Source organism: Eulemur rufifrons, chromosome 6 (assembly GCF_041146395.1).
Source record: "Eulemur rufifrons isolate Redbay chromosome 6, OSU_ERuf_1, whole genome shotgun sequence".
Taxonomy (NCBI): Eukaryota; Metazoa; Chordata; class Mammalia; order Primates; family Lemuridae; genus Eulemur; species Eulemur rufifrons.
In genome coordinates, this window is record NC_090988.1 from 8885303 (window position 1) to 9029481 (window position 144179).

General features: G+C 44.1%; 1 protein-coding gene across 6 annotated transcripts; it reads left to right on the plus strand.

Annotated features, from left to right (window-relative positions):
* The first annotated feature begins 33710 nt into the window (after positions 1-33710).
* SNX19 (sorting nexin 19) lies at positions 33711-74300 on the plus strand. 6 transcript variants are annotated; one of them, XM_069470721.1, is made up of 12 exons: positions 33711-33893; positions 35330-35929; positions 38494-38632; positions 39592-39692; positions 39814-39933; positions 41877-42007; positions 43263-43359; positions 43892-44072; positions 46520-46649; positions 69633-69817; positions 70716-70803; positions 71846-74300. In XM_069470721.1, exons 2-12 carry the CDS (start codon positions 35411-35413, stop codon positions 71976-71978), a joined length of 1824 nt encoding a protein of 607 aa, XP_069326822.1. In that variant the 5' UTR covers positions 33711-33893; positions 35330-35410; the 3' UTR covers positions 71979-74300. The 6 variants fall into 6 exon arrangements, with proteins under 6 accessions (XP_069326822.1, XP_069326817.1, XP_069326818.1 ...); XM_069470716.1 differs by having other exon boundaries at positions 33711-35929; XM_069470722.1 differs by lacking the exon at positions 35330-35929 and having other exon boundaries at positions 33796-33819.
* The last annotated feature ends 69879 nt before the right edge of the window (positions 74301-144179 follow it).

A 144179-nucleotide genomic window follows, 5' to 3' on the forward strand; every position in this document is an offset into this window, starting at 1 on the left:
GACAAGAGGAGGATTATGATAGAGCTTAGAAGAATTTTCATATTTAAAGGTTAGGAAAAAGCAAAGGAATCATCAGAGAAAACTAAGAGACGGGGAAGTATGCCCTAGGTGCTCCTTTTGCCTCACCTTCGTCTCAGCCCTTCTAGAGAGAAGGAAATGCGAAATACAAAAACAAACCCCACATTTCCCAGTCTCTCGGACTGCACATACAATTGCGATTCTGCCAGTTGGACACGCTCGACTGACACTTAGCAGTCGGATGTGAGCAGAGGCTATCTCCCTGTGCTGTTTGTGCTGGCAGGTAAAGACCTGACAATGTGAGAATCAAGAAGCAATACTAGCAGCCAGATGTGACATTCCTGCATCCAGTCCCCAGCTTCATGGTGTCAAGGGGCATTTGTCTCAAGGGCAGTGGCTTTCTGATTCCTGGATTGCAGCTTTAGTGTTGTGTCCATGAACTTGATGCTTTCAACCCTTGATTCCATTTCTGCAACAATTCCAATAATTTTGAGCACCTAATTTTTCATATTAAGTCTATTTCTGCTTAAGATACCCAGAGTGGTTTCTGTTTTGTGCACTGACAGTAACAATGGCTAAAGAATGGCTCTGATATTTGATTTTTTTGCTTTGTTCTAATAGACACATCAAATTCCATACCTAAACAGAATATAGCCTTTCCCATCTGGAACTCCCTCTGTTATCATGCGCCAAGATAGTTGTGGAGTGAGAGGCCAGGTGGTACCCACACCCAGGTAGCAAAAGCTGGCGTGTGTTTAGCTTTTCATTGAAAGCAGATCTGAGGAACGATGCCATCCTATTGTTCTCAATCAGATCACCCTAGAAACTATTCTCTCTGCCCTCATCTCCAGTGCTATATATGCTCTCCCAAAATACTGACCCTCTGTTTCCCTGCTCAGCCATATGTCTGATGCCTCCTAGGGCCAGCTCTCAACTTTTCCTACTGAACCATCTACATGGTACCTGACCCTGTCTGTTCCCCATAACTCTTCGGGGTACATAAATCCTTGTTTACTCACTGCTTCTATAACACCCAACCCTGTACATCCTAGTCTTTATCCTGCCAACCTTCCTGTTGAGGTAACAATATTTCCTCTTGCCATTTTTAATTTGGAAGGAAAACTGTCAGAAATTTGTAATAAGTAACAAAGCAGTGATGTCAATGGTAGGATTTTGGCCTTCTCTCGGCAGGATATCTTTTCCTCTGCAAGAGAGCTTAATCATAACCTTAATGATGTCTCCCCACTGCTTAATGTGGTGCTTCTCTTGTCCCCAGAGCCAGGAGCTGCGTGGACATGTAGTACCCAAGGGCTTCTATATATTTGAGTTGTTCAAGCTCCGCTCTTGGAAAGCTGTTAATTTCCTCTGAGGTAATTTGACTACAATTAAGTTAAACTGCCACCAGGTGGACATTGGAGCTTTAGCTAAGCCATTTTAATCCCTATAAGCATCATAAAATGAAGGGAGAATGTAGTTTGATTTCCATTTAAATGTGTTTTAAAAAATAAACAAAAAGGGAAAAAGGTAGTAAGTAGTTTAGCATACTACTTAACTAGAATTAAAATAGAGCAGTATAAAGATACCTTATTCATGTGTTTAAGCAATATTTATTGAGTGCCTACTCTGCGAAAAATATTGCTCTAGAATCAGGAATGAGCCAGAGAACACAACAAACCAAGTACTTGGCTCCATGGAGTTTATGTCTCAGGGTGTGAAACTAGCAATAAACAAATAAAAATGCACACTTATCCTATATAACTTTATACATATTATGAAAAATAAAATATTTGTAGCCTGGCCATCCCCAAGCACTACCAGCCTATAAAGACAGATAAAGCCTTAATTTCATTTTATCTGTTTGTTACTTATTAGCTATATATCTTTATCGTGTTATTTTTGTTGCATTACAGTCTACTTTCCAGTAATAATTAATGCAAAGGAAGGCAGAAAAATTTTAAAAAGGGGAAAAAGAATAGTTAGGGCAAACAGAAAACAAATAGCAAGATGGTAGATTTAAATCCAGTCATCGATAATCACATGACACGTAAATGGTCAAAACACCACAACTAAAAGGTAGGGCTTTCAAATCAAAATTTAGTAAAATGAGAAATATATGTTACACTGTCTACAAGAAACCCATATTAAGTATAAAAATAAAAATATATTAAAATTAAAAGGATGGGAAAAGATACAACATTAATCAAAAGAAAGCTGAAATGATAATATTAATATAAGACAAAGTAGATTTCAGAAAAATGAATATTACCAGAAATAAACAGGTCATTTCATACTGATAGATGGATTACTTAATCTAGAGGACATAACAATTTCAAAAGTTTATGCACCTAAAAGAGTTTCAAAAATATAAAGAAAACAACAGAGTGAACTATAAGGAGAAATAGAAAAATGCACAATTATACTTGGAGATTCATTACTACTCTCAATAATTGATAAAACAACTAAACAGAAAATAGTAAGAATATAAAAGACATAAACAACAGTATCAACCAATTTAACCTAATTGACATTTATAAAACATCCCACCAAACAGCAGTAGAATAAACATAATAAATGTTCACCAATAAATGACTAGATCAACAATTTGTGGTATGTCCATACAATGGAATAATACTCAACAATAAAAATGTATTTTTGATACACAGTACATTCAACAACCTTGATAAGTCTCAAAATAATTATGTCAAATGAAAAAACCTAGGAAAAAAGAATAAATACTAGTTCAAGACACTTCTAGAAAATGCAAATTTATCTATAATTACCGAAAGCAGACTAGTGGTTGCCTGAGGATGAGGAAGTCAGAGAAAGTCATGAGGAAGGGATTACATTGGGGTACAAGGAAAGTTTAGGGGTGGTGGATATGTTCTTCATCATTATTATTGTGATAGTTTCGCGAGTATAATCTTCTTGAATTGACGTGTGCAATTATATCTCAGTGAAGCTGTTTAAAAATAATACTAGTAATTCTGCAAAGTTGTCTGAGGCTGCGGGACAAGAAAGCCTTCACTTGCATTTTCGAGTAAACTTGATCAGAGTGACGTCAAAGCCCTGCTGCTAGTGCTTCAAAGTCTTGGAGAACTTAAGGAAACGGCTCTTTCTATTGTGACTTCTATACACTCACCTGCTTTCCAAGGGCCTAGAACAGGAATTGCAGGAGTAGGGGGTGGTCTGTGCAAGTGTGAGCCTGAATAGCAGTCGCCACATTGTACCCAGAATCATTCTCCTTTCAGGCCCTAAGGCTCTCTTTTAACACAGGTCAAGCCCCTAGGCCAGGCTTCCTTTCCTGAAGGATGAGCACTCTCCTGGGAATCTATGTGTTTTCTCACTCCATGCTACGCCTTGTAGATTTTTTACTAGTTTGCTACACATCAAATGACTTGTCTGAACTCAGAATAAGACTTCTACCTATGTATTAAGAGGGAAATGCAATTAAAGCAAAAATTTTAAAAAATAGAAATAATTACCCACTTAATTTATCAATCATTGCTTAATCTACCTCTCTTCTTCCCTGTAGACTTGAGTTGAATAATTTCTTCAGTTCAGCTAAATCTGTATACCTCAGTTAAAAGCCCCTCTGTGGATAACTGCACAATTCTGAATCTTCAGCAGTTTCATCCGTTTTCTCTCTGCAGTCTTTCTTCTACAGAGCCATTAATTCTCCTAACAAAAGCATATAATTTTACCAGGCTTTTGTTGAGCATCCTTTCCTAAGCTCTCTGAGACCCAAGTTACAGACAGCGGGGATGGAATTCTGACAGAGAATGAAGATGGGCCTTTGGGTGTGGAGAGGTCAGTAAGCAAGGCCACAAGTGAGTATTATCCTTAAATGCTTCTCCTTTCTCCCAAAGTCTTGATAAAATGGATAAAGATATATGCACCCCCATGGGAAACCTGCCTAGCCTCAAAAACTCTAGGGTGTGTGCAGCAAGTACACAAGAGGGATTCGCTGCTCTGGTTAACCACTTGCTACATGTCTATTTCCACCTAAGGAGGGTAGGGAACACAGACTCTTAGAAAAGGGCTATATTTCTTTCTTACAATCTCAAATTCTGCCATTAGTCTGTTCATTATAAAACTCTCATTAGATTCAGACATCAATAGTGTCAATCACGTACCAACAAATAACCTTAACTTTTATAGAATTGAATACACTACCCATTAAAGAAAACATCTTGGATCCATGGAAAAATTCTGGTTTAATCTACCTTAATTTCTCATTATTTTCCACAGTTTTTTCACCCAGACAGCCCTTTGGCCTTAATCTCTGATACAAATCTACCAGTGCTTTGGAAGGGTCTGATATATGTCAAATACTCCCTTGGTGAATCCTATACCTCCCAAAAATTTTATTTCCCTGCTTCCCTTGGATTTTTCAATCTTCCCCGAGCAAATACACAGACTCACAACCCCTATCCTAACTCCTTTTTTCTCCTTCTCTTCCAACTCAGAACGCCTCCGACAGCTGTACCAGTCAGCCAGGTGAACCATCCTTCACACTGCCCTCACAGCCAGAACTTCCAAGATGAAAGGTAAACTTACACAGCTACAGCAATCCCTTCTTATGCGTGTTTCTTTGGACAGAGGGAAAGGCAGCCGCTAGAGTCCTAGAGCCAATTTCAGATAACTTGCTATTACCCAATAGACAAGAATTTCAAAAAGATTCTCCCCATGTCTAGCGCCAACTTTAAATCCACTGGAAATCTGTTGCCATACTTGACAGATAGGACATCTTGATCTCTATGTGGAGATAAATAGCATGTCCACTTGATACTTTTTTCTACATTATGTGGCTCAAAGTCTCCCATTCAGGATGTTTTAAAAACAGAGATTCTTTCTACAGTCCCATTCGTCTTTGGCTGTGGGTTGTTGGCTTGCTCTGTGGTTAGCAAAGTTACCAAGTCTGTGTGGTACACCATGGTGTGAAACTGTTATAATGAAGAACATGGCTGCATTTAGCTAGTTCAGGGAAAGTTGAGAGATAATTCCCACCTGGGAAATGGAAACCGCTTCATAAGCTCTGAAAGTCAGAAACACTTTAATGGCATTTTTTGTGAAAACTTACTTCAATTAGTGCCCGGGCGTTTGACACAATGCATTCATCACTGCAGTTCGATAGCCTACACATACTCCCTTAGGTCTCTGAGATGTATGAGTCTCTATCATGTGTGTCACCTGACCTCAGGTGATCCTGAGGTGGCCTGCATTGAAGAGCTCTTCCCGGAAGCAGTGATAGCAATTCAGCAAACCGATCAGACCGTCTTTCTCTAACATTTGCACTAGAGAGATGGAGAGTTGATAGCAGTGTGAGTCAAAGAGAAAGGCACGTACTTCTCTCTTCTGAGAAAATGACTGGGAGAACGTAGAGTCCATGAGACCAAGATAGAGAGAGTACCCAGTCCCTAAAACTCCTCCCCACCCCAGTGCCTTCTCAGAGCCCAGCCCCTTGCATTGTACATTCTCTTTTTCTCACAGTAACCTAAATGAGCTTCTTTTCATTATGACATGCACAAAAAAAGATACTTATAAGCCTAATTATAATTATTGATGTTTATTTAGAACTTACCACATGCCAAGCAAAATTCTAAGTTCTTTCATTATGATAACTTGCCCAATGTTAACATCAACCCTGTAACGTAAGTATGTTGATGTCAACCCTACTTACAGATTAGAAAATTGATGCACAGAGAAGTTAAGGGGCTTTCCCACGGCCACACCGCCAGTAAATGGAGGAGCTGGGATTGAAACCCAGGTGCTCCTGTGCTGGGATTGACAGCCCACAAGCTTTCCTGCTTAGTCCCTATGCTGAATTGGCTCTGGCTATGTGAGGACCAAATTTTCCATGGTATAAACAAGAATCAAAGAAAGAGAAGAAAGGAAGGACAGAAGAAAGGCAGGCAGAGAGGAAGAAGGAAATCTGAGTTGGGGTTGAAAGGTGTTTCAGCCTGTTTCGTGTTGCTATAAAGGAATACCTGAGGCCGGGTAATTTATAAAGAAAAGAGCTTTGTTTGGCTCAGGGTTCGGCAGACTGTATGAGAAGCATGGTGCCAGCATCTGCTTCTGGTGAGGGCTTTGAGGAGCTTCCAATCAAGGCGGCAGGTAAAGGAAGGAGCAGGTGTATCACATGGCAAGAGAAGGAGCAAGAGAAGGAGGAAGGGGTGCCAGGCTCTTTTAAACAACCAGGTCTCAAATGAACTAATAGAGAACTCACCTGTTACCTTGGGGAGGGCATTAAGCCATTCATGAGGGATCTTTCCCCATGACCCAAACATGTCCCACTAGGCTTCACCTCTAACATTGGGGATCAAATTTCAACATGAGATTTGGTGGAGACATATATCCAAATTAAATCAAAAGTCTTCACAAATTAGGAAGGATTTGTAAGGCTAAGAGTAGAAATCAGAAATTATATTGAAAGATCAAGACCATTTGGGGCTGGAGGAACAATGCACAAAGACATAGGGGAAAGGACATATAAGACATATCCCAGGGACAGACGTAAAATCATCAAATTGGAGTGAAGCCTTCACCTGGGGTGAATATCAACCTTGTCCATCAGGCTGAAGAATTCCTGCTTCCCCTTATCTTGCCCTCTCCACCCATTCATGGAAATGTACACACCTGATTTCCCATGGAAGCTGCCCCACCATGTTCACAGCTCACTGGTAATGAGAAGAACACAATTAGTTAATAAAGACTGCAATGTAAGTCTAGGCCAGCAGAATCCAACAGAGAATGTAGGCTAACTCACGATTTCTCCTTCCACTTTAGCAGAAAAGCTGGATTTATCTCCCAATTTATTGGCAAAGTGGTAGCACTTAAATCTTTTTTCTCTCTTCTGAGCATCCTGGGGCCTACATCCTTGTTGACTTTTAACCTAGAACTGACAGCCAACGAACCTGGCTGCCACATCATCACTGTGTCTAGAATAAGAATAACCAGCATTGTAAGGGAATGAGATTGATATGGTCCACTTGTTGAATATGAGGGTAGAGGAAACTTAAGCCAGATGACGACTGAATAAAATAAAATATGAAAGTGCTTGGTATATGACTGGCATATACCAAGAAAGGGCTCAAAAATGGTATCAGCTATCATTAGCAATAGCCACAGTAGCTGCATAATTTGGCGCTATGGTCTATGTTTGTGTTCCCCCAAAATTTATATGTTAAAATCCTAACTGCCAAAGTGATGATATTAGGAGGTGGGAACTTTGGGAGGTGATTAGGCCATGGAGGTGGAGCCCTCATGAATGGGGTTAGTGCCCTTATGAAAGGAAGAGACCCTAGAAAGCTGCCTACCTTTCTCCCATGTGAAGACACAGAGAGAAATGAGCCATTCATGAAGCAGAAAGTGGGCCCTCACCACATGCTGCATCTGCTGGTGCCTTGATCTTAGCCTCTCCAGCCTCCAGAACTGTGAGGAATAAATTTCTGTTGTTTATAAGCCACTGAGTTTATGATATTTTCTTATAACAGCCCAAATGGACTAAGCTACTTGGGAAATTCAATTTATTAAATAGATATCACCTTGTTATCAACATTTAATATCTAGCCCATAGAATGTTGAGATTCCTAAAGAAAAACAACGTTCAGACCACTATTAAATGGAGGCATAATTGCTTCTCCTTGGACATACAATTCCTTTTCTTCTAGATTCTTTCTGACATGTGCACCGAGGGTGGTACTCGTGAGAGCAGCTTCTGTCACCACCTAAAGTTATCTGTGGCTCACAACTCAGGACTGTCTAGCACAGACAAGTGATTGCAAAAAAGGCTATGTGGCCCCCAGACTTGGGCAGTTCTCTCTTTCCTACTTGTTCTTTCTTTGGCCATAGGATTCCTGATTCTCTTCTAGTAAGAGACAGTAGAGAAGACGAGCTTCCAAGTGAGGCAGACATAGACCAAGGGATTGCACCGAGGAACATCAGGATGACAGTGGGTGGGAGGGGGGCAGTTGGGGCCCAGCTACAGCCATTGCTCACTTCATCCACAGTGTCCTCAGAGGAGGGGATATATGCCCCCATTAAGATTCGAGAGCTTATAGAAGAAACCAGCACTGGTTCTATTTCTGAAGCTATTAAGGGACTGAGGTGAGCTAAGGAACAGCTTATGTTAAGTAAACCGGACACACTACCCACAGTCCTCTGATAGGGTTCTTTTGCAACCCCAAGCCTGTAGAGGACTTCGCTCAAGCCTTATGGAAGAGGAAGCTCCAGAAGCCCTGGGCTATGTTGTGCTGATATGGTCAGGGCCAAATTCCAGTTCCAATTTAGATTTCAGCCCCGTTCCCCAACCTCCAGCCCAGCTATCACAGTGCGCAACTTGAAAGTAGCCAAAATACCTATAACCGTCACACCTGAGGCTGTACTGATCACCACACACTCTGCATCGGGAATTCCTGCCCAAGAGTCAGGGATTGAAAGGTGAATGATGCTGAAGAGACATGGACATTTCCCTATGCACCATGCACGGGCTCAGAGAGCCCATTTATTAGGACTTTATGCATCAGTAATTATTAGGACTTTATACATCAGTAATTAGCATTAAGTAAATGGAGTAATTGGGGTGGCTGTTCTCCAGTGTTGAACTGGGCAAGTTATCATTCATGAAGTCTGTTAGATGTGCAGCCCTCTGACAAGCTTGAGAAGACAAAGTGAGTTGATGGGAAGATCAAGGACTGTAAGAGCAGGAAGGGATGGTACATAGAGGGTGAGCATCTGTGTCCCCTTTCTTCTGAGGACACCATCAGAAGGAGCATGCTGACTTTGCAACAGGAGTGCCCAGGTGAGTCCAGCCCAGCAAGCCCACAAGCCTGTGGCTTCCACATGCCTCACTGTGCTCGTGGCTTCATTGGATACCACTCTCGATGCAGCAATCCATGCTTGCAGTGGGGTGAGAGCCATTTAACGCTGAGATGTCAGAGAGAAATCTGCAATTTTCATGTGAAGAGTTTCCACGGCACTGGTGAAAGCATCTTCCAGATACAATAAGTCTGTCTGCAGCATGGATCATTCCTCTCTGGAGCTGCCCAGTGCCTGGTGGGCAGGGTCCAGACTGGCAGGTGCCCCAGCTCAACCCATCAGCACAGGCAGTTCTCACGTGTCCAACCCATCAGCTCTGTGCTACCCAAGAACGCCTTGCTCGGGCCATAATAACCAGCTGTCAGAGTGGGTTTAATACCGGCTATAAATTAATCTGCTTTAATTGGTTTTATTTTCAGTCAAATGCGGAGAATGGGGCAAGTGATGGATCCCAGTAGGATTTCAGAAAAGCATTTTATTTTACTCTATCACAGCATCTAAAAGAGTTACAGTAAAATAAAACGCAGACGCCCCCTCTTCCTCAAACCCGCCTGTGTCTCAGAGTAATAAGCTTTCCATTTCAGTGGGGAGTGAAGCTATTTGTCAGTTCCAATGTCAAGAATGAATGCAATTCGAATTCTCCAGCCATTTATTTCAACAATTCTCTATTCTTCAGCTGAAATAACTTAACATAAGAAATAGCTGTTCACTCAATGTAAAACTTGCAAACCTGGTTCCACAAGGCATATTTCTAAAAAATAATGAATCTGGAAGTGCTGTTGGATAAGAAGCTCCATCCATCTTGGCACAATGGTAATGCCCAAGCCCACTGGAGCACTTTCCTCCACCGCCCTAGACTCGGGAGAAGCATCCCAGCAGGCTGATCTCTCCACTTCACTCTTCATTACCATCATTATAATTGCTACAGTTTCCTCATAAACATTCACGATTCATCATCTTTTCTCTTTAAACCTGATGCTTTGATGACACCCAAATGGCCCTGAATGTGAAACCTTCAATGACTGAGACATTGAGAAAAATTAGAAATAATGATAACATTTTTCATTTCTCCCCTGACAAGTCCCTGTTGTGGACAGCTGCAGAAGACAGACCTGAGCTGCAGTCTGCAGCAGGAAATGGCTTTGCATGAATGATGGAGGGGGGTGCAGACCCCCGGGAAGCCTGGTGATGTCGGCATGAGCCCTCCATGTTCAGTGTCTGTCCTTGGCCTGAACACCTAACACCGTTTAGAAGTATTTTAACTTCTTCACCAAAGATCCTTACTATCTTTTCCCTTCCCACTTACCACCCTATCATGGGAGAATTTGAAAATATAAATAGTGCCAAGAGCCTGAAAAATGTTGTCCAGTAAAAACCCAAATGTCCCATTAAAAATAACAAACATTTATATATTGTATGGCCCTTACTATGTACCAGACTGTCTCATTCTGGTAAATATAAAGTATTTTACATGTATTAATTTGCACAGCAATCCTGTCAATGTTTCCCTATGAGAAAACTGAGACACAGAAAGCTTAGCTGGCCTGTCTGAAGGCACACAGTTTGCAAATCATGACCTTGGAACTGGATCTTGGGTCCCTGTTTCAGAGTCTTTGCTCTTAACAGCATACTAAGTGTCCTCTCTCAAAATTGCATATCACTGAAATTTCTAGAGAACATTTTCTGGGAACTATTAATTCCTGGGAATGGTTTCAGTGAGTTTCTGCTTAAAGGTAGAAGACAATAAATTCATAATACTTCTTCCAGCTTTGGTATTACTATACATGTTTAAAGCTGTTTTCCAAACACTACAAAGGAATGAAAGAATCATCCTTCTTTTTCTAGTACGCCTGTGTTCTGTAATTCCCTTTGGGTAAAATTAGGGAGGAGCAAGAGGGACCAAGAGCGTTAAAGGCCAATGCAGAAGAAAGGAGGCAGAAAGGGAAGGCATCGTGCATGTGAGGAAGGCAGTGGGAATGGAAGGCTCTGCGGGACAGGGTTCATGCAGGGAAATACAAGGAGATGCACCTAGGTGCAAGATTAACTGGAAGAAGATACATAGGGACTTGGACTTCAGAAGAAAGAGTTGAAAGGCAAGGTTTATTTGCAGAACCAGTGCAGTGGGCAGGAGGAATGGCCAGGAACCACATGAGAGACATGTTTGGTCCCCTTTCCCTGACACTCTGAAACTGTCCTTCCAAGTCCCTTTCACTTTGTTCTCAGACATCTGGCCATTTCACCTGCTTCCTCAGGTAACCCAGAAGACAGCCTGAAGGCGCCAGGCTCCCCTCACAAGCCCAGGCAGCTCATTACGGAAATTCCCCACTGCTGTTTGCATGGGCTCAGCCAGAACACAGACCCAAACAGTAGCCACGATCCACAGCCCCTTGCCTGCCTGGTATGTGAGGCTCTTGTCCCCTACATGAAGAATTTACTTCAGTGGGTCACCTCTCACTTCCCAGGGAGCCCCAAGTGAAAATGCTGGGCACTTTCCTATGGCTCCCTTGCTTGGGGTCTCTCTCAACCGATGTCTCTCCTCTTTGTCTCTTTTACCTTACACTCCGAGGAAGTCTTTTTTTTCCCCACTGAATGATTAGTTAAGAGACTGCCAAAGTGGAATAAACAGGACAACTCTTCTCTTTGGTGAGTCAAGTCTACGTCTCTGTATCTGTACGTGTGCTAATCACTTTTCAGTGCTTGTCAGCTGCCATGGAAGTGTAGGGGGTCGTGGGAGAGAGCAGAGGGCACTGTCCCTCTTATTCACCCAGGTTGTGGCCACTGACGGTTTGTCTAGGTAAGGAGGGACAGGGTGGGATCTGGCACAAAGATGCGATGACTGTGAGGCCATGACGAACTTTTTCTCCACCCACACTTAAGGGATGGAGACGTAATGGGCAAGCCACTGCCTGCCAAAGCCTCAACCAAGCAGGGCAACATTAACCTAAATCCTCAATTATTAATAACTAGATTTTTTTCTTTTCTCCACTTTTGGCATAAAAAGGCAAAATATCAGATTTCAAATTTATAGCTGAGACTTAAAAAAGATTCTATGTCAAGAAAATGAGAAGGGAAGCCACAAACTGGGAGAAAATATGTGCAGAAGACAAATATAATAAAAGACTATTATCCAAAATATGCAAAAAATAAAACTCTTAAGAACTCAACAATAAGAAAAACTAACAGGTTATTTGCCATTAAAAAATGGGCAAATAACCTGAACAAACACCTCACCAAAGAAATGTTGAGATGGCAAAAAGTATATGGAAAGATGCTTCATGTTATATGTTGCGGGAAATGCAAATTAAAACAACAGGGAGATACTACTATGTACCTATTAGAGTGGCCAAAATCTGGAACATACACACCACCAAATGGTGAGGGTGTGAAGTGACAGGAACTCTCGCCATTGCTAGTGGGAATGCAAAATGGTACGGCCACTTTGGAAGAGGTTGGCAGTTTCTTACAAAACTAAATACGCCCTGACCGTACAGTTCAGCAATCAAGCACCTTTGTATTTACCCAAAGGACTTGGAAACTTATGTCCACACAAAAACCTGCACACAGATGTTTACCAAAGCTTTATTCATAATTGTCAAAACTATACTCTGGGTTTCTCTTCAAATCATATAAATCTTTTGCCTTTTCATAATTGCCAAAACTCCTTCAGTGGGTGAATGGATAAATGAACTGTAGCACATCCAGACAAAGGAATATTATTCAACACTGAAAAGAAATGAGCTATCAAGCCATGAAAAGACATGAAGAAACCTTAAATACATATTACTAAGTGAAATAAGTCAATCTGAAAAAGCTACATACTGTGTGATTCCAACTAGTGTAAGTCCTCACTTAACGTGATCATTAGGCTTTTGAAAACTGCAATTTTAAGCAAAACTCTGTATAACGAAGCCAATTTTACCATAGGCTAACTGATAGAAACAACAGTTAAGTTCCTACTGTTTATTTCTGGTTACAAAAACATTACCAACCTTCTAAATAAAGACCAAAACACTTCTAACATTAAACATTGAAATAAATGTTGAGGAAAGATTAATAGAAACAAGCCAGATAATTATTTACCAAATTATTCCAGTTCAGGGTCTCTGGCTGCCAGAGCCAGTCCCAGCAGCCGAGGGCACTGGGCAGGAACCAACCCTGACAGGACACTGTCCCATCTCAGGGCACACTCACACGCCCACCCACACTCACTCCAACGGCGACCACAGAGACACGTCAATTCACCTAACACGCACAACACTGAAACAATATTGTTCAAGGGCCTGTTGTATATAATATTCTGGAAAAGGCAAAACCGTGAAGACAGTAAAAAAGATCAGTGGTTGCCAGGGGCTGCGGGGAGAGCACAGAGGATTTTTAGGGACATGAAAGTACTCTGTATGGTACTGCAGTGGCAGATACATGTCACTACATGTTGGTCAAAATCCATACAACACCCGAAGTCAACGCTCAGGTAAACTGCGGACTTTGTTTACCTAAGGCAAACAAAGGTAATGATATGTCTCCGTAGGTTCGTTGATTATAACCAGGTACACTTTGGTGGGGATGTCGATGGTGGGGAAGGCTTGTGCATGGCAGGCAAGAAGCACAGCAGAACTCTTGATACTTTTTGCTTAATTTTGCTGTAAAACTAAAACTGCTCTACAAAATAAAGTCAATTTAAAAGAGAAAGAATTCTATGATGCATCTTGCTTGTCCTTAAAATATATTTAAGCCCATCTCTTACTACCCTATGCATATCTGCAGAGTTTGAGTGAGAGAACCTGTCTGCAGACTAACACTCCTGAAGTCCTGACTCGGGAAGGATTAAATTATGACCACAAAAGAAACAACAAAGGATCATAACACATTGCAGAGAGTCTTTCAAAAATCATTTATCCACTGCCTCATTGAACAGTTACTGAGGCACTGGACTGGGCTCAGGGGCCTAAGAATAATACCCTCTGACCCTGGCTGTGAGGAGCTCACAGCGTAGCAGCGGACAGAGCTGAAAACAAATGATTGCACTAAGGGGTAATGGTGGCCTAATGGAGTAGAAGTAAGTGGCTGTGGGAACCCAGAGGAGAGATGAAAATTGGCCTGGAGGAAACTTCTGGTGAATATCAGTGAGCCACAGTTCTGTCAACCATCAACCATGCATACCTTCATCTGGACATTGTCAACTCTTTAAGTGACAATACCAAATACCATACCAAAAATGAGCCATACAACACAGCCCATATGGTCATGAAGATTAAAGTTTGAAATCCCCTGTTTTAATTACTAAAGAACACTATATTTAAGATGAACCAGGAAACCTTTTTCAAGAAGTTCAATTCATAAGGAAAAAAATTTTGTATATTCAAATCCCAGACTGTTGGCATCAAGAGGGACATTAGAGGTGCTCTGTTACAGTGGTTCTCAAACCTCATTGCACATTAGCTCTGCATGGCAAACTTTTAGTAAGCACCAATACTCAGGGTTCAATTCTAATTAAATCAGAATATCTGGAGGTTGGAAGTAGGTATTGCCTTTTTTAAATCTCCCTAGGTGAGTCATGTGCATAGTTAGAATTAAAAAACGCCCACTAATCTAATCCTGTTGTGTTACAAATTATGAATCAATGTCAAAAGGATGAGGTCAAAATTACAGAGCTAGTTAATTAATATAACAAAATCCATGACCCATCATACAATTTCAGAACTATAACACTACTGGCACCTTGCATCTACCTAATATAATACAATCCTCCTTCCTCATCCTGTTCTCCTAAATAATAACCACTATCCTACAGTTTCCACTTGCCTTTTTTTTTGTTAGTTTATCCTATATGTATGTACTGTACACCTAAATAACACACTCTCGACGTAGCTTGATTTTGAGCTCCACAGAGAAGGTATCTGCCACATGTAGTCTTAGGACTTGCTACTCAAAATGTTACCCACAGCCCAGCAGCAACAGGTCACCTGAAAGCATGTTAGAAATGCAGGATGCAAGGCACCGGCTCAGATCTACCAGATAAGAGTATTAATTTTAACAAGGCGCCCACATATTAAAGTTTGCCAAGTATTGTTCTAAACACGTGTTTTGTCAGGGAGATCCATGCAGTTCCTGCATGTAGGTGCAGTTCTGTTAATGAGAGTACTTAAGGTGCTTCCAGGTTTTTGATATTATGAAAAATACTTCTATGAACAATCTTATATGTGTAGAGGTAAAGAGTTTTTGTAGCACATACACCTAGGAGTGGGATTGGTGGGAAATAAATGACATAAATGTTAAAATTTATAATGTCAAATTATTTTCCAAAGTGCTTTAAGAGTCACATACCCACCATCATATGTAGGAGTTGCTTCCAGACTCCGCGCGCGCGTCTGGGTCGTGGACCGCCTTCCCCGCAGTCTCCTCTGCAAATGGGCTCCGTGGTCCCGCGCCCCGGTCCCTGCCACCCGTGATCGCGCGCCAAGGCCCAGAGGGGTCGCGGCCGAGCTTCCCACCAGCCGGCAGGCCAGAGCACTGCGGCCGTCCCCTGGCGCGGCTCGCTCCTGGCCACCTATGCCTACTACCAGCGCCGCCTGGGCCCTGCTTCCAGCAGCAACTCCTGCGGGAGGGCCGAGTGCCCTGGGGAAGCCATCCCCCACCACCCGGCTCTGCCCAAGGCTGGCCTAGGTCACTGGTGGGCGAGCGTCTTTTTCGGGAAGTCCACTCTCCCGTTCATGACCACAGTTATGGAGTCCCCAGAGCACTCAGAAGCCCCCCAGGCTTCCAGAAGCATGACCACCTGTGGCCTGGCCCGGAAGCCGTGAGAAAGCAGCCCTGCAGCCAGCCCAGCACAGCCAGCGCTGGGCCCCCGTCCTGGCCAGAGCCGCCACCCCAGTCCAGGCTGCAGCCGGTTGTGTAGACCTGGCAGAAGTGAGCAGAAAGAAGTTGGGTTCTTTGGTAGCAACACAGCAGACACCATCAGGAAGTGGAGCAAGCCCTGCTCTTTACCGTCCAAGCACACCTGGGGAGCTTTCCTGACACCCTGTAACTCCTCACCTTGCACGAAGCCCAAAATAAACTCCAAGCAGCCAGCAAAAAAAAAAAAGAGAAAGAGTTCCTGCTAATTCAAATCTACTCTAACATTGGGCATTGTCAGATTTCTTGTCTATTTAATAGATGTACTTATGTTTAGTTTTGATTTATATTTCCCTAATTTACTGAGTTTGACAATAATTTTAAATGCTTATTCACTATTCAGATTTTATATTCTATGAATGCATATCCATTTATTTTGCCAGTTTTTCAAATTGGATTTTTTTTCTTGTTGGCTTATAATTTTATATTTATATATAACAATGTGTTTTGCATTACATGTGTCCCAAATAACTTCTGCTAGTATATAGCCTGCCTTTCTATTTTCTTCATGGTAACTTATGATGAAGAGAAATTCTAAGTTCTACTTTGATAAAATATATCAATCATTCTATCTTTCTTAGTGATTTTTATACTTTCCCAGGATATTTCTCTACCCTGAGTTCTGAAATATATTCTGTCATATTTTCTTCTAACAGTTTTAAAATTTTTTCTTCACATTTAAGTCCTTAATCCATCTAGAATTGATTTTTGTGGTCTTTGTACAGTAGGGATATAATGTCTTTTTTTTTTTTTTGGTATGGAAAATCAGTTGTCCCAGAACTATTACTGAATAGTCACTCCTTTCCTCCAGTTGCTCTAAAAGCCATTTATATTCATCAATCTGTTTTGATCTCTCTGTCTTGATTCATTAGGCAGTTTGTCTATCTGGGTACCAACACCACATACATTTAGTTGCTACATATAATAAAACTTGGTATCTGATAAGGTAAGTTTTTCCACCTTATTCCTCTCTAGTATTTTGGCTATTCATGACCCTTGTAATGTCCATATAAATTATACAATCAACGTGTCATGTTCCACTCAAAATGATGTTGAGATTTTTATTGGAATTGCATTATAAATCAATTTGGGGAGAACTGCTATTTTTATAGCATTGAGCCTTTCTTTCCATGAGCATTGAACAGTAATGCCTTTCAGTCAAGTTTTATAATCTTCCACAAAGTTCTTACACATATGTGGGTTAGATCTATATGTAATATATTTTTTGCTATTATAAATTTTATTTTTAATGCTTTGTTAATATTATATGGAAATGTAAATAATTTCTATGTATTTTTCTTTAGCCAGTCACTTAGATAAACCCTTTATTATTTCTAATAACTTCTCAGTAAATTATAGACAAGTCATTGTATCTAAAACAGGTGAGTTTTGTTTCTTATTTTCAGTCCATATGTGTGGTAGAGACTGCTAACTGTACCCAATATATATTCTTTCCTTCTTCTTTTTAGTAGTAGAACACTATGAATTTTAGCTGGAATCATTGCTACCTTGCAGCTAAGTGTGACTAAATGACCAAGTTGAGGACAGTAGGTTGTGAGCAGGAATGGTAGGTGAAACTTCCTCAACAGAACCTTAAAGATGAGATGAAATCTAATAGACTGAGACTAGGATTAGGGTCCAGTAGTACTGGAAGAGCCAAAGGATTCTCAAGAACCAACCTGTTCTCATCAACCAGAGAATGGGAGATAATCCAGCAGCAAGGATCAGATTAAGGATGATACCTTCACACTACAGGCTATTTTTGCAAGTAGCCTCAACAGAGCTACCATTAAACTGAGAGTTATGAGCTGAGCACCAAAGGCAGTAACTAAGAGATCTGACAGATGTTCAAGCCACCACAATATGAAGAGATCACTGGGTGTGTTTATTTTACATGGAACTGATTATAAACACAAAGATCAAAAGCTAATTAGTTTGTGAAGCATGATATTAACACAAAAAAAACAAACCCCTGGCATTTAGAAGTGTGAGATTATTCAATCCCTAATGCTACATGTGGGCCCCCCAAATCTACACTGGCAAGAATTGGACTGTGAAGAGTGTGCAGTACTGAAAAAGGCATATTGTTCACTACTTATTCTAAATATATGTGGAAAACTGTGGAAGGAGGAAGAAAAGCCAGAAAGCAAAGGCAAGGAACAGTGGAAAATGCATTTACCTCCAGAGAGCAGAAGCAAGGGTGGCCAGGTGTGTTAAGCAAAGAACCTGTTCTACTGCCAGAGTAGGGAGAGTCTACACAGTTCCTGCCCAGCAAGATTTAATGACTTTCCATATTTCTCATTCTTTGCTTTCCAGGTGGTAGTTTTCACTGTAATTAAAGTTTACCTATTTGTATTAGTAAAGATATAGGCTAAGCTGTTATAGCAAAAAAATCCCCAAATGGAAGTTCATTTTGTTCTGAGCTAATATTCCAAGGAAGGTAGATTCTAAAAGGCAACCTAAGGTCTTATGTTGGCAGAGTAGAGCTGTTATCCTTAGTACATGGATGTGGCTTCAGTTTTGGGGTCTAAGTTGTTATCAATTCCTTGCTATCTGGACGTCTAGAGTGAACATGCAGTCTCTAAGAAGGTAACATAGACTGTGCACATATCGCTTTTATTATACATATATCACACTGACCTAAATTTGTCACATCTCCACACCTAGCTGCAGGAAAGTTTAGATAATGTGATCTTTAGCTAAGCAGTCATGTGCCTACCTACAACTCTACTACTGAAAGGAAGAAAGAGAGAATGAATTCCTGGAGGCAATTAGCAATCACATTAATTTATGATTTCATATTAAGTGTGAAATATTGGGAAGAACTTACTCTGCATTTTATTTTTTATCAGCAAACTGTAAGAAGATATAATAAGACATGATGGAGAAGAATAGGCATCACCTAGGCAATCTATATTTCAAACCAGATGCATACAGTGAATGAGATTTGGGGTTGCTAGAGAAAAGTTTTGCTCTATGCATAGTAAGAAGAGGACACATGAATACTTACATGCCACGAGGGGGAAACTGTGGCAGTTTTCTCACTCAGACCTATAAGGGGAAATATACAAGGATATTTATCAGAGCGTTACTCCGGGATAGGATATTGAAGAAAAGCTAAGTGTTCATCCCTCGGACATTAAGTACATAAATGTGGTAGATGTATACAATGGCTTACCATGCAGCAGAAAGCAGTAGTAGATTAGAAAGATATATATGGTAATATGAATGGCCCTTAAGGACATAATGCTAAGGGAAAAAAATAATTTTTAAACAGTGATTTACACCTAAATACCATTTATAGAATTTAAAATGTACCCCAAAATTCAATATTACATATTTATAAGACTCAAGCAAAAATATACAAATTAACCCATTAGGATGATTACCTATGCCGGGGGTAGGGGGAAGAAATGAGAGTAGGGATGAAAAGAAAAAATGGAAAATTAAAACAAGAGAAGACTTTTACATATGCTAAAGTTACTTAACACGAACTGCAAAGATTGAGTAACTCAATCATCTGCATTTGAGGTCTAAAAAGGAAAAAAAGGTAATTTATAAAAGAGGAGTGGGAAGGAAGTAGGACCTCCACTACTGAAAAAGATGGAGCAAGAGGGATGATTCTACTCTCCTTCCTGAAACAATTAGACAACCAGAAAATATACATGAAGCAATGCTTCCTAAGACATTGGATATTAGACAACAAAACAAAGTGATTCCTGAGGAACAAAACAAGGTGAATTCTATAATTCAATGTGGTCTGGAGAGCATTTCCAGGCCACATTGCAAGCAAAAATTTAGTTGAGAAGATAGACTGAAGTCTAAAGGCCAAGGCGACTAGAGTTCCCAGAACACAGTACTGGAGAAGAGAAAGCTTGCCAGGGAAAGAATTGTGAATATCTGCAGAGGATCCCTCTAACATTTTCAACTAAGTACTGGTTGGTGCATGAAAGAGAAAACACTTCCCAAGCCCAGGGGAAAACATACTTGCAAGGATTTGAAGAAATAGTATCCAGCACTGACACAAGGATGGGAATAGACAGAGCATCCATGAGCTGTCTGGCAATGTCAGGGGGCTCATATCTGTGTCTCCTGAGCCTCTGAGGGGCAGGATTGAGGGGAGGAGGCAGAAAAATGTTTCAAAAATAATAGCAAAAAAGTTTTCAAATCTAAATCTGAGGAAAACTCCAAGTCTGCAGATTCAAGAAACTCAATAAACCCCAAAAACAAGAAACCTGAAGAAAACTACATAAATGCACATCACAATCAAATTACTTAAAACCAAAGTTTAAGACAAAAAGCAAGACATAAAAGGCATATTTTATAGAGGAATTAAGCTAAGGAAGACAGTAAACTTCTAGTTAGAAACAATGAAAGCCAGAAGAAAGTGAAGCAGTATCTTTAAAGAAGTGGAAAAAAAAAAACTTTCAACCTAGAATTTCATGCCTAGAAAATTTATCTTTCACAGGTAAAAACTTTTTCAGACATACAAAGATGAAAGGTTTTATTTTCATCAGAACTTTACTACAAGAAATGTTAAGAAAGTACTTTAGGCAGAAAGAAATATGGATCTACACAAAGAAATGAAGAGCCACTAGACATGGTAACTACATGGATAAATATAAAGTCTAGTTTTATTACTTAAATATTTTTAAAGCAAAAAATAATAATAAATGTATTCTGGAGTTCATAAAATATGCTGAAGTTAAATGTGTAACAACAATGTTACAATAGCCAAAAATAGAGAAATTAATATATATTATTGCAATATGTCTTAAACTATATGTAAAGTGGTATTACCTGATAGAAGATGTTATTAAGTTAATGATATATACTATAAACCCTAAAAGAAACACTAAAGAAAAACTATGCCAAATGAGGCAACAAAGGAGACAATGTGGTGTTATTACAATATTCAATTAATCCAAGATAAGGAAGAAAAACAAAAAAAAGAAAACAAAGTATACATGGAAAAAATGAAAAACAAATAGCAAGATGGTAAATTTAAACTCATATAAATAATCATAATAAATATTAGCGTCCTAAATATCCTAATTAAATGGCAGAGATTAATATATTAGATTAAAAAGCAAGAATTATTAACTACATACAAGGAACACACTTTAAATACAATAACACAAATATGTTAAGAGTAAAAACATGGAAAACTACATACCATTCTAAACCAACAAATGAAAGCTGGAACACAATTTGAAAGGGATGCCATTAGGTAATTTGGGGACAATTAGGTCACCGAAAAGAATAATGACAGAAAATTGAAAATGGGAAACTATTTTCAACTCGTTCTACAAAAACAGCATTTGGACTGCTATACACACCAAAGACATTACAAGAAAAAAAATACTGATATATATACAGATGATCTCCAACTAATGATGGTTCAACTTATAATTTTTCAACTTCACAATGGTGCAAACATGATAGGCATTCAGTATGCTCTTTAACTTACAATGGGATTATGTCCAGATAAACCCACTGTAAATTAAAAATATTGTAACTTGAAAATACACTTTTGATTTAAAAGTCAATGGGTTTATTGGGACATACCCTATATCATAAGTCAAGAAGCATGTGTGTGTATACACATATATATGTTCATATATGTATATGTGTGTATATCTAATGAGAATATATAGATTCTTCATAAACACAGATGTAAAAAATTCTTTAAATATTGGCCAATCAAATTCAGTAACATATTTTTTAAAAGGATAATCCATTATGATCAAATGAGGCTTATCCCAAGAATTCAAGGTTGGCTTAACATTAGAACATTAATCAATGTGATTTGCCATATTTACAGACCATATGATTATCTCAGTGGATATAGAAAAAGTATTTAAAGACATCATGGTTAGTTTTATGCACCAATTTGGCAAGGTTATAGCATTCAGTTATGTAATCAAACACTAATCTAAGTGTTATTGTGAAGGTATTTTGTAGATGCGGTTAGCATCTACACTCCATTGACTTAAAATAATGGAGATTATCCTTGAAAATGTGGTTTCATCTCACCCAAATAGTTGAAAGCTTTAGAGGTTTAAGAGTCTTTAAGCGTTTAAAGGCCTTAAGAGGTTTCTTAGGGAAGAAGAAATTCTGCCTTGACACTGCAGCATCCACTCCTGCCTGAGGCCTGCCCTACAGATTCCAAACTTGCCAGCCCCCACAGTTATGTGAGATAATTGCTTAAATAAATTTCTTGATAAATAGATAATTTATAAATAAATATAGTTATTAATTTTATATATTTATAAGTACACTTTATATTTGTTATTTATAACAGCTATACACACACACACACACACACACACACAAACACACATTCATATATATATAGTAGGACAGTTCTCCTGGAAGCCTTCAACCTGCTACTTACTTCTCCCCCCTGTATTGCTTGTACTTCTCAAGAATGACTTTAAAATGTATTGGGAATATGACACCATGAGATAAGAAAGAGCTGACTATAATAAAATAGCCTGAGCTCTGTCCCTGCCCCTCCTAGAACAGGATGCCCTGCATTGCTTTAGCCCAGCATCTTATGTTGCCTTCTGGATATAAAACCCATGTTGCTCCCAGGGTATGAAACGCAGCGTGGACTGCTTTCCAGGGTTCATCAACCATGGTGCAAAGCTGGGAACACACAGACAAGACTCCATCCACCCTGGGAAGCTTTCCTGAGCCTTGGGGGAGCAGCATGCCACAAGTCCTAGGCTCTCTTGCTGCCTGCCTCCACTTGTGGTGTGAGTATTCTGTCTCACCAGATTCATGCAAGTTCTAGAAATTGCAGCCCAAGTTGCAGTGAGCTGTAGTGGTAACCAGTGCACAGTAAATCTGCTTTGCATATATATCTTTTGGGTTTAGTTCTCTGGAGACCCCTGACTGATATAAATCTTAGTACCAAGAGTGGTTCTAGAGGAACAAAATCTTAATGGTGAGTTTTCTGAATTGTTTCTAGGGTTTCTGAAATTGTTTTTCTTATCTAACTGTATTGAAAAGCAATGATAACTCTATTTCCCATGGTAAAGAGAGCACCAATAGTCCATGACGTGATGTGACAATAGAGATATGCAAAATGTCACCTCAAATCACATACCTATAAAAGACAAAGTTATGGTGACCATGTAAATGAGCCTTAGAACAGTTGAGCCAAACTAACTAGCGTAATGAGATTAGTTGGTTGTTCTAACTCCACTGGAGACGCAGGAAAGGAAAAAAATGAGCTTGATCTCAGCGCTTCAAATTCCCAGCTCAAGCTCAGCATAAATGAACTGAAAGTGTCTATGTATCCCTGAAAGAAACCTTTATCTCCTCTAGGCACAGAGCCAAGACTTCTGAAATCCATACTCAGAGTCCCATCCATCAAGAGTGGCTGAATTATAGTGATTGATGGTTGAACCTCACAGAGTTTGTTCTATTCATGTTGGGAAGTAATAGGAACCTGAAAATTGGAATGTGGACACACGGACGGACCCTGAGGAAGCTAATGATATTGAACCCTTAAATTCTGCTGAGTCTTCATTGCCAATAAGTGCCTCCTTTCCACCCTCGTATGAAGAGGTCGGGCCTGCTGTGCCTGATGAAGCTCTAACAGCCTCCCCTATGGAGGCTGCCTTGTGAGGCAATGGTGGTTCTCTGCAGGACCAGCCCCACCATGGCTCTTTGATTCCAGACCTGGAAGCAGATTCAAGTCCCAGCAGGCCCCAGACGGTGAGGTACAAGCTGTGACCCATGAGGTGGTATGCTACCCTACAAATGAACTGGATGATTTTTCAAATTTATGTAGACAGAACACTGGGGAATATGTGCGAAAACAGACACTAAGCATGTGGGAAATGGTAGAAGGAACATAAGGTTGCATCAGGCCAGATTTATTGATACGGGCTCTCTAAGCAGATTCTAGATTCAAAGCTATAGCTCAAGGAGTTAGAAAGGGCTCTAAAAGTTTGTTAGGTTGGTTGGCTTAGACATGGACCAAAAGTTGGCCAACACTAAATGAAGTTGAAATGCTGCGACTGCCATGCTATACTGCAGAGTAAGGTACCTCCAAAGGCTTTGGGAGATTAGAATGTTAGAGAGCATTTATCACATAAGTCCTGCTCACCCACCCTGGCAGGGTTCAGGGACATGCTTTTCACAACTACGAGGAATAAATTGTGCGGGGAGCCCTAGCATCCCTGAAGAGGTCTGTAGTCACTGTTATCTGTGGGCCAGAAATAACAGTGGGAACTGCTGCCTGGGAAGTGCAGTACTTACATGCTATGGAGATAATTGGATGACAGGGTAGAAATGACCAAGTGGGAGCACTTAATCACCGAAGATGAGGTGGGCATGGCCTATTGTAATGGATAGCAGGGCAAAAGCAGCAATCAGAACAGTGGTATCATTAGTTGATCATTGTCCTTAAAAAAGAAATAGATGAGCAGTCTACTAAATTAAGTAGAAGTCAAGTGAACATAAGTTTAACTTGAATCTCTAAAACAGAGAATCATGGCCCCTCAATCAATTCTTAGATTTCACCCAGATTTACCAAGGTAACTGCACTGGGGAAAAGGAAATAATCAGACTTTAGGAGGATTACTAAACACTGACTCTAAACTGTCACAAGTTCCAGGAGACTCAAAATGTCACTGTGGCCCATCACAGTAGGGGCTTATGGAGATCAGGTGATCAATAAATCTGTAGCTCAGGCACATCTCACAGTAGGTCCACACTGTGATTTTCCCCAGTTATGGAATACACATTTGGGATAGACATACTCAGCAACTTCCAGAATCCCCACAGTGGTTCCCTCACCAGTGGAGTGAGGGCCATTAAGGTAGGAAAGGCCAAGTAGAAGCAATTAGAACTGCCTATACCTGAGAAAACAGTAAACCAAAAGCAATGCCACATCCCTGGAGGGAGGTCAGAGGTTGGTGCCATGTCAGGGGCTTGAAGGTTGGAGGGTGGTGATACTCACCACAGTTCCATTCAACTCTTGTATTTAGAAAGTCAAAAACAGATGGGTCTTGGAGAATTTCGTAGATTATCATAAACTTATCCAGGTGGCAACTCCAATTGCACCTGCTCTTCCAGATGAGATTTCAGTGCTTGTAAACCCTGGCACCTGGTATGCAGCCATGAAGCTAGCAAATGTTGGGCTTTTTTTATCCATACCTGTTACTAAAGACCACCAGAAGTCATTTGCTCTCAGCTGGAAATACACCTTCACTGTCTTATTTCAGGAGTATATCATCAACTCTCCAGCCCTGTGTAAAATTTAGCCTGCAAGGATCTTGATCACTTTTCCTTTCCATGACACATTACACAGGCCCATTACATTGATAGTATTGAGGATATTATGTTGGTTGGACCTAGTGAGGTAGAAGTGGCAACTACTCTAGACTGACTGGTAAGACATTTACATGTCAGAGGGTGAGAAATAAATCTAAAAAAATGCAGGTGCCTTTTACTTCCTTAAAATTCTAGGGGTCTAGTGGTATAGCACATGTCAAAATATCCCTAGACATCCTAATCACAATGACTAGTGACAATCTTTGGAGAGAGCCTGGAGTTTTGATGTTCAAGAACAGGAGAAGTAAGTGTATCCCAGCATTAGGAGAGAGAGGAAATCACCTTTTTGTTCTATTTGGGGTAGATTGGACGATGCCCAACCACGTTGAGGGTGAATCTTCCCTACTCAGTCCACTGACTCACATGCCAATCTCTCTAGAAACACCCTTACAGTCACACCCAGAAATAATCTTTTACGAGTTCTCTAGGTAATCCTTAATCCTCAAATTGACACCTAAAATTAACCATCACAAGAGAATGACCAGACGTGATTATACACCAACTCTTGGACTGTGGCCAATGGTTTGGCCAGATGATCAGGAGCTTGGATGGACCATGATTGGGAAAGTTGGTGACAAGGAGGTCTGGAGAGAGGTATGATAAACTGGACATCTTCAAAATTCAGGACTTTTGTTCTTCAAAAAATAATGTAAAGCAAACCACTGTCTGAGAGAAGATACTTGTAAAGAACTTGCATCCAGAATGTAAAATGAACCTTAAAAACTCAATAATAATAAAACAATCCAATAAAAATGGGCAAAATATTTTAATACACACTTCATCTAAAAAGTACAGATATCAAATAGGCACATTGTAAGATATTCAACATCATTATTCATTAGGGAACTGCAAATAAAAATCACAATATTACCCATAATACACAAAAATCATAATAATCATACTATACAAAAGTCATAAAACTACACACCTATTAGAATGTTTAAAATCATACAGAACATACAAGAAAACCCAAAAAATGAAAACTATACCAAGTCTTAGCAAGGCTATGAAGTAAAGGGAACCCTCATACATTCCTGGTAGGAATATAAAATTGTATGATCACGTTAGAGAATAGTTTAATTCCAAAATCCAAAACTGAAAAGCTCCTAAATCCAAAATTTTGAGCATCAATATTATGCCATAAGTTGACAATCCCACACCTGACCTCATGTGACAGGCCGCAGTGAAAACAGTCAAAACTTTGTTTTATGTACAAAATTATTGAAAATATTGTATAAAATTACCTTTAGCCTGTTTGTATAAGGTGTATATAAAGCATAAATGAATTTTGTGTTTAAACTTGGGTCCCATCATAAAGATATTAATATCTCCTTATGTATATGCAAATATTCAAAAATCCAAAAAATCGAAAATCCAAAGCACTTCTGGATCCAAGCATTTCAAATAAGAGATACTCAATCCACATATACTAGTAAAATGACTGGGTTGTGTGGTAGGTGTATATTAAACTTGTATTTTCCCAAGAGAAATAAAAGGATATCTCCATACAAAGACTTGCACACAAATGTTCACACCACCTTTATTTGTAAAAATCAAAACCAAAAAACAATCCAATGTACATCAACAGGTGAAAGAATAAATTCATTATCTTATTAATATATCCACCCATACAATGGAATACTGCTCAGCTATAAAAAAGAATAAACTATTGTTCCACACAACAACATAGATGAGCCTCAAAATAATTATACTGAGTGAAAGAAATCAGATACAAAAAGTACATTATGTGTCATTCATTTATATAAAATCCCAGAAAATACATACTAATCTAAAGTGACATGAAGCAAATCAGTGGTTGCCTGGGAGAGGGGGCAGGATGATGCTGACAGAACAGGAGGAAACTTGTGAAGATCATGGAGGTGTTAGTTATCTGTATTGTGGTGATGGTCTCAAGGGTGTATACATATATACACATGTCACATCTTATCAAATTGTGCACTTTAAGTATTTCCAGTTTTTCTTATGTCAATTATACCTCAATAGATCTGTTAAAATGTATAAATGGAAGGAAATAATTGAATGGGGAAAGTGCTTCTAACGTTTCCCATTCAAAATGATATTTTAAAGTAAAGGAGATGCTCCCCTATAGTAGTCTGTTCTGAGGCTTGTTTTTTACTTGAAATCATGAATGAAAATTGAATATTGTTGAATGCTTTTACTGCATCTACTAAGATAACATGTGGATTTTTCTCCTGTAATGTAGTGGGTGATGATTATGGAGTTTTTAGTGTTAAACCACCCTCACATTATTTTTGTTCATATATACACTGCTGGATTTAGTTAGCTAATACTTAAAGAAATGATCACATCTAAGTTTATGAGAGAGGGTAGCCTATAAATGTTCTTTCTGTCTTGTCCAGTTTCAATTTTAAGGTTATATCACACTCATGAGTTGCAAAGTATGCAATTTTATCCTCTTAAGTTTATATAAGATTATATAAATTTGAAATTACATATTCTATTTCAAATAGGTTTGGGAGAATTGGCCAGTAAAACCATCTGTCATTTTCTTTGAGGTAAACTTTCTAAACGTTATTTCATTTCTTAATAGGTGTAGATTTATTCAGACCCTCTATTTCTTCGTGAGATTATTTTGTACTTTATATTTTTCTAATGTATTTTCCATTTTATCTTAGAGTTTAAATTTGATGGCATAAAGTTATGCCTTTAATCTCTCATAAAGTTATACCTCTAATCTCTCCTATATCTGTAATTATGTCTCCTTTTTCAGACTTCATTGTGTTTCTCTCTTTTTCATTCTCATTTTCACTTGATTTTTTCCTTTTTGTTATCCCTTTGGAACAATCAATCATTGGCCTTCTTAATCTATTTTATATCATTAATGCTTCCTGAGCCTATGGATTTATGTTTTCATTCCAGTTTTAGAAAATTCTCTGCCAAAAGCTCTTTAAATGTTTACTCTTCTTTATTCTCCCTATTATCTTCCCTGGGGCTTTTGATTATATAAATGTTAGAATTTTTATTCTATCATTCATTTCTCTTCCATATATTCTAGCCCCTGGTTCTCTACACTGCAGTATCAGTAATTTCATTCAACAAATACTTCAGGCCATTGATTTTCTCTTCAGCTATATATAATCAACTATTTAACACAGTATTATGAGTTTTTATTTCAGTAGTTATATATGATTTTTATTTATAGAAGTTCCATTTGACTATGCTTTGAATCTGCGTGTCCATCTTTGACAATCTGTTATTGCTAGGACATGTTTGTATTTCATGTCTGTGGAATTCTTACATAGATCTTGTATATTAAGTAGCAGTTAATTTTCGTATCTACCATCTGGTGATCTAAATACATTGTTTGTTATTTCTTCTGATTCTCACTCATGGCAGCCTGCCTTCTCATATACTTGATGGCCTTGGATTTGGAGTTCATATTACTCCATATTCAATTTATGCTTATTTTATGGTCTAAAAATTAAAATATTTTCTTCCTGAAAACATTTTTATCTATGTCTTCCAGTAGCAGGATTTTGAGAATGGCACTGACCTAGAACTTCTTCAATGCCCCACCAAGGGTAGTGGCTAAAAGTGGGAGTCAGGGGCTCAGTGTCACCTCCTTGTTGCTGGAACAAGGCACAGAACCTGGACCGCAGTTCTGCTGTGGACTTCTGCACCTGGGGCCACTCTGCCCTTTCATCTGCCCACCACTCACTCCTCCCAGTTCCTCTCCTATCTCAGTTTGTTTTCTGTTTGGTCTTCTCTTATTTTGTTTTGGAATTGGATGGACTCCTCACCCGCTTCTTGTCCTCATCAGAGGACATTAATTTATCAAAGTGTTTTCTATACAGTATGTGGTTGTTCTGCAGTGAGAGGGTCCCGCTAGCGCACTTGGCACTCTATATAGGCAGACATGGAAGTTAAGCCTAGATCTCTTTAACTTGTAGTTCAGTGTTGTTTCCACTTTTGTGTGTAATAAAAGCAAATATTGGGAACTATCAAAATTATTATCCTCCTTTTTAGTACCCTAATAATCAGAACATGATGATTCATACAACCCACAGATGGAAGGGAGCCGTTATGGACTGAATTGTGTCCTTTCCAAACCCCTGTACTAAAGCCCTAACCCTCCTTACACCTCAAGATGTGACTGTGTCTGGAAATAGGGCAGGTAATGAGGTAACGAAGGTTGAGTAATGTCACATAGGTGGGCCCTAAAACACTCTGACTGCAGTCCTTATAAGGCCAGGGAGAGACATGAGGGATGCGTGTGAACAGCGTAGAGGCCCTGGGAGAACACGGAGGGAAGGTGCCCATCAGCCAGACAGAGGGGCCTCAAGAGAAGCCAAACCTGCTGACAACTTGATCCTGGACCTCCAGCCTCCAGGACTGTGAGAAATAAATTTCTGTTGTTTAAACCACTCCGACTGTGGTATTTTGTTATAAGCACTAGCAAACTAGGATGGGAGCTTACTCAGCATTTCTTTTGTTTTCCTTATTCCTAAATTGCCCTATTCCCCTTGTCTTCACGGGAAATTTAATGTGCCCTTTAAGGCCAACTGAAATGTCATCTTTTCTGTGCAACGTTTCCTAATTCTCCACATTCCCCTATTTTGACATATTTCTATTATAGCACTGCTTACATTGTGTCAATGTCTGTCTCTCGTACTAGATTGTGAATTCTTCAGGAAGGGAAACCTTATAAAGTCAATCTTTGAATTCCCAATGCCTAGCTTAATCTTTCTAGGATGAGCGGATGGATATCGGAATGGATGAGTGAATGAATAAATGAGGCACACTTTCTCCTCAAGCTGCCACCCTCTGGTGGCTATTTTTTTTTGCCATCACTGTGTCTAAGGCAGGATGTGGAGGTGCTCCTGGCAATACATCCTACTACTACATGGCTGCTTTCTGATGACTTGTTTCCCAATTTATACAAAACTTCCTCCTATTTTGATATTACCATGCTCTGTTCCTCTTCTTGCATCATCTGTCACCCTCCAGGTCCTTCTTCTTGTACCAAGATCACAGTCTTCTCTACCCTAACATTGGTGACTCCCAAACCCATGTAGATCATCCTCAAAAACATAGACTCAAAATTTCTTCCAGCCATAGGTTATTCATCTCCTACTTCAGGAACTCCTTATTGGTATCACCCAGACTTTATCATCACATAAAGATTTTCATCTTTAGATACTAAGGCTCTGTAGTAGGCCAGACAATACCCCCCACAAACAAAGATGTTCACATCCAAATCCCTAGAACCTGCAGACATGTTACTTTACTTGGCAAAAGAGACTTTGCAGCTGTCATTAAGTTAAGGATCTTGAGATGGGAAGACTCTCCTGGATTATCAGGGAGGGCCCAAGGTAATCACAAGGGTCCTTAGAAGAAAAAGGAAGTAGGGTCAGAGTGGGAAGAAAGGATGTGACAACACAAGCAGATGTGGGGTCATGTGGGGCCATGAGCCAAAGAACACAGGTGGCCTCTAGACACAGAAAAGGGCAAGAAAACAGGTTCTCGCTTAGGATGTCCAGGAGGAACATAGCCCTGCCGACCCATTGCAGACCCCTGACTTCCAGAATTGTAAGAAGATAAATTGGTGCTGCTGTAAGCCACTAACCTGGTGGCAATTTGGTACATCAGCAGTAGGGAATACGTAAGACTCCAATAGACCAATCCTTAACCACAAACCTTTTTTTCTTCTGGCTCACTCAATCTCTCCCAGCACACCTGGTCTTCTTCTCACAGTTGATTCTCCCACTGCTGGCTTCATTTCCTTCCCAGACACCTAGACATCATGGTTTTAAATTTTAACAATACTCTTCTCAGGATGTGATGATCCTAACATCTTCTCCTTTCACTTCATCTACCCTGACACTGCTGACATGCAACAGACCATCCTCCTGCTTAATTCTTTCCTATACTGAGGACACAAAAGGCCTCTGGAGAAAATAATCCAACAATGTGTATTGGTGCCAGGACAAATTCATGATCTCTAACCTCAGCAAGGTCCCCAGTCCCTCTTTGTTCTCTAACATGACCTTCATTAGCTCTTCTGTTTCTCACAGTGATAATTCCCCCTCTCCTCACTCACCTGCCACATCACTGACCCTCTCTTTAGTAAGCTACCTTGTCTTCTATGTTTGAGGGAAAATTGAGGGGTGGTAAGTGCTGATTCCAACATTGTCCTCAGCCTTCCTTGCCCCTGCCTGTTTCACAAGCACATGCCTCTGCCTAAAAGACCTTCTGTCCCTTTGCCCCCTGCTCTCTCTGCCCTACATTTGCCTGAAATGCACTTACTTCTTTTTCATTTCCCAACTTGGGGTAAACGTTTTATGAGCCACCCGGTTCCCCAGTTGACCACCCCTCTTTTGTGTTCCCATTTTATTGTACTTATTTCTATTGCAATTGTCATAACACATCATATGTTTAATTCCATTTATATATTTATGTGTTTCTCTTCTTTATGTAGACTGAGAGTCCCCAGAGGTGAATTATTGTATCTTATTTGTCTTGTTATCCCCAACACTCTAGCACTATCCTTTAATGTTGTGAGAAATGACTGATAAAAAGGAAAGAAGGAGGGACCTTGGGTGGTGGTGAGTGGTGTGGCCAATAGCCAGCCTGCCTGCCTTCCCCCACATGCACACACCACCGCACATCAGTCCTGACACTCACCTCCTCTCAGTGATTGATCTGTTTGGGGACTAGCGCCTGCCCAGGACCCTAGGCAGAAGCTCACACCAGTCCAAATGACAAGTGCATTGGCATGTCCATCAAATCCACTTCAGGGTCAGGAAGGCACTCTTGGCTACCTCCATGCTCTAGACCATCTGGACAGGTGGCACAGCGCCCACTCGCAAGGTCATTCCTTACCGCCCTGAACATCATGCTGCAGAGAGAACTTTCTCGCTGAACTGGCACAGGAAGTCTTCCGTATGGTCACTAGTCCTTTCACCATTCACGTTTCTATTTTAGTTCCCAACTAGGTGGCAGAGATGTTTCTCCAGAGCATTATTGTCATCTTCTAAGTGCTCCCAGAGACAACAGAATGGTCTGGGAAGGCAAAGGGGGCAGAGTGCACATCTCATGTTCCTTCTTTGTGGGAAGGCAGGAAGCAGTGAAGTGATGTGAACCATGAAAACACAAACATGCATTCTGGGGTCCCAGGAGGGTGCCCAGTCTGCCTAGTGGAATGAAACCATTTGCTTTAGAAGTGATTAAATGATGAGTCCTTTTGCATTCAAAAGAAATCTTTGCACCAACAGTAGAAATGGAGATGAGAAAAAAAGCCACAATGCGCTTCTTATTGGCACAATTTTTGGTGCAATTTGCCTGAAGCTTCCCTTAAACATTTAGGGAGTAGTGCTATATTGATGAGACACTGCTTACAGCCTAGAGAATGCTGAGATGGGCAACCACGAGCAGCTCTATGCAAATGATGTATGTCCTGTGCCAAAAAATAAAATGGAGAGCCGCATTGCAGATAGAACTCCTAGGGACTGGGGTGGGGAAGGAAGCTGGCTTCACACAAAACTGACACAAGCACTTTTACACATGGTCCATGCTACTGGTGTCAGATATTCAATCTTCCTATAGGTATTCTGTCTGTGTAAACAACTGAAGGCAAATTTTCTAAAACCAAAAACAATCAAACAGAGCATGTTTCCAAGCAAACATACTAGAGGATTATCTGAAAACACACCTCCACTTCTGTCTTCCTTGCCTATGTATTTGAGGAAGAACAGGGAAGAAGAGATGGAAGTGGATTTAAAAAAAAAAAAAAAAAAGCCCTTATTCTCGAAGATTTAATATAAAGGCTACTTTCTCTCTGAGGTCCCCCTTAACCACTGCACTGCAACTCACAGTAATCTTTCTTTCCTTTTAATACCTTTAAGGTTTTCATTTTCCTGCATCCCATATTGATTTGCATGATAAGATATCTGGTTGTGTTCAAAGAACTGGACTCCCCAATTAGCAGTGAATTCCTTGAGAACAGGCACTGCTTCTATTCCCCCACTCTACCTCTCACAGTCATTGAACATAGCAGATGCTCAAAATATTTGATTGCCTGGGTAATGTCACCAGCAAATAACCGCAAATCAAAAGTTGATTTTGTGATACAGTGTATGAAATTTAAGGAATCACTTTATCTCTGTGTAATATTTCATGCCTTGTATTCTGCAATTCCGGAGAACAAGTTAGGTGGGCTGCGTTTGGGGGCGGGCTCTGGGGCAAGCAGATGTACGTTAAAATCCATCAGGCCAATGAAACTATGCCCCCATGGGATTAAAATAAACTGGATTATTTAGAGTGTGCGCAAGCAGTAAGGGATGTCCGCAGACTTCATTTAATAATTAGAGCTGAGACGCGTTTTAAAGGGTCTGGAAGACTGAGTCGTCGCAGGTGATTGCCGCAAGGCCGCCCTCAGTTCGGTGGCACTTTGGGAATTTGTGCTTTCCCTCGGCGATCCTCGCTCTGCGCGCGCTCAGGTCCTCAGCCCAGGGAGCGCAGAGCCGCACGGCGGCTTCCCACCACCAGAGGGCGCCGGGAAGAGCCGCTCCTCCGGGAGCGCGGTCGCTCTTCCAGCACGCCCCGCTCCCGCCGACGTCGACCCGGAAGTTGTCGCCGGCGGGCGGCCGGCCGGCAGCCCTGATAGATCCGGAGCTGCGGAGCGCAGTCGCCAGGGCAGCCTGGTCCAGCGGTGGTTGCGGGCCGAGGCCGGCGGGGAGGATCTCAGTGAGTCCGCTCCAGGTGGGGGCTCAGTCTGGGCGCGCGGCTCCTGGGGCGTGTGACCCAGTCCTGGCCGGCCGCTGCCCTCGGCGTCTGTAAGTGTTTGGGGAGCCCAGGGCCCTGCACCGCCCTCCCTGAGGCTGCGAAGAGGCTTTCCACCCCGGGCGTTATGAAGGCCGCAGAGTTTTCCTCCAAAGCAGCATCTTTGCTGACAGGGACGAGTTTGAGGTCTCTGTTGGTGATAGCCAGCGGGAGAGACAGAGCTGCCGCTGTCTCTTTGCAGTGCCTGTAGGACTTTGAGGGCCCAGAGCCGTGGTTCCCTGAACAGCATCCCGATTTCCTCGTATCTGGGACACAGTCCGTGTCCCTTTCCTTAACTCAGAAGTGAAATAGAAAAAGGACTGTCATCTGAATAAGTCACCTTGCCCGTTCAGCCATGAAGGCAGAGACAGTGCCCCCGCTTCAGGACACCCCAGCTGAGTCCAGCTTTAATCTCAATAATCTGTTGAGTAATCGGAAGCTGATGGCTGTGGGAGTCTTGCTTGGCTGGTTCCTGGTTATCCACCTTCTGGTCAATGTGTGGCTTCTGTGCCTTCTATCTGCATTGCTAGCGGTTCTGGGAGGATGGCTGGGCTCCAGTGCCATTGCGGGGGCTTCAGGTCGACTGCACTTGGAACGTTTCATCCCAGTGGCCACCTGCCCTCCGTGTCCTGAGGCAGAAAGGCAGCTGGAACAGGAGATTAACTGCACTATCCAGATGATTATTCGGGACTTTGTGTTATCTTGGTATCATTCAGTGAGCCAGGAGCCAGCCTTCGAGGAAGAGATGGAGGCAGCCATGAAAGGGTTGGTCCAGGAGCTTCGGAGGAGGATGAGCATGGTGGACAGTCATGCTGTTGCCCAGAGTGTTCTGACTCTCTGTGGTTGTCACCTGCAGAGCTACATTCAGGCAAAGGAAGCCACTGCAGGAAAGCAGAGTGGTCCAGTCGAGCCATCCCAGCTCTGGGAAGCTTACTGTCAGGCCACTGCCCCACATCCTGCTGTGCACAGCCCCAGTGCTGAGGTCACCCACACACGTGGCGTTGTGAATTTGTTACTGCAAGGGCTAGTGCCCAAGCCCCACCTGGAGACTCGGACTGGACGCCACGTAGTGGTGGAACTCATTACTTGCAATGTAATCTTACCACTGATCAGCAGACTGTCAGATCCTGACTGGATCCACCTTATAGTAGTAGGTATCTTTTCTAAGGCCAGAAATCCAGCACAAGTGACTAAACCACTCTGCACATCCAGTGCCCTGGAACAGCCCTCAGTGCCCACGTCTCTACCACTGCTTGCTGAGGCAGAACATCTGCCAGGAGGGAGAGCCCCTTCTCCAGTAGCAGCCCCACTGTTCCCAAACTGCAGTGAGACAGAGGGGCCTTCAGGCCGCTCCCCAGAGATTGAAGAAGGCCATGAAGCTGTAGAGGGAGATTTGGGTGGGATGTCTGAAGAAAGAAAAGTGGGAAACAGCCTATCTCATTTCCTACAGCCAGATATTCGAGGCCCCTTGTTTTTATGTGAAGACTCAGAGCTGGATTCTCCACTGTCTGAACTGGGCAAAGAAACCATCATGCTCATGACTCCAGGCAACTTCCTCTCTGACAGGATTCAGGATGCCCTGTGTGCCCTAGAGGGTTCCCAGGCTCTGGAGCCTAAGGATGGTGAGGGATCTGAAAGCATCGAAGGAGCAGAAGCTGAGGAGGGGCCAAGGACAGAGACAGAGACAGGCCTGCTGGTCTCCATGCTGAACTCCTGCCCTGAGATCCAGATTGACACAGCAGACAAGGAGGTAGAGCAAGATGTCACCTCCCTTACAGCTTTGCTGGAGGGGCCAGAAAAGACCTATACCCCACGACCCTCATGCTTAGAGAAGGATCTCACCAATGATGTGAGCTCCCTCGATCCTGGTCTGCCACCGGTTTTGCTTTCTTCCTCTCCGCCTGGCCCTCTTAGTTCAGCCTTCAGCTTTGAGCCCCTGAGTAGTCCAGATGGCCCAGTTGTCATCCAGAACCTTCGTATCACTGGCACCATTACTGCCCGAGAGCACAGTGGCACTGGATTCCACCCATACACGCTCTACACTGTGAAGGTAACAGGATTAAAGCTGCAGGCACCCACTCTGGGCTGGGAATGGGTTTGGAAAGCAGAGTCAGTGAAGCTAATGTTCTCAAGGGGGGAGATGTCTCTTATTAGTTTGCAATGTTTAATTCAACAAGCATCTATGTGAATGGTCTGAAGCTAATTTGTTAGGCAGAGTAGGCTCTTATCCTGTACTCGTACAGGACAATACTAGAATCTCAGAGTTGTTAGAATACTGAGGGTGGTATTTTTCAGGGGTTCGCAAACTTGACTGCACCTCAAAATCACTTGAGTTGCTTTTTAAATATACAGATTCTGACAGACTTTGATAAATTCTGAATGAGAATTTCCAAGGATGGGTCCCGGGATCCTGTATTTTTTTAATATGGAACTCTCCAGGTAGCATGGAGACAGCCTGTCCTAAGGCCATTTGCAGGGAACTGCTGCTTTAACCTAACCAGCCCTCTTCATGTCATCTCTGCCAAGTAGTACTCAAGTCTGTGCTTAAACACCTCCGAGAATGAGGAACTTGCTACCTTGTAAGACAAATATAGGTAAATAACCTACCTTCCTAAAACAAAGTACAAAAGATGCTAGTATTTTTAAAAAGAAAGAAATTAGCAAGGAAGAAGTTTGGAAAGAGAATTCCTGGGCAAAATCCTTTCCATTGGGTTTTACTTGCTTTCTTGAATTTATCTCATTCCTCATGCCAGAGCTACCACCAGGCACAAGCCTGGGTGCTATACTCCTCCTCACGAACCCCCAATCCAAGTAAGAGGGAAAGGGCCTTCCCTGATCTGCTGAACACAGCTGCAGCATCACCTCACATTTTAAAAAGGAACATTATGACATTTTCAAATAAGACAGAATGGAAATTGTTAGAAACACACACATGCACACACCTACACCCCTTATAAAATAGGTAAGAGTTAGAAGTACAGATGTCTGGTCATAAAATAACTCAGGCCAGCCTCAAAGGACTGGTATAACTTTGTTAAAATTTTGCCTGCCTTTTTTGTTGTAATTCTGGGTGTCCCTGTGACATGCACCTTTTTCCCATATAAGTGTTGGCTTCTGGTTATTTTATCTTCTATTTATGTTATATTCCAACATTGACATTAAACAACAGTTTTTCCCCCCTCATTAGCAGAAAAATTAAGTTTATGGATAGAATTTTTAAGTTTGTAGTCTTTCTTCCATTATTCTTTTTTCTTTCTTTTGCTAAATTTTGACATCTGCTACTACTTACTCCAAGAAAGGGGTAAAGTGAAAAATGAGAACAAAGGAATATAGCCAATTGTTTGAGTTTGAGATTGGGTTTAGATTTTTATATGGACATCTTATTTTTATGATTTTTAATTCGTATGCCAATATTATGCATTCTTATAGTAAAACAGTTTTATGTGATGGAAATGAACATATCAGTATTGAATATTATCCCTCAAGGAGCAGAACATTCCACAGAAAGCATCATAATTCCCAGGTGCTTCCGGTTTCAGAGTCCCCCCCTGAATTCCACCTGTCCCTCCCATCTCAGTCTTTCCTTCTCAGTACTGTTCTAAGGAACTGTTTTGCTCATACCAGCCCATAATGAATACCTCACTCTATCTGCCTCTAGAAAATTTTTAAACACCAGTCTTGAGTCCCACCAACTAGGAGATAGGTTTTCCCATCATGTGCCACGGTACAATTCCTCAACAAAACAATAGAAAGGATTACGTATATATTTTGCCCACATCATTTCTCTGTATCTTAACTATTCTGTCTAAAGTCTTCCCATGTACTGAGTTGCAGCTTCCATGCCATTCACGGTGTCCACTGTTTGGGGAATATGCCCACATACCTGCCCTCCACAGCTGTAGAAGGCAGCAGACTTTGACCCTTTATAACATCTCCGATCTTTACATGACTGCTAATAATACAGATGATGTGTACTCAGGAAAAAAATTTCCTTAGCTTTAAGAATAACCATTAGGCACATTAATCTGCCTAAAGCAAAACAAAAACAAATGCCCCTTTAATTTATTCCAGGCCAGCAAATGATTTTTGTTCATCTGCTGTTTGGATTATTTGTTCTTTCCCCAAGTAATATAGATAAGCATTGGTTGAGTGTACTAAAAAAATTGTTTTCCCCTTGTAATGTCTAGCACTGTAATTTAGGGGTAATAGAGGCACTGCTTTTTTTGTAGGTGTTATGCCTTCTGTTTTATACTCAATCTTGGGAATTTGAAAAATAATTATGTAGCTATTTTTGTAAGTAAAGAAAGTATCTAGGAGAGGGAGCTTTCAGATGGAAATAGCAGTGGGGAGCAATAAAACTTCGGATTTCTGGGCCATATATACTAAGAAGTACAACTCATACTTTAATTCAGTAACCACTGGAGTTTGAGTTATTCATTACAACTCAGGTCAGCAATCAGATATAGGAGGTTCTGGAACAGAATAGGGACATCTCCCTTCCTTTATCCCTACTCTACTCTTCCTGTGTGGCCATTGAACAAGTAGTTATTAAAGCCAGAATAGAAGATTACCTAACCCTGGCTGATTGGGTCAACGTATTTGTTCATTCAATAGTACGAGACAGCCCTTGACGGTGAGAACAGCAGCGGCCTGCAGCAGCTGGCCTATCACACTGTGAATCGCCGCTACCGGGAGTTCTTGAATCTGCAGACCCGTCTAGAGGAGAAACCGGATCTACGAAAGTTCATCAAAAGTCAGGAGTTTCCCCAGCCGTGCTGTCTCCTTCCTTCTCACATCTTGCCACCCTGATCCGAGAGCTTGGTGGCCTCTTGGTTTGGGGGGAGGGATGGAGGGTGCAGCATTGCAGGTCTCTGCTGCCAAAGTTTGCTTGCAGAGTTTTGAGTTTTAGTGCTGGACAGCACTGATCACATTCTTTCTGAGGTGGTCCTTTGCCACTGCATGCTTTGTTCTGGAGCCCCATCTGGTTTAAGTTTAAAAAAGAGTGTTTACATTTCCACTTGTGCCTATACGATAGTATGAGGAGTTAAATTAACTTTTCCAGATTCGTACATTGATGGCCTTTAAATACTAAAATATTATGCCAAGGTTCTTGTCACTTGCTTTTAACATCCAGACCTTTTGTATGCTGTTTGACACCTCTCAGGCACAAGGGAAAATTTTAAAATGTAATAAAATTTAACTCTAAAAGTAAGGTAATAACCGGTTACTGTGTTTTAAAAAAAATACTGATGACCACACAAATATATTAACAAGTTTGGACATAAATTATGCATTTTATTTCTTAATTACAATAGTTGGTATTGAGCTAAAATTAAAAATATGTGCAAGGTTCTCTTCTAAGTACTTTACCTGTTAACTCATTTAATCTTCCTAACAGCTTATGAGATAGATACTATCATTATCCTCATTTTACAGAAAAGAAATGAAGTCACAGAAAGATTACACAACTTGCCTATGGTCATCATTGTAGTAGGGATTAGAGCCAAAATTTAAACTTGGACCATTGAACTTCAGAGCCCTCACTTGTAACCACTATAGTGTTGTATGTATCATGCTCCTAGGGTATATTTGGAACTCCTAAAGTTTAAAAAAAAAATCCAAGGAAATAGATTCAATAATTCTGATTTGCTTGTATGTTTATTTGGAATAGCTCTCTGTGAATATTAAATGAATTTTTTTTTCTTTTTAAAGATGTGAAGGGTCCTAAAAAGCTCTTTCCAGATCTTCCGTTTGGAAACATGGATAGTGACAGAGTAGAAGCCCGTAAGAGCCTCCTAGAATCATTCTTAAAGGTCAGCATCTTCCTGTTTTGGCTTTGCTCTCATTCTAACCCCCCGAAAGCCAAAACAAGGTGGAGAGATCTGGGGATTGGAATTTCTCTGTAAAATTTTTTCGTGTGTCTTACTTTTGCAGCAACTCTGTGCCATTCCTGAGATCGCTAACAGTGAGGAGGTGCAGGAGTTCCTTGCCCTAAACACAGACGCTCGTATTGCCTTCGTCAAGAAACCGTTCATGGTCTCTAGAATAGACAAGGTACCAGCAGGGCCACTGTGCTCAGCTTCAGTTTCTACCTATAAATGTGGGGTATTCATCAGAATGGAGGCAGTGCTTGAAAAATAAGAGGCTGTGAATGGGGAGGGACAGCATAGAGGGGTCAATAGAACGTGGACTATAATTTTCAAGACCTTTTGCCAGATAGTGGCTGAAGCATCAACTTGCTGAATCATGGTGGAATAGGAGTTGGGAAATGGTACCCCTGACACTAAGGGTAGGCATATCTCCAGAGGGTATGTGATACTATTATTCTAGTGGAGGCAAGTGAGGATAAATCTGTATCTTCATAGATGGCTGGCTGGGGGTGGGTGTGAGGGGTTGCTAACTGGAGGTAAAGGTCGTTCCCATTTTTGGTCACACAGGAAAGAGAGCTCTAAGACAAGACACTAGGCCAGATTTAGATTGATGTAGTGATTCTCTGCATGAGACAGAGTGTGGAGAGAACTGTACCTTCTTCAAGAGGGTGTCTCAGCACCTGTGGAGATGGTAGAAGGACATTTGTGAAACATATCTGGGACCTGTAAGCAGTGATCACCAACTGATACTGGAGTCTGAGGTTTATGTTTACCAGAAGATGACATGTGTTTTACAAGGTTGGGAAACGCTCACTCATTGGCAAAAGTGGGTCCTCCCTCTTCTCATCTGGGCTTGGGGGGACACAATAAAATGGAATTTCAGTGGTAGGTTTTAGAGGACATCCATTGCTATGTGGAAAAAACTACAAACTTGAAAGTGATCAACTAGGTAAAACCTCCACAGTTCCATGCAAATGTGTTTATTCATTGATTCTTTCAGCATCTACTTACTGGATGGCAGTTTTGAGCCAGGCACTTCACTAGTTGCTGGTGATACAAGAGTGGCCAAGACAGATGAGGAACCCCCCCAATCCCTACAAACTACAATTCTGTGAGCTTAGAGAGCAAGTCGTGTTTTCAAAGCTACTTTATCTATACTCATGCCACCCTCTGTGTTCATTCCTGGTTGGCCGTTCCCTGGCCTTTACTGTGGTCTTACTGACCACTTCGGCCCTATCTTAGCTATGCTAGCTGTGCTCCTGCTGGGGGAGCACCAAGAGAATGAGTTAAAGGGGGCATGGTGTTGCTCTGAGCCAGCAGTGTTAATTAGCAAGAGACACCAAAGGAAAAGTGAATGTTTCATTCTGTTTCTGTGACATTTGAAGGTTTCATTTGTTTGTATATTTTCCTTTTTAGCAAGTATCTGTGTGCCATTTTCCCATTCTCAGAAATACAGTTAATTCCTATTCTTTAATGAGGATTATTTTGTTTGGTCTTTATGAGTAGAGAAGTTTATATCAACTGTAGATACCTTAATTTTGACCTGAGTGATTTTTGTTATTCTTTTCTTACCTAATGAAGACAAATTGTTTGAATTGACTAGAGAAACCAGTTCTTTGCTGTGTGAATTACTCTAAGCATGTTTATATTACATATGCCCTAGACTGTATGTTTTATTTTTAATTGTCATCTTCACTCTTCCTTTTCTCTTTATATTCCGACCTATATTACTTTTACTTATTCACAGCTTGGGGAAGGTATTATCAATTTTAAAATTGAAATCACTTTTCTATAGAAAAAGAGAAAAGTTGAAATGAAAAGGACTCTACCAGCCTGCAGATCTCCTAGGTTTTAATTTATCTCACTATTTGTTTTGGCTGCTTTTCTCATGCCACTGTTTGTTTTACTCTTTGAGGAAGAAGAATTTTATGGCCATAGAGAAAAGGGAGGATGGTTGTCACTAAGTCATTAGCTGGTATTTGACTTTCCTGATGGATAAGGCTCCGCTAGACAACGTGGCTCTGTACTCGTCCTGTTGCTAAAATGCTGTGAGGTGACTGCTCGTTTGGGGGTTTCCATCTGGGGCTGTGGACGGCCTTACTGACCCTGCACCTCTGACCCCTGCAGATAGTGGTGAGTGCTATCGTGGATACCTTGAAGACAGCATTTCCTCGCTCTGAACCCCAGAGCCCCACAGAGGAGCTGAGTGAGGCTGAGACTGAAAGCAAGCCTCAGACAGATGGCAAGAAGGCTAGCAAGTAAGAAGCCCTCCAGTCACCCAGGGACCCTTCCTCAATTCTCAGGTTGATCCCCAGTCCTCAGCCAAAACTCACCCTCGTTCTCAAGCCTTAGAAGAGGAGATGGGTCACATATACCAGTTTTTAGGCAAAGCCAGACCCTGGGCTCATCAGTGCTCCACCCAGAGGAGCATGAGTTGCTACAGAAGCAGCGTGGCTGAATGTTTGCTTTTGCCATGGAAACCCAGGGCTCAACTGACCTGGGATTTTTGACTAGAAGGAAAACTCTAAAATATGGATATTCTCTTTTCTATTTTCCTGGGAAATAGAGATATTTCTTTCCTACTGAGGATTAAGGCATATAGCTGATCTCTATTTGCCATCGTTTCTGGAAATCTTGGCTCAGAATTTGCATATACTAGCGATAAACAGGAAAAGGCTAGAATGGAAACTTGCAGGCCCTATTTTAGTAACTGGTTGACTGCTGCTACTCTGCTGCACTAGGGTCCCAGCTGTTCTCTGGCAGCATTCAAAGCCCATGTGTGGAAGGCATGGGCACCAAACTTACCCTTACTGAAAATTTCATCTATGTCTGGGTTGTCATGAAGGAGAGAGAGGGGGAGTGTGTGAGTCTGTGTGTGTGTGCATGCATGTCTGACCCCGTCTGTCTTTGTCTGTGTGCCCATGTTTCACGGCCCAGGAATAAAAGATTCACAGTATTTAGCCTTTTTAACCTGGGACCATATTTTGATGGATGACCATGACGCCTGTGCCTACGAGTCCCCTATTCCTTGAAATGTTGAAGTTATCAATGTTTCAGTGTTGCAGTTTCCTCTCTAGTTTTAGTTGAACGTAAGGGGGATAAATGGATGTCCAAACAGGGTACACTACCAACAGCAATAACAAAAATACTTGGTCTATGCCACTGTCTGTTTAATCTTCAACAAATTTTTAGTTAGTGCCTAGGGTGTGCTAGCCACTCTTTCAGCCTATGGGACTATAGCCATGATACAGATTGGTCCCTATTTTATTTGGCGCCCTTTCACAAGTGCACTATAGTTATAGCTTAGTGTAAGTTGTACTATCTATTAGGAGCCAGAATATACATTGTTTGGGGGATTTCAGGGCCAAGTCTTTGCTGGCAACTCTGACCACAGTACGCTCCCAAGAATAAGCATCAGTGCTATTGTTTTAATGTATTATCAATACTTGCCAGCTTGTATGGGGATCAAGACCATGAATTACATTCTCTTGCTACTTTTTGTTTCTATACCAGGTCCAGATTGAGGTTCTCATCCAGTAAAATTGCTCCCGCAGTAAGTGTTACTGAAGCACATGACAAGATTCTCTATTGTCTCCAGGAAGCCAATGTGGTAAGAACCAAAGCCCAGGGAATTTGAGACATTAAGATCTGGGAAGTTGATTCTGCAGTTATAGGCAGTTGAGATATTCTCTAAAGTCAGAAAGGTTCTGCTAAAGGACTTAATTAACATCTGGATCTCTAATTTTTATGCTAAAATGATTTTCTCTTGGGTGGTTTGGAATTCCTACCAGTTCTGGGTTGGCAGATTGGCTTCTCAAGGGTAGGAGGTTTGGGATGCTAGATGACAGCATGAGAAGGAAAACCAGTTCTGGAATACTGAATGACAACATGAGAAAGAAAGCCAGTTCTGGGAAGAGAACAGATGACCCCAAAATGTGTGCAGAAGTGATCCCAGAATCGCAGGGTAGGGTTGTTTTACTTGCAACTTGGGTAAAAAGTAAAACCTTTCCTAAAGTAGTCACAGATTCATTGAGGTTCTATACCCCTGGTACTTTTACAAGGGAGAGACAGGGAAACCTAGAGCACTGCATTTGCTGCCCTCCTACATTCTTTATGTGATGTGCCACTGGCTGTTTCTTCAGGAGTCAGAGATCCTATCCATGTCTGGGATGTTATCCTTTATTGAAAAACAGACAAAGTTACTGGAAATGCAGCCGGCAGGAGTCCCAGAAAAAGATCCTGGGCAAACCCCCAAAGGATATGTGGACAGTTACTTGTCGGATGCAGCCGTGCCAGCCCAAGACCTCAGAAACAGTGATCTAGGTAAGTGGCCAGGTCTCTGCTCCCACAGCAAAGGGAGCCAGAGTGAAGTTTACTTGGGACTTGGGATAGTTGGACTTTGTAGCTTTAATTTCTTTTCTGTTCATCTGAGCGAGTCAGGTTTTGAACTCCAGTGTTGGAGGTGATACGCTAGGGTACAGGGATGAGTAGGACACAGTCCCCAGAGTTCAGTCGAGCAGAGGATCAGGGCACAAACACAGGGAGTTCTAATCCAGCAGGATGAGATCCATGCTTATAATATTGATATCTTGTCAAAGTTATTTTTATCATGCTTTGGCATATCAAACTTCTGCCATTCTCTAGAAGGTTTCTTCCTTTAGTATCTGCAACACCACTTTCCTGGTTTTCTTTCTGCCTTTCTTGTGGCCCCTTCTCAATCCGCTATGTTGGCTCCCTTATCCACCTTCCAGAGCTGGATTTTTGGCTCTTTATTATTCTGCACACTCTCCCTGTTGATCCCACCTGTACTGTTATTTTCAACTCTAACACAAGTGTGATGATGCTTAAATGTTTGATGTTATCTCCTCTCGAATATACCACAGGGCAACTGAAGTGTAACATGTTCAAAATGGAATTCATCTTTTTCCCTACATCTCTTCCTCTTCTTTATTAACTGCCATGGCAGACAATACCACCTAGTTACCCAAGGGTGAGCGGAGAGGGAGGAAAGGTGAAGGTTCTGCTGCCTCCATATAAGTATTAATATTAGAAGCAGGGCAGGTTTGCTTCCCAGACAAAGAAGGGCAGATGTATTCTATAGAGGAAAAATTCATAGTCCTGGATATTAATTAGTATGTTTGCTAAACTAGAAATTAAAAAAAGAGTTTATCAATTTCAAGACAGAGGCCTCTGCTTAGAATATAAGATCACAAAATCTTGAATTCAGAAGGGTAATAAAAGCTGGTTGCACCACTGTCTCTTTCGTGCCCATGAACAAATCACTTATGCTCTGTGGACCTGAATTTAAGTGTGTGAAACATGGGATTGACAGCCCCATCCCTTCCCTTGGACCTCACTGGTTCCTGAAGCCAGGATGGCAGTGAAAACATGAGAGAACTCTTAAGGGACTGTAAATAAGGTGGTGTGGGTTAAACAATACCCTTCTAGCCAAAATGAAGCCTGTAAATGTTGAATGTCATGTCTCTAAAGGGATAGTTTATGCCTGAGCCCATCTTCTAGCCCTGAGAAATTCAAAGTGCTCATGGGTTGGAAAATCTCCCGTTTTCTTCAACTTGGTGGGACCTTGTTTGCTTTCTTATTTTTTACTGCTATGACTAAGTGTTACCACATGGTGGCAGTTGTAGGCAAATGCTAAACCTCAGAAAGTAACAGAACTGCGGAGGATGACAAAGGCTCAGGGTGATGCTGTTTCCCAAGGAACAGGATATCCCATCTTTGAGCAAATGGCTAGAAAGCAAACAACCTATCAGTCCCACGCCCCTGGAAATGTAAGGGAGAGATGATTAAGAGGGAAGTAGGGTTCAGTTCTAGTAGATCTGTCCAAATCTGAAGTCATTCATGTTCTAAAGAACCCTTAAAAGAGGGTCGCTTGGGCATGCTGACCCAGAAAACACTTGCTGGTCCTAGACTGACCCAGTCATTACTGATGATTAATTATAGTACTAATACAGCAAAAGCACCAGATATCTCAGATTCATTCTGGAACATTATATCCTCCTGGTGAAAGTCTCCCCAGAAACAAATCAGAAATGATGTGGGACTCCAACAACAGATTTAGGGAATAGATGCTTTCCTCCATAAAATGCATTTGTTCAGAAAACTTCAGCTTAACATGGGGTATGAGCTCATCTGTGGCCCTTCCAGCCTTCGCAAAAGGAAAGAAATCAGTAATTGTCATGGCATTTTACCAGAGCTGTGACGTTCTTCCTAGAACTGCATGTTATCTTGAAATTTAGCTAAAGCCTCCTGAATCCAAACCCAGCAGCACTGTGTAATGGAGGTGCTTTCAAAGCAAGGTTTTGCAGGAGAATGAAGCTCAAGTCTGTCCACATCTGCCCACAGCGTTTCCGTGATGCTTTTTGGGGGTGAGTGGAATGCAAGGATGGAAGAGACTAGGCCTTGCCAGTTCCTGTTGCTCACTAGTTGTGAGTTCTTCCTTGGAACAGAGCATACTCATCATCCTGGGGAAATACTGAAGAAATAGAAGCTAAGTAGGCAAAATAATTATATGCAAAGTTTTTTCAAAACATAGAAATATTTACTATTTCTATGAAAATATCAGAAACACAAAAGAATTGTCAAGAAATACAGAGCCTGTCACTGAAATTTCTAGATATGAAGTGACATCTCTTGATTTGAGTGCAGAGGGGTTACAAAAGCACAGTGTGAAGGTGGAAAAGACCCAGGTGCCACCCAGTACAGGAACGATGAGTATGGGTCTCTACTTTTGACATCTTTGCCTCTCTCAGGAACAGAGACAGAGTTAGCCGACACAGCCCTGGATCTGCTCCTCTTGCTGCTAATGGAACAGTGGAAATGGCTATGTACTGAAAACATGCAGAAATTTCTTCGTCTTATCTTTGGGACCCTAGTTCAGAGGTAAGACTGCTGAATTCTCCCTCACATTAGAGTCTTAAATTGCACGGCAATTGGATGTGATGCTGAATTTTGCACTTGAAAGGGTAAGTATAGAGTTTGGGGAACCTGTGACCATAAGAGAAGATACAGTCTCTGTTACAGACATACAGGGATGAAGGCTGCCTTGAGAGTATCAGAAAGTTTTCATTAATCACCTTGCTGAGGAAAGTTTGAAAGTGTGTGGTTCTGTAAGACTTCTGGCATAACTGCACTGAGTTACAGGCATTGCTTGTGATCCTTAAATTGTCCACCCAGTTACGTACTCAAGCCCCACACCTTTCACCTGACTTCATATTGTCAACTGTGATGATAAGCAGTGGGAAAGAAAAGGAGAAAACACCCACATCACTGCTGTTGACATAAAGATTGTTTTCTCTGAGAAGAGCATAAATATTCACAACTGGAGAAGTACTTACTGACACAGGATGGTAAAAATAGAGGGAAGTTTGTATTTGCAAGTTGGCTTTTATAATCCAGGCGTTGTAATCCCAACACCACTTGATCTCCTTAAAGATTGTACACAGGTGGAGTTTTTAGCTGCTGACTTTCTAACCATGGAACTGATGCTGACTTTGCTAACCTGGAGAAGGGCAGAAACACTGTCTCTGAGCCAGATAGACACACGTAGTGCTTGGGCTTTGGCCACTCTTGTTTTGAACTCTCTCTTACGAGACTTCCTGGCAGATCCCAAAGTAAGAAGCAGCCAAATACTGACCTCTTCTGTTAGCACGTGGCTCCTGCTAAGAGAGTGATCAAAAAAATCTTCTTTTACAAAGAATTATGTATCTCTTCTACAAGTAGAAAATCCATTAACAACAAGCAATTAAATCTCCCTTTTCATACTCAAAGTTACACAGGTTCAAGGAGGCTTAGTAAACTTGAATCGTAAAGAGACTAAGTGAAAGAAGAGGAGGCACATCTATATTTGCTGAGTGCTTATTTGTGCCAGCACCTGACCTCTGTTTACAATAATTTCTTATAGCAGCCAAGTGAGGTAGGTAGCCCCATTTTACAGAATGAGAAAATAGAGCTTGGCAAGCTCAATAAACATGCCCAAAGTCAGAGTTAGTGGAATTTCAAGCCAAATTTGTATGACTCCAAAGCCATATATAGTAGCCTTAACACTGGTCTCCAAGTGAATCCCACGAATAAAATACTGACTGATCTCTGTGCCTTTGGGCTTGCCCCCCTTGTCCCTACTCTGTACTCAGCTCTGCCACTAGAGTGCTTTTTCTGAAAAGCAAATCTGAACATATATTCTGCAGTTAAAATTCATAAGTGGTACTCTGTTGACTAAAGATGTGGTTTTTCCAATATGTGTTCCCAAAGTTCTAGGATTCCACAGGAGTGCTTTGGAAGCCAGCTGAGAAGCTAAGGGAAAAACTGAGTGGGGTGTGATCCAACTAAAGCAGTTCCACTTTCATCAGTTTAATATACTGGGTTAAGCAAGGCTTTGTTTGAAAAAGGGCTCCACTGTGTTTCAAATATATATTTATTTCTTTATACTAAAATTTCACCTCCTTTCTTACTTGGTATGATCTGGCTCCAGCCTTATTTCCCATTCTCTTCCATGCAAACTGTCTGTCATTGCCTCTAGGTGAATAAGAAATAAGGCTGTGGTCTCGTTTCTCAGGCCTTCGCTTATCCTCTTGCATCTACCTGAATGGTCTTTCTCTACTCGCTCTCCTCCTACTCCTCCCCTATGTCCCTAACTTTCTCTCTTTTTGTCTGCTTGGCTTCCTGCAAAACACTTTTCAAATATTGAACATAAAGTGTCATTTATTCTGTGAAACCTTCTATAGCATCCTCTCCCACTTTCATTTAGAATTAAGGCACCCTTCACTCTCAAAGTTTCGATAATAATACCTATCACAGTGTATTACATAAAGGATCTGCTTTTCCTAAACTAGTAGTTCTCAATTGGGTATACTTTTGTCCCCAGGGGACATTTAGCAATATCTAGAGATATTTTTGGTTGTCACAACTGAGAAGGGGGGGCGAGATACCTACTGGCATCTAGTGGGTAGAGGCCAGGGTTGCTGCTGAACATCTTGTACTGCAAAGGACAGTCCTCTCCCCCAAACAATGAATTATCCTGCCCAAAATGTCAATAGTGCTAAGATTGAGAAACCCTGCTCTAGACTATCAGTTCTTCAAGGGCCAGAACTAGCTTTGTATCCCCAGCAACTAACACAGGGCCTGGGACATAGTAGATGCTCACTGAATATCTGATAAAGGAATAAACATTTTCCTTCTCAATACCTTAACATTTGAAAATATAGTGGCCAGGCGCGGTGGCTCCCGCCTGTAATCCTAGCACTCTGGGAGGCCGAGGCGGGTGGATCGCTCGAGGTCAGGAGTTCGAGACCAGCCTGAGCAAGAGCGAGACCCCGTCTCTACTAAAAATAGAAAGAAATTATATGGACAACTAAAATATATATATACAAAAAATTAGCCGGGCATGGTGGTGCATGCCTGTAGTCCCAGCTACTCGGGAGGCTGAGGCAGTAGGATCGCTTAAGCCCAGGAGTTTGAGGTTGCTGTGAGCTAGGCTGACGCCACAGCACTCACTCTAGCCTGGGCAACAGAGTGAGACTCTGTCTCAAAAAAAAAAAAAAAAAAAGAAAAAGAAAATATAATCTCCTTATGTTTTATTCAGTCACATATAGATGTCACTAATTAGGCCTCCATTTCTCTTCTCCGTCTATTAGGCTTCCCGTTGCCAATCTTTCAAGTGCTATTAAAAAATGGGAAGATCCCACAACTAGCTAGCATGAGATCACTGATGACCCCTCCTCCTTGAAGTCATATAGATGACAAATTGGTTTCAGAACACAGGAAATTATTCAGTAAGAGCATAAAAGGATAGATGAGTCAGGAGAAATTAAAAAGAGATTGCGATCCATATATAAAAAAGGTAGAAAGAAGTTTGCCTGAAGTTTGAATAACTCAGAATATTAAAGGGCTTGGGCCAGGCCAGATAAAGGAGAGAGAACTATATTCTGAGAATTAGAGACAGATCACTGAGGAAGAAATGTTTTATGGTTTTATGTAGCTAGGTCCATGGAGATCTAAAGCAGGAAAGTTAAATACGAAGGAAGCAAGCCCCAGGTGCACGGTAGATGTGGGAAAGGCAGAGCTCATTTCGGGGTTCAGAGTGGAGGCTGAGACTCACAAGCCAGCTTGCATTGCCTCAGTGGACGACGATTATAAAGTCTCTGGTGATAGGGAGGAGACGGGAATAAGGTGGAGTGTATGGTTATAAAGAAGTGATTATGCTGTGCTCTCTAGCCTAAGCTGTTTCTTCGCTTGACTGGTAGAAATTTGTCCGGGCTGTTCTGTAGCATTCCCTTTACCTTAAAATACTTATATCTCTCTATCCAACTGGGGATTTATTTTGGTCTTATTCCTTTATTCCCTGAAAAAAATGTTAATAAGGGCTGTCAGTAATGAAAAAAACAGGCACAGTCGCTACTTTCACATATTTTACTGTTTAGTTGGGGTAAGAACTGAAACCCAGGGCCTCACCCAGATCACAAAGCTGATAGGCAGGGGAGCCGAAATTCAAAGTCCAAGTTCTTATCTACTGCAGTAGGTTACTACTATTCTATATATATTCTTTGAGCTTCAGTTTCCTCATCTGGAAAACAGGAATAATGATGGTGTCTATCGCTTTGGGTGTATACGTGTCCAGTAAATGTTAGGTCTTGCCACATGCTCTTCAGGAAAGAAAAGAAGAATAAAAAATATTTTCTGTTCCTAATGCCTTCAGCTAGTGGTCCCAAATGAGCTCCACTTTTTATGTCTTCAAGACACCCCACCCCATACCAGTCTTCTCCTGCCAGCTGCCACCATCCCTGTTGTGCCCATCTCTGAGCTGTGTGGAACTGGGCTTCTAAACAGTGGAGGCTTTGTGAGGCCTTTCAAGATGATTTTGTGCCAGTGGGCAAATTTGTTAAAGCAACAACCAGAACATTGCCACGTGGTGCATCAGGAAGCAGAAAACCTGGGCTCCTTCCAGTTCAGACCAGCACAAGTTAAGTACACAGTGCAGTGGTATTTTTCAGGGGTAGTGGTGCTCCTGGTGACAGGGGCGTGGGAGAGCTGCTGGAGTCAACTGGGCCTTTCTTCATGAGAAGAGCTTTCGAGTCAGGTAGAGTCCCTCCACTTCCCACACCCATTCCTACCCTCCGCTAGAGCCACCCCTCCGGGGAGCTGGGGAGATAGCTGTCTGGTGAATGAAAACTAGCAGAACCGAGTGCAGCTCATGCCAGAAAGGAAATCAGGAGGAGGGATTACAGCTGAATTGCCCTTGATTTTCTTTTCACTTTCTGGGTGTTTTTTGTTGCCATCATAATTGCTGTTTGTATGTGTGTGCATGCTTTTTTTTTGTTTTGTTTTTTTAATGGAGAGGCATCACTGTTTGGAAAAGCAGGAAAATTCTGAACGTATTTAGTGAATTTGAATGAAGCCAATGTGAAAATTGTACAAGAGCAGAATTTTATGGCTAGTCGCTTTTGAAAAACTCATTGTTACTGTGTAGTCTGTTATCATTGTTCATCATAGATATTTCCAGGTGATGATATTTTATACTTGTTCAGTTATCTCATATTCTTTCCTGCTAAAAAGTTTTTATATCTCATCAAACTATATCTTGTGCCTATTTTGTTTTGTATTAGCTATAATGAAAATGGGACCACGCTGGTTACCACTCTCCTCACCCTAAGCTTGCACAGATGAGAATTAAAAGAAGAATCTCATCCTTCCCTGTTTGAGGCCTTTCATTTCTCCCTTCAAATCATTATCCTCATCTTCTTAATATTTTTGGCCCTCTTCTTGAGTATCGTTTGCTGGTTTCACAGTGTTCTTGAAGCCTCCTTAAGACAGGAAGCATGAAGTTGAGGTGTCTTAAGAAAGAACCAGTTCCCCTTGCAGAGGCTGCAGGGATCTGGCACTCATGGCCTCACACCAGCAAGTCGGTGTGTATGGTGGACATAGAAAAGACAGGGCTCATTTCAGGGTTCAGTGTAGACGTTGATCATCTCATCAGGAGATTTACTATCCAGCAAACATTTGTTGAGAGTTGATTTTGCGCAGACACTGTACTGAATGCTGCAAGGATATTGTATCATTTAATTCCCTCAAAAGCCGTGTGAAAGAGGTATCATGACCTCCATGTCAAAGATGAGGAAACTAAGACTTATAAAGAATTTGAGTTATTTAATCAAGATCACAGGGCTAATTATTATATCACAAGCAGAATTTGGATCCAGGTTTTTCTGTTTTCTAGCTATGTGGTTCTCTAAATTTCAGGATCAGATCTTTGCCCTACAATTTGCAGGAATAAAAGCTAACTCAAAAGTCTTTGGCTCTGAGGAATGTACATTCCCCAAGAGATTATCAGACAGTTTGTGGAATCTAAACTGCATCTCCATATTTACGTACTCGCATATAACATAAAGGGCACTACCACAAGCTTAAGTCAGCCCATGTTACTGTGTCCTGGATAACTTGGTTTTTAATTTTAAAAAGTGGTTTATGCAGTGCTACACTTTATTTACTTTGGTAAGCAAGCACACTGGGAACTTGATCCCTCCCCAGAGCTGTAGCACCCTCTCCACTGCACCTACCCTGCCCCTACCAAGAGGCATGGGATGAGGTCCTAGTGTCCACCTGTCCCTGTGACTGCTGCCCAGGGGCTGCATGTTTGCTCCTGAAACCACAGCTAGCTAAGCCATATGCTTTTGCAGGGTACTTGGGTTCTCTTCCATTGAGTTCTGTGCTTTAAAGAGCAGGATAGTTGGTATTAGTGCCACAGGTGCCTACTGCCTCTTCTCAAGTTATCTGAAACACGCTGCAGTTTGGGCATCAGGGATGCTACAGCCACCTAGATTTGGGTGTATCTCTTCCTTCAAATGTCCTCATTTTCCAACCTCCAACATAATATCCAAGCAGGAAAGTTTATTTCTTCTTCTTCTGGCTTTGTTTACTCTCCTTGCTCCCTTAAAAGACCTATATACATAACTGCCTTGGACTCCAAAGACTTCTGCCAAATTATAAGTACACTCTCTCTGGCCTGCGGGGAGGAAAAAAAAAACCAGAGTAAATTCAACCTCATAACCCCTCCTTCTAAGCCAAAGTTGGAAGAGTTCTGACCTGAGCCAGGCTTATAAATCTCCCTTGATTGTTGATGGTGTGGAGAACGTGGAGGAGGGGAGCTACAGAGAAGTTAGATGCCCAAAAAAGGCATTGTTAAGTCAAAGGGAAGTCTTGCACGCATGCGTGCCTAACCTCGTGTGTCAGCTTCTGTGCTGGGAACATCCAATTATGTAACAAGGAACTCTCCTTATTTGGAGTGAGAGACACAGGGAGGGGAAGGAGAGTGGGGGTAGCAGTCTAAGCCAAAGAGTGAATCCAGCTTGTGCAAACTCTGCTCATGTCCGAAAACAGAAGAAACTTGACAATAGCCCTGCGTGCATCAGAATCAGGTTTAGGGAACTGGACAAGTACTCAGAGCTAGACTGGGTTGGAGGGAAAGAGGAGAGATGTACTGTGCTCCATTGATGGTAGAAGGTGGTGGGCAGGAAGATCCAGCCAAGGTAAGGGGTGAGATTATTATGGAGTCCTGATGTAGAGTGAAGGAATGAGAAGAAGCTGGACCAGCTCCCTGCCTGGACGCCTAGAGTAACGCCACGATAAAAATAGGAGCCAGGCCAGCAGTAGAGTGCGCGAATGCCACGTCCGTGGCTCTGCCCTCCCCGTGGCCCTGAAGATGGCATCAGATCCTGTGTCAAAAGGGCAGCAGACGCATTCCTGGCATCTACGTCAGGATTTCTTAGTTAGAGAGTGGGGGGGCGGGGGCAGGGGGGGATGTTGGGGGCACATGGGAATGGACTTGCCTGGAAGAAAGTGTAGGGAAAAAACGAGAAGGTTCTGTGATCTGGAGGCAGCAGAGATTGAAAAGTATGTAAAGTCAGGAAGTATACAGAGAGTAAGAAAAAAATAATTTACAGGTTTAAGGAGTCCAACAAGCAGTGGACCTTGATTAAGTGGCAAGCTCTGAAACTTATACCAGGTCTTGGAATCATTTCCTTAGAAAAGATGTCTCTCTACAAACCGTCTCCCAGAAAAGGTCAGGAGAAGGTTTGTGGCAGTGTCTAGGAGCACTGGAGAAGGCTGTGCTACCAGGTGGGATGTCTCTCACCTAAGGACAGTTGGGAGTGGCTGCCCTTGCCTCCACTATTCTCTTAGGTCACTCCAGAGTCACAGGTGTTCTCAGAGTGGAACTGTACTTTAAGGGCTGTTTCTTTTGATAGGCATGTCTGAGCCCCTAAGGTGGATAAGGGACTTTGTGACATTGGTTATTTATAAAGGGAAACTCCAGGCCTGCCACCAAAGGCCACAAGTAATTACAATAGGAAAAGAACTGACATTTATTAAATATTAGCTATAGCAGGTAAGCAGCTGTGTACTTTATATACTAATGTGCAGCTCTGTGTTATTTATTTCCATTTTATAAGTGAAGAAAATTATATTCAGAGTAAATAAGCTTCCACAAATCAGAACTAGTAAGTACCACCCCTAAGATTCCACTTAAGTTATCCTGGCCACAGAGCCCATGCACTTAATGCTGCCGTGCACTGCCTGCCCCTGCTAGCTTTCTCACAAAGCAGGGGCCCCTAGGATTGGCTTTACTTGAAAGTCGCTGTGCCTTACTCCCATCTAATCTCTCTTGCTTTGCATCTGACTTTCCATCAGGGACACATGATCTGATGGTAGCATCTAAATTTGTTTCTGCCTGCATATTCTGATGTTATCCCTAAAGCACTCCTGGGCTAGACATTACATAGTCTCTCTTAGGTATCTCCATGCTGCATCCTGTTCTCAATCAGGAAAAGATTATTAGAGTTAAGGTTCAGGGTTTCCTAGGAAACAAAAATTATAGTTTTTTCCTTTCTGCACAACTTTTTATTCTTTCAGTTCAGCTCTGGTGCCTTACTATATCTGATACCACATTTCTTCCTATGCACTTCTCTAGAAAAATACATACTTTTTGCAAGAGCCCCAGATACAAAATAAACTCAAGTTAAGTCTTCCAATTTGTCTGTCAGATTATTCCTGGCCCTCTGGTCATTACTCAGGCTGTTTGTAGAGGTACTGAAATTGTTTTTCCCAGTGATGGCTTTACTCTGGTTGTGTTGTGTCTCCTGAGGGGGAAGGAGCGCTGCTTGCTCCATGCCTCTCCATTAGACTGTGCCAAAGAGAAGTTCTTGACTTCAGAGTCTGGGCCAGAATGGGCCCCAGCAGTTTCTCCTGTCATGAGTGGTCTGCCCATCATATTTCTTGGGTGTCACTTATTCTACAGCCATCTTAGGATAAAGACATCATGGCTTTTCTGTCATGTGCTGACAGTCTCTACTGGAATGTGTCTTCGAGGTTGTAGCAGGTGGATGGTAGCTGGCAGCCTTGTGCCTGTGCTTTGTGTTTGTACTTTGGTATGTGGTACATGCTCTTAAATTTTCATACACTCAAACAGAGGTACAGAATTTGTCATTGTAAAAGTTAAGAAAAAAACAGAACATCATGAGTTACTTCAGCCTCAGAGCCTTTTTCTACAAGTCAAGTTGTTGATATCTGTTGCCCATCTATAACAACAAATAGGAACCCAAGTATGACATTTTGATGACAGCTTCAGACAGTATGTAAGCATCTTGAGAGCAAGGACTGTGTCTTATTCGCCATTATACCTTGAACACCTAGGCCCATACGTAGAAGGCACCTGATAAATTTGTGTCCAGTAAATGAATGTATAAGATCACACACCATTCCACTTGGATCAGTCCCTCTGCTTATCACTAGTGAGAGTCTTAGGGGTTCGTCACCTGTGCTGGGGGAAAAGGAGCACAAATGGAGACTGACTCGCCCATTCCTCCCTCTCAGGACTTCCCCAGCGCTTTAATTGAGGAACTCCAATTCCCAGAGCCATGGTTGGGCCTAAGCAAAAAGGCCATCTCCCATTCTAGTGGCCCTCCTTTCCAGAAGAGTGCAGTGTCCTTGGCCAACCTGGGCCTCCCACCATGAAGCCCCACCAAGCTTGCCCTCTCTGGAAGCATCTCCTGCTGTTGTGACTTCCCAACCAATTTCTTTCCTCATGGGAAAGAACATGGGCTTTGACGTCAGATCCGAATTCAAATCCTGCTTTGAGGCTTACTATCTATGTGACTTAGAACAAGTCACTTAACCTCCCTTTGCCTCAGTTACTCTCCAAATGGGAATAACAGCCTAACTCATGAAGTTGTTTGGGAGACAAGAGATAATTTGGAAGTAAAATGTTAGACAGGCTTTATAGAAGAAGGTCTATGTTTAGAGCTAGATCTTGTAAGATAGGTATCATTTAGACTAGTTTAGGCTAAAGAATATTCCCGGCATTGAAACATTTTTAAAAGAGAAGGAGGAACATTATTTCTACTTTCAAATAAAAAGTAATCTTTAGACATATTTTGAATATTGTTAGCCAGCATCTTTCTGAGAGTGTCTGTGTGTGTTGCTTTTGTTGTTAGCCTACCAAGCTATTGCTGCACAGGAAGTTAGTACAGAAATTCTCCCTCTGGGCACCAGAGGGTGCTGCAGGTTAAACAATCCCCACTTACTTTCTTGGCGACAGAACCGTGTATTTGGCAGTAAGTCCTCTGCCTTGGTTGTGATACAGTAGTATTGAGGCCAGTCGCTGGCTTGCCCCATGATTCAGAGGCCACTTCCCTGCGCACTCCAGTGACTTCTAGACAAGCCCGGTTTCTTTCATTTTTCACCCTCCTTCCCTCTGTTCTGATGGGTCTTCAGCATATGCTTGTTTCTCTGGGCAGTGTGTACTGCCAGAAGTTGCCCCTTCAAGTGGATTCCACCTGTTAAGAATTCAGGGCTGGAGCTGGTACATTGAGAACAAAGTGAACCAGAGTCTGTGGTGCTGATGAGACCAGCTGGACAGCTGGGTTACCCTCTATGAGCTAGTTGGTCCTACACTGAGGGCCTTTTTGGATCCCAAAGTCCTAGATACTGTACATCTCACGAAGGTAGAGATTGTCAGTGCTGATTGCCCTGGTGTTAAGAATCTCATTAACCTGTTACATAATCGAGGGTATTTCCTATTGCTTTTAGCCATGAATGGAGATCGTTTAGCTCTCTCTCATTAACTTGGTTTTGGAGAAGCAACCACATGTCAGTTTTGATTTTTACCTGTCCTTAGAGGCTGCTCCCAGTGTCCTGTAGAAGAGTAGACCTATTTGGCACTGGAGCAGGAAGGGAGTAGAGGTGAATTGGTGGGAAATATGCTTTAGTCTAGCTCTCCTGTAATGCTGGCACTGCAGGATGTCTTGGGGGAAATTTGGCCTTCCCAGGAGGGAGACTTACTGTATGAATGTGCACCAAGGGAAGTCCCTCATGTTTTCTTTTTTCTTTTTTTTTTTCCAGTTTTATGTATTACTTCTCTATGTTTTCTAACCACAGTTGATGTCCCTAAGTTGCTACTATGTTGGCATTCTGCAGTTGCCACTGCTTTGTCCTTATATCCTTAGGATCAGGATAGTAGCCTTCTCCTTGCAAGGTTTTAAAATTTAGCCTGGAGACAGAAACCTAGAAACAAAAACCCTTGGTAACTCACGTACGCCAAGGTGATTTTATTAATCATAATCACATTTCCTTCCCCTCTACACCTCTCCCAGTGTTCTTCCTCTCTCTTTAACTTGGACAACTGCTTCTCATACTCATCCTTTATTCTCCTCCAGGCTAGTCTTTTTTAGTCTCCTGTAGTCATTTTCACAGCACAATTTGAAGTCCTACCGTGTGTACTTATTTAAATGCAGTCCCCAATAATTCTCCTCCAAATCGTGGCTGAGCACACTCTAAATCTGTTATTTATAATATTTGTAGAAGTTGGGAAGTCGGCCCCTTCTGAGTAGAGAGCACATAATTACTTATCACTTCTCCCTCCTCCAACCCTTCGCTTCCCATCCTGCTCTCCTGTGAGGGTTCTGTGCCCAGGGCAGAGCCGGGAGGTCTCCCTGTGAGGTAAAGTCACTGTGAACAATAGGGGCTCTGGTTGTCAAGACAACCACTAAATTACTGCCTTCTCCCCTCCTTTGTGTCTTGCTTTTCTTCCTGGTGCCCCAGCACTAAGAGTTTTGCCCCCTCTCCCTGCCCTTTCCCCTCTACCAGACTCAATTTTCTTCTGAATGGGTGGCCGCTTTAATTACCTTTCCCTTCTCCACCCCACCTCCCTGCCCTCACCCTTGGTGCTGAGAAAGGCAGGGTCAGGATAACTACCTGGGGACTGAGAATGAGCCAGGCTTGCTGTTCACACGGGGCTGAGGAAAGGAGGAGACAGAGACATTTTGGATCCTGTAGTCTCTGCAGTGAAAATTTCATTATTTAGTTCATAAAGGTCTAGTTTTAGGAAGGATCTTAAATATCATTTTCATATTACCTGTAACCCCATGGGGCCCCTTCCCAATCTTCTTAACCACTCAGCACCAAGTGGTTCTGTCCCAATATTTACTGCCCTGAACTTGCCAGGAGAGTGAGTTTATTAACAGTGGGAAGACCAAAGCATGAAATGCAAAGCTCCTTGCCATCCGTTAGTTCCCTGGATCTGGTAGAATTTTTTAAGAGAATCTGAAGGAGTCTTTTTCTCTGTCACATGCACAAACATACAAGCACTTTCAAAAATGCTTTTATTTTTCTCATTTGATCTTGATGATAACATTGTGAAGAAGCCAAGACAAGAATTAGCCCATTTTATACAGAAGGAAGCCAGAACTCAGAAAGTTTGTTCAACTTTTTAAGGGGTGAAGCCAGGCTCAAACCTATCTGTGGCTTTTCAGTGTTCTTTCTAAAGTGTGTCAGCCCTGATTTTGTCAAAGCTGGATTACAGTGCATTGATGACAGCATGGTGAGGGGCTGAAAAAAGTTGATGTGAAAATCTTCAGAGGCACACAGATTTTTGTAATAAACTTTCAGATTGAAATCCTAAGGGTGTCACAACACTCAAATCTAGAACAAATTTCTAGAGATCTCCCTTTGCGATCAGGTTTATTTATCCCAGCAATACAGAATCACCAAGTGTGATTGTCATTGTGTATTTGATAGAAAGGTAGACTGACCTTTGCTTTTGGTCTTTTCTTCTCCCCCATTCTACTATCTTCTTTTCTTCTTACTAGTTTCAAATAACGGGTTGGAATCAATTTGATCCCCCTCTATCCATCAGAGGCACTTCCCCAAACACAAGTCTGTTTCTCCTCCAGGATTTATAGTGTGAGATATGAAGCACAGCTGACCTGCCCCCTTCCCTTCCAGAGGAATGCATAACCAGATGGGAATCGCCCATTTCATGGATTATTCCTGGGGAATTCTTAATTCCAGGTCAGCTGAGTTACTACCCAGCATACTCCTTACAACATCAGCCCTACAGCTGGTGTATTGGCCCACAGTTTAATTTTATTATTAGGAAAGTAAATCTGCCAAATGTTTATATAAATACAAATGAAATGCCAAATACTAAGGATTTCTCTATTGTCCACTGTTTTTTAATCTATCATTGTCCTGCTTCATAAGCATGAATAAGAGCCCACTATTTTTTGCTGCTTTAAGTATTGGGATGCATGCCTTCTGCAAAGCTTATTTTGAGCCGTGTGTCATGCTCTAGGACCATTGTTTCTCCCATACACAGCATTAATTTGCTTACTAACCAATATATATTGATTGCCTGTTCTATGCCAGACACTATGTTAAATGATCAAAATACCAAAAAAAGACCCCAAATCCCTACCATAGGGAGTTTAATATCCAGTTGAGGCACAAACATATAAATAGTTCTAGCATAAAATTAGGGCTTTGAAAAGAATTCTATATGTGATTCAAAGAATGGACTAAGTAATCAATTATGCGGGGCCCCAGGAGGCTTACCCAGAAGGTGACATAAGAGATGGGATTTAAAGAATGAGGGGAGTTGACAGCAGACAGTGATGGGTAGAGCAGTCGAGGCAGAGCAGTAAAACAATACAGCGTCTTTGTGGCACTCAAAGAAGTTGAATATGATTAGGAATATATGAAGTGCAAGAAGAGTGGCTAAAGATAACACTGAAGAGTTTAATGGGAGCCAACTCATACAGAGTCCTGCGAGTCATTCAAAGAACATAGTATTTGTCCCCATTTTGGTAGGAAGCAAATTTACAAAACATAAACAGGTGATGACATGATCAAATTTGCAATTTAGAAAAATCACTAAATAGTTCTGGGGAAGATTCATTTGAAGAAAGCAAAGTTGGAACCAGAGAGATAAATTAGGAAGGAGTCACACTGATAGAGGTGAGAGGTGATGAAGAGCTCAACTAAGAGTGTTGCTATAGAGATGGTAAAGAGTGGGAGATTCATGAGATATTGAGGAGATAGGATCAATTGGATTTAGTAACTGTTTATATGATCATGTGGTGTTGGATGGGGGTCAGGGAAGAGGAAAAATAAAGAATTACTTATATAGCTTTCTACCTTGGGGATCGAGAAGCATTAACTAATAGGATGGTGTAGTATCTCTCTGAAGAATATATCTGAGTTGTGATTAAAATTCTGTTGCTTACTAAGTCGATAGATTGTTATCTACTTTGATTTGTGTAAAAATAAATGATACCTGAAGAAGCATGGACTATTTCTCTAATACTTTTAAGATTGTTTTTCTATAGAAAACTTAAGGCCAAGATTATATTTTCATCTTTTCTTCTATCTGTAAGTTCCATCTTTGGAAGAAAAAGGAAAATATGGAATGAATAGCTAACTGTGTAGCTGATACCAAGGGAAGGTTTTTAAATTTTCTCTGCCATGACATAGGGTAACTCACATGGTTAACTCACTGCTGAATACAGAGCACAACTCAGAATAGTATAAGAATGTGTTTGGCAGAAGACCCATCAACCCAGTGAAGAGGAAGAAGTTGAAAAAAATTTCAGATAAAATTAAAGCTGGATATTGTGGAAAACAGTTGACAAAGAAAGGAAAGCAGAGGTGGATGAGAGGTACTGGAATTCAGAGCATGAGATAAGAACTAATACTCTTTTATATGCTATAGTAACAGATGAACTTAAAATTTTAACACCAGAAGGTATCACTGACAGTTCTGCAATAGGATTGATTCATTCAGGAAATATTCGATGGTTTATTGTATGAATGGCACTATTATGGTAATAAAGGAGATATTAAAATGAATTACATAAAATCCCTGCCCTCAAAACCTTACAATGTTATTGTTTTGGTATTCATAAGAAGCTCAACCAGTGTTCTGAGTAAATGAATAAACAAATTAAAAACACTTTTCCAATGAGGAAGAAAAAGAATCAGCAACAAATGGGACGAGGGTAGTTGAGTGAGCTCAGATTCCAGATGAACATATATTAAAAATAGAAAAGAGGGGCACAGCGCGTGGTAATGTAACTAATAAAAGTAGGGTCCAGTAAACAAACTCAGAAGGAGCTGAAGTCACGGATAAATATTAGGGGGATAGACTTAAAAAAAACACATGTTAAAAACAAGAACAAAGAAAATATAGGTACATTGTAATATATGCTGTAGTATTAACTGGTTACATGGAGAAAGCATTTATTCTTTCACTCAGTACAAATGAATGGGTCTGCTATTTGCTAGGCTAGTTTCTATTTTCTTTGTCAAGGAAAATGGTCTAAAAGGATGAATTGAATAGATATGATTGAAGTAGAATTGAAAACTAAAATAGTAATGAAAATAGTAAGAGCATTTACCTGTAAGTTCATGTACGTGGCCTAGATGAATTATATTTCATGAAACTGAAAGAATTTATATTTAACATTAAAGACCTAATGTCATTAGGAAACATTGGCATATCTCCATATGGGTTAGAGAGGCACAAATATCTTTCCATTTAAAAAATAAAGGTTGTTTACCCTGACACTTATCTCTAGAAATTTCTGAAGCAGACTATGAAATAAGTGTTTGTGAATACTCAGGAAGGGAAATAGTGAGCCCTAGAAACTGATATGAGTCCAAGAAGGAGTATGCCCTGCCTGATTAGCATTTGGGGGTAGTTACATTGTATGTGGATTTCAACAAGCTTTTCCATAAGATCCATATGTACAAAATGGACATATGTGGCCTGGGCTATAGTATTTATAAGTGATTCTCGTGGCTAGTTGAGTGTCTATAGCCCAAGAGTATTAATTAATGTCATAAATTGGTGTCAACCTGGAGGGAAATTTCTAGTAATAGAGCATTACTTTTGATCTCATGCTGTTCAATTTTTTCATCAGTAAATTTGCAAGAAACTCTAATCTTAGAAGAATGACTAATACTCTAGGTGACAGAAATTAAGATTCAAAAAAATTTAGGGCCGGGCCCAGTGGCTCACGCCTGTAATCCTAGCACTCTGGGAGGCTGAGGCGGGCAGATTGTTTGAGCTCAGGAGTTCGAGACCAGCCTGAGCAAGAGCGAGACCCCGTCTCTACTGAAGGTAGAAAGAAATTGGCTGGACAGCTAAAAATATATAGAAAAAATTAGCTGGGCATGGTGGCACATGCCTGTAGTCCCAGCTACTCGGGAGGCTGAGGCAGGAGGATCGCTTGAGCCCAGGAGTTTGAGGTTGCTGTGAGCTAGGCTGACGCCAGGGCACTCTAGCCGGGGCAACAGAGTGAGACTCTGTCTAAAAAAAAAAAAGAAAAAATTAGAAAGGTTAGAGTGATAATCTAAAACCAATGAGATAGAATTTGGTAGAAATAAATATATAAACCAGAATTTAGATTTTCTTTTAAATTACACAAATACAGAATGGTAAGACTAGGCTTAACCGATGGGCACATGATTTTTTTTTAACATACATATGTGGATTTAAGGTTTTCATTGACTGCAAACTCAGTATGAGTCGGTACTTTGATGTGTGTGCCAAAAAGCTAACACAATCTTAGGCTGTATTAATAGAAGTATAGTGTCTAAATCAAGGAACACATTAATCTCCTATATTCTGTGCTGGTCTGGTCACATTTCAGGGCTGTTTGGTTCTGGGCACTTCATTTTAAAAGAGAATAACAAAGCAGCACATACCCAGAGGCTGGAGCCAGGATGAGGAATGGTTCATTTCTCTCCTTCATTCATCAGACATTTATTGAGTGCCTACTGGGTACCCAACTTTGAGGTTGGCAAAATCAAAGATGTATAGCTTATAGAAGAGACTTAGGGGAGAAATAATAGCTGAATTTTAAAATGCAAAGTCTCGTCTTTGGAAGAGATTTGACATAGTATCTGTTAACTCCAGAGGGTTGAACTAGGACCAATGACTAGAATTTACAAGGTGGCAGATTTGAGGTTGCCAATATTTAAGAAGCATCTCTGATGAATTAAAATTATCCTTTCCAGGAATTAAGCAACTTCCCCAAGGTCACGTTGCTAATGGGTAGCAGAATAGCATAAAAGCCCAAGTTTCTGGATTCACAGGCCAGAGCCCTTGGCTATGCCATGATATTACAGAGAGGGTTTCTGCTTTGGGAGGAGGTTGGATAAGATAACCTCTAAGTTTTCTTCTAACTCTCAAGTTCTCTGTTCTTATACACCACTTGCTGTGAAATGTTTCTTTTTGGTTCTCAGTGTTTTCAAGCATAGAACTGGTGAGATTGGAAAAGATAACCACTAAGGTTCAACAGATAATTTCTTGACATCCCTTCCTTGATTAAAAATCCTTCAATTCTTGATGCATATTAACTGTATATCTATAACTTCTACGTTACTAATCAAAAAGAAAAACTGTTTTGTGGCTAGATATAAAAGTATGGAGTTCAGATTCTTACACTGTGTTGTTTAGACAGTGTTAAGTCTTCCCTTGAAGCACATGTTTCAAAGGTGTGGATCCATGGTTTGAAACATGAAAGCAAAAATCAAGGAAGAAATTGTGTGGACCCTGAGCCATTTTAGATTTCACAATAGTCATTGGGAAAAAGAAACCAGAGTTTCTTGCCCTGGAAGTTCATTTCCTCCTCATTCTTGTCCAACACATGGCAGGAAAGGATGGTGACCTAGATACACAGTCACAGGGCAGCAATGTTGAACTTTCTCAGACACAGCTGAGTAACTTGGGTCTGGCTAGTTATAGGACTGAGAAGCCTAGAGCTGAGGGCTGACAAGGGGGAACCATCTACAAACACAAGAAGGGGCTGTGGCAGGAAGACAGAGGCCTGGGAAAGAAATCAGAGGGAAAAGAAGTGTTACTTTTATCTGGTGTGAAATTGGCAAAAACAACTTGTTTAATGGGGAATGCCCTGAATCCACAATATTGCCCCCAAGACCTCCTTTCTCTCCCACCCTATAGATTGAGCTACTGATTGGATGAGCTAGTACTCGTAGTAATGTGCCAGGACCAGCCCTACAGAACACAGTGTCCATGGCTTATGCCATTGCAAACGTTTTACAGGGTGCTTGGGTGGGTGGAGGTGGGGAACATTTCCAAGAAGCTAAAAATGTGGCTTGGGCTTTTCCCCCTCTCTTGGAACTCCTAATTCTTTATACTATGTCACTGTTTTTCAAACTTTTTAAAAAAATTGATTCTATGGTAAGAAATACATTTTACCTTGCAGCCACTATGAACACATGCACACGCACAGGCACACAAACATGCATGAGTGCACGCACACAAAAACATGTCTGATATATACATACATACATATGAAACAACAGTGTCTCAAAACATGAGATGCACTTTCATATATTCTATTCTAATCTATTTCTATTTAGATTTCTTTAAATGTTGTCACAAACAGCAAAACAGATTGTTTGGCTTCCAATAATGTCCAGCCCACAATTTGAAAAATACTGTGGTACGACTGCCAGATTTAAAATAACTGTGAAAGTAGCCTGATAACGTTATATCCAAAAGACCCTGTATCTAAAGCAGTGATTCTCAACTGGAGCCGTTGTTTCCTCAGGGGACATGTTGCAATGTCTGGACACATTTTTGATTGTCACAACTAGCATCTAGCTTGGGGGAAGGAGGGACAGGGATGCTACTGAACATTTTACAATGCACAAGACAGTCCCCTATGACAAAGATTTAGCAGTCTGAAAACATCAGTAGTACCAAAGTTGGAAACCCTGCTCTAGGGATAATAAAATGAGTCAATACTTCCAATTTCTGGGAGGTCTGTTTAGAATGATGGAAGCTTTAACTTGATCTTCCTCCTCTCTCTCTTTTCCTTTGAACTGTGTTTGGTACCTTAAGATGATGTTGGACCATAATCGCCCTTGGATTGTCTGCAGAGGTACAGCCCAGTGGCCGCAAAGGCCTAAGTAATGGGCCTATTGTTTTCTTTCCTTAGACTGCACCAGGCATTTTTATTTAGGGTGTTGTAATCGCTATTATGAATATTTTCTATTTTATGACTGCAACATCCTCCTCTCTCTCTCTTCCTCATTAAGCCATATCATTTCAGGACCCTTCCTCATCCAGCCATGGCAGCTGTCGCAGAAAAGAAGTGAAGAGGATTTGGCTAATTGGACTAGACATGGTCTTTAAAACCTTCTCTGCTTTCTCATGAGATTTGATTCTGCTATTTTGATGGGAAATGACCTTCTACTAACCTTGAAGTGCCATCTTAAGCCCTAGTATTAAACCGTCTCCTTTTTAGCCATTGCTTCATTCCTCTATCTGTAGCTATTTCAGACCAGGTTCTCTTGAGCATGGAGTAGACGTGCAGGCCCAGTGTAGTGGCAAGCAGTGACCTCCACATCCTCCCTCCTTCCTTGCCCAGCATGGGAGAAGCTCTTGAATGTTTCAGTGCCGCAATGTCGTCGTCGTTTTGCCATGTTATTAGCTATTTATGGGCCCCGTAGTAAGTCTCTGAATCATTCAGAGATGGCTTGACAGAACAGATCTAGTTTGGGTTTTTTTTTTTCTTCTTTTATTTGGGATTAAGGCAGGATGGTAGAAAGAGGTGTCTCTAAATCAAACTGGAATAGTGATGGAAAATAAAACCATTGCTATTTGAGGCTATTCTCTACTCTATTTATTTTAGCATATTTACTTCATGCATCCTGTGTTACATAAACAATAGCATTTGTATTTAGTAAATGATTTATTATAAGTAATTTATAATGAATAGTGGGAAGAACATATGTGTGTATATTCACCTTGAAACCTCAGATTTCTGTTAGCCTAATAGTAAGTGGTACCAGCAGATTCCAGAAACCGATGCTGGAAAAGCTCCTATATATGTTGGACTTCAGACATGTAAATTCTATTCCTTTTGCTTACAGACAGCTATAGGAATACATATCTCTTTTTAACCTTCCCAACCTATGTTAAGAATAGAAAGATGCCATGTGGAATAGAGAGGTGAAGGGAGTTAATGAGGAGGCTTTGAGGGCTCGGTGTCTCTTTTGACACCCCTGTACCTAATCTCTTTGTCTTCCGTGCTCTAGCTCAGCTTCCAAATAAACTGAGCAAGACTGAGGGAGGTAATAAAGTTAGATAAAGAAATGGTGGTGTGTACTGAGCTCCACTTTAGCGAAGGATAATAGAATAAAAGGAAGGGGAAGGGGAGAGAAGAGATCATTGGATGAAGAAACCCCCACTGTCTTCGCTGTTATCAGCAACCTGTTGACATTTGGCTCCAGTGGGTATCAAGCTAGGTAAATTATACCAAATCCCTGAATCTGGCGATTTACAACTTAAGAAAGGCATCGTGTGTGATGATAAAGCATGTCTTGGAAATTGAATTACAGCTTACAAATTTTAAAGATTATATTGTGTGAGGGGCAGTGGCAGTAGTGGAGGTGATTTTCTTGGTTTGGGCTTTGTCATTTTTTCCTTCCAGACTGGAATGTTCATCATTCATGATGAGATACTGCACCTCAGAAGTTTCTGTGAAAACAAAAATTTGTCGCATTTGATCTACACAGGCGGAGCCCAAAGGTCTAGGAGAAAGGCTGTGTTGGCTGAGGGCTGGGAAGAAGCTGGGCAAGAGGGGAATCCTGAAGAGCAAGCGAGTGTTCAGACCACGTGTGGCTCAGGCCTGTGGTTTGTGTCCTTCACCTTCAGGGTGCGGGGGAGAGTCAGGGAAGCTGGTGCTCTGCAGCACCCAGCACATAGAAGCCACTTTCTCAACTGGTCCCTCTTTGTCAATCTGGATGGAGTTTGTTTTATTTCTCCCAGTTTGTCCAAGTCTTGTTCTTACATTCCTGGGACTGACTTCCAGGGCCTTCTGTGCACCAGCTCTGTGCCTCAGGCTTACAGTGCTTGCCAGTGTCTCCATCTCCTCTGCAGTTGCTGTTTACTTGGTGGGTTCAGTTCTCTTTGTTGGTTAGCTCTGCTTGTTAGCTCCCACAAATTTTATTCACAGACTCATCATCAGGTGCTTATTTTTACTTTTTCATACTTTGACTTTCTTCCCACCATTCCTGCTTAAAGTTTGATAAGCCATAGACTAATAGATTTGTATAAATTTATAAATTCTTATTTTGCCACATGCTGAAATTTATTTTGCACCCAGCACATGTGCATGAGATGCTAAATCACCGTGGAAGAGAACAAGGAGGACATCCTTGGCCTAATGCATTGTGAGGTCCTGTCCCCATCGGGTGAATTAATGTTAATGCAGAACAATCAAACTCCTGCCATGTAAGACATGCCTGAAAGATGTCTGAGGTACCCAGATTTGCTGGTGTGTAAGTGCCCAGTCTCAAAGGGATTGTGTGGATGCTGAGATAGCTTTGAAGAGTTTGAGCCACAGTCATTATTGGCGCCAGAGGACAGAAATAAGGGCAAACTGGCTTATTACGTGAGTGTGTGAATAAGCACCTGAGCTAGAACTAATTCTAGTGGACTGTGTCTTGTTCTCGGCTCCTTAGAGGACTTAAATATTTTAGTTTGCAAGACCTTGCCCTTCTCTCTCAAATCACTTCAGTGAGACCCTCACATACGTCATTCACCTCAGCATAAGGCACAGAAGTGTATGTGACTTGAGGTGAAGAAGGGAGACCTTGAGTTACTTGATCCCCTGCAGAAAAGCTGACCAGGTCATTGCAGCCACCTCCCTCTGGTGACCCTCTTATATAAACAAGAACAGGAATTCTTGCTACTGGATCCCTTTCATCAGGCGTCTTAGGCTTGCTGAATGAAAAGCCCTATAAAAAGGAGATGCAGCCCTAATAATAACAAATACGATCGTGAAGGCTATTTTGGGCAAGAGCAGCTTTGTGCCGCTCTTGATCTCCATCGATGTCTGCCATTCTTGCCCTGCTATTCCTTTCAGACTTCCTATTCTTAGAACCATTTGTGAGCCCTGGGCTTGGGGGATTGCAGCCCCCAAGGCTGGAATGCCCAGCTTGAGTGGAATGCAGACTGTCTGGCAGAGTGGAGGTTAAATAAAGTTTGCCTTGGCAACCCCCTCTGCTCTTGGATGGGCGACAAGTGACTCGGGTATAGGAGCAATGGCATGAGCCGCCATGTGGTGCAGCACCAAACAGAGTCCTCTGTGCATGAGTGGAAGTGGTTCATTGTCCATCCATGACCAACAGTCATGCCAGTCTTAAATGAGGCATGTACTGAGGAGGCCTCAACAGTCTTGAACCTCCGCTAGTGACCTTATTGCTCTGAGAAAAATGCAGAGACAAAGAAAGAATAATATGAAACACTTGCCAGGTTTCAACTGAACTCCAGATGTGGTATGTCTTCCTCCTCCGAGTAATTGAGTCATTTTTGAAAGTAAAGCAAGGGGCAAAATTTTCATTGTAATAAGAATAATTGCCAATCAACAAACATTTCTTGAACACCAGGGCACTATGGAAAGTTTTTTAAAAATATAAGCCACAGAACTCCTACAGCATGTATAGTTTAGTTGAAGAAATAAAGCTATAAACACATGATAAAACAATTCATACTCCGCAGTAAAATATTAGCTCCAAACCTGTGCTGTAGATCTACATGCCAAAGGAGTTCTAAGGAGAAGGAGAGCACTTGGCTGTCACTGGGGTGGTCAAGAAGGATTTTGAGGAGGAGATGGGGTTTACACAGGCCTTGCCAGGAGGGCAGACTTCAGCTCCTGGAGAGAAGAGGGCCTTGTCAGTGAGAGGACTGTTAGGAGCAAAGGGCAGGTGTAGGAAATCTTCAAGACAGATCACAGGGACTTAAAGACCAACTGGACGTGGCTGGGGTGGGGAGGGGGCGGGATTTGTGTCAAAATGACAATCACTTAACTATGAAGCTGGCGTGTACATGCTACTCACAAGGTTATAATGCTTCCTATTGTAGGAGAGCCGTGATGGGGTGCACCCTCACCCAGAGACCAAGGCCCTTTTGGTATTCTGTTTTGTAAAACCCCTAGCATAATGCGTGGCTCATACTCAGTAAATGACACTATCATTATTGTTGTTCCTCTCAAATTCTTGGTTCCCAAGTCGTTGAATTGGCTGTTTCCGTTGTGAGAGTTGGTGCTGACTTTGCTTTGCCATGTTATGATTGCTTACTTGATTCATGGTGTCTAAGTCCATTTGGGCTGCTACAAAATACCATAGACTGGGTGGATTATAAAGAACAGAAATATATTTCTCACAGTTTTGAAGGCTGGGAAGTCCAAGATCAAGGCACCAGCAGATTCGGTGTCTGGTGAGGGCCTGCTTCCTGGTGCATAGACAGCTGTTTTTCCCATGTCCTCATGTAGCAAAAGGGGCAAGGAATCTCTCTGGGTTCTCGTTTATAAGGGCACTCATCCCATTCATGAGGACTCCACCCCCATGCCCTAATCACCTCCCAAAGGCCCTGCCTCCTCATACCATCACCTTGAGGGTTAGCATTTCAGCATATGAATGGGGGGGACAGGAACATTCAGTCCCTTGCCTTGCTACACCCTTTCTTTCAGGTTTGTCTGAGCTTTTGTCTCTCTTCTACCACAGGTGGCTAGAGGTGCAGGTGGCTAATCTAACAAGTCCACAGCGTTGGGTGCAGTACCTCCGGCTTCTTCGGGAGTCCATCTGGCCTGGTGGAGTTTTGCCTAAGCTTCCTCGGCCTGTAAGGACTCAGGAGCAGAAAGTGGCTACTGAGAAACAGGCTTTGCAGAGCCTGGTGGGAGTCCTGCCAGGTAATTGGACCGGTGGGATCAATTATACTCATAGCTGTTCCCCTTTCACCCTGCTTTGCCGCCGTTACCACACGCCCCTTCCCGTTTTTAAAAGGGCACTGAGTGAGGCTAAATGCAAAACCCATTGACACACCGGTTCTCAGGCTACTAGGACAATGATCAGGGCAGCAATTTTCTTATCCCTCACTGAGGTGATGCTGAGAAAATGGGAAGGATCGCTGTGGCTGTACCTAAATACCAGGTGAGAATCCACAGATATCTGGGTTCCTAACTTCTGGGAAGGCCTGGGGAAACCGTGCCTACTGGGGCAGGTCTCAGAGCTGTTCCCACCAGGCGAGGACTTTGGGTGCTCTGCCAACTGATGGCATTTGGGACCAGGGAAGAAAATGACAGGTCCTACCGAAACTCAGACTTGGTAAATTGCAGCCATTGAATATGAGGCTTGGTCCTTAGCAGTAAGTGAAAACAAAGCCTGAGAAGGTTCTTTTACCTTTCGCTCTGTGTTGTTTTTGGAGGGCAGGGAAGGTAGCTTGTTGCCTGTGGCTGTGGTAACCAGGGAATAGCAGTGAACTCAGTTCTGGACCGTTAGTTTTATTTACCCTTATTAACCCTCTCTTTGCCAGCCTGAGCTGTTACATCAGAAGTAGTACCTGCACTTTAGTGGCAGGTTACAAAATGACTTTTTGAGGATCATTCTTATTTAAACACCTAACTTAAAAAACATATTTTTCTTAGCCTTTCCTTGTTTTATGAGGATTTTCGTCTGGCTATGTGGTTTAGGGGTATGCCAGGCATAGCCAGTCTGTGTAAAAACGACAGAGATCCTGGGAAGAGAATCTTCTTAGAGTCTAAGGCTTCAATGGTAACATGAAAATCCCATCTGTTTTTTCCTTATCAGACTTTGTAGTAGAAATCCTTGGGGTGAACAGATGTCAGCTGAGCTGGGGCCTAGTCCTGGAGTCACTACAGCAGCCCCTCATCAACAGGTAGGCTGAGAAACATGTCCTCAGCATCAGCATAGCCACAGCTGTCTCTGCTCTCAGAGGTATCTAAGGTTTCTAAGTGAAAAGCCTGCATTCGGGAAGATGGGAGGGTAGTTTTAATGGCTCTGGGCCCCTGATTGCAAAGTGTGACGTCCAAATCTACACACACTAAGTAAAATCCATCCTGTCAGGCTTCAGAGCAGGTTATCATGTGGTAGTAAGGTACTCTTGGATCAGCCACCATTTGCGTTTGGAAGAACTCTATGCAGGCCCCCACATGATCTGCTGAAAATGCCCTTTTAGGCTGTAGGCTTGTTCCGTGCTCTTCAGCGTCCGCCAGCCCAGTGAGAACATGCCCTGCCCTGTGTATTATATGCTGTATGATGATTTTCAACATAGGGTTATGGCCTCATAGCAAAGCTATGATTAGTGTTAGGATCAGGAGTTGTCTTCGCTTAACGACAAGGCACAGTATACAAGATAGTGAGATTGGAATTTGATAAAGGGACCAGGCTTGTAGAATAATCCAGAAGGGGTAGATTCCATTTCTTGGGCTGGACTGCTTCTGGAAAGCATTAAGTAATCTTGCACTCTTCTTTCAAACCCTAGCCCAAAGTAGACTGTGTCTGTTAACTTCCACTCCTCAAGGTTCCTGGCTTTGCCTCATTGCCTGCAAGGCAGCCTGTAAATTTCTAGTGATTAATTATGAGAAACAGCAATAATCAGAATCTCTGAAAACTCCTAGTAACCTGACATCACAGGGATTTTTTCCTCACAGTTCTTCAAAGCAGTGCTGATGTGCTAATGTAGCTATATAAAGAGGAATGGAATTTTATAAAACCTAGTCTCAAGTACTATGCTTGCCTTTATTAGAGTCATAGCCTTTATTAGTTCAACAAACATTAATTTCATAGCAGAGACTTCATCAAGCTATTAAAGTTTAGAGTATCAGTCATGGGAGGAGAAAATAAATGTCATAAACAGGATCTTGTGTTTCCTGATTGAGCCAGACCCTCCTCTAAGTTGTTTTGTCCATTTGTTTCAGGCATTTAATTTTCTGCCTCGGGGACATCATCCTGGAATTCTTGGATCTCACTGCCTCTGTTGAGGAGTCTGCTACAACCACCTCTGCCTCAGATACCCCAGGCAACCCTAAGAGGATGGGTGTCTCCCCTTAGCTGCAGGTTACTCACACATTCTTCCAGTTCAGGAAAGGAAAGTTATTCAGCCACCCAGAGAGCAGTCAGGAAGCCTGTGCCCTCTGGAACTAGGATGTAGCTCAGAAGGCTGGGGTCAGTGGCTCAATTCTCCCTTCTGGTTCTACTCCATTTGTAGCAGGTGATGGGGGCATCTTTGTCCCAATTGCATGCTCATCCAGTTCCAAGTCCGTTTTGTGGTGTTTGGATTGTTGCTGGTGAATAGATCCTGTTTCCTTAGAAAAGGAAGCTGTGAGGTAGAGGAATGAGCGCCTTTGCTTCTCCTTTTGCCCTCCTCCCTATCATTGTTTGCCAAAAGCCTGGCCCCGTGCGCACGTGTACTTAATCCACTAACACACAAGCTCTGGATGGAATAGTAAAACTATAGCCAGATTTCCTTGGAGGAGAAAACAATCTTCTGAGCTCTCTGTTCCCACCTGGAAACTGAAAATTCATTCAAGGCCACTGCTGAAAGCCAGACCTCTGAGTCCTACCTAGTTTCCCAACAATTCCAAGAGAAGAACGAAGGAAAAGATTTCTTAAGGGATTTCTTGCCCATTGGCTATTTTCCAACACATCAGCTTATGGAGGATGTCATGAAGGCTGCTTCCCTGGGTGGCTACACTTTTCCTGTCCAGAAGACTTCAAAGCAGACTGCCAGAGCTTCTGGTAAATCCACCCCACCCTTCACACCCTTTCCTGAAAGGGAGTTGCACCACAGATTTTATTTATTAGCTTTCCTCTCAACCCCCTGCACAAGAGCAATATGAGGTTTTGAATTAGTGACCTTCCCTCTATCTTCAGCAAAACCACTTGGCAAGTTGCATATTCAGCCTGTGTTTCCAAAGAGAAGGGAAAGCACTGGCCCCATGGCTGAGAATGCCCAAAGATTAGGAAGCCGAGGTGATGAAGGGGTCTCTCTGCGCAAGTCTTAGGCAGGGAACTTTTACTCTGAACAGATAATATTAGCAAATTTGCAGGGAATAGCTTTTTATTTCCTGTTCCTTAAGGCTCTAATTAGTCTTTAAGAACAGCAGCGATGAAGGCAGAGGTGCCCTGTCAGGCCGCAGTGTCTGTTAGAAAGAAGGAACACTTAAGAGGAATTGCTAGTGGAAAAGGAGGCCGATGGAAAGTCCCAAGGGAGGTACTGCACGTTAAATGTATGTGAACAGCTGGCAAAGAGGTTTCGAGGGTGTCACTTTAGCTTCACCCTTGCCTGTTAGCACCCTGTTTCCACTGAATGTGAGACCCTCCCAAGGTGGTGTGAAGAGCAAGTGCTAGGTTTCTTAGACCCTGAAGTAGGTGACGAGCACACAATTAAAGTGGTTTGTGGAAGAAAGTTGTGAAATCTTTTTACTTTTTTCCCCTGTAGAGGTTTTTAACCATAAATTGTGTTCTGATGTACTTGGGAGGCTTAGGTGTGCTATTCTGCCAAAGGCAAGGAGGTGAATGAAATAATGTCTCATGGGCTGTTCCAGCCTTAAAAGTTGGTTATTATGATGACTTTATGGCTCCAAAGCTCTTGAAGCGTCTCCCACCCTAGACTTTCACAGGCAGAGCTCAGCACCTCAACCTTTGGTGCGTACCTGCAGGGGTCCAGCTGGACATATTAGAGCTGACCCTTTAGCTCAGTCAGTGAGGGCCAAGATGCTATTCTGGGTAGGTGGAAGTGGGCAGCCCTGTTTTCTGCCACGTTCTCTCCACATACCTTCTCCTCCCGTGTACTTAGCCACCTTTGTAGCTTTGAATCTGCTGCCAGTTCTGGCTCATGGGTGGCAGAAAATCATTAAGTTGACAACCAGACAATACCATGAAATCCCCATGGCTATAAATTCTAAGGAATCTTTTGACACTTCCAGTCCAGTGAACTTACTTGTATTTCATGTTACATAAAAGCCCCACCTCTGCTCCACCTTCCCCCAAAAGATAAGCTGTCCTCAGACCTTCCTTCTACTCAGAATGGAAATACTAGGTTCAGACAGCAAGAGGCCTTGGGAGAGAGCCACAGCTGTCCGGAAGAGATACTACCAGTTGAGACAGCGACAAAAGGCAGTGAAGAATTGGGCCTGTACTAATCCAGAACTTTTTTTTTTTTTAACATGTGATTAAATTTTATTCATTTAAGTCAGAATTTTAATATTTGAGATAAGACTAAAGCCCTTTCCCTCATCTTAGAATCACATAAAAAAGAGGAAGGGGGTGATACTGTGTTCTCTCTGTCAAATTCTAAATAGGATCCTTGCCATTGCTTATTTGAATTTAAGAAAGCTATACTCACTCATCAAAGACAACTCACATTTTTATTTTCACATTTGTGAATTAGGCTTAACAATAAAATATAAGAGGACAATATATTCCTAAATCTTTAATACAAGCTGCTCCAATTTCCAATTGGAATTTCCAGTTTATAAGGTAGTTTTTTTTTATTGTTGTGAAGAAACACATATTGTGAGATCTACCCTCTTAAAAGAAATTAAGCACATAAGCATTACAGTGTTTCTCAGCAGACCTCTACAAGCTTTCCACCTTGCTTAACTAGAGCTTTATACCCACTGAACAGCAGCTGCCCGCTTCCCCCTTGCCCCAGCCTCTAGCAGTCATCGTTCTGGTTTCTGCTTCTATGAGCTTGACTGCGTTAGATACCTCATGTAAGTGGAGTCATGCAGTGTTTGTCTTTTTATGACTGGCTTATTTCACTTAGCATAATGTCCTCCAGGTTTATCCATTTTGTGGCATGTGACAGAATTTCTTCTTTTTTAAGGCTGAAAATATTCCATTATATGGATATACCACATTTTTGTCATCCATCCGATGAACATTTAAGTTGCCTTCACATCTTGGTTATTGTGACTAATGCTGCATCGTACATGGGAATGCGAATATTTCTTCAAGACCCTGCTTTTAGATAAATACCCAGAAGTAGGATGGCTGGATCACATAGTAGTTCTATTTTCACTTTTTTGGAGAACCTTCATACCGTTTTCCATATGGCTGCACCGTTTTACATTTCCACCAACAGTGTACAAGGGCTCCAGTTTCTCCACATCCTTACCAACACTTGTATATTTTGTTTTGCTTTTTTATCATGGCCATCCTAACAGGTGTGAGGAGATATCTGATTGCGGTTTTGATTTTTATAACCCAGAACATTTTTGAGTCTTTCTTTGCCCTCTCCAGCCTATTGATTTTCAACACCCTCTCCTCCTTTGCTCATAGTGCCCAACAACAGCTGCTAGGTCCCGGATGGAGTAAAAATGTGTGTAAACATGGTCCCTGGCCATATGAGTTATGATGCTTTGGACAGGAATTAAACTACTAGGAAAATCTGTTTTTTTCATAACATTAGTACATGAATAGGTAAACCCCCAGATTTGGTGATTCAGCAACTCTGGGACCTCATAAGGGGCCTGGATTCTTCTACCTGTCTGCTGTGTCATTCTAACCATGGCAGCTCTGTCCTCAGACTGCCTTCATCATGGCGCTACAGTTCTGGGTTTCATCCCCAGACATAACGTCTGTGGAAGAACAGGGGTATCTCTTCCATGTTTTCGTCTAAAGAATGAGGGAACCATTTACCAGAAGCCCTCTTACCCTGACTCGTTGGCCAGAGCTGCCCACCCTGTGTCAATCCACTGACGTTGGGAATAGCGTTACCATCACTGGCTTGCAATAGTATTTACCCCTGGAGATGAGGTCACCTTCCTGGAAGGTCAGATATGTATAAAAATAATTAGATGTTAGCAAGGAAGAAGCTGAGAATGGGTATTGATAGATACTGTCTGCGATAGGGGTCCTTCTGCCAACATTCAGCAAGTCCCCTATGGGACTCTGAAAGTAGCTAGTGCCAAGTGATAGTTAACATTAGCTGAGAGCACCACTTAAGGCACTTTATGTATCTTATGTGATCCGTACATCAACTGCTTAAGGTAGGTTCTATTACATATCCCCATTTTATAGGTGGGAAACACAGGGGCTTAGCAAGGTTGTGACTGACCCACGGTCACTTATAAGGCAGTGGCACAGCCTAAATGCAAATCGTGTCAGTCAGCCTACATGCATAACCACTTTACAAACTGCCTTTCTGTCTTACAAAGCAAAATAAGACCCAGTTCTCACTTTTAAGGAGTCTATAGTCTAGTATAGGAGTCAACAAACTTTTTCTGTAACAGGCTAAAGAGTAAATATTTCAGTCTTTGCAGCTGAATGGTCTCTGTTGTAACTACTCAGCATTTCCATTGTAGCGTGAAAACAGACACAAATAAGTATGGCTGTGTTCCATTAAAACTTGATTTACAAAAATAGGCAGCTGGCTGGATTTAGCCCATGATTTGTAGTTTGTGGACCCCTGGTCTAGTGAGTTAGAATAGTTTATCAAACTTCAATGTGCATGTGATTCACCCAGGATCTGGTTAAAACGCAAATTTTGATTCACCTCTGAGATGAGGCCTCGTAAAAATGCAAGTGCTGTGCTATGACAATGTTACCAGCCCTCACTCCGCTGTATGAGGGAGCGCCCTCGGCCAAGCTGTCCTGGCACCCTCTGCTGCCCCAGCCCCACAGCACCTGCTGTTTGTCCCGTCTTCCTTCGCACTGGAGCAAGATGTGTTTTCCCAGGATGAGAAGAGGAAGGTTGGCCAATGCTGCTGGATACGAAAGGGGAAGGAATGGGGAAGGAATGGTAATTGGGGAGGAAGGGAAACCATGATGCTTTTGTAGTTGAAGGCCTAACTGGGCAACCTCTGCCATAACTTGGCACCTCTGTTTCCTTTCCCCTGGGGATGCCAGAAATCACAGGGCAGTAGTTACTCCCACTGCCTTTGAGACAAGAGAATGCAATCATTGAAGGGTGAATTTCAACTAGCAAATGTCCGCCACTCCTTTGTGGTATAAAGGATGAGAGATGCTACTACACACCATGTTTGTATTTCTTAGGAGGAAGACATTGCCCAAACATGACTTCCATATCCTAAGACTTAGCTGATATTTATTGTTATACAAAAACGACACTGGCTGGTTTAAAAAAAAAAAAAAAGAAAGAATAATATTTAAGTGTCAAGCAAGACATAAGTGAAAATCATCAGAGCGTTTTTCCTTCTGTGACTCAGTAGCAACAGTGTGTGACACAGGGGCCACTCTGAAGTGGTCGAGGAGCTCGGGCACCAGCAGTGACCCTGGCAGATCTCTGCTGCTCTCAGATCTGCTGAGCCTTCTTGCCACCTCCCGTCACTCTCACCCGTCTCTGCTCTGAACGTCCACTTTAACTCTGCTCTCTTGGAAACAGAAACAAGCATGTGAGAGGATGCAGCAAACTCCTGGCTTTGTCTCCGCGTGTCTTCACTCTCCAAACCTTACTGGCAAGTGCTTCTGTGGAAGTCAGCAGCAAACTGTCTCCGGGATGGGGAAGGTTGGGAAGGAAGAATAAAAGAAACAACATGAAAGTAATAGTATCAAGATCCAAACTTACAAAACATTTCTTGAAGTGATGCTATCTACTCCTTTTAAACCAAAATAGATCCCTTGTCACAAGTCGGTGTTTATTGAGGAAGCGTAAGCTAATTTTAATATTAAAATGTTACAATGATTAAGAAGGTAAGTCTGTGGTTATGTGTAAGTAATCCACACTTGGACTTTTTTCCCTTCCGCTTTGTTCCATGTCACTGCTGCACCCTGCTGTAAGCGAGGAGGGTTGGCTATGATGCTTCCAGAAACTTGGATTACCCCACGAGGGTAAAGACCTAGCTAGATGAACACAAAAGTCCTACTTGCAGATAAAGAGACTAATGTATCTCCAGAAGCTATGACTTGTCTGTACCGGGCTGAACTGGATTTGGTGACCTGTAAGCCCAGGTCATCAGCCCTGTCGCATGTGCTGCTTGTTGAAGAATCACCCTGCCCCTGTAACTATCAGAAAGAGTAACCACGAGTGTTGATGTGAAATGTCTGCCTTTCATACCTTGGCACCAAGTAGGATAGACCTTAATAAGAGAGGAAAAACCTTTTGGAGTTTACATCCTTTACAAATGCTGCTTGTATGGAGTCCAAATGCAATAAGATGGTGGCAGGCCAGTTCCTTTCCAGCTTCATGTGCTAATGTTTAAAGTGTGCCTTCTACTATCTATAAATACAAATGATTCTTTCATGAATAGTGGGGGCACCTTTCATTAAGGCCTCATGAGTCTCCAGGAGAATCACGTGGGCTTGGTTGGCGGTGGGGAATTTCTTAGGGACAGAATGTATTATAGAGATAGTTGAGGCAGGAGATTGGAGGAGAAAGTTTCACAGATCCAGGGATTTACAGTCTGCCCCATACCTTGCTCTGTCCTGCTCCTGTTCTTTGGCCTACGCTCTTCTTTCCACTGGGCAGATCACCTTCCCTCCCGCAGCTGGGCAGCTGGGCCAATTCAAGTTCCACCTTCTCATGAAGCATTACCTGATGGCACCAGCCAAAACTCTTTCTCCTTCCTCTAAGTTATTTACACTGTCTCTCAAGTCTATGTGCATGTAAATGAGGTCTTCAGTAAGACATTATAATTCTTCAAGGGCAATGAACTTATCTTGTATCCCTTTTAGTCCTAGTATACCCCCGGGCCTCCCCAACTTCTCTATGTGTACATACCTAGTGCATGGTAAGTACAGAATAAATTCTGAAGTTTACTTAAAGAAAAGATTATGCTTATTAACTTTAAGAGGTAAAATATGTGAATAAATCCAATGAACGAAGAATTTGCTGGGGACAGAAGATGGAGGCAGGGATGAGGGGTGGCAAATTTTCATCTTTAGGACCTTATGTTTTTATTCAACTGTAATATGAAATGAAAGAAGTTTGTATTTTTACACAAACAGTACAGTTTTACAGCAGTACTGTCTGCAGTCTATGTGAGCCATAAGTTTCTAAAACTACAAACATGTTAAAGAAAATGGCTCCTGATTTGAAAATGGTTTTTAAAGTCATCCAGTCATAAAAATATCCAACATACCCTTCAGACTGCAGTCCCCAACTTTACTCCTTTATCTCACTGAGATCAGAATTAAAAAAAAAAATCTGCCTACAAAAAATATTCTCAACTCCTTCCTGCCCCAGACACAAATTTGTAAGGAATACAATTACCATGAAAAGAAAATAAAGACAGCTTTCTCTTTGACTTGCTATCTGGCTTCTTTAAAGTTATCCTTGAATTCCTGTGGTCCCAGGTTTATTTTTTTTTTTTTATTTCACACCTTCTGAAATAGCTTATCTACACCATGTCTAAGATACCACAAGGAAAGCTCTTCAAAAACAAAGTAATAAGCTTGGAGAAAAGGGGTAGCAGAAATTCCTCACTAATACAGGGCACTTGTCTTCCCCGCCATGTTTGGTGGCACAACCGTTTGCCTAAACCCAACAGAAATGCCATAAGAATGAAAACTAAGGAATCTAGGACATCTGGTCAACGTGTTGGCCCTGTGGGGATAAAATCATCTGTTGTTTCCGAGCCTGAAGGACAAGCCTCCAGGCCATGATGGGAAAGAAGGCGAGAACTGGTAGAGGAACAGAGGAGGAAGTTTAGCCTGAGAATCCAAGCAATGATGCACTTCATAAAAAGAAACTCTAGACAGCTTAGTGCTTGGGTCATACAGTTTAGAGTAGGCCTGTATAAGAAGGATCCCGTCTGCTGTGGAATGAAGTCCATTCCTCATGCCAGTGCACATTTGTACAACGCATGACGTGGAATAGTCTCTGGAGCCAAGACTGGTTTTGTATCCTCCCCGGGGGCAGATTGGTCAGTCTCCAGTGTAAACCTCCTTGAGATTAACCACTTACTCCAGTGGAGAACACTGTATAATTAATACCAGACCTTTCCCAGACAGCTTTGTATATCTCGCATATGGGTGAGGACCCAAAAAGTTTCCTTTTCAGTGGATCTATTTGGATGAGGTAGAGAAATCTGTTGCTGAAATGTTTGAATCGGAAGCTCTCCCCACATATAGGTGCGTACCTTGCATAGATGTGGGCTTGTGAGTGGCATATGGCACTGGTCTCCACAGATCAAAGGGGAACACGTGTGCTTATGTGTATACAGCAATAACACCTATGGTCTTTGTTCCTGCAAGAGCACGATTTTGCACCTACTTTTAGTAAGCTGCAGAGGATCGAGGCAAGAGCTTGTGTTTCAGCAAGCTCCAAGTATGGTTTGGACATGGAAGAATGACTACTGTTAGGATAGAATGACCTAAATTCTTTGTAGGATTAGGGTTTCTGTAGATTTTTCCCAAGTGATAGAAATTTTCCTGATCTAGTCTCTTTTATAACCGGCAGCCTTGGACCAATGGTTTGCCTCACCCAGTTGTTTCTCTGCTCATTTCTGAAACTCTTTAGAAAAAAAAACAAAGCTAAGCAAATAGCAACAAAAGAAAAACCTTCAAAAAAAAAAAAACAACTCTTTGTAGCTGTCATTTCTCTTTTTCTCATGTAGCCCCAAAATTGCTTTGTCTTTATCCCTAATTTTTTTCTCCTATGTCAGCTTATCAGTCTTAGTGGGTGACTTGGCTGTCCCATAGTCTGTCTTTTTGATAGTTAATATGGACATCAACTTAAGGCTGTAGGTAAGCCTTAAATGTATGCCCTTTCTTATACTTGACGCCACAATTGATATTCTATGACGAAGGTTGGCCCAATATTCCCATCTGTGAATTCAGAATAACCACCAACTCTCAGATTAAACATTTTGACAAATTCTTTATATGTTCCAAACTATTCACACAACTAGGAAGTTTAGCCATGCAAATCTCTTCTGATTTTAAGTCCAAATTCTGAGACTCAGAACATTTAGTGATTTGTTGAGCTTTCTGTGGAAAATCTGTGGTAAAAACAGTTCAGACATTGGAAAATATAAAATAGCCTCTAGAAACACTAATAAAGCTTCCTCTCTTCAAATCACCTCTACAAGTTCAGCCTCTTAGAGAAAATTTCTGGAAATGAGAAAATACTGAATAATTAATGTTCAAAGGGAAAGATGATATGTAAAAGCAAAAAACTGTTCATTGCATCTGTTCATAGTCTATATGCCTTTTACCTACACAGATAGGCAATGTAATAAAGAAATTGCTTTTGAAAAAATAAGATTAAATAAAGTCTATCCTAAATTGTCTGGACTTAGCACAGCTGGCTTAAAACATACACATGGAGAAGCACCTAGTGTAGTCAGGCTTCTTTCTAACCTGCCCTTAGGGAATGTTTGTCTGTGCGTCTTCCCTACTGGGCTGTAAACCCCTTAGAGACAGATTGTCTTGTTTACTGTTGTTTTTCCAGCATTTAGGACTATGCCATGGCATACCATTTTCTCTTTGTATATTCTGTCCTCTCACAAATTCTCAGGGAAGCTTTGGCCAATGCACAGCTTAGTGACAGGCTTGTGACAAACTCTGCCTGCACACAGTTGCTTGATCCATAAATGAAGTTGGCAACCTTCTTGTGGCAGTGAGTAACATTTTTCTTTCCTTCTGGTAGGCTTGGAATCCTCACTGCCATCTGGCAGTTTTCTTTCCATCTTCCTACACTCACAATAGAGCCCACACCCCTCGCAACCCCCTTGACTAAACCAGAGAGCAACAAGAACACCAAGTTCCCAGCGAGCAAAGGTGAAGCCTTAGGCTTTTGTCTCTCTCAGAGCCCCCCTCTGCTGTGAAAATATACCAAGGTGCTGGGTGGCAGGGCTTGGGGGAGTTTAACCTCACACAGAAGGAGGTCCTGAGAGTTCCATAGCGTAGCAGCCTCTATCTGAAACTTGTGAGGCTCAGGCAGGCCTGTTGCCACAGTAACTGCGACTGCCTGTCTGATCCGAGGGGGAAATGTCCCCAGAAGCAGACCCCAGGCTGGCAGCTGTTAACTGTGACCCATCTCATAAGCACATATCCAGCTGTAGCCTCTTGGTTGCTGGGGTGAAAGGGCCTCTTGATCGCCACAGGAAGAATCTGATGAACTCTGGGCTCAGAAAGGGTGTCAAGTTTTTTCCACTAACAGACAGACTCTCCAACCCCCAGTCCAACCCCTGGTGAAAGGGGCTTTGCCCCCCACTCCGCCCCATTCCGTGTTGTTTATAATGCTGAGCTAGAGTGGGAGAGCAATAACACTAAAGGAAGCAAATTCTCTTGTGTCAGTAGGGGAAAGCCTCTGCCACTGGTATGTGGAAAGGGAAGGCAGGGAGGGGAGGAGAAAGCTAGCTTCCTGGACTGTCTCAGCTCACAGGAGCACATACCACGGTAAGCGGGTGCTGACTTCAAGCTTAAAGGGCAGTATTTCCTTGCCACAGAAAACAGGTGATTAATAGTATCATGAGACCCATATAGATTGTGCCTATTTAACTCTTCAGGCAACACAAAGTTAGAGATGGATCCATTTCAGAGATGAGGTTGTTTTTAAAAAGTTCATTCTTTGGAATTGTCACTGGGGCATGATATGGATCATGAGCAAATTCCCACTCGCCCAAAACCTCCCCAAAAGGAAAGCAATGAAATGGGGAGAAACGCATATTGGCTTAGCATCAGAAGAGCCGGCTTCTCTTCGTGGGCCCTACTGATCGTGGACAAATCCCTTTACTTCCCTGACTTTGGTTTCTTCCATACAAAGAAGTTGGACTAAGGCCGGGCACAGCGGCTCACACCTGTAACCCCAGCACTTCGGGAGGCTGAGGTGGGAGGATCACTTGAGGCCAGGAATTCAGGACCAACCTGGGCAACATTGTGAGAACCCATCTCTACAAACAAACCAAAAAAAAAATTAGCTGGGCGTGGTGCACACCTGCAGTCCCAGCTACTTAGGAGGCTGAGGCAGGAGGGTCACTTGAGCCCAGACTGGGCAACAGGACGAGACCTCGTCTCTAAAAATAAACAAGTTGGACTGGATCATGGATAAGACCCTGTTCAACTCAGAGAGCAGAAACTCTCTGAGATCATGGCCACTTTGTGCAACAGTGATGACACTCTCCAAGTATTTGTCCTGAAAATGAACGTATGATTTTATTTCATCTTGACTTTCATCTCAATAGAGATTTTCTTCCACCTCATTGGGGTCTCAGTTTCAGGAAGGAAGGAAGGAAGCATGGTAAAAGAGGAAGGTAGGAAAGAAGCCTTGGGATTCTCTTCCTGAGGGGATTATCCTTGCCTTTCTCTGGGCTTCTAGGACAAAAAGTTCCTATCCTACATTTTCCCTTTATAAACCTGCCAAAATCAAGTTGATTAAAGATAGTATACAGATTTGAAGGACAAGCCACACCCCCAAACTTTCATGGCGTCCAAGGACCTATTCGCCACTACTTGCTCTTTCCTAGGATGGTCCTGGTGTTGATAATCAAAGTATTCACTTTGGTTTTTCTGCCAGCCTCTCGCTCTGTCTTTACTCATTCCTCTTTACGCATCATTCTTACTGTATGCACGTATGGGCATTTCTAAGTCACACAGTGTTTCACATCCAATATTTTATTTAGATCTTGACAATCACTGTTTAAGGTTATTAGGGAAGTTATTCATGTCCTTATTTTACTGAAGAGGAAGCTGAAATGCAGAGAGCTTGTCTCCTGCCCAAGATCATTCGTCCAGTTTATTGGGAAGCAGCAGCGCAAGGATTAAGAACAGGGGTCCTGCGGGCACACAGGAGAATCCCAGCTCTGTGTCCTTGGGAAAGTGACTTCGAACCTCTGTGCCTTACCCATCGAATGAGCATAAGAATGGTGCTTTTCTCAGAGATTGGGTGGTCGAGGGGGCTGGATGACTCAATATATTTAAGAATAACCCCTAGCACAGAATGCATTAAAAATGTTTGTCATTATTGTTGGCAAAGCCAAGACTATAATCTGAGTCTTCCGGCTTCTTAGCTCAGTGACATTCTGCGGCCCTACACCATAATGTTCTTAATATACAGATGGGAACCTAAAGTTCTCAGCATTTCAGTGAAAAACTCATCCAAGGTCTCCGTGTTCAGGTCTAGAACTTAGGGCTCCGGCACTCCGCTCAGTCCTCTGGCAGTAAACCACGCCGCACCCACTTGCTCTGGGAAGGGTGTCTACCCTCTTAAATTTTCAAAATTTATAAACCAAGCACTCTCATCTAATATTACTGACAGCCTGAAGGCAGACTCTCCCACTCTTCTGGGGAAACGGTCTTCTAACTTTCAATCTTTGGGATAAAAGGCTTAGAGTAATTCATTATAATAATGGTCGCATGTTTATTGCTACTTCCAGGCCTTCTTTCATGCTATTTCTTGTCCACTAGAATTGTCATCAGTGCCAGAACATTCGAATATTTGAGCATTTGTTTATAGTTCTCTGAGTCCAAGCCTGTTTCTTGCAGCTTCATTATGTAATTTTTGAGACTACAGACTAGGTCGTCTGTTGGTTTGTGCTCTCCACTGCATATAACAAAATGCTCAGTAAATAGTAGATACACAAATGTTTCTTGATTCGTGAGTTGACTGATGGACTGATGGTGACCTCTCAGAGTGGTTAACAATTGTCCCTACCTCTTAATTGCAAGTTCCAGACGATCAAAGAATTTACATAGATGGCATTCAACACTATAGTACCTCAATAAGGGTGGAAGTTTCAGGAGCCAAACGTGCAGGGGAGGAGGCAGCTCTCTCTGCACTCACACCAGGTCATTGGCTGCAAAGCCTCAGCACCTGGCCTCTGCCCTGTCGGCCTGCACACTCTGCACGGAAAAACAAGCTTACCCTGCCGCCCAAAGTCTGTACTCCACGTTGGTGTGCCTGAGCCAAACATGACCTTGTTCTACACTTAAAAACAAGTGAAAGTCATCTGCCAGGGTCACTTGTTACTAAAGTCCTGCGACAGAAGGGGCTCTGCTTAAAGGGCAGCTCAAATCCAGGCATTAAAATAACCCAAATGGTGTCGTTTTCTGATCAAATTCCTTTCCCTGTCGGGTTTGTGATTTTTGAGCCTGAGAATGTCCCTCGCGGCTCAGGTTTCCCCGCTGTCACACTGGTCTCAGGCCTGGAATGTGAGCACTGGCCATTGAGGTCTGATGTAACTATGTCACCGTCCCAAAATGGAGAGACATTATCTCATAGATGGTGGCAGCAGGCAAGTGTGCTGCTGGCAGGCAGGGCTCAGAGTCCAGCCCTGGGAGCATCCCACATCCACGGTTCTCAGTGGGCAGACGGCCTGCGGCCCCAGGCTCCAACCGGGCTCTGGTACACGGGGGTCTTACACATCTGCATGCTCAGGAGCAGAGGCAGCAAGACAGGCTGGGATGGAGACAGGCTCATTTCTGGACAAGTCATGTTGGTTTTCAGAAAGGTGACGCCTAGTCACAAGGCCCTTGAGCACCGGGAGGGCCTGCGGGGAGTGCAGAGAGCAGCCATTCACACGAGGAAGGACTGGGCCTGGGTCTCCTGGGCCCTGCACGGCCCACTCCCCTACTCTGTTGTCTCCCCAAAGGATGCGGAGCCACCATCCCTCCTTAGCTGGCCCCTGGGGGCAGGATTGTCTTACCCAGGGCAGGTGGGGCCTGGTGGCATATGAGGTAAACATCCCTTTCAGCCCTGGGGAGAGGAGGCCTCAGGGGAAACTCCTACCCCTCTCCCAGAGTAATGGCCTCGGAGCCCTGACCACCTGATCGTGAAGCATTTGGAGTCAGAGAAGCGCCTTGGTATTCAGCCTTAGCACAAGGGTCCGGCCGGCTCCTTCCTCCGTGTTCAGCCTCTTCACACCCCTTGTTTCCCGTTGCTCTGCCGTGAGGCGCTTTTGTTCCAGCCACGCCACTGCCAGTGAGGCCATGCCCACTCCGCCGCGTCCCCCTGCTCACCGTGCTTGTCAGAGCAGTCTGCCTCTGTCTGCCCGGCCCTTTCCTCCCGGTCCAGCAGAAACTCCCCTGTTGGGCCGGGGGTCTCCGAGTGCCCCAGCCCCTCTCCAGGGCTCCTTCACAGCGAGCACCTGCACCGTGCCCTGACGCTTGGCACGCGCCTCCCTCGGCCACGGGGGCACCTGTCGTGCGATTCGCGCGTGTCCCTCAGATGCGTCCTCCAGCGCAGACGGTGCTCCCGGTGCTCCCGGTGCTCCCGGTACTCCCGGTGCTCCTGGTGCCCAGCAACGAGCCCTGCTCACAACACCCACTCTCAGGAACGCTGCTGCGCTGTGCTAACCCTACAGGCTTCTCACCCAGGCCTGCAGCCCCGTCCTCCACTCTCCCAGGGTCCTTCCGTGCCAGGCACGTGCCTCCGCCCCGCCTGATCCTCCCCGGACACCCCCACGGCCCGTCCCCTACTCCGTTGTCTCTGCACAAACATGCCACCTTCCCAGAGATGACTTTCCTGACCACCTTGTCTAAAAAATGGCATTCCTTACCCCATAATCCCTATCCTGTCTGATTTTTCTTCATAGCACTTACTACTAATTGATCTGTATTACATTATATTCTATCACATTATGCTGTATATTTAAATTTTTTTAATTGACAAGTAAAAATTATCTCTATTCGTGGGGTAAAACATGACATTTTGATACATGTATACATTGTGGATTAGCTAAATCAAGCTATTTAACACAGGGATTACCTCACATACTTATCATTTTTTGTGATGAGACCACTCAAAATCTACTCTCTGAGCTATTTTCAAATATACAATATATGATTATTAACTGTAGTCACCATGTTGTACAGTAGATGTTTTGAAATTATTCCTCTTTTCTAACTAAAATTTTGTGTCCTTTGACCAACATCCCTCCAACCCACCAACCCCTCAGCCTCCATTAACCACTGCTTTGCTGTCTGTTTCTACAAGTTCAACTTTTTTAGATTTCACATATAAGTGAGATCATGCAGTATTTGTCTTTCTGTGCTGGTTCATTTCACTCATATACATACATATATATTTTTAATTTTTGATTGTTTGTGGTCCCCATAAGAATGCAAGCCCATGAGGACCAAGACTTTGCCTTATTCATAGTTTGTCCTACAGCTCTGTGTAGAGCGGCGTCTGGAGTATCGTAGGCACTCACTATTTGTTCAATGAACGGATAAGTGAATGAACGAACATTGTTCAGCAAAACGAGGACCACTCTTACGATGATGTGCATGGAGCCAATCATGGAATGATGTAAGGCTTCCTTTCAAAGAACCGAAGAGCATTCGATCTGTAAAGGTCCTTGAAAGCAGGTCAACTCCCCAATTGTACAGAGTAGGAAACTGAGCCCCAGTGAGGGAAAATGGGTAGAAATAGACATTTGGAAAGTTGATATTTTTTCACTTTTGATAGTTATTCCTAGAGCATGGTCTGATGTGACAATTCCTCTGGCCAGATTCCAAGTTATCAATTTTCTATGGGTTTTGCATTAGAATAATTTTTATTTAATCAAAAGCAAAAGAACCAAGAGAATAGGCCAGTAGCATAAAACGCCACCCTTCATGCTTCAGTGTTTTGAGAGGCGTTACTGAAAAGACAGCATTTGTACTGCTTTGGTCAAGCGTCCCTCAGTAGCTTAGATGTGCACAAACACTGGGAGCATTACTTCATTCTTCCCATCCTTTGTGTGTTAGGCAGAACCCTGCAATACTGCCTGCATTTGCAGTGGAGAGGAAATCCAAGCATCTGCTCAAAGCTAAGCTGCAGTTGTGGCCCTGTCTTCACTTGGCCTTCTCCCCAGGCAACTGGGGAATGCTGATGGGGTCACTGCAGGTGGACTCGACCCCACTGAGAGCAACACTGGGAATGGCTCAGCTGTGCCGTGGGTGTTGGCATTAATCAGACAACAGTCATTGCAGATGTTCCTCTATTTTTTTTTTTTTTTAATTCTCCAGAGAATTCCAGGAAAGTCCTACCCAGTCAAAAGCCTTCTCTCCCAGTTGACTTTTGGGGTTGACTGCCCTTATTGCTCTCCGAGTAAGATTGTGTTTGACAGCAATGAAACCAATAGTTTAACAGCAGTAATTCCTTGGCAGGACAGATTGGTATGAGACTTGTCCCAAAACAAAGTAATCCTTGCAGGGAAGTGTATTTCAAGTTCAGCTCACGTTCCCAAGACAGATTCTTATGTGGCTGACACAAGAGCCGAGGCTGAGCCCCAGCCAGGGACATCTAATGATTGCCAATAATACGACAGAGCAGAGTGAAGATTCAGGGGCAGAGTATGTTCCTGAATGGTTCAAGCAAGGGGACATGGAAATGCTGTGGAACTCTTTCTGGGGAAAGGCTGTTCTATGCTCCAGCCTGTTCTTCTTAAACTGCCCTGTTAGTGATTCAGCCCTGGAGGGGGGCCGTGTGGGTCAGAATAACATCCCCTTTCCTGTCCCTCCACTCCTTTCTCCTCCCCACTTCCTTTCCATAATTCTCCGCATTCTTCCCTCACCACTTATCACCATTTTCACTGCTGTATTTGCTGCCTTTCTGAACATTTTGTCACCAGGGAGTATGACATGTCTTAGGAATTTATGACTTCATATGCTTCTGATCCCCTGCACCTAAATTCTTATAAACTCTTGCTTTCTAGGCTTGGTTTCCCTGCACAGGCGCACAGAGTCACCCAAACCTCAGAGGTGCAAGTGCCCAGGGGCATCATGGTCAGCTACGGCTCATCTTCTGAAGTTCCACAAGAGGGTGCCCGAGATCTCCCAGGTCAGGCCACCCCCCCCCCCCCCGCCGGCGGCCGTGTGGCCGGCAGGTGGCGCTGTTGCTTTAGCCATCGAGAAGGGCGCGGCGGTGCGCGCGGGGCTGGGGACGCAGCGTACCAAGTGAGGAGGGTCATGCCCGGAAAAGATGCTGCCCTGTCCCAGCCACACCTCGCCACTCGCCCTGGGAAGCGCAGCCACGCTCCGGGAGAGAAAAGAGTCACCCCACTCGGCGGAAAGGCTCTGGGTGCGGAACCAGAGTTCTTAGGCTCCGGTTCCGGCCGCACAGCCACTTGGCCAGGAAACCGAGAGACCCGTCCGTTCCTTCTGCCCTCGGCTTCCTCCGCCTTCCACGTGGGCGACATAAGTTAACAACAAACTCTGCGTGGCGGGGGGCGGGGGGGGGGCTTGGGATTCCGGAATACGAAGGCACAGCCCCCGCCCTGGGTGCAGTCCTTGTTGTGATCGGAGCGAAGCGGAGGGCAGAGCCACAGGGGCGCCCAGGAGAAGGACTTCGCCTAGCCTGGGGCCGGGAAGGCTTCCTGGTGATGGCCTCAGTCTCAGGAGCTGTTAGGGGACAGCCTGGGGAAGGAGATGGGCAGGGAGTCTGGGCACAGTGCGGGCGCGAGGCAGACTGGCCGAGGCGAGGGAGCGGCGGTGAGGACGAGGACGGAGAGGACGAGGACCGAGAGGACAAGCACGCAGCCGCCAAACACGCGGGGCTCGCCGGCTGTGGGATGTCCGTCTGCAGGGCTTGTGGGCCGCACGCTTTGCAGAATACCAGAATACGATGAGCAATGGTGTCCCTGACACACGTATTCATTTACAGGTACATAAATCCGTGCTCCTGTGGGTACAGATGAGTAATCCCCAGGGGTGAGGAGCCCTGGAAGGGGCGTTGCAGCCAGGCCCATCCTTGGCCAGGTTTCCCTAGACTCGGCGCCATCACCAGGCACTGTTTATCCTCTTTCTTCCCTGACTTCTTATGATATTGACTTGTTAAGATCTAAAACTGAAGAGCAACCATATATTTATTTGGCAAGATAAATGTATACAGTCTTTATGTGGGATAAGTAGTCACCAGTTTATAAAGGCATATATTGTCATCTATTCATCGAAACAAAGGTGCAGGCCCACATTTTGTGGACGAGAAACAGGAGACCCTGAGAGCTGAGGTGCCTTGCCCGAGGCCACCTGATTAGTGAGTGGCGGCACGGGCACCCCGTCTGGGCCACCTCACCTGACCGCGCGCTCTCGGGGGCCTGACAGAGTTTACCGCCCATCTGGGAAAAGAAATCCAGCATCCCCCGGACCCGGCTCATTCACCCATTCTGTGAGACGCTGCACCATGTGATCTGCAGGGTCTAAAGATAGGGGTCCGTGTCACACGCAGAATGCCATTGTTCACAGACAGGACGGACAGGGGTGGCTGTTCCTTGTGTTCGTTCTTAAACCCCCACCCACGTGAGCAGCAGATGGTAGTGATGGAACTCCCAGGATGCCCTGAGTTCTGAAGAGAGAGGACCCTCTGCATCCGTTTGAGCTGCTATAACAATACCGGAGACCTGAGGGCTGATAAACGATGGGCGTTCGTTTCTCACAGTTCGGAGGCTGAAAGTCCAAGACCAACATGCCAGCAGGCCCAGTGTCTGGTGAGGGCCATTTCCCATCAGACAGCTGTCTTCTCACTGTGACCTCACATGGCAGAAGGAACAAACTTCCTCGGGCCTCTTTTATAAGGGCACTAATCCTACCCATGAGGGCTCCAGCCACGACCTAATCACCTCCCAAAGGCCCCACTTCCTAATGCCATCACACTGGGGGTTTGGTTCCAACATATGAATTGTGGGGGGACACAAACATGTAGACCACAGGATAGGAGGGTTGTCACATGCACTACTTGACAAGGTTAGTGACCAGGGCTCCGTGCCTACAGCAGTAAGAGGCTTTGTCAGCACCTGTGACAATGTTGCAGGGAGGGCCATCCAAGTGTGGCTATGACTCAGTGTACCCGTAGTTAAAATGGCATCTTTCCCAGATGCTTGACCTCCAAACAGAAAGCAGCTGGCAGTTTCATGTTTTAAAGTTTGTGCTGCAGAGACCCCTTGTCAGCGTGTTGAAGTTTGTGGAGAGAATGTTTTTAATCAACAAAGTGTGCTCAAGTGGCGTGCAGAGTCCCAGGAATAAAGCCCACTGGTGAGGCAGAGGGAAGTGGGAGTCCAGCAAAGACAAATGAAGGACCCCATTCCTGACTTCACTGCGCAGAAGCTAAGTCAACAAGAGGACCGTGATGGGGCAGACCCCCCCCCCAAAAAACACAGCAGTTCCTGAGAACAAATAATATGCGAATGTCCTGGGAATCACGTGCAAATTAGCCTCAGATTTCCTGAAGAATCTCTGAGTTGAGAGAGCCTAAAGAGCTCTCTCTCCAAAGCTCACAGTCGGTGGATGATGGTACTAAATCCCAGATAGGGGAAGCAACTTGCCCTAACAGAAATAGCTAACATCAAGGGGGGCTCACAGCAAGTTTCAACGCTCCATGTAGATTAACTCATTCATCCTCCCAAAGGTGGCACAAAGTACGAGCTTCCCCCACCCCCCATTTAAAGATGGAGAAAATGAAGCTCAGACGCACCCAGTTAGTAAAGGTCAGAGCTGGAATTCAAACTAGGCAGCCCAGCTCCCAGCTGATCCCCGTAACCACTTTGCTACACCGCTGGCTCCAAGCATTGCAGCCAATCAGCAGCAAAGCCAGGACTAAAACCCTCGTAGCCCAGACCCCAGTTCCTGTTCTTTCCACCATTCCACTCTTCACATAGGCCCAGAAGGCTCTACCCTGGGAGCCATGGCCCTTCCTGGTCCCTCTGTCTGGAATGTTCCTCTTTTAGATTTGCACAGAGCCTATTCCTTCAATTGCATTTCTGACCACCCCAAATAAAATAGCAACACCCTCCCCCCCTGCAGCCCAGCACGTCTACCCCTTACTCTGCCTTATTCACTGGTAACAGTTATCACCACCCATACTATTACTTGTATATTTATTCATTTTTTTGGTTTAGTGTCTTCTCCTAAAATGCAAGCTCCATAAAGGCAAATGTCTTTGCTTTCTTCCATGATAATATCCCCAGTGCCTGGCACATATCAACATATTCGGTAAACATTTGATGAATGAGTAAATGACTAAATAAACAAATCAGAAAATAAATAAATTCGCATGCCCAAAGCACTCAGGCGCTCTGTACCACGTGTTGAAAGTCCTCCCTGACTGCTTGTTACTGAGATGCTACCCCAGCGTCCAGATCCACGTCAGATCCTACCTTCTTCATCAAACCTTCCAAATCTTTCCGCTCCCTGAGTCACTGGCTGCGATTTATTCGTTGAGTTTTAATAGGATGTATCCAAGAATTTTCTACTAAGCTGTAGGCATTTCTGAAAGGGAAGATATTACACATCAATTAATCATCAGCAATTAACACTTTTGAATATACTAAAACAATGCATGTACATTGTATAGATGGCAAATATTAACTAAAATGCAGCTAGGGTGGCATAAGCACAAAGAGCATGCCAGTCACTGTGCTAGGGACTTTACACACTCTACCCACTGCCAGATGTCCCCGGCTTCCTGCCCTCCTGGCAACCGTGCAGAACTATACTGCCCACACCCTTCCTGGGTGGGTGACACCAGGTGACCAACTCCAGCCGATCAGACATAAGCAAACCTGCTACCCACTTAAAGAGCTTCTGAGACGCCCTTCAGAGCCCTCCTTTCCTCTTGGCTCGGCCAACTGGCAGCCTTCGAGGGGGTGCTGCTTGGTCAGCCTGAGTCCCTAAGTGACTAACATGAGCAGAGGACCCCTGTGTCCCCAGTCTCACCCCAGCCAAACTGCACAGCAATCATTTGAGGTAGTCCATGCTATCATTGTTTCACAGATAAAGGAACAGGCACCGAGATAGTAAATGGTTTGTCCAAGTCACATGGCTAGTAAGTGACAGAGCCAGGAGTGGAACTGGGCACGTGCAGTGCTGGAGGCCCTCACTTTCAGCTACTTGCACTCTCTCCCCCAAGTCTTACTGAGTGAACGTAAGGAGTAGGAAAGTGGGAACAGCAGCTGTTTCCTGCAAAGCAGAAGCTTTGGAAGGGCACCATGGCTTTGGGCCCTTGGGGGCCAAGGGAGGTCAAGAGGGCACCGGGATCCTGGGGAGATAGTTATGAAAGGTGCTGGGGAGAAAGTGCACCCTTGCCAACACCCTCCCAGATCACGGTTTTGCTTGCTGGAGAGTTAGAGTCCTTGGTCTTTGGTTTGATTCTTTCTCATCACACACTCAGCAATCAGGAAGTCAACAAATATGTCAGTGAGCTCCTACTACATGCCAGGCACGGTCCTGAGGGCACCTTGATGGCCCGGACACCCCAGCCGCTGCTTCCAAGGACCTGCAGGCTGCCGGCTGGCCCGTCCCCACTCTCTCCTGCAGGAGGTGGTCATTACTGCTGCCGACCACAGGGCAGGTGTCTGCGAGACACTGTCTGTTCAGTGATTCATGTCAGAGGTCCCATGGCCAAATCCCAGCTCCGCCACCCTACAGTGGGTACCGTTTGGCGTGCAACTTTTAAGCCTCTCTGCACTGGGCTCCTCGTCTGCCCAAAGCTCTCCTGTTCCTGTGGCTGTTTGATAGGTACAGAGATCGGTAAATACGTAGACATGATTTTGTAAATGTGAAAATGGGAGGTTGGGACTGGGAGAGCTTCTATTTCTAGTCTTTCCAGTCTCATATTTAGTTTTTAAAGGAGGGAAGGTAGAGATGTATTTTCACCAACATGGGGGTTCACTAAGAGGAAGGGGTGGAGACTCTGCAAAGGAGCCAAACACTGTAACCAAATAGAATTCTTGTGTCCTGATGGCTTTGAAAATACACTGCCCGGCTGGACGCAGTCGCACCTCCTCACTGCACAGGCTGGCCATGTAGGCGGAGCTCTTGGGGTGCTTCTGAAGAAATGAAAATATTGTCAGTATTATCATACTGCTAGACATGTCCCTCTCGAGATTCTAGATGCATCTGTGTGATGCCTGGTTGGCCAGTTCCTGCGTCTCTGCTTCCGGAACCGAGGAACAGAGTCTCCGGATCAGCATGGCGCCTCTGCTGCTTCCTCAGCACGAGTTTGCAGGTACTTTGTGCTGAAGAAAGAGACCGCGGCCAGGAAGGAGGAGGACATCAGAAGAAGGAAGAGAGAGGCGCAAGCAAGAGAGAAAGGGCACCAAGAGCGAGAGGTAATAACAGATCTCAACTCTTTATTTCTGCTCGAGGACTCACCAACGCATTGCATTTGTTTGGAAGAGCAAATGAGGTGTGATTTGTTATAGAAGGCAGATCTTGAAGCTCACACTATAAATAGCTTATAATAAGCAAAATTCTTGCTAGGCCAGAAGAAAAGGTACCTAACAAGAAAGGGGGTACTGACCATAAAGAACAGACCGTTACTGCTGAAATGGTGAGGGCCAGACCACTCTCATGCATGGCATGTATTTCCCCCTCGCCAGGGTGATGCTGCCCATCCTGTTTGCTTGGGACTGTTTTGGTTTTAGCAGTGACAGTCTTGGACCCCTGGAAACCCTCAGGACCAGGCAAACCAGGATGGTTGGTCACCCTACCTCTGCTGGAAACACCCTCCTCCCACGCAGCCTCTCTCACCTCACCTCTTGGGGAAGGCGTCAAACTGCTGCTTCAAACATAACCCCTCCGTGATCCCTCAAGCAGAACATGTGCCTGTCTCTGTTCCCATGGCGCCTTTTACGTAACAACAATAGCACTTAATGATTGTGCTCCATTTGCTTATTGCAAAAATGTGTTTCTCTGTGATAAGAGTATAAATTCCTTAAAGCTGGTGATCTTATCTTACTTATATCTGAATCTCTGGTACCCAGGTAAACAAATGCTTGCTGATTATATGAATGAATAAACAAAGGAGCAAAGGAAGTTTGAGAAAACTGTATTTCATTCACTCCTAAATATCAAAAATTACTTGAGATATCCACACCTGTACCAAACTACATGGATATGGTAGAAAATTCTGAAGGTCGGTATCGCATGGAGAAGAAACAGCAATTCTTGGAAGTCAGGAGCCTCCCACACTGAATTTTTTAGCTGATGCTAATATGGTACCTGATGTTTCCACCATTCAAAATTTATTCCTTTGGGTTAAACCAAATTTCTCCTCTTGCCTAGGACCTGCCCAGACTGTATAAAATCTTATTTTGCTATTCATCCAGGTGACTGGCCTAAGAACTCGTAATAATCACCCCGGCATTGAGGTCTTGCTCAAATAGCCCGAGGTACCAGGCAACATAAAAATGGCTGTATTTCTAAATGATAAATACTTCAATTATGGGGATTAAAATGTTCTCTGGGGTGTTCTCTTTATAGGTGGCCTAGTCCCAAAAGAACTCAAGCAGAGGCTTTATTATCATTAATACTTTTTGTTTGCAGTTGGACCTGAAGGAGGACAGGGTCCCATCATCTCAGGAAGACTAAATTGGTGATAATTTATTGCTGTGGTTGATAGAACCCAGATTACTGGCAACTGTATCTACTGTGTGCTCTGGGAGCTACATGGTTTCCCTGAACTTGGACTTCGGTTGCTCCATGACAAGTGCGTTTCTTTCTGAGAGTCACTGAAAGGTGGAGAGGAGGGAGCCACATGGGGCACCTTTATGAAGAGACAGCTACAGACCTACGGAGGTGTCGGCAACGAAAAGGTGGGGAAAATGGTGTGGCCTGGAAGGAAGATTAAATAGTCAGAGGGAAAGAGGTTTCTAAGACATAAGAACTCAAAGAGAGAGGGCTTCAGGGTAAACATCCAGAACCTCCCTTAGGAAAACCAAGAAGATCTCACGGTGACCCCGAGCAGAGAGGAAAGGCACCGTGAAATTGCATTTGCGGCCTGAGCCTTGAAATTGTATAAATTGAGGACTAATTTGTTCCGAATGTTCCTGCCTTTCTGGTCTCTTTGGTTTATAATCTAAGACCATCTTATGAAATACTTTGAACCTGGATTTGAGTTGAATGTGAAGCACAGCTGAGCGTGTGAGAGAATAACTGTGCCACAAACCTGGATGAGAAATAGTTTAAAATCATTCAGTAAACCCCTGCCCGGAACGCTGCATGAAAGGAACAGAGCAGACTTGCAGAGCGCAACTCATCGGGAAGCCTGGGGTGCCGAGGGCCTCTGGGAGCCGGGGTGCCGCGAAGGCTCAGGCAGGGCTCTGACGGGGCCACCTCGCGGGCTCACCGAGGACTCCCCTCGAGGGACTGTGTGTGCCCAGTGCCTGGCCGGGCCAGCGCAGCAGTCCCCAGGGAATCGTGGCTTCCTGCTCTGCGTGTGCTTAGTCTGCCTGACCTGAACAGGAGCCGCCAGAGACTAGTTGCTCTGGGTTGTAAACCTCACGCATGACAGCTGGCCAGGACGCGAGGCTGGCGGCTGTGGTGTCAGGTTATATGTGCTTCACAGTCAGAGAGGACGAGCCCTGGAGCCACACGGACCTGGGCTCGGGTCTCAGTCCTGTCGTTTACTCGCCTGTGATGGGGGATCAACCACCGAAGTTTATAGACCCTCAGTTATGTGCGAATAAAACGAGGCTGCCTGCTCCTCTGGCATCTGGTTTCGATGGGCACATAAACGAATGCCGAGAGGACAGTGTCCCGCGTGGAGCTCCGCTCCCGGAAGGCACTCACGTTAATTCCTTTCCTCTGCTAGGACAGAAGTGGGATTCCAAAGACACTGAATCCTTCACCGGTTTCTACGCCCACCCAGGCCGCTGTCCTCTCATCCTGATGACCTCGGTAGCCACTCTGACCCTCTGACGAGAATAAGAGACTAGCCATTGACCAGAGGCTGTAGTGACTGAGCCACTCAGCAGCCAGCATGCCGGGACCGCATCAGAAATCTTCCAAACCCTCCAGTGGCCTCCCGTCCCCGGCTCCTCAGCAGGCCTCAGGGGTCTTTCATGGGCTGGGTGCTGCTTCCTGCTCCCCTCAGGGCTCACAGCTGCCACACGCACCCCCCCCCAGCCCCCCACCATGTGGCGAGGACTTAAGTGCCCAAAGGGCTGGGCCTTCATGGGGTTTGTCCCTCCCCCTGAACAGTCCCCAAGGCCCCTTCCGCGTGCCCTTCCTCTACTTGGATGACTCCCGCCCAGTCTTTGGGATTCCGAGTACTGTTACTTCCAGGTTCCGCTGGCCCTCGGGCCGGGGCCCCCTTACATGCTCTGTCATAACAAGGAGCACGAGCCTGGCCGGACTCTGCCGACCACACTGTAAACCCTGAGGGCAGGCGCCCTGTCTTGTTCTCTGCTCTCCCCCAGCACAGAGAACAGCACGGAAGAGGGACTCAGTAAACACGTTTGTCAAACTTTTAGTTTGAAGCAATGATAGACTGGAAGAAAAGTTGCAAAAATCCTTTCCCAGCTTTCTCTCATGTTAACATCTTATAAACCCTAGTAAAAATGATCGTGATATTATCATTGGCACAATACTCCTGGCTAGTCTATAGACGTTTGGATTTCACCAATTTTCCCACTAGTGGCCTTTTTCTTGTCCTGGATCGCCCACTGCATTTTGTCATCATGTCTCCGTAGTCTCCTCCAGTCTGTGAGGGGGGTCCTCAGTCTTTCTTTGTCCTTAATGACATTGACACTTTTGAAGAGGACAGATGGGTTATGCCATAGAGTGTTCCTCTCTTTGGGTGTGTGTCTGGTGTTTTCTCAACGTGGCCTTTGGGGCAAGAACACCACAGAGTGATGCTGTGTCCCTCTCAGTGCATCACATCAGGTGGTACACGATGTCCCTGCACCTTGTCACCGGGATGTCCACAGTGGTCACTCGGCTAAGGTGATGTCTGTTGGGTTTCTCCGCTGTAAAGTTGACTGTTTTCCCTATAATTGGTAAGCATTATGGGAGGAGATACTGGAGATCAATACATACTTTTTAATACATCAGTGAATGTTGGAACAAAGGGCAGAATCCGAAGAAAAGACAATTAAAGGGCTGTAAGTATGGGTTCTGTGCCTGCATTTTCAAAACATACATTGAGGATAACAGAGAAAATGAAAGAATGAATGAGACGGCAGGATGGATCTAGGCCACCAGCATCCCTGCACCTACAGGAAGCATTTCCAGAGCTACAGCCTCTGCGTCCAGGGGCTGAGAATCCTGTCCCCTCCACCCAAGAGACCACCCTGGGGTAGCATGTTCGGATCTAGGCATCACTCTTCAAGTTGGATTCAGTGGCACTGCATCAAAAGTGCACTTAGCTTTCCCAAATTCCACCATACAGCCTCAGCAAAAGAGAAAAAACCCCGTCTGAATCATGTTGATGAGAGTAAGCCTGGTTACGTGTTTATGCACCCAGCCCATCTTCATCCTCTTTATCTCATATTTTATATTTTATGTACACTTTAAGAGGTTTTCAAGAGTGAGATGACTCAACACCATTTTCACTTCTGCTACAGCGCAGTCCCTGGGGGAGGCTGGTTCCACATGCAGCAGACTGGAGCCCATCCGGTGGGGTAAACAATCACACCTTGGTCTGCTGGGAAAGGCCAAAGGCATGGAAGGTGCCCAGATATAAAAAGGCAGCACTCTCAGGAAGGGGCAGAATAGCTGTCTTAGTCAGCTCAGGCTGACTAAGGAAATACCATAGACCAAGTGGCTTTAACAAAAGAAATTTATTTTCTCCCAATTCCAGAGGTTGGGAAGTCTAAGATCAAGGTGCCGGCCAGTTTAGTTCTGGCGAAGCCCATCTTCCTGGCTTGCAGATGACCTCTCTGTGTCCTCACGTGGTAGAGAGAAAGCAAGAGAGAGCTCTTGTATTTCTTCTTACAAGGACACTAATTCTATCAGATCAGGGCCCTACCCTTGTGACCTCATTTAATCTTAGCTACCTCTATAAAAGCCCTGTCTCCAAATATAGTCACATTGGAGATTAGAAGTTCAACACATGAGCTTGGGGAGGATGCAGACACCGAGTCCATAGCAGCAATTGTCCTCCAGTGTCTCTCAGTCCATCGCTTGTGTAACAGGGTGTTCGAGTGGCACTTCTCTCATTGTCTCAGTGTCTGCTGAAGCCCTAACACTCAGCACAATAGTTGTCAACTACCCACAAAGTTAAAGAAAGGTGCCAGGCCAGGAATTTGTTCTACTTGCATTAGCCTGTCACCCACCTCCAGACGATGTGACAAAAGACCAACTGTCCATCAGGAGGGAGCCACAAACAGCAAGACCTCTCTGGAAAGAGAGCTGTGTGATGAAGTGCCCCCTACCCCAATCCTCCAGTACTCAGAGCCACCGAGATGCATGGCACAGAACCTCCCAATGGGTTTGCTTACGTCCCCTGGAATTGGGGAAGATTCTGGAACTGCTATCTGGCTGGCCCTTGGAAGAAAGTCTGAAGGAGAGAGTCTCTGCTCGGGGGGCCCATGCTGGCAGAATGAAGGGAACTGAACCAAAGGTAGGACAAGAATACGTGTGCCCCAGGGTCCACGTGTGAACCCTGAGGAAGAGACCTGCATGAAGCAGTTTGAAAACTCTCTATCCCATCAGACCACCAGACGTGGGGAGTGCAGGGCAGGTGACCCCAGCAGGAGGATACTGTGGTGAGCGCCCGGCCATGGGCTGGGAGAATGTCATCAACATCCAGCCAAGGGAGGCCAAGTCCCCAGCAGCAGGAGGTCAGAGGGACCAGGGAAGTGCCCAGGAGACAAGAGGCAGCACTGCCCAGCAAGGAGGACCTTTCCCCAGCGCCTGCTCCTTCTCCCCCTCCCAGCCCCTCCCTACGGAGCAGGAAGGAGGCGTGGACCGGCGGGGCACAGAGAGGAGAAGCAGATCTCTGCAGGGTTCTCAGCCCCAACCAGCTCTGGCAGGGGAAGGCAATAGTAGTGATTGAAAGGGAGTTTGGAGCTTGATGAAAGACTACCCTGAACTTTTAATATCTGAAAAAGACCAGAATATTCCACGGGATCTTCAGGAAAGAAGAAGGAATTAAAGAAAGAGTTTTACACAAAGTGAAGGAATAATAAAGTTCCTTCCTGTTTGCACTGTACCAAGTCTGGTCATTCAGAAACAAAACAAAACAAAGAGCTCTCTCCAGTGGTGACTTTTTGGGTGTGCTTACCTGTGTAGCCACTCAGGGCCGTGCACTTAGAGAAGTTCCACACTTGGTTTAATGTCCTGAGGTTACCATCTTGACATTCATAATAATTTTTAACAAGGGGGCCCTACCCTTTCATTTTGCAGTGGGCCCTGCAAATTATGTAGCAAGTCCTCGTTACATATGTAACAAGGACTTGGCCGTGTTCCATGTGACCCCACAGGGCAGAATGGGACCAATTAGTGAAATGTAGAAAGCAACAGATTTTAGCTCAATACAGGAGTCCCCCCTTATCCTCAGGGGATATGTTCCAAGGCCCCCAGTGGATGCCTGAAATCACAGATAGTACCAAACCCTGTATGTGCTATGTTTTTTCCTACACATACATACCTGTGACAAAGTTTGGGATGCAACAGCAAAATTAGCATGAATTTCTTTTTCCTTCTTTACAATTCTATGGGTAGAAGATTTGTTCTTACATAGATCTTAGCAACCTTAGGATGCTATTTGTTTACTTCCCTTATTAAATGGAGAATTTTCACCTTTTCACTCAAAGGAAATGCTTTATAGCTTCTCTTTGGCATATCTGAATTGCCAGCGTCACTGCTCCTGTGCTTTGGGCCATGATGAAGTAAAATAAGGGTGACTTGAACACAAACACCGTGATAACATGACAGTTGATCTGATAACACAGACAGCTGCTAAGTGACTCACGTGCAGGCAGTGTAGACAGCGTGGAGACACTGGACGAAGGGATGATTCACATCCTGCATGGGATGGAGCAGGACAGCGTGAGATTTCATCACACTACTCAGTACAGCAGGCAATCTAGAACTTACGAATTGTTTATTTCTGGAATTTTCCATTTAATATTTTCAGTCCATGGTTGACTGTGGGTAACTGAAACCATGGAAAGCGAAGCCACGAGTAAGGGGGGACTACTGAATTAGGAAGAGTTTTTTAATACTCATGGCTTCCCAAACTGGAACAGGTGGTGTGAAGAGGTGGTGCTTCCACTCTAGAATCCAGACAGCAGAGGTGGGTCGGCCCCTTGGCAGAATCTTAGAGGAATAATTCACGCTTTGGACTCCAGGGCCTCCAAAGTCCCTTCCAGCCCTGGGATTATCTAATTCTTTGATTAATGGATTTCTTTCAAGATGTCTACTTTACCAACTTAACCAGGAAATGCATTCACTAGTACTATGACCAGGTAAGAGTCTTTCCAACCTATAACCCCTGATGGACAGAGTTTCGCTGGCTCCCTGGCTTTCTGTCCAGATTGTGAGCTGTTGTTTTCCTTTAACGAGAACATTATTGCCATTACTTGTGAGAGTCCTCTTGATCACTGTAGGTTGGATCTTATTACGGCTGGCACCATTGTGACTTCTCGCGTCTAAGAAAAGATTTTTAAAAAGTCCCAGGAAGCATCTTGGACTGAAAGCCTCTTTCATTAATCATCATTCTGACAAAGAAGCATAAACAAATCTGACAAATACTGACTTAATTTAACATTAAAAGTCTATGTATGTGTTTTGGTAATTGTTGGTTGTCATTATTGCTATTAGCCAGGGAGAGGTTTTAAGGGATGAAAAGAAAGTCAGGTGCTTTCTGAGATCTTCCGCATAGAACCTCCCAAGTTCATCTTCTGTGTTCCACCTTTATGGTGTCGTCTCTGGAGCCACAGGGATTGAAGCTCCCCTGCAAAGACCCACCCCTGACGTCACAGGAACCGACAGGAAATGAGTCTGCTCCAGCAGTCTCCCTGCAGACTCCCTCCTCCTGCATAGTGGGAGACTTTGAGTTTCTTTCATATCACATTTTGACCTTGACCTTTATAGCATTTAGCCTCCCTACAATGGATTCTATGTATCTCCACACCCTCCGAGCAGGCCCCTAATTAGAGCTATCCATTAAGCTGTCAGAAAGAAATCCCCAACTCAATCATGCCTTTATCAGACTTCAGCTGCCATGGGGTCAAGTTAGGCGTCAAGTCTGACCTGCCCAGAGCCCCTGTCATGTGCTGGTCCCCACACTCACTGGGGCCTTTGTGACCAGGCAGGCCAGACAGCCACCTGGCTGCCCCGGCTCAGTCCCTCTCGGACTGCATCGCCCAGACAGGGCGGAGCCGCGAGAGGGTCTCTCGCCCGGACAATGGGGCTGATATACAGTGGGGCCTTCTCCTTGGCACACTCTGGGGGGAATTTTGTGCACAGAAGTCACATGGGGTTGTCAGAGTCCTAAACTGGAAAGGGGGACTCTACTAACAGGGAGGAATCTGGTTTCAGGGGGAAAAAATTCTTCAGTTTGGACCTACTTTCAGAGATTGTAGAATCAGAGGATTTTATCACTGCAGAGGAACTTGTATTTGTTGAACCCTTCATTTTGCAGATCCATGCACGTGATGAAAGGACTTTCACTTTTATTGCTGAGTCTGGTTTTCTGGAGTTTCAAGTGAGGGATATTTTACAGAGAGCTCCGTGAGAATAAGGGTAATCCGAGGTTGTTCATATGTGGTTTTACATTATTCTCTAGCTGCTTCGTGCAAATTTGTTTTGTCTCCCATAAAATTTCTCAGGGAAAGAGGTTATTCCTCCTCTATACCCTGTGGTGTCAAGCAAAGAGAGTACTTTAAAATATTTGTTGAGAGTTAGTCCATGCTTTTTCCTCATTTTTCTCTGCTTGAATGTGTGTGTTTTTCTGTGTATCCCCAACTAGATTATAAACACTGTGTGCAAATTAACCACCAAATTTCATTGCTAGTCCTATTATCACATTTAAAGATGAGGACACTGCCATCCAGGGAAGGGAAGCTACTTGCACGAGATCACCCAAGCTGTATACGAGACTTAAACTCAGATCCACTTACCACCCACTGGGTGTTCTTCCCGCAGTCCCAGGTCCCCTCCTTGTTATAACATGTTAGTAGATAATGTTGAGGGGTACAAAGGAAAGAAGACATCAGAACAGGTGGGGTGAATCAGCCCTGAACTATTAACATTATTATTGTTATTAGTAAGACCTTAAATATAACCCTGCTCATAGAGCTGTTAGATGAAGCAAAGATAAGCACTGGTAACAGTTTCACGTATAGCTTTCGGTAAATGAAACTAACAGCAAGTCTGCGCCATGTATCTGCGGTCCCCAACCCCCGGGCAATGGCCTGGCAGCCTGGTACCAGTCTGTGGCCCGTTAGGAAACAGGCTGTGCATCACTGCCTGGACTCCGCACCCCCTACCCCCGACCACACCCCACCCTCCTACCCCTGGTCCATGGAAAAATTGTCTTCCACGAAACCAGTCCCTGGTGCCAAAAGGTTGGGGACCACTGCCATGTGTGTGTGTGTGTGTGTGTGTGTGTGTGTATGGACTAATGCATATATATATACATATGCATTTTTAGTTAGCCAAGAGGAATTTTGCATAAACATTGCTCTGCACTTGCCTTTTTTCAATTAATGACATTCCTTAGAGCTCTTTCTGTACCAGCACATGTAGATCTATCTACTTTAAAGGGCACTTATGGTTGGACATACCATAACTTACCGACTCACTCCCTTACGGATGGCCAGTTAGGTTGTTTCCAGATTTATGCTTAGAAATGTGCGCTTTTAACAACCTCTCCTGGGGGAATTTTAAGTCACTATCTTGACATGAGATCAGTATTTTGGAATCACCAATAGTCTTATACCCTTATTCTTTACAGATGATAAAAATGAAGCCTAGAGCAGTTTGGGAGCCTTAACTGCTAGTGGAAAAACCATAACCAGAATCCAATCTTCACACCCCTGCCCGCGGGCCGCTTGAGGGCCTGAGCACGCTTGCTTTGCTATTTGGTAGACACCACCATCCTCACCTCCAGGGACCCCCGCATCTGGCAGCCCTCAAGCCCCACAGTCTTTGTTAAAAGAACTGATTCATCACAAGATCCTCATCATGGTTTAAATTTTACTAGCTCAAAGATCACCGAGTTAAACTTCCCATTTTTGTAGATGAACCAAAGTGCCTTGAATAAAGACGTAATTCAATAAAAACTCAATCCTCTCATAAAATTGAATATCCTCTGGCCCCCCAATGAACCCCAAAACTTACTAGATTTCTTCTGCAGATGATGTGAGATGGGCTGTTTTACTTAACTAACCCCCTTATGCCTTTAAAAACACATTGTTATTTAAATATTTACATTTCTTTTATTCTGCAAATGTACAAAACAGCAAGCACAGTGATTCTGGGAAAGCCAGGGCTGGGGGGTGGGGAGTTGTCGCGGGGGGAATTTTAGGTTGCTCATTCAGGAATTATGAACAAAAAGCAGATCAGGGTAGTACACATTCAGCTTCCGGGTCAGGTCGGGTCGGGTCGTCCTGAGCACTAATTCTTGCAAATTGCCATATGCAGAGTTCCTCACACAGTGAAGGAGAGGGCCAACTAGGAGAAGAACTTTCTAGGGGTGAGGATCTGAAAGCTACGCTGACTTTTCAGGCTAAGTGCTTTTTCATGGTTTGTTTTAAAGACACAAATAGGATTTTTTAATTCAACAGCAAAAAACAAAATTTTCAGTTTGGTTTCAATAGTGAAAATAATAATTGTGTAATGATTAAATTATTTGTCACCCTGCCTGGGCTGAGGGATGCCCAGATAGCTGGGAAGACGTATTTCTGGGTGTGTCTATGTGAATATCTCTGGAAGAGGTTGGCATTTGGATCAGTAGAATGAGTGAAAAAGATCCACCCTCACCAGTGTGAGTGGCGTCCAATCCACTGCAGCCCGGATAGGACAAAAAGGTAGAGGAGTGAGCTCTCCCTCTCCCCTGGAGCTGGGACACCTGTCCTCTCCTGCCTTTGGACTTCAGAGCCCCAGGCTTTCGGGCCTTCGGACTCGGACTGCATCACACCACCAGCTCCGGTTCCCCAGCTCGCAGTCAGCAAGCACATCGTGGGACTTCTCGGCCTCCACAGTTGTGTGAGCCAATTCCCATAATAAAGCTCCTCTTATGTATCTACATCTGTCCTATTTCTTTCTGTTTCTTTGGAGAATGCTGATTAATACAAATAGCTACCATGCATTGAACACCTGCTGGGCAAGTAATGTCCTCAGGGCTTTACCTAGGGAACCCATTGCACACCTTAGGGCAAGCCAAGAGACAAAAGAGGAGTACTTGATCCTTGGGAACTTCTGCATATCAATTGCTTAACAACTTCCTAACCATTGCTGTGCACCATGCTGGGGGTTTCCCACCAGTCCGTCTGGGATCCTACCCTGTCCCAGAACAGACACTGGGAACTGTTCTTTCTACGCCATGGCCTGGCCCCACTGTCTGTTTCTGCACGTCTTCAGCACTTGAGAGTAGGGATCACGTGGGGTAGTTTGAAAAGAGATGAGCAGAGTTTCAGCGCACCCGTGGCCATCCAGCCTTCCTCCTGGATGATCGCTGGGAAACAACAAGGTAATCTAACACAGCTCCTGGGGCCAGGAGATGTGTCCTCATCAAAGCTGAAGGTGGTGCCGTGGCCTTGGGCTGGCCAGCTTCCTGATGCTCTCCCTAACCCTGTCCTTGTGGTCCTTCCTGGCCTGGTCCCCACGCTGAGCCACACCAGCTCCTCTCCTTGGGCAAGCCCCCTCTGTTTCTTCCCCTTTCCCAGCTGATCTGCCCAGAGCAGTTTTCTTTCTTCTTTTTTTTTTTTTACACCAACAAAGCAAAAGCAAACAGAGCAATTTTTAATCTAACCTTTAAAGTGTTATATTTTTTGATCCTTTTTAATTCTCTTTCCAATCCGTTGTCATCAACTATAGTCACTTCTTTCTCCAAGTGAGTTTCCAGATTGTTTTCTTGGTTATGAGTCTAAAAAGACAATTTTAGAATTAAAGACTAGAAATTCCACTGTGCTATGTATGTACTTGACTCTGTTAACTCTCAAGTTTAAAAAAAATTACTGGGAACAAATACCATATCTGTTATTATGTGCAAACACCTCCCTGCTATAAATGTGCTGTGGCCCTCTCCAGATTATACGTCTGGACTCAGAAACAGGAATTTCTATTTTAATAAAATAACTTAAGACACACTGAAAAATCCTTGGAAATAATTATCCTCTAACTCACTAGGATTTCTCTGCTCACTTCTGTGGCTTTTCTATTAAGCCAAAAGATTCTGTTCTTTCTCTTTAGGTAAAATAAACTCTATCCAGTTTAAAGATTCCCCCCTTTCTTTCTTAGCATATATTCATTTCTGCCTCCAAGTATATTTTGAAACTCTATGAGGAAAACATACTATTCCATTGAAGTATAAACACCCTTCCGGATTTTCTTGCTTCTAGAGTGGGGATCAGCAAACATTTTCTGTAAAGGGCCAGACAGTAAATATTTTAGGCTTTGCAGGCCACACAATCTCTGCCACAGCTACTCAAGTCAGCCCTGCAGCACGACAGCGCCACAGAAAATACGTAAACAAATGGACGTGGCTATGTCCCAGCAAAACTGTATGTACAAAAGCCAGCAGCGTGTCACAGTGTACCCACCCCTGATCTAGATGGTGAGGGGAAGGGAAGGAGGATGCTGATGGCCAACTGTAACTAACATCCATTGCTTTCTCCGAGAAAACTACTGTGCTAGGTATGCTGTAAGTATTCCTTCATTTAATCACTCAAATCCCACAGTTTAGGTACAGTTATTATATTCATTTTATAATTTAAGAAACTAAGCTTTTGAAATAGGCTAAACAGTTTTCCCACGAACAGCTAGTAAACGGTGGAGCCAGAAACTCGGACCTGACACCAAAGCTCATGCTTTCTGTCCCTAAGCTGTGCCATAAGGATACATGTTTACTGTGTGACCCAAGACTTTGGATCAGCTTCTCTTAGACACCATTTTTAAACACACTAGGAACTTAGTAAAGTCACAGGATTCAAATGCAATAGGAACATTGAACATAATTTTGTTTTTCTTAATCCAAGTAGGCTTTAGTTGAGCAAACATTTATTATGCCACTACCATGAGCCCCACCCTGCAATAGTGATCTGAGGAACAGGAAAATAATAGAATGTAGGTGCCTTAACCCAGACACACTTATAGTGTTTTGGGGGAGCCTTTCCTCCCCTCTCTTCTCATACAGTCTCTCTTGGTTTGAGACAGCAGACCCACAGCTGGTGTTGCTTAAGGAAGGCAACCAAAATTTACTTGCAATTATCCACAGCCACAAATGTCTTTGTCTTGCCAACCTCCTATGATTAATGTTTTCATACGGATTTATTTGTTCCTTTTATTATAGTGCTATAAGCAGTTTCTAGGGAATTTCAAGTGATCTTGCAAAAGTCTTCTCCCTGGATTTAAAAGCCCCAAGTTTTCACAGTCTTTCTCAGGACAACTTTTAGCCAAGATGTTTACAGCTGAACATCCAACTGAAGCAAGCATCCCAGGCTCTCTGGGCAGCATCTGTGGTTGGGTGAGGAACAGAGCCTTCCCTTTCACATAGCCACGTTTGCACAGCTACAGGGGCTTTCTGTGTTCCAGGGGGATGGGTTAGAAAAGCAGGACATGTTTGTGGTAAACGAATTTGCTTAAACAGTACAGAAGCACATAAAAAAGTGGAAGTCCCTACTCTCACAAAGCTCACAACTCATAATCGTTTATACTCTATCTGTTTCAGAAAAGGTTCTCTCTGCTGTCATCCATAAAATTTCTTCTCTTTACCCTCTCTCCTTACCCCAAAATTAAATGCCTTTTTAATTTCCTTTGCCTCCAAGTATATCTGTTTAATTGTTATTATGCTTCATTTGTACTAAGTCCAGATGGAAACCAGCCCATGGTGGTGGGATTTGGTGTTGCTTTTCCCCAAGGTTAAACCTCACACAGCTGTTAGTGCTGAGCCCTCTCCAGCTCCCAGCAGCTGCCCAGCGTTTATGTTATGTTAGAGATGTTCTCTAGTTGCAGAGCCCAGAGAGCTTGCTGTTCAGCCAAAAGAAATCCTCAGGGAAAAGAGTCAGAATGAATGGTTGCACATCACATGCAGGGGTGCTGGGCATCTCCGTTGCATTGCATTTCCCTTACAGAAGCTAATGCAAAACCACCTCAACCATGGCAAAATCAAAGTCCAAGGTAAGGTTATACCAGTATGTAGGTGTTTGATATTTTGAATAATGATCAACATTGGAAGAGCTTTCCAAGGCCTCTGTATACATATGCTCATTCTTCATAGCTTATTGCTCCTGAACAGCACAGATACTGCTCATAGGAGACATTCATCTGTTATAACACATAAGAGGAGACATAGCCTTTGACCCTCTTGTTTGCCTTCCTTATGGTCTATCCAAGATATCCAGAAGCCAGGGGATGCTGAAGGAGTCATGAAAATGATAATGGAGAGTGACATCAGCAAGTGGCAGACTGGGGACCACCAACCCTTGTTCCCTCACACTGACATCAAAAGATAACCAAAACTGGATAAATTAACTTTATATGAGCTATGAAAAACAGTCAAAGGTCTATAGCAACCAAGAAAACGCCCAAACAAGAAAAAGCCAAATTCAAAATGGTAGAAAATTTCACAGTACTTTTACTTACCCTTACACCCCTCTCCCTGGCATGGCATCATCTTGGTCTAGAGGGAGGTGGCAGTTCCCAACCCCCTTCCTTGAACTAGAGGGAGCAGAGTGGCCTTATTTGTAATATGCTAATTTATTTGGGGGCTGCCCGAGGTCTGGTCTCTGTTTCACCTAACTCAGATCCGAGGCAGAGAGAAGCAGCAGGCACTGCTCTCGGGAAAGCTGCAGGGAGACTGAGACATGTAGATGCTTGGACAAAAGATCACAGGTGGAGACATACAATAGACCATTTAAGGACCTGAGGAGAAACTGAGGTGAGACTCTGGGGAATTAAAACCTGTATACGCAGCTCAGTATATTAGTTGATCAAAAAGCCACACACACCCAGGCAAGATGCATCCTCAGAAAAGACCTGAGAGGGCCTTAAGCTTTCTCCTCAGACTGATCCAAACAAAAGCAAAATTAGGTCAGAATACATCTGGCTAATTAGATAACAACATCCCTGACACAAAGCCAGTCTGCAAGCACTGGGAGAAGTAGCTGTTTTTTCAAACTCTCAATTTTCAACAAAACATTATAAGGCACACAAAGAAACAGGAGAACACAGCCCACCCAAAGGAAGAAAATAAAGTGGCAGAAACCATCCCTAATGAAATACAAGCATCAGATATAAGATAAAAACTTTAAAACAACTGTCTCAAATATGCTCAAAGGGCTAAAGAAAAACATGGATAAAAAATAAAAGAAAACAAGAAAAATCATATTTGAACAAAATAAACATATAAACAAAGAGATAGAAATTATAAAGTGAATCAAATGGAAATTCTGGAGCTAAAAAATACAATAACTGCATTGAAAAATGTACTAAAGGGGTTCAGCAGCAGACTTGAACAGACAGAAGAAAATATCAGTAAACTTGAAGGTAGAACATTTGAAATTATCAAGTCTGTGGAGCAGAAAAGAAAGAATAAAGAAAAGTCAACAGAGCCTAATGGAGTATGAAACATCATCAAGATGTTTGAAAGGAAAGGTTGAAAGGAAAGGATGCTATAAAGTAACTCAAAGCCATATGAAGATATAAAGATCTCTGGTAAAGGTAAATATATAGACAAACATAAAAGCCAGCATTAATTTACTAACAATTTTAGTTTATAACTCCACCTCTTATTTTCTATAGGATTTAAAAGACAAATGCATAAAATAGCTGTCAACCTATGTTAACAGATAAACAATATGTAAAGATATAATTTGTGGCTTCAATAATATAAAGGGGGGTTAAGAAATATAGTTTTTATATGTAGTTGAAGTTAAGTTGGTAGCAATTCAAAATAGAATGTTATAATTTTAGGATGTTACATGTCATCCCAATGATAACCACAAAGAAAATACCTATAGAATATACAAAAAAGAAAATGAGAAGGGAATCAATCAAAATATATCACTATAAAAAAATCAACTAAACTCAAAGGATGACAATAATGGAGGAAATGAGGGACCAAAAAAGCTGTAAGACTTACAGAAAACAAATAACAAAATGGCATAAGAAAGGCCTTCCCTATTACTATTTTAAATGTAAATGGTTTAAACTACCCAAACAAAAGGCACAGATTAGCAGAGAAGATTTTTTTTAAAAGCATGATCCAATTATATGCTGCCTACAAGACACTTACATTAGATCTAAGGACACACATAGATTGAAAGAAAAAATTATGGTAAAAGGTATTCCATACAAATAGCAACAAAAGAGAGCTGAGGTGGCTATATTAATGCCAGACAAATATACTTTAAATCCAAAACTCTAGAAGACACAAAAAAGGATATTATATATTGATTAAAGTGTTAATTCACCAAGAAGATACAACAAGTATAAACGTATATGCACCATATGTCAGAGCTCAAAAATATATGAAGCAAACATTGACAGACTTGAAGGAAGAAATACAGAGCTCTACAATAGTAGTAGTAGATTTCAATACTCCACCTTCAATAATTAATGAAACAACTTGCACAAGATCAATAAGGAAATAGAGGACTTGAACAACACTACAAACCAACTGGACCTAACAGACATATATAGAACACTCTACCCGATACCAGTAGCATACACATTTCTCAAGTATACATGAAACACTCACCAGAATAGAGTATGTATTAGGCCACAAAACAAGTCTTAACAACTTTAAAGCATTGTAATCATACAAAGTATCTTCCAAACACAATGAGATGAAACTAGAAATCAATAGCAAAAGGAAACTGGAAAATCCACAAAAATGTAGAAGGTAAACAAAACACTCTTAAACAACTTATGGGCCAAAGAAGAAATCACAGGGGAAATTAGAAAATACCTTCAGACAAATGAAAATGAAATACAACATATCAAAACTTCTGAGATGCAGTGAAAGCAGTGCTAAGAGGGAAATTTGTAGCCATAACACTTAAATTTAGAATAAGAAAGATCTTAATTCAACAACCTAACTTTATACCTTAAGTAACTAGAAAAAGAAAAATTATAATGGCTGACAGTTGATGTCCGAAGGTTTCAAAAAGACCATGCTTCCCTTGGTGGCGTGACCTACTCTGGCTTCAGTGATCCCCGCAATGTTTTGACATCTGTAGCTACAAACTTTCTCCAGCCCACACTTCTGACATCTTGCAGGATAGTTTCACATGAGTGTTATGTTCCACATGTCCAAAAGTGAACTCTTCACCTTCCCCACGAAACTTGCTTTGCCTTTTGTGGTTCACATCCCAAGCCACAAAGTCTTCTCTGACTCCTGTTCTCTCCTTCACCATCTTCCACCTCACAGCAAATTGGGGACAGTGCCAATACTGTACCAATCACATCTGTCTCCTTTCTGTTACTAACCCACTGTCCCACTAACCCATTCAGCCCTCAGAACTTCTCACTGGATAATGAAATAGCTTCTAACTGAGTCACCTGCTTCCTGCTTCTTTCCTATGAGAGTTTCAAGTATTAAGAGCCTGGATTCTGGGGCTAAAATTCAAGATCTGAACCCTGGTTCTATTGATTGGACTTCAGCAGGTCATCTAGTCTATTTGTGCCTCATTTTACTCATCTGTAAAGTGGGCCATAATTGTTCCTACCTCACAGATTGAAATCACAATGAAATGAATTAATTCATGTAAATCAGTTAAAATAGTTGCTTGAATACAGCAGGTATTCAATAAAGGTTAAACCTTATCATGACATTGTGGTATCTTTCTATACAATAGTTCTGATACAGTCATTTCATAATGAAAAATAGTGGTTTCCATTGCATACAGAAAAATGTCTTAATTCCTCAACTTCAAGCTCAAGTCTATCTTTCTGGTCTTATTTCTTACTGTGTTTCTTTCAGGAACTATATACTCCAGCCTCACTGGTCTCTTTGATGTTCATAAAATATGTTCTGCACATGTCCACCTCATGGACTATGCTCAGGTGGCTGCTCTCTCTGCCTGGAAGTTTTGCTCATTACCGTCTGTCAAGTCCTGGCTGTATTTCAAAGTTCAGGTCACATGTTACCCCTCTGGGCCCATGAAGCCTTCCCAGATTGCAGTGGTTGTAGATACTTTTTCCCTCCTCTCTATGCCTAACTTGTTCCTTTGTTTTAGCAATTGTTACAATCTTCTTTGCCATGCAGTTAGCTGTGTACATTAATCTTGTGTTTGCAACCAATCCTCAAAGGCAGCAACCTTTCCCAATGCCTCTTTCTTGCCCCAAGCCCTACAGGGTATAGCAGGGTATAGGTTGACAATAAAATCTTTCCTAAAATGGGAAGGGACTTTCCTCTTTCCCATTATCTAATAAACCTTAAAGAGAAATAGCTTGGAATTCTCCTGTAGGACTTTGATATTCATCATTACATTGGGCCGTGTGCACTGAGTATCTCTAGTTTTGTCCCAAAAGGGTGAGTGTGACAAAAGGAGCTGATGAAATTAGTGAAGAACTGTGTTGCTGCTGCTGGTTTTTGGAAGCTTCTCTCTAATTTGCATTCACAGTGCTCAAAATAAAAAGAGAAAGCTTACTAATCACTTCTGCTCAGCTTCATTTTCTTACAAAGCCAGGTGGATGTAAGGTTGGTGGGGGGCTGTGTAGCCCCTTCCCCTGCTACAAACCCCTCTGCCTTAAGCAGTGAGTCAGCTCCACAAGCACCTGGCCCAGCCACATCCTGTGACTGGCAGCACACCCAGCCCTCATGCTGTCTGCCCGACCCTGGAGACATCCTGTTGGAGCCCCAGACACATCCTGCTTACTGAGAACTTAATAATCCACTTAAACAAGCACCTAAAAAGCAAGCCCCCCTCCACTTATGCCCCTCACCACATATAAATACCCTTGCCTCAGTCCCAGACAACTGCAACTTCCCGAGTCCCTGGAGCGCTCTGCTTTCTCCTGGGGCCCGGGAACCTCGCCCAGATCCCTCCCTTGGGATCCGCTACCCTCACCCTAGAACACTCCAATAAAACCTCCTTACTTAACCCTTTCAACTCTGCTCGTCTTTCTTTCTCTGGTGCCAACCATCCAAAAACCTTACAGTGGAATTAACTGGATTCATCCTGAATCCAAAAAGAATGGGCAACATTGTATCCCTCTCACTGTCTTTTTCTCCTTTATTTCAAACTATTATTGAGCAACCTCCATGAGCCAGACTCTGTCCAGGTCTTTGGAAATACCAAGGTGAATATCATTTTGTGCCCTCAAGGAAATCTCAGTTGTATAAAGGGAAGATGGGGTCACAGAAACAAATAGCTAACAAGTGGTGAGTCTGAGGATAGAGGCATGTATGGGACGTTGCAGGGACACAGCAGACTCTGAAGGACTGTTGTTGGGAGGAATGTTCTTGAAGGAAAAGATACAGCAGTGCATGAGCTTGGACCTGTTCAGAGGAGCTTCAGCTAATTCTGACTCATGTTTTTATAACAACTTCAGATACATTTTTACAATAACAGCCTTGTGAGGTAGGGAATATTATCATCCCCAGTTTATGGAGAAAGAACTGGAGGACCAAAGAGATTAAGAGCCTTGCTCAAGATGACTTTGCTGGTCAGAAACAGTACTCGGTTTCCACCCTAGGAGGAGGAGTACGGGCATCTGCTCTCAATCCCATGCTCTCAGCAAAAGGAAACCTTGTGGCACTCGAGCCAAGCAGCTCTGCAGAAACAGTGCATTTCCTCTTGTGCAACAAAACAAGACTCAGACCTGAAGTTGGAAGGTGTCTACCATGCTGTCCCTTAACACATGCATTGACAAGACACAGTATCTTGTTTCTAAAGGGAAAAGAAACTCTTCTAAACAATACTGCAAAGGCATCTTAAAATAACAAATCACTCATAAAAGGGGGAACATTCTGATGAGTTAAGTGTAAATGAATCAGAAACATATGGATTTAATCTACTTTAAAAGGCCCAGTGGAGTTCTGAGTGAAGGGCAAAACCCTTGGAGGAGATCGCATTTGGGGATTTTTCCAAACTCAGGACCATTAGCTTGGCCAGCCTAGAGCTGGGCTGGCATGTGGATCTCCAAGGAAACCAGGGTGAGAACCTCAGAGAAGTGTAAGGGTCAATGTATCCCAAATCCTCAGTCCAGACTTGCACGTTTTCAAAGCAGCATCTCTCCTAGAAACACCTTTCCTAAACATCTCATTCTGGCCATGGGCTGGGACACCAAGTCCAGCCAATAATTGCTCCTAGAAACTCAACTTGGACAACTCCAAAAGGGCATAGTGGTTGAGCTGAAACCCTTAATCTTCCCCAAAGACATCTTCCCTTTGGGTTGGACCTTTGACTGTGAACAGTGTCCAGACCATGGTTTCTCCCATCCAAGTACTAACCAGACACGACCCTGCTTAGCTTCACAAGATCAGACGAGATCAGGCGTGTTCAGGGTGGTATGGCCCTAGACCAGACCATGCTTTCTGTCAGCTGATCTGGGTCCTCAGACTCCCTAGCTTTGGCCTTGAAAGATGTAATAGTGACCACAGTCCTCTGTGGAAGTGTCAGATGGAAAATGAATGTGCACAGAAATAAAACGTGTTCAGCTAAACAGGAAACACCACATGAACAAGAGAAAGATCCAGACTCATCAGTCTGGCTGGGTTATATCAATCATGAAAATAAGCGCAGGCCAGCAGGCCGGGAGCCCAGAGATATCGGGCTGGTCTAATGGAAACCAAGCGCCGAGCAGGTGCGCCGTCCTGGGTGCAAACACCTTTGGTGCTGCCCCGTGCTCCACGCCTTCTCTGGCATCCAAGGTCCCACCACGGGACATGTGGGCAGCCACCAGGGAATCTGCCCAGTTCAGAGCCCAGCTCAGTGTTTTCTGGGCCTCTGTTTCTTACTTAACCCACCCCAGTGCCCCCTTCCAGATAAAATCCCAGCCTGCTCTGCGTTGCCGATTTTTCTGTCTCACAGCTGGAGTTGTTACGGGAACAGGACTTTCTCATTTACCATTGATTGAGTCAAGTTTCAGAGTAGGGGGCGAACTAACAAAAATGAGCAAGTGGAACAGTATTCTCCCCAAATGCTGTCTTAAATTGAAATCGTCTGTTCTCCCAGCCCAGGCTCCCCCTCCCAGCCACACCCCGGCAGCTGTGGGGTGGCGGGCGGGCCCCCTCGCTGACAGGGAGGGATCAGGGTAAGGTGATATGCTGAGAAACACTTTCCTTCAGCTGCCCTGCACCACTGTTGCCAGCTTTCACACGGGCATGGGCCCGCTGGGAACCGTGTCTCGGCCTCTTGTCCGTGCCTAGGGCCACAGAGATCCAGGGGACAGTTCTGGGGGGGGCTGAGGAGCTCAGCCTTGCAGGCAGTTTCTGTGCCCCTGGAAGTTCCCTTGTTTGACACTTAAGGCACTGTCCTGGCAGCTGCAGCTTCATCCACAGCAAAGAGCTGCACATGTACAACATGGCAGTGCACACTCCGTCCAGCTCGCTGCCACGAGGTGGAAGGGTTTTCAATGCACGCACCGGTGTCATCTGAGCTGTCTTGGTGGCATGATTCACATAATTTAAAAACTCCCAGCATGCAACAAATAAGGCAAATAACCCAGGAGCAGAAGGGATGTGAATGCCTCGACAGGAAGAAAGGATGGAGGAGGAGCGGAGAGCCAGTCGCATGTAGTGACAGGGTGGCCATGGGCCTGTGGAGTCACCACCACAGGGAGGGGAGTCAGGAAGCTGCGCACCTTGGAGAACCAAGAGAGACCAGGGATGTCACTGTCCCCTCCTCACCTGGCTGTCTGGCTGGAGTCCAGAGCCCCAGGGCCCTCCCTAACAACAGACCCTTCTGCAGCTAGCCCTGCCGGTGCAGGGAGGGCCCAGACTGTCCCAGGAACTTCTTCAGAGGCAGCCCTGAGCTCCCTGGCTTACAGAGCTGAGGGCTGCCTGGGCTGGATGGCCAAACTGCTCACAGCCTCTCTTAGCCATGCCTCAGTTTCCCCATCTGTTACCTCAGTGCCAAGAGTCCTGATGCTCAGAGGACATGGAGGACGCCCCCAGGACAGCACGCTATTTGGCAGTGTCACGCAGCAGGTGGATGCTTCCGGGATCTAGTTACCCCTCCTCCTGCGTGCCACGATCTCCCCCCACCGCAGGTCCGCACGGTGCCTTTGGAGTCAGCACACAGTCGGCAATGTTGTCAGTGTCTGTGGATGGGTAGCAAGGGCCGGGAAAGGGATAAGGAGAATAGTGGGCAGGATGCACAGGAAGGTACAGGGTTTGATGATGGGCTTCTTGCCTGGCTTAATTGCTTTCGTCCTCAAAATGATTCCTAACAGCTGGGTCAGTGATCATCCTGCTCGGATTGCACAGGTGGCGAGGGGAAGCCTAGGGGCTTGGCAGAGGAGCTCCGTGCAGGGGAGGAAGGGGTGGGAGAGGCCCAGCCAGTTCACTCTGCCACAGCTTTCGTTGTTGGGTACATTGAGGAGAAGGGGGTTGGCCACCACTCAAGCTGAGAACAGGCTTTTCTGCCAGAGTGTCCTCCCCTCCCTGCACATGACACCCAGGGTAGTCACCTTCAGGCTGTTCCCCGGACACCTGACCTGTGACAGCCTCCAATTTCCTGTTGTCTGCAGCCAGCTTTCTCAGGTGGCCAGAGCAGAGGGCCAGCAAAGCCAAGGGCTAAACACAAATCCCCAAGGAGATGAGCAAGCAGCATTCTGGTCTGTGGCCCCAGGTGGCTGCTCTGACCCTGACAAATCATGGACGCGTGCCAGCATCCGGTCACAAGAGGAGCCAGATGCAGCATGGGGCTGAGCGGCGTAACCCAGCACCGTCCTGGCAGCTGCAGCTTCGTCCACAGCGAAGAGCTGCACATGTACAACATGGCAGTGCACACGCTGTCCCAGCTCGCTGCTGCGAAGCGGAAGGGTTTTCAATGCATGCACCGGTGTCTTCTCAGCTGTCTTGGTGACAAGATTTAAATAATTTAAAAACTCCCAGCATGTAACAGATACCAGATGATAAATACCAGGGCAAAGTTAAGCACTGGAGATAAAGAGCCCAAAAACTAACAACTTAGCTCTCCTATAATATAATTCCCTCTGAATTTCAGCCATTCATTCAATCAATACCTGTTGTGTGTCTAAAAACAAGATCAAATGTGCCAGACACTGTTCTAATTGCTTATCGTCTCACTGAATCTTTGCAACAACCATAGAAGGCAAGTGCTGTTATGAACCCCGGTTAATAGATGAGCACACTGGGGCGCAGAGGTTATTAACTTGCCCGAGTCACCAGGCCAAGTCAGAGAGTGGGGACCGGAACTCAGTGCTCCGGCCCATCGTGCTGGGCTGTGTGCTCTGTGACAAGTGCTGTGCTGGGCTTTATGAGGAATGCAAACAAGGACACGATGTGGTCTCAGCCCTTAGGGAATGTATCATCTCCATGACGTGAGAAGGCTCTTCTAACGGGCCTGAGCAAAGCTGCCCCAGCTGAGCTCTTTAACCTCTGTATATGCCTTTGAGTCTGGGAACTTCAGTGCTGTAGCCAGACCATCGTCAGCCCTCTGTCCTTTCCCTGCACATCAGCCCGCACAGCCACTGGGATCGTACCTTATGAGCCTCAACCTCTTCCTCCAGACAGGCCAGCTAGAGCGCCCTCCCTCCCTGACCGTTACCCTGAAGCAACGAAAAGGATTAAGCAACCCCTTGCCAAGCTTCACAGCAAAGATCTTGAGTAGAGGCTGGAGGACACAGCTGAGCTGGGCCTGCTGCCTGGGCTCTGCTCCCCTACCCAGTGTGAACCAGGTCAGATAGCAGAGCACACAGAGATGCTGTACTGCGGCCCACTCCCGCCCAGCCAGCCGGGTCACCCTCGGCCACACACTTGCAAATAGGTCACTGGGCGTTTCAGAGACTTTCTTACCACACTGGCCTGAGGGTTAGGGAATGGCAGTTGGTGTTTGATCTAAGCCCTGATCACTCTGGGACCTCAAGATCTTTGACAGAGTGTCATAAATGCGCAAAAGTCAAAGGATTTCCTTAGGACTCAAGACTCCAGTCAAGATTGCATCAGTTGGGGCTGGGAGGACCCTCAGTGTCAGAGTGATGGAGACACAAAAAGACGGACTGAGAGGGATAGGATTCCTTCTGCAGCATTCTGGAGCTAGCAGGGGCTATTTGACAATACTGCAGCATGTTGACCAACAACTGGATCTCCTTGCCTGAGGAACCATTGAAACACAGTTGCCATTTGGAGATGGGAGTTGGAGAAGATGATCTGTCAGTCCCACTGTTCCCTTCTCGGTCCAGAGTCACCGAAAGTCTTTAGAAAGGGCCAGTGACGCTCTCTGAGTGTCTCTCCTTTGCCATCCGAGATATTAGGGTATGGGTGTCCTCTGAGCAGCTTGTAATAGCACTTCGGCTCTGAGACAGAGAGAAAATGCAGCTTGGAAAAAATGCAATAGTTTTAGCAACTTGTGGTGTGATGTGCACTAGAAGATGGGCATATAAATCAAAGGTGACCAAAAGCACAGCCCTTCCCTGAAATTGGGTTTCATACACCTGCCAGGAGTTCGAGACTATTGCAGGAGGGAAGCCAGCCCGTTGCAACGTAAGGCTGCACTTGCAGGAGCCCTTAGATCACCCAGAGCTAAACCACCCTAGCCCTGGGCTTCCAGAGTAGAGAGCAGGTAACACCAGTTGGTCCCTTCTGTGCAGTTCCCCGAGGCCTGGGGTCTGGGCAGCTGCTTGGTTACGGCAAGTTCCAGGAGGTGGCAGCCGTGTTTAGTCTGTGAGGAGGCCCTGGCATGCCCCCAGCACACAGGCCCAGAGACCAGCACCTCACCCTAACCACTGCTGGCTACCATAGCAGGACTGCCCACATCCCCATCCATCCGCCCTCCGGGACACTCAAAGATCAGATTCCCAGGCCAAGGCTAACCCGAGGCAGCCCACACAGTCACGGCGTGTGAAGGGGGCTCGGCTGACTTTCAGAGAAGCTGCAGGATTTGGGAGCTCCAGAGCTCAGGCCCACTGTTGCCAGCACTGCTGTCCTGGGCATCGCCAGCCTCATTACAAGAGACCCCAAAGGGCAGCCTCTCGTGACCTGAGCAATTTCAGACTCCGGTCTATGCCCCCTTCCCAGAGGGCAAGGTTACACAATTCCTGTTCACACGCTCACTGGCATTTAATTCCTGCCTCTTCAAACTGAGAAGAGGAAGTAAGAATTAATTAGATAATACTCAGAGTGCCTTCTAAAAGCGAACAGTAAACCAGAGACAAGGACATCAGGCACTTTCAGGATCTCAGAAGCTCCTGCAAGTTCCCTGTGTGTATAAAGCACGGGGCCTGGTTTGCCTGGAGTTTCTAGGGTGAAATGCTCATGTGAAAAGGTGCCCAGGGATGGTTTTTTTCAGAAGCAGCAAAGGAGAGAAGGGCTTTGGAAATAGACAGTTCCAGACAGCTCTATGTTTTACGTAATTTTTCCTTACATCAAGCCCAAATTCGTTTTCCTATGACTTCCGGCAAGCATTGCCAACTGTGTCCTCTAGAGCCACTATAGAAGCCCCCACCCGCCTCCTCTGTGACTTTCCTTGGATCTTTGCAGATAGCTGTAGCGTCCCAGGCCACCCATGCCTCCTCCCCTCCAGGCTGGATGCACGGGGTTGTCAAACAACCTAATTCAATAAGCCGCTGCTGCCTGGATCTTTTCCATTTAAGGGCAGCTTCTGGCAGAGTCGCAGTTTCTGCCGCTCTGTCTGCTGCAGCAGCACCCTGCTCGCCCCCCGCCGTGCCCGCAGGAGGTGTGTGCGTGGACAGGCACCCTCTCCAAAGGGCAGCTCTGGGGCTCGGCCTGCCAGAGCGGAGACTCCAGGACTAGAACGACTCCGGTGCTTCAGCTGCCTTTCCTCAGAGAGGCAGGGGGCAGGTGCCAGACCGGAAGCACCGAGAGGAGGAGAAACATACTGCGCGTCCTCAGCAGCTTGTACATAGCAAATGCTCATACAGACCTTCCGATCAGTGGATGATTGGATAAAAGAACGAAGGAAAGCAAGCTGGGATCGCGTGTAGAGATACACACACCTCTGTAGATTGAAGATCTTTACCTCAAACATACTGAATCCCCTGTTCACATCCCACAGCCCATCCACCCCCGCCCAGGCCAGGCCCTTAGGACAAGCTCTGCCCACAGAGGAGCTCCAAGGGACCCTTCACTGCTGCACTAAGTGACCGTCACCGCCGCCTCCTCCTGCACTCACACCCGTCTCTTCCCACTTCCTCTTCCTCCCTTCCTCATCTCTCCTGGGGTCACGATCCACAAGCCTCATCTATAAAAGTCCCAGGATATTCCTATGGGATACAGATTCCACAGAAAGCCAAGCAAAAAGAAGAAAAAATGGTGAAAGACTTTGCATTACTTTTGAGGCCCTAGCTGACACCCCTTGGCCCTGGGCTGGTTTGGGAAGGACCAAAACTAGTGCTCGTTGTCCCGGCTGCATGGACAGAACTCCCTGTGCAGGGGGGAGGAGAGGCTGCCTGGGCCGTGCCCATTTTTACAGGGGTCGTGACTAATGAGGCCTGGCTCAAGCGCACCCTGCCCCAGGGCCGTATGTTGTGGAATAACAGACGATGCAACTGGGCGGTTTAATTTTTTATTTTTCTCCTCTAGAGTAAAAAGAAAAAGGAACTCTGGCAACCGGTGGTCTATAAACTCAGCAAGCCTTGGGACTGTGTCTATCTCCCACATGGAAAATAACTCCCTCGCTCTCCCCTCTCCACCCTCACCTCTGGAGATAAACCATAATAAAATCTTAACAACTGGCTCCGCTGTTCTGACAGATAGGGGACGATTTTCTTTAAAAGACCTTTGCGTTCTGTGGCTGCCAAAGACATTTCGACCGCAGTCATACAGTTTAGTCTCCACCTAAAACAGCAGCCGGGCAGGGCCCATGTCCCCGGAAGCGGCTCCTTCAGCCCCTGCTCTGGGTGGGCAGCAGCCGTCCGCAGCGGGCGCAGGGCAGGAAGAGATGCCTGGCTCGCCTGGGCCTGGCAGGGACCTTGGAGTTGGCTTTGGGCCTCAGGTCTGCCACTGAGGTGTCAGCACAGCACGGTGGCAGGGGGAGGGTGGATGGGTTGGGGGCTCCCCTCCCCCAAGCCTCCCAAGAGAAAGCTGCTCTGGAGAGTTCTCAGGGATGAAAATATGCAGAAGCACCTTAAGGGGGAGGGAGAGCGTGCTTAGCGACAGCTGAGTTCTCTTCTGCTCTCCTGCAAGTCTGTCCAGTCGTTGGAGCACTGGGGACGGACACGCAGGCAGGTGTGTGCAAAGGGAGGCGAGACCCAGAGCAAGGAGAGTTAAGGAGGGTGGGGAGAAAGAGACAGAGCAAAGGTGGAGGACCACGGAGGAAGGGGACAGAAGGGGGAGGAGGGGAGCCCGCCCACCTGAGGCAGGAGAGAGAGGGAGACTTAAGGTAAGGCCGGGGATCTTGAGGGGGACAGAGCTGAAAACAGGAATGTATGAAGAAGAAATGGACCAAGTGCCTGGGGAGACAGGCTGAGTCTTTTGAAAGAAAGGTTCAAAACTGGCAGCTCTTCCTGAACCCATGAGACTCAGACACACTCCTGGATGTAATTTCTCCAGATCAGACCTCCCCTGCTCCCCTCCGTTCTCTTTTATCTTTTATCTTTTTGTTTGTTTGTTTGTTTCAGTTGACAGAGAGCTTTAAAGTCAAATTTATTGCCTAAGTTTTGCGATCTGTTTAAATCAGGTGGCTGACACACCTACCTCTGCTTCCTTGAGAGGTTCCTGCAAGTTGTACCCTCCGTGTCTTCCTGACGGTGCTGCAGGCTCTGGTCGCTGCAAGCCCTTAAGAAGTGGGGGGGAGGGGGGGCAAGTCTTAGATAAAGGGTGATACAGGCACTCAGAGAACCAGGAAGCTGAGTTCTCCTGCACCTATCTGGTCTCAGGAGGAGAATAACACATGTCCCACAGGAAGGGAGATGCCAGCCAGACAGTGGAAGGTCGCAGGAGAAGACCAGGAGAGGCAGAAATGTAGAAGGGTCTTCCACACAGTTAACCATTTGGGATTTTTGCACTTGTCCTATTAGTTTGATTTATTTTTAATTGCCTAATATTTTTAGTTGGGCACCCAAGAACTTGGTATAAATGCCCAAAGATCCCAGAGGGTATGTGGTGAGAAGTCATTCTCTCAGCCTTGTCCTTCAGCAGCTGCCCGCCTGCCCTCACCCGGGTAAGTACTGACACCAGTTCCTTGTGTCTAAAGGGAGAGGGTGTGGTGCTCAAAGAGTCTTGACAAGAGATCCTGGCCTATCCTAGAGATGGGGTCAGGAAGTCTCCTCTCTGGAAATGATGCTTAAGCTGAGAGGTGAAGGACAAATGGGGCTTCATTAGTGAAAGAAGAAGGAGTTGCACATGCAAAGGCCCTGTGGCCGGCACAGGCACAGCACTTTTGTTGAAATGGAGAGCAGGTAGGCTGGCTTCACTGTAGACAGGGAGGTGGAGGTGGGAGGAGGAGAGGCGGGAGTGGTAGGCAGAGCTGGGCAAAGGATCGATTGGGGTCCCCCAGGCCATGTTAGGATGAAGTCCTGACAGTTGAGAGGGTGTATGTGACAGACTCATTTTACATTTTGAGAACACAATCACTGCAATGCCTGTGGAGAGAAGAGCAAGGAGCCAGCAATGACAAAGGTAGTGCTGTTGGGAGACTGTGAGAAAGCTCTGTGCCCCAGCTCACACCTGCTCATCCTCACCCTTGAGTCCAGCCATGGCCATGGCGGACACGTCCATGTGGGCTTCACCCTGCCTCACACCAACAGCTCCAACCCCAGGTGTATCCTTCCCCAGGGTTTCCAATCACACGGGTGCCAGGGACGCTCTGTTGGCCCATGCGCAGGAACAATCTGGCAGTGCGAGGGAGTCCGTGCTTCCAGGAGTAGCCCTCAGCCAGTGGGGGATGGGAGCCGATGGGCAAGGCACAGGCAATGGTGAGGAGTCTTCTACACACCCCTCGGAAGGCCCCAGGAAGGTCCCAGTTTCTCCCTGCAGCGACCTCAATCACACCCCCCGTGTTGGCTTCCTTCCGCGCCCACTCTGCCTGTTCCCAGGATTGCTCCTCAGTAACCAGCCAGCACAGAATGCCTCACTGTAGGCTCTGCTTTCTGAACATGTCCCAAGACGAGATGGAGGCAAATGCAGTTGTCTAGCTAAGAAATGGTAGGAACTTGGACCAAGGTGGTAGCCGTAGCAATGGGCCAATTGGAAAGACATTTAGAAGGTTAAATCAGGAGTCTGCTGCAGCCACGTTTTCCAACACCACAGACTCTCATATTCCCCTTGACACTGGTGCAGGTTCACAGCTCACGTGTGCGGCCAGCCCAGGACGGAGGGGGTGTGGTCATCGGCCGGACCCGTTTTACAGCTGTGCAAATGGCCACCATATATGGATGTAGAACTCAACAGCCATTGCAAAACTGAGATCACAGGAGAGGAAGGTATTTTCAGGCAGTCCTAAATTTAGCTGAATTTATGATGGGGCTTTGGGCAGATATCCGACATTAATTAATGTCTCCTTCGGGCAAGACCAGAGAGCCAGGACCGTTGCAGTGGAGATGGAAGTATCTGAAATAGGAAGGGAGGCAGACGGGGAGTAACAAGGGCTGGTCCTTATTGAGCCACTCACATCCATGCCCCGGGCCAATGCCTAGGAGATATTGTTACCCCTATTGTGCAGATGAAGAAATGGAGACGTGGGAAGTACAGTGTCTTCCCAGGTCACCTGAGTAGTGATGGAGGGAACAGGCATCCGCAGCTCGATCCAGACAGTCCCACAGGCCACACGTTTACCATCTGTGTCCTGAAAGACCCTCTCAATCTCCCTGTGCTCCTGAGAGCCCTGAGAGAGCCCCGCCCCTCCCTTATGCTGGATCACTAGATTAGTTGGTTGCCAATTAGACCCTATTGCTCGGGAGACGAGGCGCAAGGTGATGTTTGGTGGACGTGGAGAATGGAGAGGACTGTGACGTGGTGTCCACATGCCAGGAGGACCTGAGGTGGTGCTGGCACCTCTCATCTATTTATATTTAACAAACAAGTGATGCCAACTCACATAATCCTCATGAGAATTCCGTGATGTAGGTTGCAGTATTAAGCCCTTTTCATAGATGAGGAAACTAAGGCAAAATAAAATGGTTTAATAATTTGCCCAGGAAGACACAGTAAGTAGCAGAACTGGGGTTTTAACCCAGAAATTACAAAATTTGTGATCTAAGTCAGGGCCCCATGTTGCTTCTCATTCTCACACACACTCCGGAGGGCTGGCCCTGTGTCGGGTCTGATCGGATGCTGTGGGAGCGGAGAGTGAAAGAAATACAGAAAGGAATGGAGCGTGAACTCAGCCCTCAGGTAGTTTATTCGCACATAGATGTTAATATTTCCACAAATGATTGTGAGAAAATGGAGAACGTGACAGGTACTTGATGAAAGATACCGATAAAATATTGTAAGTTTCAAAATAGAGAGATTCCAAAAGGGGTTATGGGAAGTGGTGGCACATGAGTTCATTTTTGCCACATAACAAACCACCCCAAAATGTAGTGGCTTAAAACCATGCCTGTGTGTCATTTCTCACCGTTTGGCAGTGGGCTGGGTGATGGAGGGTGGCTCGCTCACGTGTCTGGGACGGCTGGGACAGAGGTGGCCTCTCATCCTCCAGAAGTCAAGTCGAGTCTCCTTGACATGGTAGAAGGAGGTCCCCATCATCGAGAGAGAGAGCAAGCCCTGAGGCACACACTCTTCAAGCCCTGCCTGTGACACCTTTGCTGATGTCCTTGGCCAAAACAAGCCACAAGGTCGAGCCCAAGATTCAAGGGGTAGAGAAATAGAGACCACCTTTCGACAGGAAGAGCTGCAATGTCACATTGTAAAAAGCCCTCAGAGGGATGAGAAGGATGTGTAGGTACAGCCTTTTGTAGAGAAGATTTTGCAGAAAGGATAGGCCTTGAAAGATGGCTGGGGCTGGGGCTGTGACATGTGACAGATTTCCCCATATATGGCGAGAAAACCCACAGAGAACTGAGGGGTTTGCAAAGACCAGCAAGGGCCTCCTTGGGGCTAGCAGAAGGTCAGAAAAGTAAGTTGGAACTGAATCGTGGAGGGCATGGAGTGTTGTCCTCAAGAATTTGTATGGTCTCCAGTGGCCTCCTAAGAGGCTGTCGTCTGCTCACATGGGCACAGCTCTTCAAGAGAACCTGCGCACCTGTAGACCTGCCTCTGTGGCAGCGTGTTCTTCTTGTTTCTGCAGGGCCCTCACTGCTGCCCTGACAGACAAAGGGCCCAAGGCAGCCAATCTACAGGCTGGCAAAACCTGCTGTGCCCTGTCCTGAAAAGGTGGGCTGGGAGAGTGGCAAGCTGGGGTGGGGAATCCGGGAAACTGAGGCAGGAGCAGCAGAGGTGAAGGTGAAGAGTGCACTGAGGTTCAGCCACAGCTGGGGCACCCAAAGCCCTGCTGAAATTGGCCGTGTGGGAGCTGTGGGTGGGGAAGTCAGCTGGCAGAGACAGGAGAAGGAGCAAATGAAAAAGAGAGACAGACACGGAGAGAAGAGAGGTCCCTGGGGCAGCCCCGGGTCCTGAGGATTTTGCCATCCAGGTGTAGGTTTACAAGTAATTCTCTCTCTCCTCAGGGTTTGAGTGACCCTGTCCTGCATCAGGTGATGGACAGTTTTGCCCTGTTTCAGGGGGTTTTTCTGTCCCCCACATCAGGTAATGGCTATTTCCGTCCTCTGCATCAGATGCTGGAGAGTTATGTCCCATTTCAGATGATGGGTGATTCTGTCCCTGTACCAGACGATGGAGCATTCTGTCCTGTATCGGGTGATGGGCAGTTCTGTCCCCTTAATGAGGTTGTGGACGTTCTGTCGCTGCATCAGGTTGTGATGATTCTGTCCCTGCATCAGGTGATTCTCTCCCTGCATCTCTAGCTAGAACATTGGCTGAAATAAAATCTTAAAAAGAGACACAGAGACCATGGGAGGAGGTATGTGTTGGCCAGGTAGCAAGGGGTAGGTGTTTAGGGCAGGAGCTGTTCTTAAAATGCACTGTTCTAGTTCTACCTTTCCTAGCAATTACACATACCATAAAGTAGAGGCTGAAGCCAACATTTTTCAAACAAATTCTGTGATTTGGTAGTCTTGGGAGCTTAACAATATTAGTTTGAAGTCTATTTATTTCTTCAGTTATCATTTCTTTCAAATATTTTATCAGTTCTCACTCTGGTTATTAAAGAAGTCAGAAACCATTCCTTCCTGCACTATTTCTTCTGGGAGCCATTCACCAAGTATGTCTCAGCAGTGGCACAGGAAAATATATTTCCCTGGAAACTCAAAGTCATACAATACTCCTAGCCCTCCAGAGCCCCATGGGGTGGAGAAATCCCTATTATAATTAAAATCCGATTATTCTTCTTTTATGTCACCTCCTTTGCTGTAAATGAGGGCCAGTTTAGCTGCCAGAGCACAGAATGACACAGATACAATGTGATGTGTCAACCACTCATGTTTCTCTTTTATGAGATCAACTTTTATAACTTTGCTGTCAGCCCACTGACAGCCTGTAAAACTTGGCTTATTGGAAACAGATACATCAACCATGAGGCATCACTTGTGGAAGACTGATTCCAGCCTCTCCTGGGAATGAGTCCATACTCAGAGAGAAGCCACTGGGAGTGGCAGCCTGGGCTTCATCTGAAAACACGTAGGCACCTGTCCTGGTCACCTTAGACAGAGCTTCTTGTGAGAAACACCCACGTTGAGTCCTTTCCTAATTTGCCTGATACGTATGGGCTTTGCACCATGGCTGACTGCTGACAAAACTTGATTTGGCAGAATTCACACTCCATGAATGCAGCCAGGTATTACCCTTAAAAGTAAGTCTAGTCTATTTGTGGCCACAGAAATGTCTCCTCTTTTGTGAACCCAGAATGCCAGGCAGAGCACAGGGGCCCATCTCCACTTCAGAGGAAGAGTGTTCCACGCAGATGCCTCTTGGGACAGCAGCTGCCAGCAGTGGGGGAGACTCGCATGCCTGTTCTCATGCATATTATATTCTACCCTGTCTGTCGCACCTTTGCTGCATGTTCAAAAACCAGCGCAGACCCCACATGCGTCTCCTTGAGTATAAATGGATCTTTGAGATCTGTTGATGGAAAAAGCTTGGGGAGTCCCCTTGAGGCAACAGCTTTGTTCCATTTGGGGGTGTGTGTTGGCTTGTGCATGACTCTCTTCCCTCGATATCTAGGCGTTCAGCTGCATATGAGAAGCAACTTCCTGCAGTTTCCTGATGCAGGCACCACTAGAAAACATGTCTCCATGGCAACCCCAGGGTTACCTCATCCAACAGCATTCAGATGTTACTGACCACAGAAGCATTTTTTTTTTTTTTCAAATATAGACCAAGCATTAGCTATGTCTATAGAGCCAAAAGGTTTTTTATCTGTCTGTTTTTGATGTGTTAACCCCTTGTTCAGAGCTCTTGGGGTAATGTCATATGTTTGGGGAGCATTTTCTACATGGACAACATTTCTCCCCTTTCCTCTGCCCCAGCACACAGATCTTTGTTTCCTCCAAAAGTAAGAAGGTTCTTCTAGGGAGGTGGTGTCATTATTCATCTCTGCTGTAGCCACTGCCTACTGCCAAAGAGTTGTTGTAATGTTTTGAATCCAGAATTCATATTTTCTCAGTCTCAGCAGGACCTGGCCCACTCAGCGCTTGGTCAGGGCTGTTCATGGGAAACCCAGGTGCTTGGGATGGGAGTGGGATTGGCTGCTGCCATAGTGACCTCCCGCCCCTCCTGCCCAGACTGGAATCATTGCCTCAGGCAGGCACGTGCTTAGCACTTCCCCACTCCCCTCAGCCTGCTGGTGATTAGCATTATTGGGAATGACGTCTGCCCCTCTGCAACTCCCCAAAGAGCTAACTTAATTGTTGGGAAACATTGGAGAAAAAACACGTCATTCGTCTACATCAGTGGTTCTCAGCATGGGGAGAGGAGAGGGATTTGTCCTCCAGGGGACATTTGGCGATGTGTGGAAACATTTTTGGTCATCACAACTAGGAGAGGGGTGCTACTGGCATCTCATGGGAGTGACGGGGATGCTGCTAAATATCCCACAGTGCACAGGACAGCTCCCTCGCCCCCACCCCAACACCAAATGATCCAGCTCGAAATGTCACCTGTGCTGAGACTGAGGTTGAGAAATTCTGCTCTACAGAATCAAATTCAAATCCAGCAAGATGTGGTCCGTAGCAGTTCAGATCTCTGTTATTATCAATGGGAGGGCACGCAACGGGTTATTTATTAACTGTGTGAATCAATGCCTGGAAGCATATTTGCCAGAGAACTCCAGGACCCAGAAGTGCTTTCTTGTGACAAGGAGAGTTAGCAGCACATGCTAATCCCTCCTGGAAAGCCTTTTCATCTCTGAATTACGATCTCAGCCCCTGTTGCCTCACATAGCCTCTCTCTTATTAAAATTCCTTTCTGCACAATTCATATGAACATAAATCCTTCCTTTAGAGCTCTGACCAATAAGACTTCCAGAAAATTAGATTCTCCATTTTATAAATTGTCATTTAAAAACAACGTGCTTTCTTCTAGGCACACTGTCTCTCTGGAAATCTTAGGACAGGTAGAGACGGGGCAAGGCTGAAATGGTCTTCGGGAGCTCATCTCCTGGCCACATCTAGATTCTACTCTTTGTGCGAACTGGCATTTCTTTGCCATCACTAGTCCTCTAGTCGTATGACCTGGAATTATTACTTAAAATGGCATTTGCACGGTGTATAAAAGCAGCCAACATTTTTCTGTTTTCCTCACTGATGGAAATAGGAGGAGGCAGGCAGAAAGCAGAGCTCCAGGGGCCACCGGCGTAGGAGCCAGCAACAGATCCCTCCGGACACGTTCTCAGAGTGAATCGCTCCAATTTCCATCACTGGCTTTCTCACCAGGACCACTTCTTTTTTCCAAAGCACGTGTGGCTAAGTCACGTCAAGGCAGACTTGGGTCACGAGGACAAGCACGTGGGCCCTCTGAATGTCACCCCCGCTTGCTCACCGCTGTGGGGGAGAGTGCCATAAGGCTGAGGGGATAAACTTGCTCAGCCTCTCATTCAGGGCAGAATGGGCTGGGCCATGCGTTCACAGGTTTGAGGGTCCTGTCAAAAAGAGGGCAGTCCTCTGAAAAGCATCACTGATCGGAGATGAGTCCAGTGTTCTGTAGCCTGTGCTCCAGGTCCTCATAATCATTAGATTTAAGAAAATGTTTATGATGCTTATGCTAAAATGGCATTTTAGAAGCTGATATAGGTTAGGCATGTATGCATGCAGGAAGGAGGATGATTGAAAACAGCTACAGTAGCTGATCGTTGCCTCACAGTGGAAATATTGAAAAAATCATATTAGTGGACTTCATATTGCAAGGATGCCTCAGGCCCAGATCGCCTCTGGGGATGAGGGTTACTGGATGGGTACACAGGGAGCTGGGGCAGCCTGAGCTTCAGTGCAACCACCAGGATGCAGCACTCCCAGCATGGGAGCTGGACACGGCGCCCCCTGATGTTTCAGGAGGAGTCTGGACCCGACAGCCCCTCCTCTCTGGGTGCGTTGCTCATTCTCACCTCCCAAGAGAGAATTTGATTGATTCATTTCATCACTTCCCTGTTGTCCTTGTTGATCTGTGACCCAGACACAGGGTTGGCCTCACTCAACGCCCTTCCCCATAGCCACTGTCTGCAGAAAGAACTGCCCAGGCCACTTTCCTGTGGTGGCATCCAACGGGTGGATGGACTCATGGTGCTTCGTGGATTCTCCTGAGGCAGGGTCCCGTTCAGACCCTCACCACTCAGGTCCTCACTCCCAACCTGAACTGCTGCTACCCTCATCCAAATACTCTGAAGCCCCCGTCTGGACGAACACAGCTTATCTGTAACAGAGGAAGACCTTGCATTTCCTCACGGAGCCTGTCAGCAATGTGGCTGCGCTGGCCCTGCTGCGAAGGAAGCCAGCAAATCCATGCAGATGTTTTCCGGAGAGCTGCCCTGACCAGGGCTCAGGGCTTCAGCTGTGCCTGGTATCACACAGCATGGGGAGGCAAGGAATTTCCCATCATGGATTGGGAGGTATGTTACATGAAATCAAAATGTATGTGTGTTCTTTTTGGATTAGGCAATGTTTTTCCCTTCTATTGCTGCTTATATAACCTTACCACTTAGTCTCCTTGATTTCTTTCCCCTCTGCCTCGCTTGGCTCCCAAGCCTGCTCTGATGCTGCAGGATAGATTCCGCTCACTGGGCGTCTCTCAGTGGTTTCTAGCCGCTCTCCTCCAGCCTCCTCTGATAAATCTCATTAAGGGCTTTACTGACCTCATTTCCTTATCCAGTGCAGAAATCCTGCTCCACCAAGATTTCCAGATCTTCAGAGACCTTACTTACAACCCAAGAGGCCAAGGAGAGCAGGGTGCTGCATTAGCGTTCTCCAGAGAGACAGAGCCAACAGGATGGATGGATGGATGGACAGACAGACAAGTGAGAGGGGATTATTACAGGAATTTACTCACACTGCTGTGGAGGCTGAGAAGTCCCACCATCTGCAAGCTGGAGGCTGACAGCATGGTTCAGTCCAAGTCCGAAGGCCTCAAAACCAAAGGAGCCAACGGTGTAACTCTCAGGTTGAAGGTCTGAGAGCCCACGGGGGGCTGCTGTCTCACAAGCCCTGGAGTCCAAAGGCGAGAGAACCCAGAGTTCTGAAGTCCAAGGGCTGGAGGATGTCCCACTTCCAAACAAAAGAAAAAGTGAGTGAGAGAGAGCAATTCGCCTTCCCTCTGTCTCTCTGTTTTCTCCGGGCCCTTAGCCAACTGCATTGGTGAGGGTGGATCTTTCCTGTGCAGTCCACTGATTCAAACGCCAGTCTCCTCTGGAATCGCCCTCACAGACACAGCCAGAAATAATGCTTCACCAGCTATCTGGGTATCCCTTAATCTAGTCAAGCTGACACCTAAATTAACCATCCCCAGTGCACAGTGCATGAGCTCTGGGCACAACTTTCCTTGCTGCCCAACCCCCCACTCCCTGATGGCCGGAGCTGGCCTTGCCCCGCCCTGTCTCCCCAGTCCCAGCTTCCCCAGCACCAGGGTCTGCCCTGCGGATGAGCAGACAAGCATCTGATAGGCTTGCAGGGGTGAAATAGACTTCCCACACCTAGCATTTCTTTAATTTCTATTAATTTATATTTTTAATTTCTTTTAATAGAGGCATTTCATTGCATTACTTGAGATGAAACTTTAAATGCCAGTTCCCCTGGGAGAGGACACTGAACCAGATCCACAGTAAGGTATTGGAGGCTCCTGGCCTTTCCTCAAAGCAGAGACTTTGTATTTGTTTGTGCGCTTGTTTGGTTTCTAGCTGGGCTTTCTATTGGGGGAGCTGTTGATGAGGGTATAGAGTGGGTGAGGGAAGAGCCCAGAAGCACCTAGAAAAGGAAAGGCCAATGGGAAGGCAAGTCTCATGTTCTTCATGGTTGAGATTGAGTCTCCTTGGCATAACGCTTTTCCTGCCTAAGCCAGCCTCTCCTGGTGTGGCGTGTGCCTCGCCCGCGGTGAGACAGGCTCTTTGGAGGGGAGGACGACACTGTCTCCCTTCCTGCCTCTAATCCCTTCTCGAATCCACATTCTCGTTTCAGGCAAAGCGGTTGGTTCCCTCTAGAAATTGAGGAATAAGCCTGTGTCCCAGAAAACTTGGATTTTGCTTCTTCATTAACCAAGAAATCTTGAAATAATCTAGAAGTAGAAGGAAAAGCAAGCAAAGACACAAGCCCTAGGATAAAGGAAAGGAAAGGCAGAGTAATACTGTAGTGAAAACTCAGATTGGTTAAACTGGGCTAAGCGAGAGCAGATAACTATACCAAGTCCAAGTCCATCCCGGGCCTGCTTGCAGCTCCCTCCTCCCAGCTCCCCAGAGTGCTGGCACTGCCGGCGGCTCCAGCAGGCTGCCTTTCTCAAGCTCCCTTGCCAGCAGGGTTCTGACTGGTCCAGCCCTGGGGACACGGGCAGGAGACTGCAGGGCAGGAGGAGAGGAAGAGGCAGGCTGTCTCCTCCCTCTGTGATTCGACTGGCAGCTCTGTCAGAGGCTGTGTTTCCTCCCCATCCGCAGCAGTTCCAGCTTCTATGAGGTGACTGTCCCCTGGGTTCTAGGAGTGCCACCTCCGTCTTTTATACTTCCAGCCCCTGGAGGGGGTGGTTTCCTGCTGCTGCTGGTCTCTGGGTCATCTTGCTGACTCCTCTGTGGCGTCTCAGCTCTTCCAGCCTCTGCGAGCCCCTTCCCTGCGTTAAATTGCCTCTGTTTAAAATGCTCAGTAACTGATCTATCTTATACAATTTATGCATCAGTATTTCTTAATGTGGCACCAAAAAAATAAAAAGAAAAGCTCTCTTAATATAGTCTATAAGGAGCTCTGAGGCTTCTATGACCTAAATCTTAGGAGAGACGGAGAGGGATCCAGGGAACATGATCCCTTTGCTCTCATCTTCTCTAAAACTGACTGGAGATAAGGCTCTGCCCAGTTGTTTCTCACTTGTCTCCTTTTTGGGGGGGGGGGGGTTGGGTACCCTGCTCACGTGGCCAGGTGGCAGAGAGTCCCGGAAGAAGCCCCGGTGAAACCAACCTCCAGCCTCACTTCCCTAAGGAGACAGCTCTATCCATGACGCTTTGGTTCCAAGGAGAGACTTTTGTGAGTGAGGTATCACATCTTGCTTTAGAGAATTTAACATTTCCACGCCTTTGCTTCTTACTTTAATGCTGCTGGACCTTGCGGATTTAACATTCATGCTACTTTAAAATGTGGCCTAGACTCTGGGCCACATTTTCCTGTTTTACAATTCTGCTATGGTTTGAATGCATGTGTCCCTCCAAAATTCGTATGTTGGAACCTAAACTCCAAGTGATGGTATTAAGTGGGGGTCCTTTGGGAGTCGATTAGGCCATGGGGGCTCTGCCTTCATAAATGGGATTAGTACCCTTATGAAAGGGCTGGCGGGGGGAGTTCATCCCTGTTCGCCCTTCTATCTTCCACCGTGTGACAGTGCATCAACAAGGCGCCATCTTGGAAGCAGAGAACAAGCCTTCAGCAGACACCAAATCTGCCGGTGCCTTGATCTCGGGATTCCCAGCTGCCAGAACTGTGAGGAATAAATCTCTAATGTTTATAGATTACCCAATCTACCTTATTTTTGTCATAGCAGCCCGAACAGTTAAGAGAGATTCTGTTAGCTGGTTTTTACAGTCAGACTACATGGATACATCATTCCACATGGAACAAAGGGGTCATTTGATTACTTCATAAAGAAAAAAGTTGTGATTTCCAAATTTGCTGCCCTGTTAAACTTGGGTCAGAAACTGAGCAGCTGAGTGACTCTCATTATCACGGTTAGTTCCCAGGGGCTGGGACGCCAGTTGAGATGTTGTATAATAAAAAATACAGTTTGGGGATACAAATCTCAACTGCTAACTCCCCCACCCTAAACTCTCAATCCAAAATTTTATTTTATTTATTACTTTATTTTTGAATTTTATTTTATCTTTGGACCTTGCAGTCATTTTGCATGCAAAACAGCTGGCCTCCTGTGTGCTATGAGGAAGGTAACTCCTAAGGGAGGGCTCCGGAGAGGAGAGAGGAGGAGATGTGAGGACGCAGAACTCTCACCTCCCCCACAACCCCCCATGACTCTTCCCCAACTCTGGTCCCATTTTGGCTGGGAATTGTCCAACCAGATTTGGGAAATTTCATAATGTCACTCCAACTCGCCAATGGTCTCTTCCAGACTTAGTTTTTTTCTGAAAACTAAAGAGCCGCCAGTGACATAAGAAGAAAACTGGGAGAGGGGACTGGCACAGAGGTGAAGAGGAGAGGGTTTTTCAAAGAGTCCCCTTTCTTGAAAAATAAAACCATTCCCCAAAACACTTTTCCCTCTAGTGACCCACTAGGTCTCCTTTCCAACACCACCAAATTCTTCAACAAAGTGGCCAGCACGCCCCACCCCCCACACTTGCGCCCCACGCCCTTGAATTCCGACTCCCACCACCTACAGACATGGCTCTGTCACGGGTGTCCTCTGACTTTCTGGTCATCAGATTCAGGGAACATCTCAGTCTTCACCTTCCAGATACAAATGCAGGATTGGACAGTGTTGTTTGTCCTTGTCCTCCCTTTCTCCATTGCTCACTCCCTGTCACACGGTGGAAAAACCACACAACTGCTAATAGAATAAGGCAGGTCTATTAGCATTGATGTAAGGATGTCTAGTATACATCATTCAGGTTTAAAACATCACGTTGTAGAAGAGATTGGTTTATAAATATAAGCATATATTAATATTAACATATTATGTAAATATATTCATATTTGTATAAATATATCCAATTGTTTACAGTGTTCTCCAGGGGTATAGGATTATACAGGAATTTCAACTTTTAAGTTACCCATTTTTGTATTATTTGAATTCATATGAGCACATATTACCTTTATAATCAGAAAAATACAAATATTTTAAAAACAAAATATAGGAACTCCTTAACTAAAATACAAGGCCAAGAGAATCTTTTAAGAAATGCCTGAATATAAGAGCTCAGGTAGAAGCTAACAAATGAGTTCTGTGATTTACAAATTTTATAGTGGTGAATTGTCCTACATCACAAGACACACCTGTTGGTATAAAACTGATTTTGCAGTTAACCTTCAAGTCAGTGTACATGCCATGGAATTCAAAACACAACTTGCTCCCCATGAAAATCCCTGGGGAGACTCCAACCATTCAATACCACCTTCAATGACAATGATCACAAAGGTGTGACTTGTTGAGAAAAGAACAGGATGCCAGTGAGTCCTGGGAACACTAACTCCAAAAGAAGCAGTGGCTTCCTACAGACAAAAGGGTATCCAAGAGTATCCATTGTCCCTACGAGGGATGGACCCACCCTTTCTTGCCAAGGGTGCGAGTTAGCTAAAACGGCAAGCTATTGGTGTACCCGCATCCTTCCAGTCTATCCCAGCTCAGCTGGCCCTAACCCTCGGCTTTGCCTCCCATCCTTCCCACAGCACACATGCAGACATGCAGGAGCACTTTTTGATTTTTTTCTTTTTCACTCTATTCCTGATCTTTGGATTATCAACCAATCTTCGTTGCTCCAGCAAGACCCTTGGCACTCTGCAAGAACTATTGGCTCAGACTAACTTGGCCATTGGGCTCCTTCTGTTATTGATCAGTTGTGGGAAAATCCTCACTTCCAGCTCTAGAACTCGAATTCTGCCACTTCCCAGCTTACCAGACACCCCAAGGGGCCTACTGTGTTGCCTGTGAGAGTTTAGTGAGAGGAGACAGGCGGTTCTCCAAGAACACCTACCAGATAATCAGAGCAACAACCCTGAGTCCAAAAGGATGGGTGATAAAAATGACCTCTGCTATTTTGTACATACACAGAATATAGCTTTCATATAAAGTCACATAAAATAGCCTGTATGTGGACCAAACATGAAATAAATATAAAAAATAATATTAGTTATGATGAAGCTACCTTCATAAGTGTAGCTCTAGAATCCCCTTGGGTTGAGAATTGTCTTTATTGGAAGGGGCGAGAACCTTCATAAGGCTCCTCAGTTAGTGCTGACACACCAGAGGGAGGAAAGAGACGCTCTGCTTGACAGGACAGGATTTTCAGCTTTTGTTCTTAAAAGGAAGAACAAGAGAAGAGCCGAGAAGAGCCAAGAATAGAGAAAAATGTTTGTGTTAGGGTGAAGGCCAGTGGCATTTTCTGGGGACAGGGTGGCCAAAGCACATTGTAAGGATGGAGAGGCCCACTCTCACTCATAACTGTTTGTGTCTCTGTATTATACACCCATTTTAATACCCCTTCTACCCCCTCCTCAAAATTTCAGAAATGTCTTCTCTGTTCAACTTTATTTTTTGTGAGGTTTTTTTGTTGTTGTTGTTGTTCTATTTGATTCTTGGAATAGACAGACTTTTAGGGGGTATAAATGGAGCCGAAGAGGCAAGCAGGGAAGAAGTAGCCCAGGAAGCAGAAGAGGCCTTAAGAACACAAGTTCCACTCTGTCCCCTCCCTAGAAACTCTGAGACATATTGGGGAGAACTTCAGCAATCCACTGGCAATGGTGTTGGGAAATTCTTGTTAATTTTGCCTAATCTCAAGAGAAGCAGAGAGACCTCAGCTGACATCTGAAAAACAAGCAGAATGCAAAATCACAAATGCATATAACTTACCCATCTTTTTTCAAAAGCTGATATTTATCAGCTTTCAGATAGATAGACTGATAGATACACTCAGCCCAAAGGAGGGAATGGAATGTTGTGAAGGACGAAAGCTCTTGATGAGACAAGTATGACTGAGCAAGCACATTAGTCTTTTCTTCCAATCCCCCTCAAAAGTATGTTCTTCAAAACCCAGAACAGTAGGGGGTGATGCGGGGTGGGGCAGGAAAAACTAGCATAAAAGGATAAAGAAATTTTTAAATAGCAGCTAAATATAAACTAGAATAGAAAAAGTCTAAAGCTATGAAAATAGCCAGAGCCCATGAATAGGAGGGAAAAAGATAGGCCAACATTTAAGAAAGTGAATTTGAAAGAATATCTTAGTAACAAACTATTCTCATTATATTTAGAAAAAAAAAAGTACATTGATTTAACCAGTGTACTTAATAGCTTTTTTTTTCAAGGTAAAAAAAAAAAGTTAGAGGATTTATGTGTTATTATGCAGAGTTTTAATAGGTGCAGGAGTGGAGTGGTCCACCTCTGCTGCTCTCGGTTAAGAGCCCCTCGTGGAAATTCCTGTAGGGTGGACCAGGCCAGCCATTTCCATGCTTTGCCAGCTAATATTCTCTCCCTAGTCAGCTCCTCTGAATTCTGATATGAAACAGACTTCAATGACTCTCAGAGAGGCCAAAATAAATATCCACTGTTGATGAGGTTTCTGGAAATTTGTAGTAAAAGGGAGAAGGCTCCATAGATTCCTTTTTGAAAAAGCATCACCTACCATATAAGATTACCACCTTACTCCCAATTCTTCTCCCAAAAGGGCCTCCTGGGCAGCTCCCTAACCAACATGAAGGCCTGCAGCTCTGTTGGAAACAAAGGCTTCCAAGACTCCTCCAACACCTCAATCAATTTTTAGTGATTCAGATGTACCAGGAGTCTTTGAGAAAGTCTCATCTCTCTCAGCATTCTCCAGAGTTTTAGGGGTTGCATTTAAAATCTGTTGATTTCCATCTGCTTGGCGTTGGAAGCATGCAAAGTAGAAAGCATTCTCTACTGGGCATCAGGCTAAGGGACATCAATCTTGGGTCTGCCCACTGGCAGCTGTCTGACCATTGACAAGTCAGTCTCTCTGGGCCTCAGATCCTGCCATGGTCTACAAAATGATCAAACTGTGTTTGAGGAAATAATAATAGTATCCCCGAGTTTCCGGCTAAGTGTGTCACATTCATTATAACATTTCATCTTCACCACAATTCTAAGTGGTATGTGTATTTTCTGCATTTTACAGATGATTTCTAAAAATCCCTTCCCACCTTAATATTTTTAGACTCTAGATAATTAAGTTTCATATGCATTTGGATTCTTATTTTTCTGCAAAGTTACTTGAATTTATTTTTTAAGATGCTTATTATAGGCATTTCTAAAATGAAGAGATATAATTACCCATGGATTCAGGAAATGAGGTTGCTAATTTGGATGTTAAAACCATTTCTGATTACACTGATGAACTCTCTATTCTGTCTAAATTCACCAGTTAATCATTTCTCTGCTTTTTTCTAGCTCTGAAGACTTGACTCATCTGCACCCTCCACGGAGACCCAGTTTCAGAGGTGATTACAGCACACGGGCAAAGCCCTCATGAATAGGACCAGCGACCTTATGAAAGGGCTGGGGCAGCTAGCCATGTCCTTTTGCCCTTGTGCCTTCTGCCACGTGACTCCATGGCAACAAGGCGCCATCCTAGAAACAGAGATCAAATCAGACACCAAATTCGCTGGTGCCTTCATCTTGGACTTCCCAGCCTCTGTAACTGTGAGCAACAAATTTGTGCTGCCTGTAAACTTGCCAGTCTAGGTATTTTGTTCCAGCGCACAGGCTGCTGAATACAGCAGCACTACAGGTATTTATGCGGGGCTCTCCCAGAGTCACGAGCGCTGTTTCACATCGGGGTCAGACAGCCGAGCGTGGTCTCTACTGGGGAGCTGGTCACAGCCGGCCTGGTCTGACCCTCTGGAATTCCCAGCAGGTACCAAGTGGGGAATGAGTCAGTGCAGTGAGCAGATCAGTAGGAATTAAAGAGAAAAGCCCCAGAGATGCAGCTGACTGTGCTCAGGGTTTTTACTTGGCAGCACCTGCAATTTGGAATCATTAGAAGCATTTCAGACACCTGCCCAGCCCAGGTCCAGTAGGAATCCTGGGGACCCCAAGGCCACTTGAGGGATGATCAAGGTTATGAAAAGCTTATTCTTGGGAAAGTCATTCAGTCATCTGTAGCTGCGTTTGCTCTGAAAATCCCTGAGATGTTCATGGCTGTCTGGTTTTCCAGGTGAAGAAATCACAACCATGTCTAAAAGACAGTGGGGCAGCTGAGTGAAAAGGGAAAACTAGGGTCAGTCAACCCACTGGTTTCCTCCAGGGGATGCCAAACTGCTCCAAGTCGGCAGGTGCGGCCCTGATTTTGAGAGTCGAGAGCCTTGACTCGCAGCTCCAGTTCTGCACTTAAAAGCTGCGAAATTTGGGGAGTGTCAGTCACCCACCTCTCTGGCTTCAGTTTTTATACCTATAAAATAAGTGTCGGACAGGTTGGAATTCTTTCAGCTGTAGCAAAACTATGACTCTGTGAAATACACCGTTTGTTTTGTTGTCATGGAGACCGCCTGAAGCTCAGTTAACCTTACTAACTTCCCTGAAGGACTGACCCTGAGACCCAGTTCCCCTTCTTCGTGCGGTTCTGGTGAGGGAAGCTGTGTGGGGAGAGGGGAATGCAGACCACGGGCTTCCGCATCTTTGCCCCTGGCCATTTTTTGGGAAAAATGTGCGCCTTCTTCTAAAAGGAGAGAAGCAAGTTCCAGAAACTTGGAGGTTAAATGAATCCTGCATTCTAAATACTGAATGAACGCAGTGCTCAGTGGCTAAGTTTGCAAATGAGAGTTCTTTTAAAATTGAAATTCTTTAAATAGAGGTACGTGAACATTTTTCCAAGGGCTACTCAAGCATTGACTGGTTTAAGGGAATTAATGTTCAGATTCTCAGCTTAGCTGTGCATTCTTTCTGCCTTAGAATATACCTGCCTCAGTAGTTCACATTTCCCTGCTCCTGTTTTCTCCCAGCCAGCTCTCCTCCACTTTGTAAAAACACTGTGTGCCCCGCACCCCTCCCGAATCTTACTAGGGTGCATTATTTGGGCTGCAAACACCTCCTGGGCACCACACACAAGGATGGTTCTAGAACACACCGCTCTTGAAGAGAGTCCCCTGCCAGGTAAATGAAGGAAGTGAGTGTCCTTGGAAAATACTGGAGGAGGAGGGGCTGGGCTTTGCCCTGAGGCAAGTTCAGACCAAGGCTGTTAATGCCTTAGCTAAGCTCAGGCTTCAGAAGTGAGTCAGCTGTCACAGGGGTGCAAGTGAACTTATCTGAGTTCAAAAACGAAGTCAGTCCTTTTCTGACTATTCTGACAGGAATAGTCTGATTTGGCACATTCAGGAAGCTCTGCCGTTGGGTTATGTAGCGGATGTTGTCCATCATGAGCTAAAGCTGCAGATGAAGCACGTGATAAAATAATCGTCTCTATTTAAAAATATTGCATTTGCAAAATTGCATTGAAACTAATAATATTTCCTCTTTCCCAATCTTTTCCAGAATATATCTGGGTAAACAAGAGGCCTAAGTGAAAGAGGAGCAGGAATAGTTGTCATCCTAATTAGCATTCATAAAACCCTATTTGGTATTGAGGGCTGAACTCTGATCTTTTTCTTTGCCCCAGAAATTCCTTTCTAAGAGGGCCTGGTGAGTCACGCCTACAAATGATAAAATCTCAGTAAACAGCTTTTTATGATGTGGTTTACTTCCTGATCTGATTCCGGTATAGCATCACATGAAGGATAGAAGACCCGTATCTTAACTCAAGCATTCCTTTCCACTGATTCCTGGTCTTTGGACAAAGCCCAACTCCTTCAGCCAATTGTCAGCTAAAGAATCCCTAAATCCACCTATGACTTGTAAACCTCCATTTGGAAATGTCCTACTTTTTTGGACCAATGTATACCTTCCATGTGTTGATGGCTTTACCTGTAATCTCTGTCTCCCTAAAATGTATAAAAACAAACTGTAACCCAGCCACAGCGAGTCCACTTGCTCAAGGCTTTTTGGGCGTGGCTCCAGGCCATGGTCCTCAAATTCGGCTCAGAATAAACCTCCTTAAATTATTTTACAGAGTTTGTCTTCTTTTCCGTTGACAGTATAGTACCCCCAAATGGAGATAGCAACTATTGGACTGGGAGACAAATCTTTTGCAAAGCCAATTAGCTTCCAATGTGCTGCTTTCATCAAAATGACAGCAAGGCCTTTTCATTATTGATTACTGTTATTTTTACCGAAGAACTCGGATGGAGTTCAAAGAATTCAGTGACATGGATATCCAAAGCTCCTTCCATTTCTATTTATTTATATGAACAAGATTTTGCAAAACTTAAATCTATAAAAATGAAAAATAGCAATGGAATTGGTGCCAAACCCTGTCTTACTCTATCAGTAAATAATGATCATCCATGTATACTGAAAGTATTATTTTTTATAGGGACAGGGACAGGAACATTGATCCCATTAAATGATCCATTCCATTAACATTTTACTTTAATATATAATAGTATAACAATTTATAATATATTTAGATTGTTTTGATCAATTAAGTACTACTACTAACTGTAACAATAACTCTTCATGAGGAATTTCTTAAACATTAAATATTAAGTCTTATGGCCTCAGAAAATTTTGGAAATAAATTGCAATTTAGATACACATTTTTGTTGCAGGGATGTATAATAGAACCATCAGTAAAAGACTATGAAGCCAAAAAGATATATTGGAATAAAATTTTGTCAGAGAAGTGAAATGGAAACACAAGATCAAGAAAATAAAATGTTATAAAATCCTCAACTATTAAAAAAGAGTTTGTGGAACATGATAAATTTTAAATGTCAACTTAAAAATATGTGTATGATATTTTTATTTTATTTATTTATTTTTATCTTTTTAGGCACAGAAATACTGGTAAAATGTGGGATATTTTTAAATATTTAAGAATTATGTTAAGAGGTTTATGTGCAAAAATATTTGAAGATCATTACTCTAGTTGCTCACTTATAATTGAATGTTTGACCAGCCTGAAAATGTAGACATGTTATTCAAACGTTTAAGGTCCAGAGAGGCAGCTGAGATTTAGGGAGGTTAAATGGCTTGCCTGAGTGCACACAGCAATCCGGCTATGGAGGCACTTTGGGTCAGGATCTTTCTCAGACCTCGGGGTCCTTGCACATGCTGTCTGTCCCTCAGCACTTTGCCAGGCTCACTCCTATGCATACTTTGGATCACTGTTCAGACTTACTCTTACCCCCTGCTCCCACCTGCCCCCAAGCCCATGTCAAATGCTGTTCCAATGAGTTCTTACCTCTGTGCTGCTTTTTCACAGAATCCTCAAACCAAATTGCCGTTGTCTATTGACGTGTGTGTCTGCCGCCCCTAGACCATAGGCCTCCTGAGGCAGGAACTGCTGGCGTACTGCTCACTGGGTATTTCTCAAGCCAAGTGCACAGCTGGCCGCTCAGGGTGTACAAAATATTTGTTAAATGAATGAATGAACCAACCAATGCATGGATTTTATTTTTAATTAAAGATCTTACGGTCAGGGTGCAAATGTGGAGTACAACTGTCCTGGAACTGGCAGGACTCACTTCCATTATCCATGCATTTCCCAGGTGATGGCGTCCAATCCTTCAGTGAATGCTGCAAGTGACTAGACGTGAAGAAGAGGCAAAGAGCCCATGAAAGAGGCGCAGAGAGTTCCCCGTGGCGCCGGCTCCCCAGTCTGTCACTCCCCCACCATTCCTTTCTTCACTTCTCCCAGCAGCCCAGGCCTGTCTCAGATTTGGCCTTGGCTGGCAGATCCTGAGCACTCTCCCTCCATCTGGAGTCCATTAGGAGCCCCTCTGCCAGCACACTCAGCCATCCAGAGGTGATCCACACGTGTCTGAAGCGGGAGACACTTGCAAAGTGCCTGTGCCCCGAAACCATTGGATCCAGCTCAAGTGAAGCCCCCAACAGGCTTTCAGCCCATTTCCTCTAGGGCTTCCAGGCCTTAAGGCCCAAGGAGTAACTGCAAGAATCTGAAAAGAAGGCTAAAAATTCTAGAACAATTGGGAAAAAAATCAGTATCTTTAATGACTTGCTTTGCTTTCACTTCTATTCTGTTTTCATTTTACTATTTAATTTTACTTCCACACTGATGGATGTATCCCCTTTAGCTGAGTGACCTGTGAGAACTGAAACCAGCGTGCTTTCTCACATCTGTGCTCAACATTTCTGGGACCAAACAGACTTTCTTATTTTATTGATAAACAATATTGTGTCTGGGCAAAAACATTTTAGAAACTTGCTCCAGGGAATGTGATGAACCAATAAAATAGTTTACTAAACAAAACTATTATAATAATTTATTAAGACTCACTTCAAGACCTCCGCTCCCTGGCCTCATTAACCCGAAGCTAACTTGTTATCAACTCTGCCCAGTCTCAACTGGTTCCCTGCCTCTCAGGATGTGCTATGAAGTCACCCAGTCCAGGTTCTAAAACCTGGTAACATCCCACCACTTCTGACATACTGCTAAGTCTCTGTCAAGACAACGTTCTCCCTTACTGCAGTAAATCTAATAAACTTGGTTTCTGACAAGTAAGTATTTCTGGAGGAGGAGTCAACGCCTGGGAGGCCCAAGAAGACACTAAGGTGATCATTAGATTGCAGTTGAGGGGAAGAAAGGACAGAGCAAAACGTAGGAGCTCTAGTAACATCATCAGGCCAAGCCTGTTTTGTGACCAGAAGTATTCCCGAAAATTGCTTTCTATTGCCAAGTCAAGCTAAGCAACAAAAAGAAAGTCCTTTTGAATCATTATCTGAAAGTAGGAATTTAATAAAATGCAAGCCCAACCTAGGCATTTGGAACTTATCCTTACATAGACATTTATAAAACTATAAAATTATTTGTACTATAAGTTGCTGTGTAGATGATCTATGTAAGTCATTTTATAGTTAGTGACTCCTTGCTTAAATGTCTTCACCCATCACCTAGTTAGTGATTTGGCTACATTTAGAACCCAGAACAGTTAATGTATACAGTCTAGTGTATATGTATACAGTCTAGTGTATGTGTATACAGTTAGTGTATAATTAGTGAGTACCAGAGCCCTGGAAATGTGATATCAGAGAGAAGCATACTCTTTGGACTATTAAAATCTGAAAGAGACAAAATGCTACCCTCTTGGGCTGCCCCAGGGCCTTTGCAAATGCTAATTTCTCTGTCCTGCTTGCTTAACCTGTTATCTTATTCTGGTTAATTCCTTCTTATCCCCGGAGAATCCAGCTACAGCTTACCCTGGCACACAGACCAAGTCTGGCTCCCCGTTGCATTCTCTCATAGCAGACTTTGCTGCTTTGAAACACCTTTCAGAATTGTAGTTAAATTATTAATTGAGTACGTATTCTTTAGGATCTATCTCCTTTTTTGGAATGTGAATTCCAAGAAGACAGAGGCTATCGACTATACAGGCTGAATGCTATATCTCAAGCATATTACATCACCCTGCACATAGTAGATGCTCAATAAACATTTATGGACTAAATGCAGTTTCCTTTCATTTCAACTCACCTTTTACAATATTTTTGAAGTCTTATTCCCCATGTAAGGCCAAAGTTAAATGTCATCTCCTCAGTAAACGCTTTTTGACAACAACAACTATTTAACATTTAAATTGGTCACTCTCTCCTCTGTGTTCCCAAAGCATGATATACTTAAGACATAATAGGACCTGATGAACCATTTGAATTACTGGGCTTTTTAATAAGCCAAGGTGGTGGAATATCTGCAATGTCCTGTGATTAAGTCTAATAGTTTCTGCTTTCATTCCTCTTGCTAATACATAAATTCTTTAAAAACAAAAACCATAGCTGTTGGTCTTCTGTATCTGAAACATTTCATATAGGCCTGGTACACAGCAGATGCTTAATAAACGTTGTAAGAATGCCTGACTGACTCATTGCTCCTCTGGCTCATATTGATGTCCAAAGTGACCTTTATCCACGGGACTCCTCCAAAT

What these genes read in the sequence shown, in the direction of transcription:
- SNX19 (XM_069470716.1), top strand. Translation starts at nt 34,235, where the DNA reads ATGAAGGCAGAGACAGTGCCCCCGCTTCAGGACACCCCAGCTGAGTCC. An exon ending in TGGTCTCTAGAATAGACAAG is followed by an intron (nt 39,934 to 41,876) that starts GTACCAGCAGGG and finishes TGACCCCTGCAG; the next exon opens with ATAGTGGTGAGTGCTATCGT. An exon ending in TTTGGGACCCTAGTTCAGAG is followed by an intron (nt 46,650 to 69,632) that starts GTAAGACTGCTG and finishes CTTCTACCACAG; the next exon opens with GTGGCTAGAGGTGCAGGTGG.